The sequence below is a fragment of the Oreochromis aureus genome, linkage group 12 (assembly GCF_013358895.1).
Source record: "Oreochromis aureus strain Israel breed Guangdong linkage group 12, ZZ_aureus, whole genome shotgun sequence".
Taxonomy (NCBI): domain Eukaryota; kingdom Metazoa; phylum Chordata; class Actinopteri; order Cichliformes; family Cichlidae; genus Oreochromis; species Oreochromis aureus.
The window spans coordinates 7,535,609-7,679,787 of record NC_052953.1 but is presented as its reverse complement, the minus strand read 5'-3'; the positions used below and the strand labels follow the sequence as shown (position 1 = coordinate 7,679,787).

Sequence of the window (144,179 nt, the reverse complement as noted above, 5' to 3'; positions counted from 1 at the left end):
CAGTGTTAAGTTTCTTTAGAATCTGGTATAAGGAAGTCGGATCCTTCTGTAATAATGTTCACTGCTACAAATATGATCTGTAGTTGATCATCTAGTTGGGATTTATACTAGAGAATGTTTCTGACGTTATATTGTTGTCTTTGTTGCAGACACCAAGTGCTGAGGTCCTGTCTCAGCCTCATACAGACCAATCGGTGAGTGACTTACCCACTTCATTCTTCCAACAGGTTACACATCATATTTTTGTATTTGGTATCAAGTATATGTGTCAGATGGGCCTAGTGCATAAATGAAATGCACTTTAATTGTATTAAAACAATCAGTTTCAGTCAAAGTTAACCAAAATCAACATTAGCATTAGGAGAAAGTAATTGTTCATACCATTTGTTAGTCCAAACTTTCCTTTAAGCATCAGCTTGATCTTTATTCTGACTACATTTGATATTTTTTGTCCTTTTACACGCTTTTTTGTCCATTTAACCTCCCGCTGATCAGTTTACATGATTTAATTTCTGGGGAAATAGATGGCTTTACATCAGTGTTGGGTTTAGAGCTTTTATTGACAACAGCAGGAGAAGTTAGAAGTCAGGAACATGAACTCTACATGTGTTCAGTCGTCATGTCCTCATATTGTTTTAAGCTGTGAAGGACATGAGTGTGTTTAAGTAGAAGTCCATCATATGGTAGGACCAGTGATTGTAGTGTGTGTTACACTGTCCTCATATTGTTGGTAGCAGAACTGTACAGTGTTAAGTTTCTTTAGAATCTGGTATAAGGAAGTCAGATCCTTCTGTAATAATGTTCACTGCTACAAATATGATCTGTAGTTAATTATCTAGTCGGGATTTATCCTAGAGAATGTTTCTGACGTTATATTGTTGTCTTTTGTTGCAGACACCAAGTGCTGAGGTCCTGTCTCAGCCTCATACAGACCAATTGGTGAGTGACATACCCACTTCATTCTTCCAACAGGTTACACATCATGTTTTTGTATTTGGTATCAAGTATATGTGTCAGTTGGGCCTAGTGCATAAATGAAATGCACTTTGATTGTATTAAAACAATCAGTTTCAGTCAAAGTTAACCAAAATCAACATTAGCATTAGGAGAAAGTAATTGTCTATACCATTTGTTAGTCCAAACTTTCCTTAAAGCATCAGCGTGATCTTTATTCTGACTACATTTGATATTTTTGTCCTTTTACACATGTTTTTGTCCATTTAACCTCCCGCTGATCAGTTTACATGATTTAATTTCTGGGGAAATAGATGGCTTTACATCAGTGTTGGGTTTAGAGCTTTTATTGACAACAGCAGGAGAAGTTAGAAGTCAGGAACATGAACTCTACATGTGTTCAGTCGTCATGTCCTCATATTGTTTTAAGCTGTGAAGGACATGAGTGTGTTTAAGTAGAAGTCCTCATATGGTAGGACCAGTGATTGTAGTGTGTGTTACACTGTCCTCATATTGTTTTAAGCTGTGAAGGACATGAGTGTGTTTCAGTTGCCTTCTTCATGTGGTTGGACCAACAACTCTAGTGTGTGTTACACTGTCCTCATATTGTTGGTAGCAGAACTGTACAGTGTTAAGTTTCTTTAGAATCTGGTATAAGGAAGTCGGATCCTTCTGTAATAATGTTCACTGCTACAAATATGATCTGTAGTTGATCATCTAGTTGGGATTTATACTAGAGAATGTTTCTGACGTTATATTGTTGTCTTTTGTTGCAGACACCAAGTGCTGAGGTCCTGTCTCAGCCTCATACAGACCAATCGGTGAGTGACATACCCACTTCATTCTTCCAACAGGTTACACATCATGTTTTTGTATTTGGTATCAAGTATATGTGCCAGTTGGGCCTAGTGCATAAATGAAATGCACTTTGATTGTTTTAATACAATCAGTTTGAGTCAAAGTTAACCAAAATCAACATTAGTATTAGGAGAAAGTAATTGTCTATACCATTTGTTAGTCCAAACTTTCCCTTAAAGCATCAGCTTGATCTTTATTCTGACTACATTTGATATTTTTGTCCTTTTACACGTGTTTTTGTCCATTTAACCTCCCGCTGATCAGTTTACATGATTTAATTTCTGGGGAAATAGATGGCTTTACATCAGTGTTGGGTTTAGAGCTTTTATTGACAACAGCAGGAGAAGTTAGAAGTCAGGAACATGAACTCTACATGTGTTCAGTCGTCATGTCCTCATATTGTTTTAAGCTGTGAAGGACATGAGTGTGTTTAAGAAGAAGTCCTCATATGGTAGGACCAGTGATTGTAGTGTGTGTTACAATGTCCTCATATTGTTTTAAGCTGTGAAGGACATGAGTGTGTTTAAGTAGAAGTCCTCATATGGTAGGACCAGTGATTGTAGTGTGTGTTACACTGTCCTCATATTGTTTTAAGCTGTGAAGGACATGAGTGTGTTTCAGTTGCCTTCTTCATGTGGTTGGACCAACAACTCTAGTGTGTGTTACACTGTCCTCATATTGTTGGTAGCAGAACTGTACAGTGTTAAGTTTCTTTAGAATCTGGTATAAGGAAGTCGGATCCTTCTGTAATAATGTTCACTGCTACAAATATGATCTGTAGTTGATCATCTAGTCGGGATTTATACTAGAGAATGTTTCTGACGTTATATTGTTGTCTTTTGTTGCAGACACCAAGTGCTGAGGTCCTGTCTCAGCCTCATACAGACCAATCGGTGAGTGACTTACCCACTTCATTCTTCCAACAGGTTACACATCATATTTTTGTATTTGGTATCAAGTATATGTGTCAGATGGGCCTAGTGCATAAATGAAATGTACTTTAATTGTATTAAAACAATCAGTTTCAGTCAAAGTTAACCAAAATCAACATTAGCATTAGGAGAAAGTAATTGTCTATATTAGGTGTCCAATCCCAGTCCTCGAGAGCTACTGTCCTGCAGCTTTTAGATGCATCCCTACTCCAACACAGCTGAATCAAATAGTTGGATTACCACCGCATGCCATCAAGTCTGGCAAAGGCCTGATAACGAGCCATTCATTTGATTCAGGTGTGCTCAACAAGGACGCATCTAAAAGCTGCAGGGCAGTAGCTCTCGAGGACTGGGATTGGGCACCCCTGGTCTATACCATTTGTTAGTCCAAACTTTCCTTAAAGCATCAGCGTGATCTTTATTCTGACTACATTTGATATTTTTGTCCTTTACACACACATGTTTTTGTCCATTTAACCTCCCGCTGATCAGTTTACATGATTTAATTTCTGGGGAAATAGATGCCTTTAAATCAGTGTTGGGTTTGGAGCTTTTATTGACAACAGCAGAAGAAGTTAGAAGTCAGGAACATGAACTCTACATGTGTTCACGTCATGTCCTCATATTGTTTTAAGCTGTGAAGGACATGAGTGTGTTTAAGAAGAAGTCCTCATATGGTAGGACCAGTGATTGTAGTGTGTGTTACACTGTCCTCATATTGTTTTAAGCTGTGAAGGACATGAGTGTGTTTCAGTTGCCTTCCTCATGTGGTTGGACCAACAACTCTAGTGTGTGTTACACTGTCCTCATATTGTTGGTAGCAGAACTGTACAGTGTTAAGTTTCTTTAGAATCTGGTATAAGGAAGTCGGATCCTTCTGTAATAATGTTCACTGCTACAAATATGATCTGTAGTTGATCATCTAGTCGGGATTTATACTAGAGAATGTTTCTGACGTTATATTGTTGTCTTTTGTTGCAGACACCAAGTGCTGAGGTCCTGTCTCAGCCTCATACAGACCAATCGGTGAGTGACTTACCCACTTCATTCTTCCAACAGGTTACACATCATGTTTTTGTATTTGGTATCAAGTATATGTGTCAGATGGGCCTAGTGCATAAATTAAATGCACTTTAATTGTATTAAAACAATCAGTTTCAGTCAAAGTTAACCAAAATCAACATTAGCATTAGGAGAAAGTAATTGTCTATACCATTTGTTAGTCCAAACTTTCCCTTTAAGCATCAGCGTGATCTTTATTCTGACTACATTTGATATTTTTGTCCTTTTACACATGTTTTTGTCCATTTAACCTCCCGCTGATCAGTTTACATGATTTAATTTCTGGGGAAATAGATGGCTTTACATCAGTGTTGGGTTTAGAGCTTTTATTGACAACAGCAGGAGAAGTTAGAAGTCAGGAACATGAACTCTACATGTGTTCAGTCGTCATGTCCTCATATTGTTTTAAGCTGTGAAGGACATGAGTGTGTTTCAGTTGCCTTCTTCATGTGGTTGGACCAACAACTCTAGTGTGTGTTACACTGTCCTCATATTGTGTGTAGCAGAACATGTTGCCTTCTTCATGTACAGTGTTAAGTTTCTATAGAATCTGGTATAAGGAAGTCAGATCCTTCTGTGAATAATGTTCACTGCTACAAATATGATCTGTAGTTGATCATCTAGTCGGGATTTATACTAGAGAATGTTTCTGACGTTATATTGTCTTTTGTTGCAGACACCAAGTGCTGAGGTCCTGTCTCAGCCTCATACAGACCAATCGGTGAGTGACTTACCCACTTCATTCTTCCAACAGGTTACACATCATGTTTTTGTATTTGGTATCAAGTATATGTGTCAGATGGGCCTAGTGCATAAATGAAATGCACTTTAATTGTATTAAAACAATCAGTTTCAGTCAAAGTTAACCAAAATCAACATTAGCATTAGGAGAAAGTAATTGTCTATACCATTTGTTAGTCCAAACTTTCCCTTAAAGCATCAGCGTGATCTTTATTCTGACTACATTTGATATTTTTGTCCTTTTACACATGTTTTTGTCCATTTAACCTCCTGCTGATCAGTTTACATGATTTAATTTCTGGGGAAATAGATGGCTTTACATCAGTGTTGGGTTTAGAGCTTTTATTGACAACAGCAGGAGAAGTTAGAAGTCAGGAACATGAACTCTACATGTGTCAGTCGTCATGTCCTCATATTGTTTTAAGCTGTGAAGGACATGAGTGTGTTTCAGTTGCCTTCTCCTCATATGGTTGGACCAACAACTCTAGTGTGTGTTACACTGTCCTCATATTGTTGGTAGCAGAACTGTACAGTGTTAAGTTTCTTTAGAATCTGGTATAAGGAAGTCGGATCCTTCTGTAATAATGTTCACTGCTACAAATATGATCTGTAGTTAATTATCTAGTCGGGATTTATCCTAGAGAATGTTTCTGACGTTATATTGTTGTCTTTTGTTGCAGACACCAAGTGCTGAGGTCCTGTCTCAGCCTCATACAGACCAATTGGTGAGTGACATACCCACTTCATTCTTCCAACAGGTTACACATCATGTTTTTTGTATTTGGTATCAAGTATATGTGCCAGTTGGGCCTAGTGCATAAATGAAATGCACTTTGATTGTATTAAAACAATCAGTTTCAGTCAAAGTTAACCAAAATCAACATTAGCATTAGGAGAAAGTAATTGTCTATACCATTTGTTAGTCCAAACTTTCCTTTAAAGCATCAGCGTGATCTTTATTCTGACTACATTTGATATTTTTGTCCTTTTACACATGTTTTTGTCCATTTAACCTCCCGCTGATCAGTTTACATGATTTAATTTCTGGGGAAATAGATGGCTTTACATCAGTGTTGGGTTTAGAGCTTTTATTGACAACAGCAGGAGAAGTTAGAAGTCAGGAACATGAACTCTACATGTGTTCAGTCGTCATGTCCTCATATTGTTTTAAGCTGTGAAGGACATGAGTGTGTTTAAGTAGAAGTCCTCATATGGTAGGACCAGTGATTGTAGTGTGTGTTACACTGTCCTCATATTGTTTTAAGCTGTGAGGACATGAGTGTGTTTCAGTTGCCTTCTTCATGTGGTTGGACCAACAACTCTAGTGTGTGTTACACTGTCCTCATATTGTTGGTAGCAGAACTGTACAGTGTTAAGTTTCTTTAGAATCTGGTATAAGGAAGTCGGATCCTTCTGTAATAATGTTCACTGCTACAAATATGATCTGTAGTTGATCATCTAGTTGGGATTTATACTAGAGAATGTTTCTGACGTTATATTGTTGTCTTTTGTTGCAGACACCAAGTGCTGAGGTCCTGTCTCAGCCTCATACAGACCAATCGGTGAGTGACTTACCCACTTCATTCTTCCAACAGGTTACACATCATGTTTTTGTATTTGGTATCAAGTATATGTGTCAGATGGGCCTAGTGCATAAATGAAATGCACTTTAATTGTATTAAAACAATCAGTTTGAGTCAAAGTTAACCAAAATCAACATTAGTATTAGGAGAAAGCAATTGTCTATACCATTTGTTAGTCCAAACTTTCCTTAAAGCATCAGCTTGATCTTTATTCTGACTACATTTGATATTTTTGTCCTTTTACACGTTTTTGTCCATTTAACCTCCCGCTGATCAGTTTACATGATTTAATTTCTGGGGAAATAGATGGCTTTACATCAGTGTTGGGTTTAGAGCTTTTATTGACAACAGCAGGAGAAGTTAGAAGTCAGGAACATGAACTCTACATGTGTTCAGTCGTCATGTCCTCATATTGTTTTAAGCTGTGAAGGACATGAGTGTGTTTAAGAAGAAGTCCTCATATGGTAGGACCAGTGATTGTAGTGTGTGTTACAATGTCCTCATATTGTTTTAAGCTGTGAAGGACATGAGTGTGTTTAAGTAGAAGTCCTCATATGGTAGGACCAGTGATTGTAGTGTGTGTTACACTGTCCTCATATTGTTTTAAGCTGTGAAGGACATGAGTGTGTTTCAGTTGCCTTCTTCATGTGGTTGGACCAACAACTCTAGTGTGTGTTACACTGTCCTCATATTGTTGGTAGCAGAACTGTACAGTGTTAAGTTTCTTTAGAATCTGGTATAAGGAAGTCGGATCCTTCTGTAATAATGTTCACTGCTACAAATATGATCTGTAGTTGATCATCTAGTCGGGATTTATACTAGAGAATGTTTCTGACGTTATATTGTTGTCTTTTGTTGCAGACACCAAGTGCTGAGGTCCTGTCTCAGCCTCATACAGACCAATCGGTGAGTGACTTACCCACTTCATTCTTCCAACAGGTTACACATCATATTTTTGTATTTGGTATCAAGTATATGTGTCAGATGGGCCTAGTGCATAAATGAAATGTACTTTAATTGTATTAAAACAATCAGTTTCAGTCAAAGTTAACCAAAATCAACATTAGCATTAGGAGAAAGTAATTGTCTATACCAGGGTGCCCAATCCCAGTCCTCGAGAGCTACTGTCCTGCAGCTTTTAGATGCATCCCTACTCCAACACAGCTGAATCAAATAGTTGGATTACCAATTCGGCATGCCATCAAGTCTGGCAAAGGCCTGATAACGAGCCATTCATTTGATTCAGGTGTGCTCGAACAAGGACGCATCTAAAAGCTGCAGGGCAGTAGCTCTCGAGGACTGGGATTGGGCACCCTGGTCTATACCATTTGTTAGTCCAAACTTACCCTTAAAGCATCAGCTTGATCTTTATTCTGACTACATTTGATATTTTTGTCCTTTTACACATGTTTTTTTGTCCATTTAACCTCCCGCTGATCAGTTTACATGATTTAATTTCTGGGGAAATAGATGGCTTTACATCAGTGTTGGGTTTAGAGCTTTTATTGACAACAGCAGGAGAAGTTAGAAGTCAGGAACATGAACTCTACATGTGTTCAGTCGTCATGTCCTCATATTGTTTTAAGCTGTGAAGGACATGAGTGTGTTTAAGTAGAAGTCCTCATGTGGTAGGACCAGTGATTGTAGTGTGTGTGTTACACTGTCCTCATATTGTTTTAAGCTGTGAAGGACATGAGTGTGTTTAAGAAGAAGTCCTCATATGGTAGGACCAGTGATTGTAGTGTGTGTTACAATGTCCTCATATTGTTTTAAGCTGTGAAGGACATGAGTGTGTTTCAGTTGCCTTCCTCATGTGGTTGGACCAACAACTCTAGTGTGTGTTACACTGTCCTCATATTGTTGGTAGCAGAACTGTACAGTGTTAAGTTTCTATAGAATCTTGTATAAGGAAGTCGGATCCTTCTGTGAATAATGTTCACTGCTACAAATATGATCTGTAGTTGATCATCTAGTCGGGATTTATACTAGAGAATGTTTCTGACGTTATATTGTTGTCTTTTGTTGCAGACACCAAGTGCTGAGGTCCTGTCTCAGCCTCATACAGACCAATTGGTGAGTGACATACCCACTTCATTCTTCCAACAGGTTACACATCATGTTTTTGTATTTAGTAATCAAGTTTATGTGTCAGTTGGGCCTAGTGCATAAATTAAATGCACTTTGATTGTATTAAAACAATCAGTTTGAGTCAAAGTTTCCCAAAATCAACATTAGCTTTACTTCTTTGTGAAGATCTTAGGAGAAAGAAATTGGCGTACCATTTGTTAGTTCTAACTTTCCTTTAAAGCATCAGCTTGATATTTATTCCTACTAAATTTGATATTTTTGTGTTTTTGTGTTACATTGTCCTCATATTGTTTTAAGCTGTGAAGGACATGAATGTGTTTTTGTAGCCTTTCTCAATTGGTAGAACCAACAACTCTAGTTTGTGTTACATTGCTCCTTTAAAGTGCTCCAGTAGAAAGCAAGGTTTAAGAACATTTTGTATTCACATTATAAACTATAAACTAGAATATTTTCTATCTTTTCTTGCATTCACATTAAGATATTTTCTTTTGTTTCCATTTATGACAGCTGGGAAGGTGAGAAGCAAGTGGACAAATGATGAAGTAAAGGTTGCTGCAAAGTACCAGGTAAAAGGAATGTGACTGCTGCTTCCAAGCAGAGCCGGCAGCTCGTAAAGGCAGAGACTGGGTTGCCATAAAGTACTACATCCACAACAGGATCATTGCATTAAAAGAAAGATGCAAGGAAAAAAGAAACAACCAAGAGAGATACTTTGTTGCTTCCACAGTTATGTCAATATTGTAGTTTTCTGTATTGCATTGTTCTTACTCATAAATCTGTGGTTTATGCTGGGTGCTTTTTCCAATTAAATGATAAGAAAGGCAGATAATGTTCCACGTTTTTATTGACATGAACATTCACTACAAAATGAATTAATGCATTACAATATTAAGACTTAAAAAGTAGACTGACCACATTTGACCTATGTCTTTTTTTTCTCTCTACACAGCTCATATTTACTGTTTTATTAACACATAAATGTCTGATATTTCTGTCAGAAGTTACCCGACTGGTGAGCATTACTATTGTGCATCCATGCCTATTATATTGTAATCTCAAAAGGAGCCAAGCTTAAAAATACAGAACCTACCCTTACCTGGTCCTTATAAGTCATATATACTTGAAAATTATGTGTTTCCATGGGCTTCACAATTCACCTAAACATGAAATATCAGTGTGTGACCTTATGGTACTCATAAGTCACATAAACCTGACAGTGTCCTCACAAGTAGCATTAAATTCAGGTTTGACCAAAATTTCACCCTAGCCAAAATCTCAACAGATGGGCGTGTTCCTGGAAGCATGGGTCAAACTTTGTGTGATTCCCATGCCTCTAGGACCTTCAGAAAGGCACGTTCCCATTTGTCACATTTTTGTCATAGGTCCTGATATTTCACGAAAACACGTATGTGTGTGTGTGTGTGTGTGTGTGTGTGTGTGTGTGTGTGTGTGTGTGTGTGTGTGTGTGTGGGTGAGCATGTATAGTTGTGAGGAATTATTCTAATGGCATACAAGGACTTTTGACCATAACTCATTTGGTTTGATGGTATTTTTACGTCTCTGAAAAAGACAGGAGATTAATGTGTATTCTTGATGTTTGTGGTTTGTCCACATATATCATTATTAAAGTACCCTGACTGTGCCCCGCTGTATTTATGACTCTTGGCTGAGTTCCTCTACTTTGCAGGCATTGGCATCTGTAATTAAGTAGGAAGAGATTCCACATCCTGCAGAAAGAGAATAGGCAGAGACATCAGGAAGAGGTGAAGCAGCCAACAAAAAGAACACAGAGATGTGACCTCTATGCTTCTCAGTAGAGAGACGATAATTCAGTAAGGTGAGGTAACAACTTGGATTTACTTTACCTTTGTTTTGTCTTGTAGTGTCCTTTCTTGGTTAAGCATAAGAGTGTAAATTGTTATTTTACTCTAAAGGAAAACTAGCTTTTACACCTTCCCACACCTACACCGATGTAAAGCTACTCTAATTCATGTTGTCCATTAACACTGATGCAAATGCCTGTGTGCCTCTGTGTAATGATATAGACCACCCACATTAAGTTACAACCACCAGATCGTTCATATTTTATAAGCCCACAGTTTAACTGATTTTAGCACATTCTTGCAGATCTCATTTATAGACTGTGTATAAAAGATGCACATAGCCATTGTGACCTCACATATTTACTACATCGTTGCCTTGTTTCTTGCAGCAGTGACCACATTTGGCCAAAGAGGTGGTGCTAAGTTTCTGGCGAACCTTAACCGGCTTTAATAGCAAAGTGAGAGAGAGGACATTGCTGCAAACAACTTTCTTTTAGCATCACTGAGTATCGTTTTCAGTGAAAAGCTAAACTTAGAGAGATTACACTATCTGCTCAACATCTACTATAAGACAGAAAATGTTAGTGACTTGTTAGCTAACAAATAGCGTCTAGCAGGTTGTCCCTCTGGAATGATTGGATACCTAATGATGCACTCATATTCCGAGTCTAATTGATGTATATTTTAGTACAAATATACATTTCAGTGAAGACTGGTACAGTCAAAAATATGTCTGTTTATTGGTTTGTTTTTGGAAAACAGAAATAATATGTTATAAAAAGCTTAATAACAGTAATATAAAAAAATAGCAATAAAAATAAAAGTGTCATCATCCTTAAATGTTATTAAAAGCTAAGATGGAGTTTATCTCTGCCAGCAGTTGTTCAGGAATAACAGTCAGTCAGTTGGCATATCACCTCTGTCCATCACTCTCTTATCTCCCGAGCACCGAGGTGGTTACAATTCAGTTTATAGTCTATGCATTTCATTTAAGATTATTAAAATGGTTACCTTTGAAGAAGCCTGTGTGGTCAAGGTACTCAGGGTTGCTATTCAACAGTGTATGGTACATTTACATACCACAACATAACATAGTAATCTCCAAGCCGAATGATCTTTGGCGTTGGACTGAAGCAATAAAAATTCTGCTCTATAGTCTCAACACTAGCAGCTGGAAAGCAGCAGCTCAGATTGCTTTGCCCTTCAGCTTGTCACTTTCAGTATATGAGGTGTGGCTATTAAATAATGGGACTTTCATAAGGCCAGCCCAGTTATTAAATAGCCATTGTGAAAGGTGTTGTTCCATCTTCTTGAGAATAGTAATTAGTTACTAATTACTGATTACTTCTATAAGAAAGTAATCCAGTTACTTTACTGATTACTTATTTTCAAAAGTAATTAATTAGTTTATTACTTAGTTACTTTTTAAAAGCATGATACACAACCTGAATATGTAATAAAGCAATAGACCTTTCAGCCCAATTCTATTTTCTCTGCATAACCCATCATATAAAAATGAATCAAATGAAAAAGTCTCTTTTTTAAACTTGTTTTATTAGTTTTAATCTTTTAACTTTATGCATCAAGCAAAAATTAAATTATATGCAACATTCTTTGACTTGAAGAAATTTGTTTAACATTTAAACCTACTTCTGCATTTTCCAGCATATAAAATAAAATATTTTTTTGTGTTTACACTCACTCTTTCAAATCGATGCAAATAAAACAGCAAAAAATAAATAACATGAAAGATTCAGCAGCACTAAGTCCTGGTGCTCACCTGTTTAGCAGGAGTGGGGCTGCTGGAGGTTTGCCCGGTGCTGCAGCGGTCATGTCAGTGGGGGGATCCGGGGGTGTCTCTATGAATTTCACATTCCCGTGGCGGCGTGATAGGTGCTTGCTCAGATTTGAAGTTTAATTTTTTGCTGTAGAAAGACATTTTCTTCCCACGCAGAGTGTACAGCGGGCACTAATGGTTTTTGTCACTTTTTACAGAATCAAACTCAAAGTAATGTCAGTACTTCCACACTTTAAATGCTGCACGGTCGTGCTCTCTCCCGCACTCCGTATTAGCCATTGTTGATCTACACACGTCTGGTGCTGCCACTGACATCGTACGGTTGTACGTCACTGTCATGAGACACTCTCGCGAACAAAATCACAGTTTAGTAACGTAGCATGCTTACGGGAAAGTAATCTAATTACTTGCTTTCTATAGTAATCCCTTACTTTACTCATTACTTGAAAAAAGTAATCGGATTACAATAGCACATTACTGCCCATCTCTGATTGTCAGTGATGTGTTTGAATAATTAAAACTTTGTCATAATCTGGAGTTGTCCAGTTTTTAGGGTTTAATATTTTGATGGTTATTTTGCATGTTGTTCCTTTATGCTCATACCTGAGGTGCCAGCAAATTAGCCGCTAATCAAAGATACTGAAGGCAGGGTCGCATGATTATGTTCTCTGTAGTGAAGGTTTAAAATACAGGCGTGATAGTTGAAACCATATGAGAAGGTTCCCTGTCACTGACATTCATTGTCTAGGGTGAACTTTAAAAGCCAAATATGTCAGTATTTAAGATGTAGTATGCTGCTACCTGCTGTTGTTTATTTACAGTTTGTGCCACTGTGTTGTTTGCCTTCATCTTACTACATGCTCAGGTAAGAAACAAAGGCTGTCCCTTTAACTCCACTGAATGGAGGTTGAAATAAAAAAAAATTGTTGTGAAGAAAACAGCAATGGGAACGTTTTACTAAATTCTGACTTTTACAAATGAATAATTTGTAACAATTGTCTAAAAATACATATTTCGCTGAAGCTAAGAAGATCAGTTTAAGACTCTTAATGGCTTTCTGTATTTAGGTGTAACTTCAGTATTGTCTGCTGCCTGTTTGTTTTATAAGAATCACCACATACTGTCTGTCAGTAAAGGAAAGGTTGAGGCTGTTTGAAAAGCATTACGCTTAAAGGAATCACTGCATTTATTCTACCCTCTGTCAGTCAGTGTTCATTCATTCACTTCCTGTCAAACAGATGTGTTACTACACTTCAGCAAACATCAAACGGAGAAAAACAAACAGGCAGATTGTTGAATATTTAATGCAACACATCTGACAATGACAGGTAGTCCTGATGCTTTCATTTTGTATTTCTTTCATAAGGCGGACTCATTTGATGCCGCATAAACCAAAGCTAACCTTTGTGAAAAACGTGTCAGAAAAAGTTTTCTCTGACAAATCTGCCTTGTTAAAAATTCGGGTGCCGGTTGACAGGAGACACATACAACAGTCGGGTGCACAAAAGTAACACTTAGCGGCTTCTGCTCTGCGAGCGTTATGCACTGCTTTTGATCTTAGAGAGGATTTCATGGCACTGCCACCTGCAATTCACAAGTTCTACATTTTGAACAAAAAAGTACAGTATGCATCGCATTTATGTCAAGACAAATGCAATGCGGCTGACAATCACTAAATGGCAAAACACAAAAAAGTGCTCTCAAGTTTTTGGCCCAATAATGGGACAACAGGCTGGAAGTTTCCATACTTGTGGATCAATTTTCATCATACTGTATTGAGTCACTGAAAGATTTATGGGATGTGCACTTTTAATATACCATCATACTGACATATAAACAGTTCATGAATGTTGGATGGCACAGAATATTGGAAATATAAATATAAAATGGTTTCAAACTGTTTTATAGACAGTTTTCAAGGTGACCTTTTGTGCCATAATTTACAGTTCAAAATAATGCTTTTGAACTTGTACTCGGCTTTCTTGCAGCTCGTGAGTTCATTTTCTGTTTGAAACGAGCCCTTTCAAGCTTCCTTTACTGGTAGCTGCTTGCATTTCAAAGATCGGATCAGCAGTTGGCTGGACTCCTGTGTTCTCAACCAGAGCTGTGTGCCTAGGATGACATCATTAAGGATACCGCTTCTCATTGACATAATAGAGATGCAAGAGTAAAACTATAAATATTGGCCATTTATAATGAGCATCCACTGTTGAAATAAGTAATATAAGGAAAAGCAGAGTTTCATGGAGCATCCTCTGGCATAAAGCTCCACAGACGTCTGTTTAAATTACACAAATTGAGAGATATTTCTTTAAAAGCTTTTTAAAGGTATTTATAATGACTGATCGGGCTTCTCACATAAATCTAAGCTTCCTGATTCTACTTAACCCCACCAGCAAATCCATGTATAAAAACATTACTAGGTTCATGGAAATGAGTCTAAATTTCTGCTTACTGAGGACATTTTGTCCAGCAAGTGCCCTGGCAACTTTTCAAGAGCTGCTGAGTAGCGCTCAGATATTTCTGAGGGCAAAGACACTGAAGGTGAGGTTGGAATTAGGATGAATTGAGTGGATGGTCTTGCAGAACTCACATTATACCTCCCTGTTAATGACTTGTACATGTGTAGGAGTACTTAATAAATGCCAAGGTTTAAGGTTCACTCACAATGTGGACACAGTAGTGGAGACCTACAGACCTATAGAACTACAGACCTTGGAGGACTGAGCGTAGTTTACAAGTGAATTAGAAGAACGAGTTCTTGTAATTCTTGCAGGAGGACAATATGGAAAAAGAATAACACTTAAGATCATTTCCAAAGCACAATACAGCCGAGCTGTTTGTGGCATATCAAAGTCAGAAGTCTACATATAAGACGATTGATTAATAGACAACTGACTGTTCACAAAGAGGTTGGAAAGCCATATTAACATTCTCTTTCGAAGGCATTTCTTTTTATATTTATTATTTTAAAATTTCATGTAGTTTTCTGCTTGACAAAAACTCTAAGTCACAAGTATTTACACCAGTAATCGATCCCACTTCACATTAAGGCCTTAGGTGAGTCAAAATTCAAGTCTGCATGTAGCTTATAAAGACAAGTAAAAAAGGACTGCATTTAATGAATCTGCTGAATTCCTTTTCAGAAACTGCAGTAAATAAGCCAATATTCATAATTTATTTCCTGATTATAAATTTTAAGTCATTTCTTTTCTAGCCCTTTTTTTGTGTTTGTGTGTGTTCACTCACCCACCGAGAAAGATCCTTACTCTACAGCTTCAACAAGCATTTCTTCTGACACTGCGTTATTGCTACTGCCAAAACACAGCTCTGCTTTCTGGTGAGAGACCTGTGGAAAAAAAAAAAAAACAGTAATCCTGTTCGAAGGCTGTTACCTGACATCTGACAGATCCGAATCTAGCAGACTATCTGCCTGGCAGACAAATGGCCTTGTCGATAATGAAATGAGCTTGGAGTGACCGGGGGCAGCAACATTTGGCGCATGGAGGGAGCGAGGCAGAAAAGGAGACAGAATTCATATTGTGTTTGATGTGTTAGGAGAGATCATGGGAATGGATGTGGTCATAAAGGCTCGGAGCGTGAAAATGCCAGGGTGACGGACGGCGCCACTTGAATGCAGACGACAATGTAACCAAGCGTTTGAGAGATGGCATGTTTTGAATTTGTTCCCACTACAGCTGCTCTTGTGCTAAAGAGCTGTGCCTCTTGTGCTGATGTTTTCAGCCACTTATTTTGCCCTCAGTAGAAGACTTGACTGGAGCATGCTGCAAGGGTGCCATTGGTTTTGCACTGGCTATTATTGACATACATGATTGATCAATGATGTATTTACCTTAAATGTTCAAAAACTGCATGTAGAATGACAGACATTTCATAAAAGACAATAAAAACACAATGATACAAAAGGCTTTCTATTTTTTATTATTTTTTGATGAGCTGCTATTATTGCACAATCACTGTCAAACAAACTACATACAGTATGGATGTGTACCACATGTATTTATATACATGTGGTACACCACAGTGTGCCATATTTATAAAAATATAATAATCTCCTCAATCACCTACACAACAAAGAAAGAATACTGCAAAAAAATCCAAACTAGAGTACAGTGGTCCCTCGCTATAACGCGGTTCGCCTTTCGCGGCCTCGCTGTTTGTGGATTTTTTTATTTATTTTTTTTTTAATTGGATTCTTTTTGTGTGCAATTTTTATATATATACACACACACACACACACACACACACACACACACACACACACACACACACACACACACACACACACACACACACACACAGTGCATTGTGTCCTGCGTCCTGCGATTGCCTGTAGACCATTGTCAATCAATCTCGTGCCGTGTCTCCTGTACAGTACAGAATGCATTCAGCTTCTCAAATTTACATAAATCTTCGATCGCTAGCAGTGTGACTCTGAAGTTTTCTCCCCAACAAACACAACAATGTTGACGAAATGTTTTGCACCGTCAAAGGCGACCGCGGGTGCCTTTGGTTTCATTCTATAATACTGGACTTATTTTTCTACAAAGGTTTGAACTTTGAGAGTGTTTAAACAAGAGAGAAGTGTGAAAATGTTCATGCCTGTCTGAGTAAAGTGTATAAAGTGTGTAGTGAGGGGTTTTATAGCCTTAAACATCTATAATAATTGTAAAAAATAAAGTTGGCTACTTCACCGATTTCACCTATCGCGGGTTATTTTTAGAACGTAACTCACGCGATAAACAAGGGACCACTGTACTAGAAAATATAACTTAACTTAATAAGTATTAAGGCTAAGTTCTATTAAGGTAAAGTCTCAGTAAATCCAAATGTTAAATAGTGTAGACAAAATAAAGTGTAAAGGTGCAGCCAAAACATCAGCTGGCTGTTTTAAGGTGTTTAATTTAGCCGCCCCTCCCTGAAACTGGTTCTGATGGAGGTTTCTTCCTGTTAAAAGGGAGTTTTTCCTCCCCGCTGTCGCCAAAGCGCTTGCTCATAGGGGGTCATATGATTGTTGGGTTTTTTTCTCTGTATGTATTATTGTAGGATCTACCTTACAATATAAAGCACTTTGAGGCAACTGTTGTTGTTTTTTGGTGCTGTATAGATAAAATTGAATTGAATTGAAAAATGTAATTTGTCAGTCTGAGTCAGTCATTCTGATAACTTTTACATTTACAAATCATTTCCGTAGCACGAAGTAGCGTGTGCTTTTATGAACTTTAGTCTCTTTAAATGGGAAATTAAGGGAAAATTTCAATTAAAAAAAAAAACTTTCTTATTTTAAAGAGGACCTCATTTTCCAACTCTATATTTTTATTCTTGGACTCTACTACAGTTGCATTGCATGACTCAAAGCACAAAATAATCCAGATTAGTAAACCGTGGTACATCAACACTGTGTAACCACAGTCTGAAACGACAGTGGCTCCTCTGCCTTTAAGAAAAGATTGTCTGAAACTGAGCTTTTGGCTGAGAGGGATTACTTTGGGGGTGACTTTTTATATCAGAAAAAAGGAAAAGTATAATTGGTCTCCTGTAATATTAGTCATGTTGTTCATGTAAATAATTTATATTCCATTTCAGCTAATCTGAAATTCTGCTTGTTTTCCTGCTTGACTTAATGCATCACAATGTTTGTCTTTATTTCCTGCTTTGTACTGATTCTGAAAAAATAAGTTTGAATATTAATTACTGTAGTTATTATATACAATATGTAATAATATCTATATTATGTTAAGAATGTACTTTATGATGGGCCATTTTTGTTTTTGCAAATATGAGTATTTGAAAGTTAAACTGGGACTTCCACACTGATCCTCATTCTTATCAGAAATATGATACTGGTGTGCTCGGCTGAACAAACGCACCTCAGATATATACTGATCATGTCTGTGTGTGCTGCCCCCAGCTGTGCTTTCTGAATTGGCTACTGGGAGCACTGACTCTGAATTACTGTGGCAGACTCAGTTCCCTCGCATAAGTAAGTTATGCAGGGGTCAAAGGTTATTACCACCCACAGATAAACAGAGAGACTACATGGATAGAAAGCTGGATTTTAAAGTTTCACTGATACCAGATGTCTATCTAAAAACATACTGACTCTCTCACCCCCCTGTCTGAAAACCACAAATTGCCCAAATAAAATGAAACTTTCTCCATTGTGTTTTCTTGTCTTTGTCTCCATTGTTGCCACCTCCTGTTTTATGTTAGTAATTGCTTTTTCCTGTGCATTTCCAGTCCTTTAACTCTGTGTCTTTGTTCTCATATGCTCTGCCCCGATGATGTTCACCTGGCCCTCATTACCCTGCTCCCCCTGCTGTCACATCTCTTTGTCACATCATCCATGTCGGTTGCATCATCTCTTCCCCAGCTCCTTGCATCATCATCTGCTGCTCTGGTTATGATTTACTTTTACTTTTTGATATATTTTGCTTTGCTTTATTTCTTTTTTTTAATTGCCAAATGAATTATTTGTTACCTGACTTAGTTTTTCCATACATGTTCTCTTTTCCTATGTCTAACAGCTAATAGTTGTCAAGCTTTGTCATGCTGAAGCTAAAAAGCCAAAACAGCACACCCAAATATCTTGATTCTTTAATATGTTTCATATGCAATGGATATTTAAATCACAACTTATGGAACTACCATATTCATGAATTAATCATTCATAATTTATTTTAGATGGTGTTCACATTTGACAGCGTAATGGCTCATTCACAGTAAACAATGGGCTACAAAAGCACAGAGAACATTAGAATTATGACAGCCGCTGTCTTCACTCTTAAAAAAAAATGTGCATTAAACATGAACTCTCATTTTGTTACTGAAGAGTGATTCTGACATTTGGAGCTTCAGTCCAAATCCTAAATCATAGAACTTAGTGACATGGCCATTAGCTTCTGGCTTGGTACAGTGCCGACCTCCCCTTGCTGACCAATGAGTAACACCTGTCAAATCAATGCTGGTCTTAAGCGACCCACCTGAAGAGACATTGCTTCTGTACTACAGTGAGCCTGCAATGAAGGGTGGTGGTGATCAGGAGCTACAGGCACAAGCTGACAGTACTGGATGAAATATAAAGTCCAAAGCTCCAGAGGGGGTCGAGGCTTAGCGAGGAGATTGCATTCTTCCATCTTTGTCTTCCCCTCAGGTTCCAGCATCTGTGATATTGACCCACCACAGGCAGTGGAAGTAAGGAAATGGAGGGGAAGCACAAAAGCAGCAGCTTTGTTCTTCTTAAAGCGAAGATTCACGATTGCTATTGGTTTGCATCTGTATTCCAGTGTAATTCCTCAAAGGCACTTCCACTCAAGGACTCCTCTTAAAATCGCTCCATAATTTTTTTCTCTGCCTTGATGTTGATCTATGATGAGCTTTATGATCTCTCTCTTACACATATTCTGCTGTGTTCCTTTTTCTATTGCCTCTGATAGCAATAGGAGAGACAGGCAATCTAATGACTTTAATGCTGCAGATTCTGTAAATGCCAGAGGAGACCTGAGCAGGGAGAATAGATGAATTCATAAAGTTTAAAGGCGACTGCACCTCACTCTGCGACAATGGCTCCCTGTAGAACGTAGTATAGGAATAATATTGCACATCACGGTGAGCCTTGAATAATTGATAGTAACGTGGGGGAAAAACAGAGGGGAAAAAATGCAACAAAGGGGAGCAAAAATGCTACAAAAGGATTTTTTGGCACCCAAACATCATCATGTTACATCCCTGAGGGCCTTCATTCAGCTTCAAATCCAATTTCCCAGAAAGTCTTAAGCTTTATGGGCCAAATGAGCCAGCTGAGGTATTACTGTACAGCAAGACAAGGAGAGGATGAAATGAAACATTATCACAAGGTTACAACACTGCTGGGCCCTCTAACAGGCGAGCAGCCGTGATGTTGGGCATCAATCTAAAATACTGTGCAGTTTTTACGATAAAGTGAATTATGATTTTGATAATGGCCGGAGCGACTCTCGAGCTGTCTTTGCCTTGAAGGCCGGTTTCGACTAGTGTTGAACCACAGAAGGTCGGCAGAGTTATGAATGTATCACAACAGCGCTATTATTTTCTATTCACGGAGACCCTGGCTGAGGCAAGACTACGATAAAGACGCAGAAAAAAAGGCAGCGACACTGAAGACAAACAAGACAAGTTTTTCAATGAAGGTATCCCTAACTCTTACCACTGCATTTATTTTATCAATACATCCTTTTTCTATGTATTTTTCTATACTTTGTGTTTGGTGATTACAGAATTATAGCAAAAGTCTATTTTTTTTAGCAACTTCTGTGTCAATACCAAACACACAATGAAAAATCTGATGTACCTTATTTAACTGCAGTCTGTTGAACTTGGTAACATGTTTCTATGTTACCACAAACACAGGTGCTGTAGTCTATTTTTAGTCAGACCATCCTTTGGCTCTAAATACTCACTTACCACATGAGCATTAACCCACAACTAAAAATATTCCAGAACAAATACACCTTTGACTCTTGTTTAAATAGCATTTCATTGTCAGACAAAAACTAACAAATCCTCAATGTTTAAAAGAAACCCTATTTCATTGTTATTCTCCCTCTCTCCCTCTCAGTTCTTTCTCTAAAATAAGCCATTTTAGCTCCCTTCCTCCTTCCTTTAAGCCAGCTTTTTTCTAATTGGTTGTCCAGTGTAAACCGAAGGATGGAGAGACAGGTGGGCGGAGCTTTTGTTAGCCCAGCCAGACCCGTGTGCCTGGGATGACCATATAGGGATAACTGTTGTGATTGACATTATGCATAATTTAACAGAAAAAACTGTGAGAAACTTTCAGGCTGACCTTTTAAAGTGTGATTGTGTGATAATGTGATTGTTTGCTGATCCATGGATGGATGGATGGATACTAATGCTGAATAAAACAAATCCCTGCACCCCTAAATCTTCCTCTTTGGAGTGTAAGTTGTCACAAGTACATATTCATACCGACTTAAGACATCCTGCAATCACATATGGGTGTAATCTTCAGGTGTCCACATACTCTCGTCCACAGAGGTTTTAATTTTCTCTGTCTGCCACCCCAAAGTCTTCTGAGATCTGGAGAAACTCTGATCTCAGCAGGAGGTCAGAGTTGGCCCACAACTTATCTGTGAAAGTCCTCTACCTGCCAAGCTCTGCAAAAAGAGAGAAATCCTCTGCTGTGACAAGTGTGTGCACACAAACACACACAAGCACACACATGCATGTGCACACACACACACAGAAAAAGAACACTTTCATGCATTAACTCATGCTTTCACTTTAACCCTCAGTAAATAGTAAATACATAAACACTGAATCATGATGCACTTATAAAGCTAAAATGAATTCTTCCATTTACTGAATAAAAGCAAAACAACACCTCTCTATCTCTCTCACACACACACACACACACACACATTCCCATTTACTCCTTAGGGGATGGCAGTGTATGGCAGTAAAGGACATTTGAAGAGCTGTTGCTGCTGTTGCTGAAGTGTTGTTCCTCCTTCCACTCTGATAATTAGGCTGATGGGAGTGTCACACACACTTAAGGCCCGGGTCTTCTTTGACAGGCAGGCAGGAGGGAGGGAAGGGCATGGGGTTGGAGGGGAGGGAGAAATATGTCTGGCTCCTTTCTGTTGCTCATATGTCATCTTTAATTGTGAGATTGGTCGAGCTGAAGCTTTTCTTGGTATTCATATTGCGTGTCTGCATATTTCTACACACATGAGAATTAGATCTCTCCAGGAGCTAGGTACACATTTAAGATTTAAGTTTCAGACTTTAAGGTAAACAGATTATTGTTTGAAGAGACAGCTTTTATTTTATGTCTCACCATCTCTAGACTTTTTTGTTTGTTTTGTCTGCTTTACTTTTTCTTATAACTGTCCAAACACAGATGGCTGGATATCACACTGGGATCTTTCTAGCATGACAATAGTGAAGTCTGATTCAAAAACAGAGCTCTGAAGCAGTTAGTCATCGCTGCTTAATGCCAGGTTTTGGTCAGTCCCTCAGAACGAAAACCAAGAGCCTCCATTGTGTGCTGACATTCAACAATAACAAGGCAAGAAAACAGACAGTTATGGCCTAATTTCTATTCTGAGAGTTGCTTCAATTTATAGAAATGTAATGCAGGCACTGAGATGGGTTGTTTTGAGTAATGGCTGTAGTTGCCATTGAGCCTAGCTACACTTTTTTGACACAGTTAACTGCCATTGATTGAAACCTTTTTCATGACCACTCTCATATGGAGAAATAGGATAAAAGACTAATCTAAAATTTAAAAAAAAGGATTCTGAATTTTGAGGCATAGTCAGGCACTTCACAATTTCATCATCACAAATTGATCATAAAAGCACGGAGAAAATGCTGAGGTGTGTCAATTTATAGAAGAACTGGACTGAAACTCATTAGCAACAGGTCTTATGCAGTGTTAAAGTCACATTTGAAATTGGCATCTTTGGCATCTTGTCAAAACTGATGAAATTAGGAATGCAGAAAATTACTGTGTGATCCACCATCTGGAATGCAGCTGGTTCGCACCAGCCTTATTTGCATGACAGTAATACCAAAATATACTTCCAATGCAGCAAAAGCATGTCTGGAACGAAAAACACACAACACAACACCACCAGTCATGGATTGGCCTCCCCAGAGCCCAAGACATCAACATAGACTAGAATGGAGAAGAATAAATTAGAATAGAATTGAATAAAATACTCCTTTATTATCATCATGTTTGCTTGTTTCACTAAATCAAGAGTTTTGTACATTAAAACTACATGTGCTACATGTGAGAAGGGGACCTTGCTCAAATGCTGAAAGGCTAAGGCAGAGGTTGTGGTTCAAATCCATGTCTTTCCCCTGGTCTTTCTCCCAACTTTCAATAATAACCCCAGAGTGTAGCAGGTCAAGTAAGCAACTAAAAGTAGACAGACTTGTAAACCCCACCTCTACAGGCCATCTGTAACTTTCCTCAGGCTAAACTAGCTTTAATTTGGAACCTAACCTTTATGTAATTTCTTTCTGTTGAACTGCACCAACACAGTTTCATGTATCTACCTTTGATGAGGTCATAGCATTTCCTACATGAAGCAAGGTTTGTGGCTTTTTGTCAGCAACCAGGTAGCAATTTCTGGAAAGAGGTGAATGCTCACTTTTTCATCTTTTTGGTGCCTTGAGAAATACAAAGCATGGAAATCTGGTTCCATACAAGAAAAGTGTTTGTTATAGTTAATATCTCCTGAATTTGGACACCTCACACCAAAAACTCTAGATAGGGAAATACACCAAATCCCTCATCATTAGTGTTTTTTGCTTAATTTTATGGTTTAATTTTGTTTTAGTTCACTATAACTACCTATTGTAGCAGAGGACCAGACGTGTGCTATCACTGTAAGGCGATGAATGCAAAAATGCATCATTAATTTTTTTTAAGACTCGGGTAAAAATGTTGCAATTGTGCAACAATCACGATAACTTAGATGAGCAAAATCGGAAAATAAAGACCTGCCCTGGGTGTAGCCTGCCTCTCGCCCTACGTCAGCTCAGCTGGGATAGGGTCCAGCCCTTATCCTTAGCTCAACCGGATAAGAGAAACAAAATTCATGGAAGGATAAAGACAGTAAATTAAATAAAAGGTAAAAAAAAAAAAAATTATATTTATATTCCCCATCCAACACATGTGCACGCACACGCACACACGCACACTTGTGCACCTCCTGCTGAGTCAGAAATGGAAGTTTAAATAAGAGTTGGGTTTGTTTGCTAAACTCTTTAGCTGGGTGATCACAGGCTTTCTGTCAGGATTCAGCTCTGCTTTGCCCTGCACTGCTTTCCAAAGTGCACTTTTTCAGGCTCCAGAGAAGAATATAATTAGTCATCTGATCTCCTCATCACCACCACCCCCGCCCACTGCAGATTACAGGTTTCATATCATTAGCCCCTGATGAAAGACTGTTCAGCTAGCCTTCGCTCCCTGAGTCATCCTCAGGTTGTTGTTTCTTCTGTTTTCCTCTACATTACTCTCACACATTTTTTCCTCTTTCCTCCCTTTCCCTCTCTCTCTGCTCTCACTCTAATCATAAAAGGAGTCCAAAAATCAAAAGGATTAATTCAACGTCATTGGTTTAAAGCAATTAACTGCTGTTCCAGCTAATCCCCAGAGTTATGTCTCAAATCCAGAAATTGGCCACTGGAGATGTGCAGCTCTGCCCACACTACATTGTTTTGCCTGGTGAATGGAGTTGAAAGAGAAGTTGTTTCATTTTTTTTTCTTTTTTTTTTTTTTTACATATACTTTGTGAAAAAATAAGTAGTTTTTCAAGCTCTTTGATGAAAAGAAGGATTTGTAAAACTTTGAATAATTAGGAGGTTTATCTTTGCATTTCAATGCCTCCCCAGTAACTTTTTTTTTTTTCATTTATTTATTTAATTTTTTTGGCTGTGCAGACTTAATCCATCACATTCATTTGGGGTAATTAAAATAAGAACTCTATTTGTTCAATCTAAAGCCAACCAGTTTGCAAAAATTACTGGCTATTACAATTTTAGCTGCAGGTTTTTATAGCTATTCCTCGTGAGGAATTGTGCTGTACATTTTAATAAAAGCCAAATATCCCACATTTTCCACGCTGTGATTAATTTTGTCACAGCTCATACAGAAGTTGAATCATCCAGGCCGGTATTTAACATTTTAATGAGTGCTTTATACTCTGGGAGATTTACTGTAGCATCACTGCATATGGCATCTATGAATAAACTAGTGCTGGATGCTGATTCAAAGGGATTACATATTAGAGAAAGTTTTATTTTGACAGTGTAGTAACCAAATATGAACACCAGGGGGCGCTATGAGATTGTGAATGAAAGTCACCTACAGCCACAGTAACGCCATGACATGAATTGCAAAGTCTGATTTAGCATAATCAGACATAAGTATATTTATGTTATTTAAATGTCTGCAACCAATTATATTTCAGATTTAGTTTTTAAGATTAGGCGTATAAATCAGGTCTGAAATGACTTGATGCAACCCTGCTTGTTTTTGTGCAAACCCTTCTAAACACAAACAAGTACAACGTTAGAGCCAGGGAGGGTTACAGATCTAAAACAAAACACACTGATGTAATAGCTGACAAGAGATTGACACAAATAGGCACCTGGTGAAAGAATTGTTTTATTTATATCTTCGTACACTGTCCCATGAAAATGAGAAATAAAAACGGAAAAATTTCACTTGCACAGAGTTATCTGTCTCTGGTTTTCTATTCCACTGTGTTTTAGTAGCAAGTTGAGTAGCAACACTGTCAAAACTGATAAATGTGGCATAAAAATAATGACCCTCTATTATCAGCCTATTGCCATAAATCCTTAAAGTACACCCTTGACTGCTGTTGATTCTTGTTACTAACAGTAGCAAAGGCTTTATTTCGTACATCAACACCAGCAAGTTGTAAAGAGGACGAAAGTCCAAGGCACAGTGGCCTGGGCAAGACTCCCGTGACTTTGTAATGAATGTGTGAAGTAAAGAAGTACTGAGAAAACAAAGCTACAGTGGCAGCTCAGTATGTACTCTTCTCATGTGCTCCTAGGAGATATCCCTTCAGCTTGTGAGTTTCTTTGTAACTCCGTTTATCTCCACTCCTTCTTCATGCCTTTTTACAGTTTTAAAGGCAGTAATCTGAAAGGCTATGCTCTGACTCCCCAGAGGAGTGAATGCTCTTTATATAAAAGACTGTTTAATATGATGATAAATGGTTCCCAGGGATGTGGAGGGGACCTGAAAATAAGGCTATCAAAGATGGACTCCAATATAGACACAGAGCACTGCCTATAACAAGCCTATAATTTCAAAAAGAAAAAAAAACAGCATATTGTTGTATATCATGGCAGTGTTGGGTTGAGACTGTGTTCCCTGCACCACCGTCTACTATCTACTCTGATTACTTTCTTACCTTTAAGAGAGAGAGGCATAAAATCCAGATATGTGATATGGGATCAATTGATCATTCCGATCAGTTACCTATATGGCTGACAATTTGCATTAACAGAGTTCCAGAATTTACTTCATGGAAACTGAACTTGAATATCCCGAATAATCCCTGGTGAAAAGGTGAATGGAAACTAAAATAGGAACCCATTTCAAAGAACAAAATTGGAGAAGTACCACCTCCCGTGGTATGAAATTATTGTCCAATCAGTTGAATTAACAATAGGGAAGAAAAGCTCAGAGCTTTGGAAAACCAGCTGGAAGATTTATGGAATGATGACAAAAAAAGGACTGATTAACACAAAACAACAGCAGTTTAAAAACTATAAAATGAGATCAGCAAGATATACACAGAAGAAATAATTTCTGAAACAAGAAAAATGCAAGGTGATAAATAAAGCTGTGAAATTACTAGCATATAAATTGAGTTGACAACAAGCATACAATGTTACAATGTGATTGTCTTGAACCAGGATACGCCAATATTTAAACTAGATGAGATCCAATAAAGTTCTGACATGCACTACAAAGATCTTTACTCACAGCTGCGATTAGATAAAGCCAAATTGGTGGTACCTAAGCTATCTGAACCTACCTAGTATCAATAAACCCAAAATAAAACTTTGAGTGCCCAATTGCATAACCCTCTTCCCCCATAGAGAGAGGCCTTAATCTCTATTATACCAAAAGAACATAAAGATAAACTGAAGTGTAAACAATATCAATCAGTAACCTACAGGATTTACCAAAGACAGACCTAAGTATGCACAGGAAGAGCACTACACATTATCTGGCACATACAGTAAAATAAGACAAAACCTATGCTAACAGGACAGAAGAGAGGGTCTTTGACTCAGTTAAGTGATCCTTCTGTTACAGAGTACCACATAAAATGGATTTCATAAGATGTTCATTAAAGTTACCCAAGTGAAACCAGCAGCAAGAATTAAAATGGATGGTAGCCTCTCAAAATCTTTTTAGTGCAAGCAAGGCTGCCCTTGTTTCCCATTTCTGTTTATTCTGTTTACAGGTCTCTTTAGCCAATTCATAATAGAGAATGGGGAGATTAAGGGTATAAGAATATTGACAGGGGAACATAAATTACCATTATTTGCAGATGATGCATTAATCTTTATGACTCATCGATTAACAGCTGAAGAGTAAATGAAATCCTAAAGACGAGGCTGGGCAAAGGGGGGAAATTATGTATTTGTAGAATGCACTGCACACACACAATGGTTGTGCTCACAGATGTCAAGTTTATTTTGGTGTTTATACAACGACCCACAGTCTGGTCAGCGCTGGTCTCAGCTTTTCCTCCTCTCTCCTCTCTCCTCTCTCGCCTCACTAAAAGGGGAAAAAGACCATCATCAGTCCAAACGCCACCAGCTGTGTTCTCACCTGCCTCCCCAGCACCGCCCCCTTGAGCTCACTGTACTACTCCTCCCCTGCAGCTGAGCCAGGGACCACACCGCCGCCACAGTATTGAATGTCTTCCTATCAACATACAAACAAGAAAGCAGATATAAAATAATATCCAGACTTTAAAGGGCTTCCAAGAGTCCTAAGAAATGAACACCCAACATATTAAAGACAAATGGGAAAGTGAAGCCAAAGTAATACTATAATCATCAACCTATAATACTATCCTCAGGAGAATGGAAAAACCTTTGATTATCATAAAGGAAACGTACCCTTTCACAGGCCAGGAGGAAAACCTTTTTTGTTTTTTGTATTACTCCTGAAATGAAAAACCATTGAGGTGTAAGAACGAACTCTTGGGGGGGTTATGTGGATCATCAGTAGCTAATCGTGTCAATTGTTTTAGGAATATCCAACATGAAAATAATTTTGGAGTAAAGAGTTTAAAATCGTAACTTAAGTTAACTAAATGTTAACATAAACGTAAACCTATGTGAGTTTTATTATATAAATGAGATTTTCAGTCTATATAAATTTTAAAAAGCATGGAAAACGTGTATAAATGGGCATGGAATAACACAGCAAATATAGCTTCAAATTCACATAAAATATAAATCAAGAAAACATAATAATCGCAACACTTACTTATGATGATGGTTTTGTCTCTTCATATTTATATTTTAAAATACAAATGCTATAAAAAAATAATGTTATTAGGACCAATCTTTCAATGGAACTAAGCCCTACTTGGGCAAATTACCAAATTTTAGTATTTTCTACGAAATGAATGTGATATCATGTAGTTATTAGTTTCAGTTTTACACACCATTAAACCTTTACCCCATTTGACCAATCCCTATCTTAGCAGGTCTTACTTGTTGTAACCGTCACTTTTTCCAGTTTTTCAACACCTTAGTCCAAACTTCATTCTTCACTTTAGAACGTGGGAGGTCAAACCGGCTTCATGATCTGAAAAGATGGAACTGCCACCTCGCCCATAATGAAAACAATAGCAACAATAATTAGCAGTAGCAAAAATTATGCAATCTATTGTTACCTTTGTCAAGGAAATTATCTAATTAGGTTTGTCTGCATGTTAGCAGAATTAGTCAGAATGCTTTCATGGATTTGCATGAAAATTTAATGCTATGTTACAAATATATATGTCATTAAATTCAGAACTCAATCTGGATCAGGCAATATTTGGAATCATTCTTTACCGCTGAGAGATATTGGATATGTATCAGCCATAGTGGAGATATGCAGTTTCAGACTGCTGTTGTTGTTTTTTATGTTTCTGTTAATGTATTATACTGTGTTTATCGGTGATAGAACATGTACAATAAACAAGGCAAATTAATAGCATATATGTATGCAGTTTATACATATGCCATCAAATATGCAGAGATAATAACTGGTCTGATGAGCAGACTATGGCATTAATATTAAACAGAACTACTTTAGTACCTGTTCTTTTCTTTGTTGAGGATAGAAATTAAAGAAATGTCAGATATAAGGTCAGGACTTAAGGAGCGAGTAATACGTTAATAGTAATAACTATTAAGTTTTAAATATTATTTATATTAAATACTCTGAACATACAAATAAAGCAATAAAAAAGAGACCAAGTGTGCAACATTACCTGTATTCAAAACATCATACAGTACGTTTGCTTAAGAGCAGGCTAAAAGTACAATTCCACAAAATTACAAAAACGTAAAGATAGCCATGGTGCAGGTCCATTCTTGCAGGGATTGTAGAAAATAAGTGCTTATATACTGTAGACTGCAGTTGACTGCAGAGGGGTTTAAACTAAATATAGTTCACTGTTTGGTGTAGATGTCAATGCCTTAATCTTATTGTCAGTGCAGAACAAAACCCAATGTATGTATATATATTTATATATATATAATTTGCCTTTTTGTGGGAGTGACTTATTATGTGCTTGGAAGTTAAAACCACACTGTGTAGTGAAGTAGCAAACATTTATTGCCAAGTCACCATCATCATTGGCCTGTAATCAACACAGAGGCCTCCATGCTGCACAAGATAAAAGTCTCCTTATCTGTGTGAGCTGAGGAGATTCCTCCGAACTATGGAGACTTTCTAAAGCTTAAAGTCGTTTTTGGTAATCATGTAATTCCAATATTTTTGCTGACATACCTAAAATAGCATCATTTGTTATAAATAATTTTCTCGAATGGCATAACTAGCTGAAAGAGATTTGTATAGTGCTTATGTTTGCTTTTGTCAGTTCATGATTGCTTCAGGGAACCAGCATTTTTGTGCTCACACAAGTAGTTATTCTCACCATCATCGCTTCTTGAGCCTTATCATGGCTCATGGTGCCTAAATTTCTCTAGTTCCTAATCTCCTATTTTATCATGTATAAACTTTGACCCACTCACTCTTTGGTTAACTTTAACTATTAAAGAAAACCAGAGAGTGGAACTTATGTAAAAGTTGTTTTCCAAGTTAGCTGTGTGGGTGTGCTTATTTCACATTAGGAAATAACTTGCAGGACGTGTGCCATTACGGTAAAAGCTGTGTGCTGAATGTTAATGAATGTTAGCGCTTATCAGTTCTCACAGGACCTTTTTTTCTTCTCCCCCGCAGAGTGAGGTTAAACATGGTTATTGAACCATTTGCCACATGACGGACTACTACCCCCTTCTTCATCATGTGACCAGTCAGCTCCAAAGGCTTTGACTAGGAGCAATAAACCCACAGCAACAATGTACAATACAATACAACTTTATTTGTATAGCACGTTTAAAAGACCAGCGGTACACCAAAGTGCTTTACAATAAAAACAGGAAAATTAAGACAATAAATAAAAGACTATTAACAAAGTACCACATATGTCATCAGGTTAAGGGCACTAATTTTCAATAGAAGGGAATGTAAGAACAAAGTTACTAAGAACAGATATAGCGAAAAGATAAAATACATAAATAAGAAATTGAACCAAATATAAAACAGGGACGCTAACTAGATGGAAAAGCTATGTTGAATAAATGAGTTTTTAAACGGGATTTAAAAGATAAAACGGAGTCTGACGCACGGATAGCGATAGGAAGGTTGTTCCACAGATTCGGTGCAACCAGGGTATGCAGCCTGTCGCATGCATTATCTAGTGTGGAATGTGGTTCATTAGCCCACAAGTCTGTACATGTGGTATACATATGTGTGCATAATAAACACCATGTAGCTCTGATGACAAGTTTAATATATGTATCATTCTCTGCTGTACAGCCCACCTGGGAAAGTTTCCAGGATGCTAGGAGTTCTGAAGATGCTGATGAGTTTTACAGATTAATGGAATCGAAACAGTTCAACCACAGCTTTGTGTGAAGGTGCTAGAACCCTGCCTGATGTGCACGAGACATCATATTTTGCATTTGTAATGTAAACTTTTTTTTAAAAGTTTATTCAAAAGATAATAAAGACTTTGTTTGACTTATTGGTCTGCACCTCACACTAGTCAAATGAAAGTTTAATCATCCCAAAGAAGATGGAAGAACATTGAATTTATTTTTTCCAATTATCATTTGGCTAATAGGAATAATAGTAAGGGCACAGTTAAGAAATTTAAGCTCTGAATGCACAGAAATTGACCAAATGCATGATGCACTAATTTTAAATACTAATAAACACTATCATCTGTAGTTGTTGGGGTAGAAAAAAGCTGAAAAAGTGTCTACTACAAATATGACACTCATTGACTGAACATATTTTGTTTTTTAATTTAATTTAATTTAATGAGAATATCATATAGAAGCTAGCTCACTAATTTCCCTTCTTAACGGTCCATACGGATCTGCAAAAGAATGACTTGTGTTTTCAGAACAGGTGAATACATTGGCACAGCAAATGGCATGGCCACCAATGCTCAACACATCAAAATATGTACAGTACTAAAACAGTGCAAACAAGAAGTTATTTCTTGTCATTATGAATTCTGAAAAGGTCTCATCATTTCAAAAGTGCTCCCTGACCTTGCTCCAATCTTTAGCTGACTAATAAAATTCTAACTCCTGTCAATTCAACTCACTGCAAGACTAACAGAACAGACTAACACAAATGCATTCATCATTCTAACTGGACCAACACTAACAGTGTCCTGAACATGTCTCTGCTAGCCAGGAATGAGGGGCAATACATTCTTCGCTGACTTGTAGTAGTTGATGGTTTAATGACAGGAAGCTACCTGATAAATGACACTCCAGAACAGTTGTGCGGAGATTTAGGGGGTTGGCACTGGCATTTTCACCACAGTCTGTGACACTGGTCCACTCCAAAGCTCAGAACTGAATCATTCTGCAATCAAACAGATCATCAAAGTCTAGTTTCAGGTCTCATTTCTGGCTTAGAAGGAGGACAACATGGGGGACTGGGAAATGTGGAACTTCTTATGTGTGAATGTGTTTTGGAGAAAGTTGTATTAGTCTATTTTTGATCGTTACAAAGCCAACATATATACTCACTGGTCACTATCTTACATATCTGGTTTGACCTCCTTGGTCTAACCAGATATGGTCTAAATTAGGGTCTAAATTAGGGCAGATCCGAAACCTCCTTGGTTTCGGATCTGCCCTAATTTTTCTTGGCATAGATTTCACGAGGTGCAGGAAACATTCCTCGGAGATTCTGGTCCATATTAACATGACAGCATCACACAGTTGGTGCACATTTTGTCAGTTGTGCATTGATGATGCAAGTCTGCCATTCCACCAAATCCCAAAGGTCCTGTATTGGACTGAGGGCTAGTGACTGTGGACACTTTTTGACTACACCAAACTCCTTTTCATATTCAAGTAGTCAAATGATTGGAGTTTTGTGACATGGTGTGTTACCCTACTGAAAGCAGCCATCAGAAGATTGGTGCACTGTGTTATTAAAGAAATGGACACGGTCAGCAACAATCTTTAGACTGGTCTCTTTTCTCTCTTTTTTTGGACCTTTCTCTCTAAACAGTGTGTAAAGATGGTGGTGTGGGAAAATCCCAGTAGAAGTAGCAGTTTTCTGAAATAAACCAGTCTGTCTGGTATAAACAACCATGCCACATTCAAAGTCACGTAAATCACCTTTCTTCTCTATTCTGATGCTTGGCTTGAACTTCAGCAGGTCATCTTGACCACGTCTACATGCCTGGATGCATTGGGTTACTGCCACACGATCGACTGATTATTAGCTATTTGTGTTAAAGAGTACTTGAACTGGTGTACCTAGTAAAGTGCCTGATGAGTGTTTATTTAAGTTTAGACTTTAGTTGTATATTAGTGTTCTATCTTGCTTTGGAATATAGATGACATACTTACTTTATGTATCTATTTCTGTTTGTAGTCTGATTCCCTTTGATCTATCAAATTACACTTAAGCATCAGGTCCAAATGCCCAGGGAAGGGCATCATGCCCGGCTGTGTTTAAGGGTCACTCTGCCCCATTATACTATCATGCTCCCTCAAACAACCGGTGACCCAAACTCAGGCTTGGATACTGTAACTAAGACAACACCATACTTATCTTTCTGTACGTCATTGGCAATGCCTCCCAGAATTACACCTTCAAACATTGTAAAAATGTTCAGATCTTTAGTGCTGTGTGCTGAAGTTTTGTGTGGGTACATCTGGCCAAACTTCCCAGAACCTTTCTTTCTGTTTTCTTTTTTCTTTTTTTTTGTACTTTGTGGTTAGTTTTGCTATTCTTGCTAACTTACTCCTTCTTCTTTTATTTATTCTAAGGAAACCGCTGTAGCTGTTGCCAAATGTGAAACTCATTGTAAAACCACTTCCTATTTGCAAGAACAAGTTGTCCTCTACAGGCCTACTTGTGCCTGTGCTTTGACTATCAAAACCTGTCAGAACAGGCAAGGATGAATCGATATCACAAAAAGTGCTAAATATATATTTAATAAATGAAAGTGTTACAAGTTATTATTTAAAAAGGCACATTAATGTAAACACAGAGTTAATGGATAACTAACTGAGTATACTAAAAGTTACACCACAGAACCCAGTTAAACTCATACTGACCTTTGACCCCACGCCGCCTTTCAGTGTGTTTGTGACTTTCTTTCTGTTAAATAACAATAATAAACTCTGGTCCATCTTTTTATAGTCTCGGGTAGGATTTTGGAGGAACTGAAAGAAACTCATTAGTTATCTTTGACATTCCTTTTTAAGTAAGGAAAATCATGTTTGTCTAATTAATAAAAATGTGTTATTGTGTTATTTAAGTTCAAATCAAATCAAATCACTTTTATTGTCACGTCACATGTGCAGGTACACTGGTACAGTACATGCGAGTGAAATTCTTGTGTGCGAGCTTCTCAAGCAACAGAGTTGTGCAGTGCAAAAAAATTCTGTTTTCAATTAAAAAAAAAAAACTTCTGGCACCTTCTAATCCTTCTTATCATTTATGATAAGATAGTCTGTGTATGTATGTTGTTAAAAGTTGAGTGGAAGGGGCGGGGTGGGACTGGGAATAGAGACAGCAGCAAGCCTGCACACATTTCAAGAATGCTACAGTCTCAGAGCTGAGCTGAACCCACCCCCACAGCCTTCAGTGGGCCCTGGAGAGGGGGAAGGTGGTGTGCAGAGTGGCAAACCAAAACATGAGGGCGGACGGACAAGAATTCTTCCATTTGAAGGTCTCACTTGGCTTTTAGAATTCACGTCTCGGGGCGTTTAGTCTAGACTAAATGGAGAGGAAGGCACAAAATAATTGTGCACATGAGTTAAATATATGAACTGATTTTAATTGATTGCAAATAGATTATTGGTTACAATAATGTCCCCAGTTTAGCCAGCTGAAATGTTTGTATTTCTACAATTTACATTTCATACTTATTCCAATATAGCAGATTTTTTCAAAGATCAATCAGTCATCAGCCTGTCCTCTGTGGCTCCAGAAGAAGCATTCTTGGCTGAGAACCCTGAAGATATCGTAGTGTCTTCAAGGATTTCTCAGTTTTGACTTGAAATTTCAAAATATAACAAAGTTACCATTGTGCAGTCATAATGCAGGTTCAGTAAAAGATGCCAAAAGATGCCTGGATCTTGCATTTTGGCAAATGAGACTGAAAGTACTAAAGATCAGGATACATGTTTTCTTCATCCTGAGTATATGTAGATTTTGTGATTCAAACTATTTTTAACAGCTGCAACAGCTGCGAGACTGACTTGCTGGTGGCTTAAAGTGTGGACATAAGTGACAATTAGTGTAGACAGTCTGATGTTTGTTTTCTGTGGAGTCTGAAAAGTGAAAGTCATGGTCTTGGATTTAGTGTTATAAACATGAACAGTGTTCTTAAAGTAGAGAGCAAAGAGCCAAGGACGAAAGCTGTCCTCAATAAAGTTCATCTAATCATAAAATTGCTCAAGTACAAGCAGCAAAAAACACATTTAAAAATGAGTGAAAGTTTAATGTAGTGAGAGAGGAGAAAAACAGGAGAAAACACAACAGAATTACACATTTACATTTGCATTTTATGAGGATTTTAAGCCTTTTGATGAAAGCATTTCTTAGGAATACAAGTCTAATCATCATCACTACAAGCGGTCAGAAATGACAACAGTAACAATAATCATGTCTTTGAAAATGTACCAGAAATTTTGAACTAAATATGATAGAACATGCAAAATGTGAATGATGAAGTCATGTAGGCATCCTGTGTTCTTTCCGCTACATCATATCAAAGGCAAAGTGACCAAAGCCACCTACAGGAAAATTCAATATTTGCTCTTCTCCAGTGACGGGCCCTCCGTGCTCCTGTAGTTGTGAAAGTGAATTTGGCTGCATGCAATGTTTGATTAGTGGTGAAAAATTGTGCAAGCTGAAGTTGGGTCTTGAAATAGCTGCTTAAAGACTGAGTTGTAGTGAAATCAACTTTAAATAACGACATTTTGCATTGTGAAATAAAGCAGCTTAAGCTTGTTTTGCAATTTCAGATTCAATCTATTCATTTTTGTATTATATCCTCTTTGTAATTCTTGTTACTTGAAAACAGAGTAATCTTGTGTTTAAGTTATATTCATTGTGGCTTATGGTACAACGCCCAAAAAGAATATTTATAAAATCTATTAATGGGCACATAACACACTTTCATCATTTCCCCTTTTCTATCTTCCTGCTACTGCATGTATCCTTGGTTAGCGCTTTATCCTATACTGATAAACTTCCCTGTAGTCAGCTCTTTGCACATGTAGTCACTCTTATCTCAGCTCAGATAGTTAAGGGTAACTGCACAGTTCTCGAACCCACAAACACACTGGAATTTTCTACACCATAGTTTTTCCAGAGATCTATCAGGGCAAGAGCTAGTGATTAACTGGACTTCTATGTCATTGTGACAAATGTTACTTTTCCCAAGATCAAAGTCATGTCTGGTATAGCTGGTTAAAGGCTGTCTTTACTAAAGTAGCTGTGTCACGTTAGACTAAAGTACAGAGGGAAACCACCTGTTAAAGTGGTAAGAATTCACCCCTGCTGTCATGGCTGATTATTTTAACTATAATGTGCTCTATGTCTAGATTCTGACTTTGATCCTTTATTTGTTCCCAGACAATACATTTGTTTGGTGACCCTTTATTCTTTTGTGGACTATGATTTGCAGTTAAATATTTGCAGGACCTTACCATTCACTTCACAGTGTGAGGGCCACTGCGTGGGGGCCAACGTGGGGGCCCTTTATGTTTGTCACATGGTGCCAGTGGTGGACCTGCCAATTCTGGTATTCTACACCAAATGCCAATCTACACTATCAGTGATGCAGTGCTCACTACAGGATGTCAGGCCACCCTCACAAAGTCTGTTTCTTATTGTTTGGTCACAGAAACAGGCACAGAGGAGCAGATACCAGTCCTGCTGATGGGTTAAGGACCTTCTGTGGCCCTGTCCAGCTATCATAGACTAGCTGCTTATCTCCTGGAATTTTCTCCATGCTCTTGAGACTGTGCTGGGAGACACAGCAAACCTTATAGCAAGGGCACATATTGAAGTGCCATCTTCATGCTACTGATAGTGGCACTCGCCCTAGCCAAATGCAAAAAGAGTGAAAACATGAAAAGATGAAGACGGAAAAATGTCCGTGGCGTCCACGTGTAAAACCATTCCTGTTTTGGGGCTTATCTCATTCTTTCTCCTCTAGGGCACCTGTTGGTAATTTCGTTAACACCAAAGCAGCTGAAACTGATTAACAACCCCCTCTGCTACTTAAGTGACTAGATCAATATCCCGGAAGTTTAACCAACTTGATGCTATACTCTGATTAAAAAGAATTCCTCCAATTTTGGGGGGAAGTTTATTAAGGATTGCTTTTAATTTAATTCACTGTCCACCAAGCTGTCTGTGCTGCAGATAGCATACTAGTATACTAAGGTTAATATGGAGCAGTATGATGGTGCAGTGGCTGCTGCCTCACAGCAACAAGCTCCTGAGTCAGAATCCATCTGCCAGCTGGGGCCTTTCTATGTTTGCATTTTACATGTATTCCCTGTGTTTGCATGGATAGTCTGGCTTCCTCCCACAGTCCAAAGACATGCATGGGGTTAGGTTAACTGGTGACTCTATATTAACCACAAATGTGAATGGTTAGCTGTCACTCTTTGTTAGCCCAGGAAAGCACTTATAAACTGTACCCTGTCTTACGTCCTGTGGCAGGTGGGATAGGCTCCAGCCTTAGAGTAAGGTTTTTAGTCTAGTGCTAGCCTTAATCCATGTCTGGGTCCATAGTCTTGTATAATAAGGTGAGTCATTAAATAAAGCTGTAGTTGTTTCCTTGTTAAGCTGACATACAGTACAAAGTTTACACCTGACATCAATTCTATTGATCTCTTAGACCTCCTCGCTGTGGGAGTGTTTAATATTACTACAGACACAGTACAGCCTGTGACAGCTGAGCTCTGTTTATTGTCTCAGTTGGTCCTGGTGAAAACACATGAAAGCTGAAATTCCAAACAGGAATTACCATCCTTAGCTTGCATACGAGTATGCATGCCAGTCTGTCTGAGCTCTGTGATCATGTTTAAGTAGACTGTTATTGCCAAATAAGAGCTGACAGATGAGCCTTTAGGCCCAGAGCCCTGGTTTAAAAAGCCTGTGAAAGGCCATCTAAAAGATCTGGTTAACTTAAAGTTGTAAACAGTCTCAGACAGTTCAGGGTGCAGAATTTAAATTACATTTGAAGATCAAATAAAAGGCAAAACTGTGTCAAGGTAATGAAAGCTGGAGTCATTTAGATGAATTCGTGATTTGCAGTTTAAATTCCCTTGATCTGCTCTGAATCTCCATTACGTGGGTTTGCTGCCTCTGAGAGAGCTTCAAAGGGAGAACCTGACATGCAGTGTAGGAGGAATCCAGCAGATTGATGTTGTCTTTTTGTTAACAGGCTGCCTCTTGCACACTTGCCACATGTACAGGAAGTGAAACCATGGCAATGACGGCTTGTGTAATGTGTGACGCCAGTTCTCCCATAGCATGTATTAACTTGTGCCTATTAAGTATCACTCCAGGAAGCTTTCTGCTTACGTGATGTCATTTATGGCACAGATTGACTCATCATCTTTTTTTCATTACATTTTGTTCCAAACAGCATGTTTTTCTCTGTTTAAATGTTTATGTGATGTTTTTCTTACTATTGTTATGTATTTTATTAATGTTTATTTGATCTTGAGTGTGCAGAATGATGTACAAATTTGGGTTTAATGGGTACATATGGTTAGGTACGGAAATTGTGAATAGTGATGTAATCTCAGTTATTATTCGAGAAATCCCTGCCTGTCCATCTGTTGTTTGCCTGTCTATACAGTTAAACATCTGATTATCTTCAGACTAGCTGGATATTTTTACCAGAATAAGTGCAGTACTGAAGTTTTTTGATTTAGCAGTTTTAATTTTTTGGATAGAACTCATTCTCTTTGTAGTCACTCTTATCTCAGTGTTTCCACTCGAGTGACTGCTGCCTCGCTGTGAGGGAAGGGCTATAAACACAGGCACGCTCGTTTGGCTATATTTGTAAGGACATTCACTAACGTGAATAAATTTCCATTTGTGATGCTTTGCCAGTCTTTTGCTGTAATTCTGTCTATTGTTGGTGGGTTTTCTGCCATTAATTTTGTCCTCAGCAGTTGAGATGGAAGCTCATTCAGGTAAAAATTAGATGTCTGACTTGGTCATTGCATAATATTCAGCATTTTAAAACACTTTAAACCTTTTTACCTGCTTAATAAATGAAGAAATAACAGCGAACAGCTGTCTATTGGAACTTTTTTGATTGACATTTAACTACATTTTGGCCCCAAAAAATAAATAACCGTGTATTAAAAATGGTCCAATATTTCTGGATTTAACTGTACAAGCAGGATTTTGTTCCACACAACAAGTCTGGAGTTCTTGGTCTCAAAATGAGAAGAAAATATACTACTGTTTAAGGTGTTTAAGGTGAGAAAGATGAAGCAGATATTAACTAAGTTGCTGTAAAACTCTACTGTATAACATTAACTGTAGAACTGCATATTCTTGACTTTCTGGAGCACTGCCATAAGTAGCATTACTGCTCCCTCAGTGGGTTCTGGCTCAGTGCTGTGGATCAGACGTTCATTAACACACTCGACTGACCATCTTTTGTTGCCAGTGGTAACTGAGGATAAAGATCTCTGTCACAGCTTGAGAGTCGACTGAGCACAAGGCTTGAGTGTGTCTGTGTGTGCGAGCTTATGTTGGTATGTGTATGTCATTGTCTGTTGTTTGCAGATACCTTGAAGCTGTAAAGCAACTAAAAAAGGTTGACATGAGGTTTGGGATGGTCGTGTTATCATTTCCTTTGGTGTTTTTTTCTTCCAAGCAAACAGAACAGCTTGAGCAGTGTGATTCAGAAGAAAAGATTGATTGATTGCTTTTAAACTGTGTAATCATTTACTGAATGCTTAATTATCGTATGGTATGTTTGACCTCACTAAGATCCAGTAAAACAAGCCAGACTTAAATACTGCGGTTTGTTTCTATTATGGGAATAGAGCCACACCTTTAGAAACTGGAAGACTGTTACTGTACTGTGACAGTACTGTCATTTTTAAACATGGGGGTACACTGTGTTTCTCCCTGTTCACAAACAGAGATGGACACATGACGTTTGTTGGCAGTTACCTACACAATGACTCACTTATCTCCAGCTCATTCATTAAGTCATTCGTAAAATTCCCTCAATACCAATCCTGCGTCCCCATGTCACCACTTCAGGTTGTAATCTGCTTAATAGTCTTTTAATAATGAGACCAGAGTGAGTGTTTGAGCCATTTCCATTCCTCATTTGGGTCAGGTGGCTTGGGTCACCCCAAGCCAGCAACTCTGCTTATCCTCACATGAGAAAACTGTCACATGAAGCATGTTATGTGCTTCCAGCTGCCTTGACGTCTTGTTTGCTTTGCACACGATTCACTTTGTCTCTAAATTCTGTTTGATCAGCTGGTAAATTTTCTTAAAGATAACGATGAGGGAAAAAAAGAGAAAAGTACTGGAACAAGTTTCTGTCCTTGTGTCAAATTGTAGGCTATAAAGATATAATCAAAGAGAGATATTTTTAATGTTCATTATAAAGAGCTTTAAAGTTCTATCTGTGGATCTGCACTGACATTGAGGAGGGCAGCTGCCAGTGTAGGTTTAGCAATCCTCTTTATAATCCTGCTGAGTGAAGTAACTCGAGACATGCTCTAAGGTTTATCCAAATCCATGCACAGGTGACAACAGTGTCATATTAGCATGACAAATCTGGCTTTAATTTAAGTATGAACTTTGACACTATGAACCAAGTCGGGTTCCTGATGGGGAAGAAGTGCACATTTAGGACCCTTTCGGAAAATGAAAACAAGCCTAAATGAAGAAGGTAATGAGAATTTCCAGTCACCAAAGTATTGTATTTTGAGGGAAAACATTATGCATATATGTTCAGTATCAACATTAACATGATGCACCTGCTGATACGGCAAGGTGACTGCAGTGGATTTTTCCGACAGGCCATGCAGGCTTCACAGAGTTCATAAAAGCATGTAAACAAACAGGTTAGACTTACTTTTTCTGTAGAATACCATAGAAAAATATTTAAAGGGGTTTAAAAGTAAGGGCAGATCGAGAATCCAACCTATGTAATAACTTAATGTCATATAATGAACATCAATCAAACTGCATCCTAATGATTTTTTCACTTATGGCGAACTATAACATGTTGATATTACCATAAATTTGGGTTTTAAAATACTGTAAGAACCTTAAGAAAGAAAAAAGTTGTGATAAATGTGCAGAGGAGAGCAGAATCGCAAGTGGCTTACAAAGATAACGTCCCAGTCGTAAATATCAATAGTGACACCTTTAAAGCTACTGACTGACTTGTATTCTTCTAAAGCAAATGTTTATATTTACAAACAGAAATCTGCTGATTAAGCCTAATTTGACTTATATTATTCACACAAGAACAACATGATTCTGTTAACCTCTGTAGAGAAAGACTTCTGTAACTACCAGGATTGACGTGACAAAAAAGGGAAGGGGGTACAGCTATTTGATCATATTTCAGGAAGCAATCGTTCCGGTTTCTTCATATTGCTCTCCGAGTTGTGGTGCCTTTTTTTTTCACTTTACATGATTTTTACAGAAAGATGTTATTAATATTGTATAAAGACCTAGATTTCATTGTACACCTGAAAAATCTACATCACTTTATATTGTTATTATATTATTTATATTGTTATTTATATGAATTTGTAAGATAGACAAATCTAAATAAGTAATCTGGAGTTTATTGACCTGCTTCTAGAATCCTTTATGTACTGTTGCTGTTTGTTAAATGGATTTCACTGCCTAAAGATGTTTTTCTCCTAAATATGCACCAGTATATCTGCCCAACATCAGTATTGACCAGCATCAGCCCTGTATGTGTATTAAAAATATAATAGAATTTATTTTTACAGTGCTCGGTGAGGTTTTTGCATGTTTTTTAATTGTTTTATTGTTTATTTGAACATCATTTTTTAAGTGTTACTTTTGAAGCAAATTTTGTACTTTGGGGCGAGTTGTTGATGCCAGAGGTTAAAGGAGAAGCTCAAGATAACCTGCCGAAGTTTACAATGAGTATCAGAATGGAAAGGAAAGATGATTTGAGTGATTTTGAACATGGCATGGTTGTTGTTTCCAGACGAAGTGGTCTGAGTAGTTCAGGAACTTGTGATTTACTGTAATTTCCTGCACAAAATCTTTGGTTTACAGCGAATGAGTGGATCTGGAGCTATTTTTTTCTCCAAAAAAAGAGAAAATATTCAGTGAACACCTTTTTCTGGGTGATAATTTCCTTGTTGATGCTTAAGATCAGATGAGAATGTTTGGCCTTCTTCAAGATGACAGAAATGCAACAGTAAATCAAATAACCACTCACCACCAAGGTATGCGGAAGAGCATCTCTGAAAAGACAGCAAGTCAAACCCTGAAGCAGATGGGCTACAGAAGCAGAAGACCACACTGGGTGCTATTAACTGAAACTGGACAACAGAAGACTGGAAGTATGTTGCCTAGTGTGATGGGTCTTGCTTTCTGCTGTGACAGTCCAGTGATAGGGTCAGAATTTAGAATAAACACAAAAGCATGGATCCATTCTGCCTTTTATCAACAGTGTGGTGGTGTAATGGTTTGGGAACATTTTGTTAGCACACCTTGGCCCTCTTTGTACTTACTGAGCATTGTTTAAACTTTGATTTCCACAGCTTACTTGAGTATTGTTGCTGACTTCCTGTGCCCACAGTGTACCCATCTTCACCTTTAGCATGTGCTGGAATGGGAGATTCACATCATGGATGTGCAGCTGACAACACTGCAGCAAATCTCTGAGGAATGTGTCCAGCTCCTTGTTGAATCTATTGGCTATTGGCGTATTGGCTTCCCTTCATTGGCTCCCTGTTAAATCCAGAATTGAATTCAAAATCCTGCTCCTCACATACAAGGTCTTAAATAATCAGGCCCCATCTTATCTTAATGACCTTATACCACCATATCACCCTATTAGAGCACTTCGCTCTCGCACTGCAGGCTTACTTGCTGTCCCTAGAGTATTTAAAAGTAGAATGGGAGGGAGAGCCTTCAGTTTTCAGCCCCCTCTTCTATGGAACCAGCTTCCAGTTTGGATTCAGGAGACAGACACTATCTCTACTTTCAAGATTAGGCTTAAAACTTTCCTTTTTGCTAAAGCATATAGTTAGGGCTGGACCAGGTGACCCTGAATCCTCCCTTAGTTATGCTGCAATAGACGTAGGCTGCTGGGGGATTCCCATGATGCATTGAGTTTTTCCTTTTCAGTCACCTTTTTCACCCACTATGTGTTAATAGACCTCTCTGCATTGAATCGTACTTGTTATTAATCTCTGTCTCTCTTCCACAGCATGTCTTATCCTGTCTTCCTTCTCTCACCCCAACCGGTCGCAGCAGATGGCCCCGCCCCTCCCTGAGCCTGGTTCTTCCTGTTAATGGGAGTTTTTCCTTCCCACTGTCGCCAAAGTGCTTGCTCATAGGGGGTCATATGATTGTTGGGTTTTTCTCTGTATATGTTATTGTAGGGTCTACCTTACAATACAAAGTGCCTTGAGGCGACTGTTGTTGTGATTTGGCGCTGTATAAATGAAATTGAATTGAATTGAATTGAATCTATGCTACAAAGGTATCAAGTACCAGGTTGTTTTTCTAAACATGAAGTATATTTTCAAAAAAAGAATCAGGAGAATCGAGATTTTTTAAAGTGTTGTTTCCCACATCTTAAACGTCAGTAGAGTGCCCACTTTAACATTTTCTCATAATGGAAAGTCTTTAGTTTGGTTTACATGAGGATGCTGCCTGTGTAGAGTAAACAGGAGGCAGGAAGCATGATGTACACTGACTCATTGTTAATTATTGCACAGTTGCCTACTCTGTTTTTACAAGGGTGCAAATGGACATCATACTGATTTTGCAATGAGGATCTGGCAGGGTAAAGACTCCACACACGGATACACACCATGTCGAAACAGAAATTAGCCTGTTTTCTCTAAATAAATCAGAATCTACAACCTGAAATCGAAAGACCTGCTGGAGCAGCAGATAGGTTTTAGTTTCAGCTCAACAGCTGTAAGGCTGATTTAGTCTTTGCTGTGGCTTTCAAGACAGGAAATTCAATTTTTCACCTCACTATTTCAAAGTAGCTGACACATAGCTACGTCAAAGGATGTTGTGGTTTTTTTAATCCTGCCGCAAGAACATAAAATGTCAGTAGAGATCAAATTAAATAGCTGATTTTATGATTTTATTGTCTGTCTTTGCTGTTGAAGATAATTTGCTATTGCTGACACCTACTCCACAGAGCATAGATGTTATAAAACAAAGAAGGACATGCAAATATTTTCACAGCACTTTGTAATCAGCGAAAGGAGCTAAAGCTGATGGAGATGGGCAGCTTGATCCTGTAGTTTTAAGATCAGTTACATCAGTTCTGCATCTGAAAACCTGATCTAGTCAGCTCACAAGGACAGAGACTCCTAAGGCTGTTACTTAATGGGTGGGTCATACCAATCATAGCTTCAGGGACCAAAAAAGAGGGAAACTGTCTCCTCTAGCATACAAGGAGGCCTCATTGTGATTTGAATAAATGACTGAGGGCCAGGGTGTTTTCCCCCTCTTCTGCTTATCCTCTTCACACTAAGCCAAAACACCAATTATACCTGCTGACCTCTTTTTCGTGGAAAGGTTTGACAAAAATTCTCTCAGGTTAGAGGCCCAGGAAACTCCCAGTAACATTAGAAGTGTTATGTAATGCGGGCCTTCCTCCTGGGTCAGCAACGTTGTGCTGCACAGGAGAAAGAGGGACTATAAACACTGTGTTTGCACATGTAAGGGTATTTAACAAACAAGGACAGGAAAGTTGACCGGATATCTTTAAAAAGTACCCTAACCTTTGCTCATACGTACTACACTAAGATAACGGTAAGCATTCTACAACTGAATAAACCATCATTCGACTAAAGAAAAACCAGAAGAGAAAAACAGGCTGATGACTTGAAGTAAAATGATAAAGTGATTCAAAAGATGACACCGTCTTCTAAAAATGACCTGGGTCTTAGTAATTGTCTATAGAATTCTGAACTTTGTGTCTATAACAGTTATTTTCAGTGCTGATTACAGGTCTTATAGTCTGATCCATTTCAGCTTTTCTTTTTCATCTTCAGGTAGAGTAACATCATCAGAAAGTAATTTCCAAAGCGAGAAAATACACCGGTCACAAAAACTACCCTGTGAAAAGTAAACATTTTTCATTGATTTTGTTCAGATTTGTAGTCTGAGTTTAAGTTTTAAACAATCCAAGATATTACAGACATGATATAAAGCCAAGAAGGTGCCATAAATTGCCTCAACTATTTGTTAAATTTCAGCTGGTGACCATATGCTGCATGGCTGAGAGCGGCCGGCCCGGGTTCGAGTCCAACCTGCAGCCCTCTGCTGCATGTCTCCCTCTCTCTTTCCCACCAGTCTTCACTGCATCTAATGAAGCTGAAAAAAGGCCAAAAAAAACAAAAAAAACCCACCACAAGTTTATGCTTGATTATTTTCGTCTCTTTTTTTTTTTTATGTATTTACCAGCAATCTTACATCTTGCCTTTTTTTCTTCTTGATTATGTGTAAACCTAATCGAGGAAGACCTGTGTAAAATTTCATGTAGAAACCATAAAAGCTAGTTATGGATGAGTTAGATTTCTCATGTTGACTGCGATCAGCTCTTCAAATATGACTCATGCCTTATTTGCAAAATGTCTATTAAAAAATAGTATATAGATAATTTGATGAAAGGCTGAGAGTTTAATTTGGTCCCCTGTACAGGGGGTGGAAAATAAGACAAAATGTGAGTATTAGCATCCTGCAAAAAATATAAATTTCATAAAATAGCACAATACAGAGACAAGATGCGATGCAAAAAGTTTTTTAATGCGGCAATTACACTACAAGGAGAGCAGTCAAAAATAAGAAGAAGACGTTTTTTTAAACAAGCATACATACGACTCCAAAGCAGAACAGATAAATAATTTATATTTAAATGATCGGTTCCATTTCCCCCTTAAAAATTTTACTTTTTTTTTTACAGAAATAATGGATTCACCTACCGGTGAACGATTTTATGAACTATTAAATCATCTGCAAAATTAGGTCATGCTAATATAAACTACTTAGAACTCCATCTATCACAAATCAATTCTGCATAAACGGTGGTACAGACCGGCTGTAATAAAAGGAGACTGAATATTAGCCTGTTCAGATGTTCTGTTAATGAGAAATAGGGCGCTTCTGTAATTTATTAGGCTACACATTAACTCTTACATGTGTATATACATTATGGAAATACATCTGTATTATTGGGTAGAGGGGTTGATTCAGACACTGATAAGCTGGGGGAATAGTTCATTAGCAAACATGTCATCCCAGGCGCTCTCTGCACACAGGGGGGACGACATGTCGCTGAAAGGGGAAGGGGAACCTTCATATCCGGAGTCGCTGTAGGTGTCCGCCAGGCAGGCTTCTTTCTCCAGGCTGTTGAGGGCAGGAGAGGAAGGTCCAGAGAAAAGCTCAACTGCCTGACTCTGACTATTACATGCAGGGATGACCACTTCCTGTGGTTCATCTTTGACGCAGATGGTCTCCTCCTCCACCACAACCTCCGTAACAGGAAAGGCCACCTCGTCATTCTTCTCACTTGTGTCGCTCTCCAAGTCGGTGTGCTGCCCACTGCTCACCTCCTCCACGGGCTTTGTATAGATGTGGTCAAAATGAATCAGTTCATTAAGGGTCTCCAGCTTAACTGATGTGGGCCCCATAGTTGGAGATGGGGTGGCAGGTACTGGCTCACTCCCTCCGAGCAACAGGACCTGCGGCTCCTGGCAGTCTGGTTCACAAGACTTGAGAAATAACTCTGGGTCAAGGATGTCCAGAATGCCCAGTAGCAAATCAGACTAGGGAGAGAAAGAAAGGGGTATAAGTATTCGTTCTGGGATTGTTGTGGAGCTTTGGTGGAAATCTTAAGACCCACACTTTAGCAGGAACTCACCTCATTGTCTGAAGAGTCAGGACTATCTGTATCCATTGGGAAGTCTTCAGATTTAGGGACTGCTGGGCCTGCACCTGCTGCGGAGGCACACGTAGCCTGAGTGCTGCGGACTCAGAAGACCCGATTCCCAAATCTGCATCGTTCCCGGTGGACAACATAACCTGAACCTTCGAGAAAAAACAGATTTCAAAAGAATTACTACAATTTTCAAATCCCTGCAATCCAGCCCACACCACTTCCCCTCTCAGCTCTCCATTTTTTTTTACCTTCTCTTTTGAGTCAAGAGTGTCCAATCCAAGTCTTTGTCTCAGTTCCTCATTTTCTGTGAGCAGGCCATTTGTTTTTTCCCGAAGTAGCCTGTTTTCAATGTGAAGTTTCTGATTCTGCAGGAGGAAACAGATGTCTGTCAATGAAACTTACAACAGTTTCAGGAACTAAAGCGTGAAGTATCACATGAAATGGCACAAACGGGGGGAAAAAAATTGCTTTGCATTTCTTCATACTAAGACATACATTTGATGCAATTACAAATTAATGCTATGGCTATAATGTATAACAGTGTATACCTCCAGCTCCAACTCTAGGACTTGTTGCTCCAGCTCCCCCATTTTTGCTTTTTTTCTGTCTCTGGCTGTCTGAGCTGCCACTCTGTTCTTGAGTTTCCTGGAAAAAAAAAAAAAAGGAAGGAGTGGGGAAAAAATGAGTTTCCACGATGCTGACTAAGCCCTCTGACATGACTTTGAGTTCACAGTACTGCGCAATCACCGGCCATGTTCCTGCCACGCAGGCAAAGCAGGATATCAATGTCCTGCTCTGTAACAGCAGAGCCGGGCGGATCCACCAACATTTAAATCCCTCACATAGTTTTGACGAGCTAGCTTAAAGTACAGCGCACATACGATAACGTTTATGATATTTAACAGCTTCACATGACAGTTTTTATAGTGCTTAGATAACCTATTTACACCGCTAGTCCACACAGCATTTGAGCTTGTATTTATATTTTCTTGGCATTTTAACTAAACCGTAAACATAGCACCTATTGTCTTGCTAGGGGATCGTTATCTTTGGGTGTGTCTTAATTCTTGGAATAATGGCCCCATTTACGCTTTAGAAATAAGTAATTACACACAGATATGATTATAGATAAGGGTTTATTTTTGAACAAACCTGCGAAGCGCTTTCTCTTCAGGACTCAAATGTGTGAGTCTCTGTCTTTTTCGCACCGGCGGCCCTGCAGAAGAGTTGGAGTCTGAATCCGACGACACTTGGCTGGCCGTTGACGGTAAAACGACAGAGATGGGCCGGCTGAGGGCCGTCTGTGAGCCGGATTGCTTCCCTGATATGAGAAGGACTTTGTGGGCTCCTCCAGCCCCAGCTGCTACAACCACCATGTTGATGTATCCTGTTGTGTTGTTGTCTGAAATCAGAAATTACCGGGTGTCCCTATTAAAGTCAGTAGAAACCTTTAGGTTTCCCTATTGACCCGATCCCCGACAATTCTCAAATGCCTAAAGAAAATGGGCTGTGTCTGCGATCTTTTCTACCATCGTGGTGAAACCTGATAGGCTTTCAGCTGCTCTGACGCAATCAGCCTGAAGCTTGTGATTGGTCGCAATGCTGATGTAATTTTGCACATAAAGTGTTTCACTCTGTTTGCAAAGTAAAATCGAGTTCTCTGTAATTTCCAGTCAAGCCTTGGTGTCACACAGTGTCTGAGTTTTCAGTCCCTTATTTTTGCCTGCTTGCATGGGACTTTTTATCAAGTCCACATTAATATATTTTAAACATATAATAGTCTCACTCGTGGATCTCCAAGGCTTATTTTGGCATAGATGGACCCAGCCTTATTTCCATAGTGTGTGCAGCATTTACAAGCTTTCTATTCAGCAAAGTAAAAGTTCCAAGCTACTATATTAGTCTGAAAGGCAAAGGGTCTTTATGCTAACTTCACCTTTTTACCTTAATTTGTTTCCTTTTTTTTCTTTTTCTTTTTTATTAAACATTTATTTCCAGCTATTTGGGTAAGTTGTGCTGGATAGAACAGTTTCCTCATTCTTTTCTTTTCTAAAGGATTCTAATGAAGCAACAAGCTTTACAAGGCCTTCCCTGAAATGTACATTTCCTTTTTCCTGGACAGGTGCACTGATTAGCTTATTATTTTGTCTGTGAAATAGTTCCTGTCAACAGACATTTGTATGTCTTTTAGAAATTCATTTAAATAGTATTTTTTAGCCATATTTTATTACCTGCATGTGATGACTGTCAGAATTTAAAACTGAATTAGTCAGGCAACATAAATCTTGTTCCAGTGCCAAAAGGCCAGTGCTTTATGAAAACTCTTTTTAACTTTAGCAAAGCAATATATGATCCAAAATACAAATTCTGATTTCTTACATGAGCCTTGAATACCAGATTGTGATCATTAAAAAAGTAAAATTGACATTCCTTTCATTTTTATACATTTAGAATTTAGGGATTTTTTTCTTTTTAGCTCAGATAATGTTAATAGCATGCTCGCTTTATCCATTATTTGGACTAATAATAACACAAAGAGGTAATTTTAACACCTAACAAGCAATAACTCATCTCAACACTGTTGTTCATACAGAACAAAACAAGAGGTGTTAAAGGGTGAGGCAGCAGTGAAAGATAATAATTTATAGGACCAGGCGTAGCTTATAACCTGTTAGACTTTGTGTAGCACTGCGTTCAACCACAGTAAAATTTCTGAGATGGCTTACTGCCAACAAATACTCATGCACTGTTTCAAATGAAGCTGCCACCCAAAAGTAAACAGGCCACAGTCAGAAAGAGAAAAGACATCGATCGACTTCACAAGTACGCACTCTTCCTCAAACTTCAATTTGTCCTCAAACAGGAATTCACATTTTTGCAGTAACTGGCCACCATTATTGTTTACAGCTTGTAGCCCTTTGCCCCTACAGTTTGTCACCTCAGCAGGAGTAACTGCAACAGCTAGAGCAAACAGTGGCCTGTTTGCGAAGCTTTACAGGCGCTACAGAATCAGCATGTGAGAAAGTGAGAGCCTCGGTTTATGATTAATTGAAGAAAGGAAACAGGATTTAAAAACAGGATGTGCTGTATTTCCAGATATAAACACAATAGGTCAAAGCAAACACGAAAAAATGTGTGAGCGTTCCTCTAAGTTCCCAAATTGTAAGTTTCTTTATGTCAAGAAAGTAGGCAGTAATACAGCAGTTAATATTACACACTAGCCTTTAGCTCTAGAATGAAACTGTTATTTCTGACTTGGGGATGTCCCATCACAGTTATAAACAAGTGTCGCATTTGCCATCAGTGAAACGACCTTCTATATTTGCAGCATGTAGCTGTCAAGTTAATGCTGGAGGGGAAGAGAGGTTTAATAACTCTGCTAAGGGAGTTTCCTTACTGTGTCGTACTTTACTCTCACTACATTCTGTTCTCGGTGGATATCTGTCATCAGTAAGTGTAAGAAAATGTCCAGCGTGTCAGTTAACATTCAAATGCCACTTGAAATTGTTCTGCTGAGCATTTTAAATGCAAATGATGCCTTCAGTCTGCAGTATTTCCCTGCACTTCACAGCAGAATGTCCCAGTGAATCCCACCACAGATTTAGACTATACAACAGAGTGTGGTAAGTACCTAATGAAAATCCTCTTAATGCATGATTTGCTTACATGGGTGTAACAACACAATGCAAGCACAAACAATAACACTCAAAAAACACAATTTGAGACGAGGAGATTAAAAAGTCTTAAATTGTGAAGGTCACTGCTGACCAAGTGGATAAAAAGAATGTAAAGTGTACTTCAGGAATGCAGGAAAAGGGGTCTTGAAGAGCATCCTGAATTCTTATGTAACCTCTCAGGCATTAAAAAACAACTGCTTCAAATCAGTGATAAACCACTTACCAAAAAACAGTAAAATCACCCTGTTTTGTTTCATTTTCTTTTGTTATTAGGCCACTGGAATAGCTCTGTACATTGTTTAAAATGGGAAAACTAGGCAGGGTTTGTCTATTGATTTAATATATAGTTCAGAATTTTGAAGTCTGGACATATTTGTAAAGTATTATAATTTCCTAAATCTAAATTTTTCCAAGATGTTAGTATTTCAGGGTTCAAGTTACATCACAGAGCTTGTGGAAGTATTTCTGAGATCTGTAAAGTTTCAAGTAGGAGTTATGAGCCAAACAAAAGCCGTCTCTGATATGAATAAAAGTGTGATTGTTTGCACCTGGCTTTAATGCGTCGCCACCTGAGATTTCACTGTTAGAGTAACAATAGCAGGCTCATCAGCACACCATCACATGGAGTCTGCATTTACATTGTATTAGCATAAGAAGGCAGCACCGCTATCAGCAAGGCTATAACATTTGACCAAACACATTCGTCCTCTTACAAATAAGAAGTAAATATCCTAAGCAATAAAAGACACCCTCCCTCAGTGCAGTTCATCCACGAGTTTTGCTTCCGTAACTGTCTTATGTCTGTTGTATCACTCACTAAACAAGCTTTGCATAAATAATGCTTTATTGGACACAAATGACCCCACTATATGTGTGCTGCAGTTGCTTTGGTTGTGATTTACTATTAACCCTTCAAGTGCTGATGCCAAACTTGTCAATGCTTAGAACTGGTAGCATTTTCAGATTTTTTTATTCTTGTGATTGTTCACAGATGGTGGAAATAAGTCATGTGATTTTTGAAAACGGTCTTAACAACATATTTAATGTTAGTTTCTGTACTGTGAAAAAAAAAAACTTTTATTGTAGGACTGAGTATTAAAGTTGTATTTTAGCCCTGACCTACTTCATTTCTCTGAAAGAAATTAATCTTCATTGGAAAGAAGAATTGTTTGAATCTGCTGACAGACGTTTGGGCTTAAAGTGTTGAGAAACTATATTCTAAGTGTTAGCACAACTCTAACTGACTGACATTATTGGCTGCTTTAAATCATTGGTTACACAACCAGGCTTCAGATAATCTTCCTTGGAGGCCCGGAGAGGGACCGTGTGCAGAGTTAAACCTATGTATAGTCCGCCTTGTCGCTAGACTCGGCTCAGCCAGTACTTAAACACACACACACACAAATGCAAACAGTGATAGACTCACAAACTCAGAAGTGGGGATCCTCCCTGGAGTTCAGTGTTTGAGTCTGTGATTAAGGTGGGTGGATCCACAAAACCACAGTTTAAAATGAAAGAATCCCAAAAGCATCAAAAAGCCTCTCGGGGTGTATGAATCACATCTATTTCTTCCAGATGGAGACATACTGTAACTGTGATGCAAGATATAATCAGGCCTTTTAGATTAAAGCTGCAGCCTGCTGTAGCCACACTGTTGTGCCAAAGGAGGACATACTTACTATTCTGTTTGAGTACACTGTGGTATGTCAACCACCCGCAACTTGCCTCTATGCTCTTCACTTGGCCAAATCTCTTCCGAGAAAGAAGAAAGAAAATGAAAACGAATAAGCTTGATTTGAAAAACTACTGAAATAATACGTTTAAAGTGAAGCAAATATGTTCTTCCTTTTATAACCTACCCATGGATTTGATACTGGTTATGTAACTCTTATGCTTGTAAAGAGGTAATTAAAGTAATTAAATTTTCTGCCACCTTTATTTCATCTACGTGTGCAGTTAAGTATTTTGTGTGCTTCCATGAATGTGAATTTAGCACCAAGGTGGGCCACCATGCTCCCCAAAATAACTGGGATTGATCACTATTGAAATAACTTTATAATTTAGATTTGATGGCTAGTCCAGCGATCTGTATTGTTGGCTCTGAAGACAGGCAAAATGAAGAAATGTGAATGCCAGCTTTAAATAACTACTGCTCGTGGCTTTGTTTGCTGTCAGCTGCAACAGTTCTATCCTACCCTGCACTCCACAGCGTTTTTTCTTCATTACAATCTTAATTAAAAACAATATTACTAGATTAAAGCATGTGTCAGCACTCATGATTCAATTAAGAACAAAATACTAGTATGTGTTTAAGTAGAGGCTGTTATCAGCTTAGCATCAGTTGTTTTTCTTTTCCAGGAAAGGCCTGGTCTGTACAGTGACGGCTAAGCATGCAGAGTAAACAGCAACACCCGTGTGTGCTCATCAGGGCGGCCACTCTTGTAAATGATGGTGATATGGGGCAAAGCCGATGTGAACAATAGGGGTGAGTGGGGTTACACCCTGGGACCACAGCCAGCTGCAGAGGGAGGTGGGTCGATGTGTCTGCAAATACCTCCTTCCCACTGCACATCTCGCTCCCTGTCCACACCCACCAGGGTGTTTGTCTGGCCTGGAGGTTTCCCACACCCTCCACCTCTTGCTCTCATCTTCTCTTTCTCTGTGTTTTTTCTTCTGTCCGTTTCTCTTCTTAAATAAATAGGATGCTAAATATTTATTCAGCATGCATTTTTTGTCCATATCTTTTTACATCGAGGTGTTATTTTAACTTCATCTTTTCACAACACTCAGGTCTGTGTTGGCGAGAAAGCTTTTGCAACTCTGCTAATGCAGAACTGTTGACTCACTGCAGGGTTATTCCGCTTCTGCACTAATGCTGCACTAACACATCATCCAGCAGCTCATTCAGCCCTTTGAAACAGTAAAGTTACTAGCAGGTGGTTGTGTATCTGAGTTCACGTACCTATTTGCTGGCCTGTCTACAGATAAGGCTTATAAGACTTTGCATATGTGACAGTTAAGACTAGAGGGACACTGCCAGTTTTGAGCAGTACACACATGGCCTCACCTTTGGTTCAAAGAAACCATGTTTCTCTTTGATGCATCACAAGTTGGGGGGTTTTTGCAGTGAAGAATTAGGAGATATCACAGGAAACAGTAAAACTGAATGCATCATTTTTCCTAAATCCAGCATGTAACCTTGTTGCTCTATAATTGTCTTAGAGTCTCTGGGAGCACTTTGTTCACCCAGATAAGCCATGCTTTGTTAGTACAGAGGCTGACATAGCGCTCTTTTTGTTTGATGGGCCACATTTACTCTGCTCTCATTGTACTGCCAGACAGACGACAACAACAACACTTTTTGCCAGTAACCACACAGTAATGTTCAGATACAGAAGAAAACAATCTTGCAGGAACCTCATGATAACCTGAAAACACCCCTTTTGGAGGCGTTAATATATGTAGTTATAGTGCTTTGTTGCTGTGCAGCCACCTCAGCTGTTATTATGTTTAAGAACAAGATTAAATGGTTTTGCACTTGTGGTTAAAATCAACTTCCTGACCATTTATGTGTCAAGTGAAGTATCTGAAGTCCCCTGAAGACTGTTGTACAATTAAACTGACAACAATGTGCTAACTTACTTCATCAAAGACACATAAAGAAGAGTGAACAAAATTAGAGTGCCATGTAAAGTAGATTATAATTAGAAGGAAAAACTATTACAAATTCCTTATATGTATACATTCAGCACTAACATGCATGAGTCGGTCTGTACTTGGACAGATTTGATGGATTGGCTCCACTATGATGCAACACAGAAGCAAGAAGGAAGACGTCTGCCCTCAACATGATGAAATCTGTCTTAATCTTGCATTAATCATAACCTACGCCATTGGTCATGACTGTCACTTCCTCTCTGCCTAGTCGGATATGTGTGTTGCACAGATCCTACAGTGGCACTGTTTTTAAGGCGTAATATTCATTTTTATATAACATGTCACACTAATGTCCCGGCTGCTCATGGAGAAGTCATGTGTGCTACTGCCCCCTGGTGTTTGCAACAGTACATTGCAACCCTGTATGAGTTAAGCTATTTTCAATGGAAGGCGGAAAAAAAACGTTTGAAAGTAGCTACATCTTTATTTATAATCCCATCTCTTTTTTGTCTCTGGTGTTTCATTCAGCTAGAGGGAAGAGACAAACCAGTTCAATTCAATTTCTCATAAGATATTTTTAAAAAAATACCTGTGTCTAATCTCCGTGTGAAACAGTTAAGCCGTTCTTAACCCAGTTCTGCGTGTATTACTACAATTTTCTGGTGCATTTGTTACTTCTAGGATGGGCCATGGTAATTCCTTATTTTTATTTTCTGAAAGCTCCCTCAAAAATCTTCAGTTGATCCAAAATGTTGCAGATAGAGTACTAACAAACTCGAGACTCTGCCTGAATACCTTGTCTTTATTATCCCCACCCCCATCATATTAGAGATCACATGGTATATTACACCAACTGAGCAATTTGCTGGAGTTTCCAAAAATACAATGGGAACTAGAATCTTCAGCCACAAGGCTCCTTTCCTGTGAAATCAGCTCCAAGCATGAATTCAGGGGCGAGACAGCCTCTTTACATTTAAGATTAGGGTTCAGACTTTTCTTTTTGAAAACGATTATTAATTGATTTGGATCAGGTGATCTTGAACCATCCCTGCTACAGGTCCAGGCTACTGGGGAAGCTCCCATGATGCAATGACCTCTTCTCTTTTTCACTCCCTGTGTGTTCATATGCCACTACTGTAAGTAATCTAAACAACTCTCTCTGTGTTGTTATTTGTCATCTGTCTATTCTCTTCACATCCAAAACCTGTCACTACAGATGGCTGCCCCTACCCAAACCTGGTTCTGTTGCAGCACTGTACCGTCACTTTGTAATAGGGAATTCTTGCATTTGTCTCTAACACAGTATTACTTTACTTACATAAGGAAAACTGACCTGAATGCCACTTAGTGTTTCTTTACTGACACAATCCACATAGGAGATTATTATACTCCCAAGGCAAGGCAATTAATCCCCTTTAATGAGATTGAGAGATGATTCAGTTGTTTATTTATCAGGAAAAGATTCAAATCCACCACATCTCAAGCTGTAAATTCACCGAAACATGTGGTGGCTTGAAACAAAGGGCACAGCTGACAAGGCTATGCCAAAATGCATGCTTAAACAATGCAAAACAATAGATATACATATATATTGCATACACATATAATACATATATAATGCAAAATGCAACATGTTTGTTTGTGTATGCAAATCAAACAATTCTGGAGTTAGGACATGAGGTGAAAGCTCAGAAATGCTGGGAAATGATCTTTGTATTAAAAAAAAATCCTCATTCTCCTTCTTGGTGGTTCCCCCTTTAGGGGTCGCCACAGCTGCTAAATCCTCACTGGTGCAGAGTAATGGAAATGGGCTGACATTTATAGCCACACTGATCACTCAAAACATTTTAGACTGAAAGCCACATTTAACTGTACATTCTTACAGGGTTTTATTCAGTACACCATATCTACCTCACATCCATGCCCAATTTATAATCACAAAACCCACACAGGCACAGGGAGAACATACAAATGCACCACAGAAAGGAAACCAGGAACATTCTTGGTTTGAGGTGACAGTGCTAACCACTGTACTACTGTGCAGGGCTGCCTTACATTTACCAGTAAGAAGAGCCTCTCAAATGCTTCTAAAGCAAAAGATTCCTGTGGTCATGTGGTAGATTTTAAATGATTTTGCTGGTTATAGTATTTTTAGGTCCTTTGTTTATAAAAACGAACTTCTGCTTGCACTTAATGACTCAGTATCATAATTATTCCTGGTAGCTAGATAATGTCAGCACTCTGCACTCCCTGCTAGTCAAACGGGATTGGAAGAGCATGTAATGCGATTGAAAGCTACACAGCTGTTGCATGTGTTGCCATTATTTTGTCAAGTGCTGATTCCGAGGTCAAAGGTCAACTTTTAAATATAACCTTTGCAGTTGAAACGCATTTAAAGATAAAATAGACTTCAGAGGTTTGACCTACATGTGAGCTGAAATCCATTTAAGTCGTAATGATTTCAACAGCGTGAGATAATAACTAAATTTCCTTCTGCTTCACACAAAGCTCTGATTTCCAAGCAAAATTGAATTTGTGTTTTACCAGCTACTAGTCTGAGCTGAAGTCCCTTTGATGTCTCCTTTAACTGGATCCTGTATGTGTGTGAGTCTATGAGCATATGTGCGTGAGTACCCATTACCACAAAATCAGCAGAAAACAAAATAAGTCTCACAGACATCAAAGAGACCCAGGAGGGAAGATGATCTGTTTTGAGTCATGGTAAACCACATTTCTCTCCCCGACCAGTTCTCCAGTCATCCCTCACTCCAACCACGATCCTTACATCTCTACTGCCACCCAACCACTGGGTGGCACATGCGGCAAAGTGTTGTACTATGTCAGCATGTCCTCTCACGCAAGATCCCTCCTTTCAAACCAGAATGAGTGATGTGCAGAACAGCTTTTCATTTGGGGATTTAGATGTTTGGGATTTGGCGATGCCTGTAGTCAGAAGCAACAAGAGAGCAATGAAATGGGAGTTTTGGGGGATTTGTTGAACCATCTGAGGGAGTGAAAGGGCCTTAATAAGGAAGAAGAGTGAGGAGATGGGGATAGGGGAGATGAATGAAGATGAGACAGAGTGACTCAAAGTTGGTCATTTGGTATCTGCAGTTTGGCAGCTTCAAACTGAATCTTTTCAGGTTTAGTGCTCAGTGGGATGTCAGTTAATGACACTGCCCTGCCAATAAATACATTTAAAATATCTAAGAACAAATAAAGCAGTTAATTATAGATAAGGATATTACAGAAAGATTTGTGTAGGTCCACAAATGTTTCTCAGTTTGGAAGCAATAGTTGATTTTTTTAAGATTTATTATCACTTTAACACTTTGGGAATGTTGTCATTGCAAACAGTTCATTTGATGCTCTGTGATCCAAGTCACTGTGGGAGGTTTCTGTATTAAACAAAAAAAATCCCTTCCTACCAGCGGGCTCCCAGCTACTTATACAAACACCGAAAGCCAGTCACTGCAGGCAGATGTGGTATTGGATAGTCTACTGAAACAAAACAAAAACAAAACTAAAACTGGTCTTTATCAAGGTTTTTACAAATTGCCTCATTGTATTAATTATTGGCATTAACTGTAAAATAAGATTACAATAATTTCAATTATCTTAGCTTAAAATAAAGTCAGTAAACTAAGGGCGATAGGGAGAATGACTTGTCTAAATCTGCCAAAACCCACATTTATAGGTTCATAACGCCATCATAAGAAAGGCATAACTATCATAACTAACACTTTACATTGGCTTTGTTTAATATCTATTCAAGAAAACCTGTTTTTATTGTGCTGGACTACATCTTTTCAGTGGGCATTTAAAGAACCAATATGAGATGGTTGCAAATGCAACACTTCAGTACCTCCTAAAGTTAAACTTCTGCCACATCAATGTTTTCTGATAGAGACAATAAAAACAGCCCTTTTTAAATTTATAATCATACTAAAAAGAAAAAACAAACAAACCCTGATGTTTACATCAAAGAAAACTCTTGCCCACTGTAGTATTCTAAAGTAGAAGAAGTTACCTAAGAATGATATTTGTGTCCACGCACATGCACGCCACTCTCCTGTGGGCTTCTCATCTGTCTCCTGTTTCTAAGTCTTGCTTCCTCTTCCACTTTCCTGCCACGTCGCCATCAGCCAAACCCCTCACTCTTTTACTTTGTGCTCATTGATGAGATCAGTCACTTTTTCATTTTGTCCCACCCCCCTCTGATGTATTGTGCTTCCATTTTTCTTCAGATAAAGGCATGCCTATACGTTGTTGTTTTTTCCAACATTGCTCACACTCCAATCAGTAGAATAGACATTTCCATGGCTGAATAAGCACTCTGCTTGCTGCTGTGTGTGGGCATTTGCATGTGTGTGTATACATATGAGAGAGATTCCTTCCATCCACCCAGCAGTCCTTTAAGAACATGTTCCCGCCTGTGTGAGTGTATTAACATCATATCCTCTCTATCCCCCCATGTCTCAGAACAGATTATGAGCATTGAAGCTGACTGAAATTACTTTGAATTCTCCAAAGCCCCTAACCCCTGGGAACATACCTGTTCTTGCAAGCCTCAAATGTACAGGTGCCTCATTTCAAAAGACTACAGCCCTCCTCTCTTTTTCTCCCTCTCCCCTTTTCCTCTCTCATTTTCTCCCCCCACCCTTACGGCTGCAACTTTACCCCTCCATTGAACTAGTGGCCTATTGAAATACCTCCTCTGGTCTAGTCTGCACTTCAAAGTCGACTTTCACCCTGCAGCCAAATCCAAGGAGGCGGCCCGGTCAGGAATGAGTCCGTTCCTCTGAATAATTAGGACTTCAAAGTCTGTAGTATTTAGTTATGACCTGTTTGAAAACTGGAGAACACCTTTAAAAAAATATGTGATTGATGCTGTCGTTTGTCCACAAGCTGACTGTTACTGTAATTGTAACTGTCTGACCAAAACTACTCACAACTTTAGTTAAAGTTATCTTTTGAATTGTAAACACTTAACCTCTTTAAGCACACACATGTAGTACAGTAATGGTAGTAATAGTAACTCAGTAGTTTACTTAATAATAAGCAGTTAATTGAAATTTAGGACAGTCTGAATGTTTGTTTCTGCATTTATTGTTACATTATGGCATAGTAGCCCTTACTTTTTCGCTTCATTATAAGGGCACTGTATAGTGGATAAAGTTTTTAGGATACACCTGCTCAACTTCAGCAGCAACTCTTTGTTTAGACACGGTCAAGACAACCTCAAACTGAGCATCAGAAGGTCAGAAAGTTTTGATCTGTGTTCCCTTGAGTGAGGTATGGGCTGAGATTTGGCCGATTTCCTGATTCTACAATACCGATGTGCATTAAAATTTCTGGGCAAACTGGTTAAATCTATGAATAATTGAGCCAGTTCTGGAAGCAAAGGTGGGTCCAACCTGGTACTAGCAAGGTGGACCTAATAAAATGACCAGTGAATGTGTAGTCTTGTAACTGGATAAATTGGTAGAGGATGAGTTTAATTTCAATTCAATTCAATTTCAATTTTATTTATATAGCACCAAATCACAACAACAGTTGCTTCAAGGCGACTCAAGTTTTTCTCACTATATTGTAAATAGGAAATAATTTCAGGCATAGTCTCTAATTTGTGTTCGGTGTGTTACTTAAAATATTAACATAGACAAACCTCAGGCAGGAGTACCCAGAGATTGCACTCAACACCCAACTAGTAACCATGTAAAACATCTTAATGCATGAGAAGAAATTGACCCCAGTGAGTACATAATAATTGTTGTAATCTAAGAGACTATTTTCAACAAAATACAGTCCTTTCTTGTCCTTTTTTGTTAGCTGTTCTGGCACCTACACTACCTCTGGAAAGAGAACACAAAAGCCTCTGCCTCGTGAAATAAATTGGTGCAAATCTCCAGTGAATCCTCAGTGTCTCCGTGGCATTTTGAGAATTAGGCTGCCCATATATCACCAAAGACAGAGATTAGCCTACAGAAGGTGAGCCACCTTTCCACATAGCTCTTATTACCTTTTATCCTCTGGTTTCACAATAAAAGTCAGACTGTAAGTCTACAAGAAAATGACCTTATGTGTTACTTGGTTGTATGAAATCAGTATTTTCTTTATGGTCTCAGTTGCTCAATTTAAAATATGTTTCAACACAGAATGATGTTTATTTTGTGAAATGTAGTCCTTATTGGAGTAACAAAAACAAGAAGATGAAGAAAAGCAGCATTTTCTTATGTTGGGGCTACTCAGACCTAACCCTCACTCAAAAGACCAAGATGGCAGCTGGCGATTGTCTGTCTTTTATGTACAGTCTATGTTTAAATCGTATTAGTGAGGGGCCTGAGCATATGTGTCATAATCCCCAATGAAGGACCTCTTGGCATTGTAGCATTATTTCCACATTGCCACTTTAACTTCATCATGAAACCTCATTTGTTTTGGCAAGCAGTCCATAAATAATGTTTTCAAAGGACTCAAAGGAGTCTCCATCATCCCACCCTCGGTGCTGGTATTTTTCCCCAACTGTCCCCTCAACTTATAATTCGTTGCAGATCGTTTCATGAGAGTTTCCCACTGTGGTTTGTTCAGTGACATCATTGCAAACATGCAGCATACTGCGAGCCTGCTGGAGTCAGTAGTCATCCTCGTACTGGGGAAATCATAATCTGGGGGGCTGTGGGGCCCCCTAATTGCTTTGTGTAATAATACACTGCAGCGATGCACTCTTCTGGGATCCATGAATGTAAATGCTCCCCCTCCTCATCATCTCCTTTCTTCATTAAAACATAACGTCAGCACTGTACCAACAAAGGGACGATTCACAGAGGCTGTAAGCGTGGTGCATGTGCACAAATGTTCCCTTTGGGTATTATTAGTAACCCGTGCTCTCGTGTATTTCATATTTATTTATTTATCCAGCCAAGTCAATTAAAGCCAAATTCTTATCAACAATGGCATGCTTGCAGGCGGGGGGGAAGTGGATGGGAAAAGTAAGCTGTACAAAATAAACAACAGTTGTTCTTCTGCATCAGTGTTGATATAAAAAATACAGTCTTCACGAATTACATTATGTGTATGACACTGACATTTATCCCAAAAAATGCACATCTGCGTTGTGTAAAATTGGGCAGCATCAAAAGAATGCAAAATAAATGGAGAAAATGAATCATTATTTATTTATATTTATGATCAACAGAGTAAATATTTAGTCTGACAATGCCGCAAGCATTTCCAAAACCCCAAAATGAGGTGGACTTACAGTTCAAAAATCACCAACCCCCAAAGCATCAAATCCTTAAAATGTTAATTACAGTCAAAACACTTTCTTCAGCTTCAGTTTTGTTTACACCACAGAGTCAGAAGAGGAGAAGATAAAGAGTGTTTGAAAAGACAAGAGAGGAAAGTGCTGTGCGGCTTTGTAATTTCACATGAAACATCTTAAATCAGCCGATGAATCCCACAGAAATCCCCCAACTGAACAGCTCACAGGGAGAGATGGGACAGTAATGCACAGAGCTGAGCCAGCCATCACCACTCAGAGCCGTTCTCATCCTCAGCACTCACTCAGCCTAAACAAGCAGACAGCTGATTCTTCTCAGGGTGGCCCGAGTTTAGACACTGGTGCAGAGAGACTGGAGCGCCAGGAGAGGATCCGCAGCTGCTGCCGAATCTCCGAAATGTGACAATTTTTCCGCATACTGCTGAAGCCATAATCAATTTAAAAATTCAGACTACCGACCCTATATCCTTTAAATATTCTGGAAGATAAAATCTAAATGACAAGAAACTAAAAATGGATTTTAAGCATTAAAAAGTTGCTGTGGATTGAAATCTTACAGCATCCAGCAGAGGGCAGACTTGTAATAAAAGAGGAATAAGCCCTTTAGTGAGTAATTGGATCACTGTAACTCTTCTCCTAATGCATTTTGTGGTCCTTTAGTAAGCTGATAAGGTAAATCTAATTTAATTTTGATCATTATGCCTGCAGGCAGTGCTTTCAAAGTCCCATCAGTTATGTATTTATTCGGTCAAATGTGCCCGAGTTTCATTTCTATCTAAGAGTGAGAGAAAAAGAAGAGTGTCACAAGGCAGATACAGCACATGTGGTGTGGATCAGGATTCATAAAACTGAGGGGTGTCCAATCTGATCTGTAAATTATTGTCATGCTGAAGGCGCTGAAGAACTTCTTAAGTCTTGGCTTTGAATTGCCACCCCCACACCCTCCCCTCCTCTCCTCTCCTTTTTTTTTGAGTCCAAACACATGTTGACCATCACGCTTTCTTTCTTCCACAGGCGACTGCATTCTTGACCTGAAAAGTCCTCACAGTTGGTTTTCATAATCACACTGCCACACAGCTGACAGCAAGATGAAACCTTGTTTTCTACGCTTTTTTGGATATTAATCACTGTGCAGAGCTCTTACATTTTCTGCAAGAGGCCAGTGTGGTGAAAATACTGCAGACTAGTCTCTCCAGAGCAGAATCAGTCTTTTTTCATTATTGTTCTTTAATATTTTGAGAGGGGGAAAAAAGGGCCAGCTTTCTGCTTAAAATATGAGAGCGCATTACTAGACTATATTTTTTCTCGCAGCCTACATTAAAGACAGAACAATGCACGCACAGTACCATCATCACTTGCATGGTACCATGAGCGCTTTTCATGAATTGTTCAATTGCACAAAGATTCAAATTATGTTTTTTTTCCCCTTCTAGGAATAAAAAGATTCTTATTCTGAGACACATAATGAAGCCTCACAGGCGGTGAAATAAAAGGCAGCAGGCTGAAGATGTTCCCCAGGAGCTGGTCTGCAGGGAAATTTCACAATAGACCCTTTATTCCAGAGAGTGACTGAGTAATAATTCTTCTGCAGTAAATAACAGCAACAGTTTGTATAAAAGAGAAGTGCAGTGGGCACATTTTAAAGATTAGGTTGTGAAACCGACCTTTCTTAATAAATGCACAATGTATCATAAAGGCTGAATCAGTACTGTAGCTTTTTTACAAATGTGAAATTACAGACACCACCTCCTTTTAAGACTGGTGCATAGTTAAATGTGTTCAAGTGAGCTGCAATGAGAGGAGCTGTTCATGAAAGGTTTGGATAGACAGCTATATCAAGCTAGCTTCCATACACGGTACTTTATAAAATACTATGTATATTTTTATTCAAATTTCCTTATATTTGATTGAACTAAAGCTAAAAAGTGATGGCATACTTACTTTGGGCGTCATACTGAGAAACTACTTCTTATTAACGAACAATGTTACCTGTAAGGTAAGCGCATTTGAACATAATTGGAAAATTAGCCCGGTTAAATCACGAAGCGTCCTGAAGAGGGTAGTGTTTGTTTTAAGGTGGCACGACGGCTGAAAACAGATTTAACCGAGGACTCCGAACTAAGAAAAACGCCGTCGGGCAGCCACGGATTGCTGAAGGGAATAAATATACGGACTGCAATTCATATTTGACTCGAGAGACTCAAATAACTTTCAAATTTAACGTGAAACTTCACGATATCTCAAACAACAAGTGCCTCTTTCAGTGTGCAGTGAAGTCAATGGTGCCTCCTTAACAAAGTGCTGGCACTTCGGAAAGGGGAGTGCAAAGGAGAGGGTCAGAAAGAGTGGTGGGTGGGGATAGAGCCCTTTTGGGAGAGAGAAAGAAAAAACTAAAAAAAAAAAAAAAATCACGTGTTTAGAGATCAAAGGAGATCCGCTTTGTAGAGGAGGAGGAGGAGGGTGAGAAAAAAGAGGGAGAGAGAGGGAGGGAGCGAGAGAGCAAGGGAAAGAGGCAGCGTTTGCAGGCAATGTAATTGACAGGGTTCGCAGTGGTGAAATAAACACGCTTCAGCCAAGGCTCAGTTTTTTTTTTATTGCACAATTCTGACTCTTGACGCATCGCCCGCACAGCGCACAGACCTGATTTCGATTATTTTCACCCGATTAATTCATCCGTGTGAAATTATGTCCCGATCGGCGCAGATCCAGCCGGCAAGATGATGATTTTACCAAGGAGAGGCTCAGATCGTGTGCCCGACTCGGTGGTCTTGGTGATCTTGGTGGTCGCCGCTTCTCTTGGTACCGTCTTCGCCAAGGATACAGCCTTTGTGGAAGTGGTTCTGTTCGAGTCCAGTCCCAATGGAGATTATACTACTTACACGACTGGCTTGCAGGGACGGTTCTCCAAAGCAGGAGCCACTATCAGCGCGGAGGGGGAGATCGTTCAAGTACGTGCAAAGTGTCCTTTTTCTTACGGGGGGATGACAAGCGGCGGTCCCGAGCAACGCTACCGGGACCCGGGCTGTAATTTAACCAAGCTGCCCTCCTAGAAACTTTTTCCGCTGGGACTGACAAGAGTTGTACATGGTGTGTGTGTGTGTGTGTGTGTGTGTGTGTGCGCGCGCGCGGGCAGTGTGTGTGAGGATGGTAACGACGCTTGCAAGCATATGCGGTCACAAGATGGCTCCTATCTTGTGGAATTCATTCACAGGGAAAACATGCTCTTGCAAGTTATTTTGTTGATGTCTGGAGCTCACTTGAACGCGCCTTACATTCAGTCGCCCTCAGTCTGAAACACACGCATTTTGGAGCCGTTTTGTTAAATAGCTACAACCCTACCACCGCCTCCAAAAAGTTTGCAAACTCGTAGCGAGCAGGCGTTACGCATTTCGCAAGGGCCACTATTAAAACACTACGAAGCTACTATTTGTGCGTATTTAGCACTTTGTCCGTGTCAGAGCTGAGCCGCGTTTTTATACCAGCTTTAAAACCACCCAAAGCAAGTTTTAGTAGTGGAATAGCACTGCTTTTATTGACCGGACCAACATGTAAAATAACCCCACGTCCCGCCGCCTGCACCCTGTTGGTGTGCAGCCGTCACCACTACATTTGTAGTGGCACGTTTTTGGATAAGACTCACTTGTAACTATTTCAAGGCGGCGGAAACACAAATAAATAAGAATAGAGTGCGTAGTAGTCGTGGAAGAAGCATCCCGGTTCCATCTTTTATTTCCTGGCCTCAGACATGACAAGTGCACTTGGCTGGAGCTGGCTATGCTTGGACCAACTCTGTGTGGGAGTCACTAAAATATGAAGCTTCTCTTAAGTGCCAGAAGGGTGTATTTGATGTTTTATTATTCTTGCCTAATGTGCTTGGACACTGTTTTTAAGAGTTTGGGTTCTAGTTATGTGCAAAAGCTTTGATGTTTAATGTTATATTTCCTGACCTCTAACATGTCCTGGATCAGGGGGTGCACAGCTCTTTGTGGGCGATTCAAAGCCACTTGAATGTAAAGCAGTTTTTGAATGGCCAGTGTCCTCTCTTTGAAGCTTGATGCAGTAACTTGGAGCTGTTTGTAAAAGCCAGAGTGCAGCGAAATCATCCATATGAAGGCTATGTGCATGAAGTTTGTCAACAGTTGCAGTGTGATCGGAGGCATCATTTCAGTATAGGTGTCAGTGAGCTCATCAGTACCCCGGAAGCCACAGCCATAATCATTCCTGACCATTTGTTTTTGCAGGGTGGTGGTGGATCTGAGGCTTAATCAGGTTCAGCCTCAGTTGTGTTGTTCCATTGCCGTTACGCTCTCCAGTCAGCCAGCATATGCACTTAGTCGAGACAGCTAGTAGCACCCTTCAGCCATCCCTCACTTCTCTGCAACAGTGTAGTCAGCTGCTCTGCAGCATCTTTTGAGTGCACATTTTTGCTTCCCCCCTAAAAAAAAAAAAAAAACATAGGCTCTTATTTTGAAATAAACATGATATGTGGAGATCAAAGGCAGGGATACTCAGCACAAAAATGGGCCCTGTTTATACACAGTGATGGCCATTTGGCGCCACTCGGTAACCACACAGAATTGTCGGACCTCAGCTTTACATTGAAAACCACATCTATTTAGGTTTGCTTTCTTTGCTAACATGGCCTCTGACCACTTAGAGACAGCTTATATTTTGTCAGGCTATAAGGAGGGGCAGTTTGTCCGGGCCCGAGCACTGTCTTGAATTTCCTATTTTACCAAAGATTTATGTAAGTTGAAACTGACAATGAATGACAATCATACAACGTGAGGAGTATAATTTAAAACTGGTATCCAATTTCATACTTTTGAATTCTATACTTGTAAAATAACATTGCAGGAACGCGTTGGGAAATTTCTGTGGTGTTGTTTTACACTGGAATTGGGTTAAACTCAAATATTTAGGTTCTTGTCTCCGGTGATCTCTGCAGCGGTTGCACTTGTCCACTTTCAAGGCTTTCGAGCTCAGCGAATAAGCAGCTCGCTTAAGTCTTCCTGAGGTTTGTGGAGCCCTCTGGTCCTCTGTTTGATCAGAGCCCTGAGGGGTTTGCGCTACCTTATGTGTGTGTATAATAGCGGTCAGACCTCAGCAGGTATGGGTTCAGATTCCGGGGAAAAGTCTGGGGCCTTGGCAACACTCTTCAGCAAAGACCCAACCGCGATCACCACTCGTATGCTCCGGACTCTCCTTTTGCTAATTCCCCAAAGCTAACACCCCCACTGATCTGACTGAAGAGTGCAGAAAAAAGTGGCACACGCTGCCGGGGCCAAAAATAATAAATTAAGTTAATTTGCTTCTTGAGCTCGTCTAAAAGGGGGGAAGCATGATGACGCATATCTGGCCACAGTGCCAAACCCCAGGCTTCCCAAGGCAGTTCCCTGATTGCTACAGTTCAGCTCCATAATAGCAAAGTAATCAATGTCTCCTTAAATCACTCTGTCAAGACGTGAGACAGTGTGTATGTGTGTGTGTATCAACAGGCGTGACAACTTTAAGAGTGTATTTACAGCATCAACTCAACTTGGGTTCTAGGCAACCAGAGTACAGGTAGTTAATGGTTTTCACCTATTGTCTCAGATAAAAAAAATACTTGCCTTATAGGCTACTATGATGAAGGAAAATGAGCAATTAATTAAATGGGGGAAAGCCTAATTTGGATCACCTGCGACTGAACTACTGAACATTCGATTTCTTGTTTTGCAGTCTTGCTGTACTTTTCCACGGGTTAGCGGTAGCTCAGACTTCGGTTAACCCTTGAATGCAGGGCATTGATGGCACAACCAAATCATTCCCTGGTTGACTCAAGCAGGTGCGTTTCTCACACTGGCAGCAGATCCTGCTTCTGCATTTACCGATAATTTGATGTCAGCAAAACACTCGGTTAGGCTTCCCATCGCTGTGCTGTTTTCATTCTGATCGCCGTTGACAGCACTCGCATGGCGTTTCTGATTAGAATGGATTTAATACGAAGGGAAACGCCATCTGCTGCTCATCACTCTTTATTGTCTCTCAAACGCCAAATCATCTTTCCTGTAGCGAAATGAGCTTCGATGCACTGCATGAGTTCACATCTGCCTCTGATTTCCAGCGGGCCCGTGCTGTCAGCATGTGAGTGAAGAGCTGAGGCAGGGACGTGGCAGGGGCACGCAGGGGACCAGATGGAACTCATAGTGTCGCCGGCCAGAACCAGAGGGAATAACGTGCCCTTGCGTACTTCCTCTCAGAGGGGACACAGAGCATCCCCTGAATCCCACGTCCAGAAGCACCCAGAACCCCATTCGCCTTTAAGCTTCGTCTCCATGCATATGAACTGTCAGCAGCTATATAGCTTTGCGACTCCTTTCAAGGTGGCAGTTTTGTTTTTTTTCTTGTGCAGGGGTAAAGTGGTGGTTTCAGCGAAGACAACGATGAGCCTAAATACTGGAGCTCCTACCTTGGAGCTGGCAGGAGTTGTGTCGCGCTGCATTTAGACTATAATGAGAGCTTTAGTGGTTTAAGGAATCCAGCGCGCTTTCTCGCCACAGCCTGGAAACCCCAAGAGGCCATAATGGGCCGGTCCCAGACGGTAGGTGCCAGGGACCGGGCCACTCCCAGCGCCAAAGCAACAGTAGCAGTACACAAATGCTGGTTTAAAAGGTTAAAAGTGCTGCTCCCTACTTTTTTCCATTTATTGGCTTGGCGGTCGCAGCTGTATTTTAAGTGCTATCGTCTCTTAACCGCCACCCTGTTTCACTTTCATGTCCCAGCCAAAGTAATTTGAGGCTGTGTTTCTCCCCTTTTTGGAATAGAACAGACTAAACTGTTTTTCTCTTTCTCTTGCTTAACACCCACCTCTTATATGCACAAACTCATCCCACACCTTTGCCCTGGTCTTTTTCATGCATCCGCTGACTTCGAGTTGAAGCTCAGGTGAACTGGGCTGATATTGAATTGCGCTGCCCCTGGATCTTAGTTTCAGACCGTTCCCCACCTCTGTGTCCCACTTATCCTTGCTCCAGTGACAGCCTGATAATTAGGATACAGAAAGTCAGTTCATTCTTGAAACAAATCTCAGGGTTGCATTTACTTTCCTAAAGTCAAAACGTAACTAAAAATTCCTTTATCGTCTGATGTCTTTAAATTTGGCTGGAAAACAGCTCAAATTATAGATTTCCACATTTTTTCCAGTGATATTAAACAAGTTGCGCTTCTGAGGACACCAACCTGCTAAAATCTGACATTTTTACTTCCCAAATTGCTTGATATGACAAAACATTTCTGTCAGTTCCAATGATAGTAATTTCAAAGAAGTGTGTGCCAAATGGTAATGATTACCTTTAGTCAATATTGAGATGTCTGTCAATCTTGAAATGCCTGACTTCCTGTTTTGATCGCTTAGTACTTGTCCAAACTTCTTTCAACTCAGAAATGCTGCTTCTCCAACCCTGAAATGTTGTTTTGCTCACCTGCCGCTGGCTCTGTTGCTCCGTCTTATCTTCCTGCGCTTGCCTCTCTGAGCCTCACATTCCCACTGAATGCACAGCTCCACCTGGAACAAGTGCATGTTGGTACTGGTGGCCCCAGTAGCTATGTTAGTTTCCACTGGGCTGAATGGCTGAGCTTATCTTTGATGTTCAACTCCAAGAGAGATTAGCAGTCAGCGTGATGCTCGCGGCTGCCTCCTCTCCAGCATCCAGGCCTCTTCCAGAGTAACTCTGTTCACCCGCGTCAGTCCTCTCCTGACATGAGCTCAGACATGCAATCTATCGATTGCATGTCTGAGCTCACTTGTATGAAATTCTTGCATATGTCCTCTGTATTGCACTTGAGTAATGAGGAAATGTTTATTCATATTTCCCCCAAGGTTATGATTTTTCTTTGATGCTGCCTGTCTTAAGTGGGTTTTTTTTTTTCCACATTTGTGACAAGTTAAAGATGAAGAGAAGTCCTGAGTGGGGTTTTCACTTTCTGAATAACCCCTGGTGTGTTTGCCTGCATTTGATGAAATGGTGCTGAAAGGCCCAGTTCATCCTCTCTGCCCACATTTTTATCTACTGACACAGAGGGTCTCCAAAACAAAGGCTAAAGGGTCGAGGGTTATGAAATGACAATGCTCACAGTAGCTCATCCAGGCAGAGGCATGCTTTGTTGTCGGCAAGGAATGTGCTGACTAACTGTGGAAGGCCACAATGCCAGTCGCCCCTTTTGTTGTACTTTTTTTTTTTTTTTTTTTTTTTTTTTTTTTTTTTTGCCAGTGAAGGTAGCTGTGCAAAGAGTCTGTTTCCCTCTTAGCCCTGCACTCTGTCTTCTTTTCATCCTTCCTAAGTATATTTACTGTTGTTGTGCCCTCACTCGTCTTGTTTGTCTTTCATGAAAGGAGAAGTCTTATCTCAGATCTTTCCGACTCATCCAAGTTCAAGAACACCGGGTTCAAAGTTCTTTCTTTTGTGTACATCATTATATTATGACGAGCCTCATGTGTAAGAACAAAAACACTTGCACACAATGGTGCTATTAATATGTGAAGAGCCTGCCCTTTTGTCATCCATAGTTCTGTCAGGACCTCTACAGTCAAAAGGAGATTGTTATTTCAATTTGCAGACATTTATATTTAGCAACATGGCTCCATTATGGGAGGACCGAGCATACAGGGAAAGCATAAGGTGGCAGAGCAGATGTCAAAGGCGTCAGATATGAACCTGGTTAAGGCATTAAAAGAAGGTGCTGGGGTGCATGTGGGTTGCAATGTAGCTTGCAGATGCAAAACAAAACAAACAGAGAGAATGAAGCAAATGGGTGCACCTTATGTGACATTTACCAACCGGATGTATAGAAGGATATCAGCTGACTCTTCAGCTTGTACAAGCTGACACTGAGATTAGCTGCTCTGTGAGAGTTGCAGTTAAGCTCGACTTTGTGGTCTAGCTGAACTAACTCTGCTCAATTTTATTTTCTTTACGGTTCAGTGAAGCAGATACAGGTTTTGCATGTCAGATCAACCTCGGTCTTATGCACCATATTAATGTTGTGAATGTTCCCCTTGACAGCCTGTATATGAGGAAACCCCCCCCCCCCTTTAATGGATTCCTACACAGCAGTGGCAAAGGTCATGTACAGGGGTGCCAGATGGGGATAAATCCGTTTCAGGTGGAAGCTCTGACCCCATTATGTTCATCTATACCCTCCCATCGTAGACCACTGTGAGGCTCCTTTTGTGTCTGCAGGTAGTTGTTCCAGTAATGAGGACGATGCAGGCTGTAGCACAATGAGGTCAGAGGTATGATGGATTGGTCTCGCTTGGTCAGATGTGAACAAGCTGGGTTATCTGTGTAATTTTTTTTTCTGGCACAGCGCTGCATGTCTCTTGGCTCTGCAATGAAGATATATCACTACATCTTCCCACCTCCTCCTTTTCCTGTTGCTAAACATGCGCCTTGGATTCTGAAGTGAAAAATTGACTCTATTTTTATATTGTCCCTGTTTCATGGGGATTCTGAAGGTATTGGGGACACAGGGTTTTCTACTTTCTGTTGCCTGTAATGTTTGCTGAAGGACTATCCCCAGGAAAACTCATTTTCATTTAAGATGAATCACTTTTTCTGTAGTTGTAAGAGTAAATTCTTTGCCAAAGCAAAACAGATTTATCTCCCGAAATCCCAAAGGGTCAGGTGAAATTTTTCCATTTTATGAATCTGCAAATGTAGAATCTTCACTGACAAACTATGCCAATAAAAGCTCCCTAGTACAGCCTAGGGCCTCCATAAAGCCTCTACAATTCCTCCTGTTCTTCTGCTTCTTCTCTTCGATCCCTGCCGGCAGCTCAGGCCATGCAGCAGCTCTGTCCAGCCCCTGGACCCTGAACAGGGCTGATCAGGGAGGGGCCTGCGGGGCTGGGGTGAATAGCTGCCGGGAGTCATGCTGCGGGTGTAAACCACATGAATGTGCCGCCTGAGCAGATAGGATCAGGCGAGGCAGGGAGGCCTGGGAGGCCACGATGCTCAGCGCAGCACCGCGTGCTCACATCAAAGGCAGTGCGGAGGTGGGGGTGGAGGGGAGGCGGAGAGAGGAAGAGAGCGAGCGAGGGCTGGGCCAAACTCTTCAAAGGCCTCTCTGACTAATGCCGGGCCTGATATGCGTCGCCACAAAACCGAGTGATGATGCAATTGCAGGCCCCCGAGCTAAATCCGCTCCCATACAAATAAAGATGGAGGTGTTCCCTTGCACAAGCACGGTGAGAAAAATACTTTGAGTGTTTGGCTGAAGCCTGAGCACCTTGCAGGTGAAGGTGTTGGGTCACCCCCTGACACTGCTGCTGGACGAATCCCAGTGGGGGGAAAAAGGAACAGGAAATGGATTTGGTCTGATTTCAGTGGATGGGTACATGCACGGGGCGTTTCTAAAGTATACAATAGGTGAAACAGAGTTGACTTTGTTCTTTGTAAAGTTTATACAGGTCTTGTGTTTACATGTGTGAGATAGCGTGTACTTCCCTTCTAATGTGCACGACTACAGATCCCTTCAAAATGCCCCCATGATAATCAGGCTGATAACTCATTGACAGCTCTCATGACAGTTGCCGAGCACACGCTGCTGGAGAGTATCTCCGTTGTTGACAGCGCACAACAGTAATTTGCTGTTGTTGATTCAGTATGCCAGAGGTTATTTGCATGCCTCCGATTGAAGTTATCTTTTCCTCGTCCTTGTTTTGCGAGTGCATGTTCCCTTTGAAGTTAAATTAGTACTAAACAGCTGCACTTTATTTCATTTGAAGTCCAGCCTTTTAATTCCTCCATCCTGGGGTCGGTTTCACAAGTCAGGACGGCAGCACAAAGCCTTTGTTGCTGGTTAGAAAAAAAGAGGCTTCAGCATTTTCAGCAATGAAGGCTGTAATGCTGCAGCTCAAGGCTATTGCAGCAAATTGCTAATATACTTACATGGAGGGCGGAAAAAACTGATTTTGTATCAAAGCTTTCCTTTATTGCTACAAATGGCAGTTCATTTCTGATTTTTTTTTTTTCCTCCCAGAAACTGATTATTAAAATATTCTCTATCCCAAAGACATATGGTGTTCTGCTTTTCATTCTAACCTGTTGTTTTACTGGTGTTCCAGCAGTTAAAATGCTCAGTTACACTGGAAATGTTCCTTATGTGGTCAGCACATCATCAGTGAAAGCCTCATTAGCAAAATAGCCAGCAGTTTCACATAATTGTATCCACACTGAGACTTTTGTGCTGCTGGGAGGGCGGAGGGCAGAAAGCGTGGCGAACCACTGTGAGTTATAGATTGTGTTGGCCCCGTTTCAGTGTCAGTTTGCAGGTGCCATTGCCTCTAAAGTGCTGCTGTTAGGTGGATACTGCAATTGAACCTCACGCTGGGGAAGAAGTGCTGTCTAAGTCTTTCAGCCAGTATTGGAAGGCTTACATGGTATATCCAATACTACATGTTAGATATTCTGTCCATGCCAATATTATACAAAATGTCATGGGACTCCGTAGAGGAAAGCTGTATTATTATAGTGCAGTACTATCAGGCATGATTTTTTTTTCCACTAATATCAGTGTAGATATTATTTTAAAATGAGTTTTTATTTCAACAACATTGCACGAGAGGTATATTTTGATGAACGAGACGCCTGATCGGTAATTAAATACATTAAAACATCGTCATGATCAGTTTGGCTAATAGATGCGACTTTTTATGCCATGCACATTTTTTCTGCATTACTCCAGACCCCACCCTTCCCCACCACCTGTACCCTCCTGGCTCAGCATGAACCCGAGTGTTTATGAAAAGGTTAGGATAATTACTCCTGGCCAGCTGTGTCCATATCTTTCTCCTTGCAATCCATCTGTTCACCTTTCATTGTTCTTGCATATTACTGTCAGGAAAAATGTCAAGACTTTCTCCCTCTTTTTTTTTTAGCATATGCCACAGCTTACAGCTCGCTAAATAAGCAAAATAAAATGGAGGACATCATTATTTTTGTCAGTATGCTTTCTCTGTTTCACAACTTCTCTTGTATTTATCTAGATTCATCCTTGTGTCATGCATCATTGTAAAAGCTGCTCTTCCCATTTTTAGCAATTTCATAAAAGGCCAAGGAGATATGCTTTTTTTTCCCCTTCTCCCCTGACACTGTATGGGCACTTTGTTCAAACACACTTGGCTCACTAATGACAGCGTGTCCTTGGACATGTCAAGGAAATCTAGATTCTCAGAATTCTGTTTTAAGAGAAAGGAGAGATGGAGTGGGAGAGGATGGGAATGACAGAAAAAGACAGGCCAATACAGCCCTTTGCTATTCTGTCTGCATCCCACAGGCATGTGACATAGTCAAATTGTCACCCCCAGGGTGACATGCATCCCGCAGGCATTTCGAAGTAAACACATCTCAGGGAATGTGGCTCAAAGATTTGGATAGTGGCCTCACCATATTGGAAGCATCTTTTTCGCTCTCATATAATGAATGCAGGAGGATCTGAAGGTCGTATTATTTATGCATAAGAAAAAGCTCTGATACTTTTATGATCTAAAAGTAATGATACTTGGGATCTGAGCATCATGGCAGGAGTAGTTTCACACTTTGGGAATGGATGAGAGGATCAACAAAACCTCAGACTGTCATTTTTATACTTATAGGTTTTATACAAAAAAACAAACAAACCACAAGACAAATGAGACCAAATTTGTTTTTAATGCACTTTTTTTAGGTGCTGGGAATTTGATGCAATAGTTTAATTTTTTTCACAGCAGTTGTAAACTGAATAAAACTTTCAGACTTACTGTTTTTCACTTTGTTTTTATTATGAAACATGCCCTGTAGCCTAATAAAAGATGCATAAATGTGAACATTATTATGGAAATGTCGCAGTCTGTGATGGCTGGAGTAAGATTAGGTGAGACCCATTTGGCATTGTTTTTGTTTTAAACCTAACTAAGCTGGCAAGCTGAGGGCTCTTAGTAAAGCAATCATCTAAAGGCTATTCTATAACATGCTAATGAATGGTCATAGTGCACAGTCAGTAATGTGTTGGCAGGAAAAAACAGCAACATGAGGCCAGACTGGGTTTATTAGCTCAGAGACTTCCACACCAGAGCTCACAGCGTAAAATATTGACAAGGCCGGGTGTCCAAGATACTACATTGGGTGGATGTTGTATGACCAGCAATCTGAACAAAAAATATATATATATATAGGAGCTGCAAGCTTATGGTGCTTTTGAGGGGTAGCGAGTGGGTACATGTGTGCTTCAGTAATAACCCTTTTTGTGACATTAGATGTGCAGTTATGTGGTCTCGACTCGCTGTCGAGCACTCAGGGCTTTTGTGCTTGCAAGTGCCACACTTGTTTGTCCTAATCTTAATTAGCTTCAAACCAAAGCATCCGGTCTCAAAGGCGGTGAGGGTTGTTAAATTCAGAAAATATGAATCCATTAACATTAATCAGAACCCATCTGCAAAACTTAAAATGCCGTGCTTCCTGACAGCTGAGTCAGTCACTTTGTCAGTTGGGCTTCCAGTAAAGATCTGGATGGGAATTTCTCAGAAAGGCTTTTATGTGAATTCTCCATAATGGCTTTACACTCCACTGAGGTTTTTCAGTAGTGTTGCCACCAAATGATAATAGGTGATAACAAATTAAGGCGCCTGTTACGATATTTCCTAAATTTTATGTTTTGATTTAACACGAGTTTATCCTTGTGCCCGATTTTGAGCCGTTTCCTGTTGGCAACCGCACATTATGCATTTCGGTCAGCTTTCCTGCAGCACTGCCTCAAGCTAAGCTCATGGACCGAGGATTTGGGAAGGTAGTGATGCATACATTTGTCATAATTACTGTTTTGCAAAAGCTGGAGTTTGAATCGCCCAGGCAACGGGAAAGCTTCAGAATTCAAATTAGAGTGTGGGATTGAGCTTTTAAGTTGTGGAGAAGGGCTTTTTTCAGCTTTTTGGTTACTGCATCCAGGAAGTCTCCATCATTTTTGCAGTCTGCCCCCCCCCCCTGCTGATTGGTCTTGGTTGCTTATGTATTAAAAGCTTGAGTTGGCATGGCGCTTCTATCCTTGTGAGTTGAGCCAGCATGGAAGAAAGGTGAGGATAACGCAACAGTCCTCTTCACATGAAAGCATCGTAAGCCAGTTACACATACAATTGTGTCATAAAAAATTAACAGCTGTGAATGCAAGTGCGTTTCTTTTGCTCGTTCCTTCTCTTGGTTCTTTCTCAGTGTCTTTTTGCTCCGTCTTGTGTCTCTGTTCCGCACGGGAGGGGAAGGGGGAGGGTGTATAAAAGTGGGACCACACATGCTGTGTCAATGTTTGCTGGAATAATTAGAGACAATGTGGGCCAATAACGGGAGGAGTGCAGTAACCTGAACTCACTTTGTTCTGCCCCGACAGCAACACAAAAGCCTTTCACAGATGCGCAGATCCGCAGGCTCAGAGCAGAAGCAACTGCACTTTTAGCCGGCGTGTTGCAGAGCTCGGAGGATCAGCAGGAAAATGGATTGGTTTCTATGGAACTGCTCTCATTTCACTATTTGTGCCAGCTCAAAGTGATGCTGATGTCACTCCAAAGGCCTTTTAAGCACTGCCTGTACGTCCCTGCCACCAGGCCCAGAAAAACAACCCTACCCCTTGTCACCCTCCCCAGTCTTCCAACACATGTCCCTGGCTTAGAGGACCCTCTTTAACTAGAGGATATCCGGCCGCTCGGTATGCAAAGAGCCTGTGGATTCCTGACGCGAGTGCTAGAGCTGGACTCAGAGGTGACTTTCAGCGTAGCCAGACAACTGTTGGATTAGCGGGACACTTTGCGTTGAATCTGAGCCAATAGGAGGCAGCCTGGCCAGGGGTAGGAGGTACTGGGTTAAATGCAGGCTAATAGACTGCTTTGCAGCATATATGATGGATTAGATTTTAAGCATACCAGAGCTGCTTGTGTCCTGCATAATTTAACACAAAGTAAAATAGAAAGTTGTTTTTTTTTTCTTCTCAGCATATAATTAAAATGAGACAAATGAACATTTGTGTTGTATTTAAGGACACAAAGTGTTTTTAGTGCGGACGGAAATCAGATTTTGTGCCGAAAGATCCGCGCTAATGATTGTGAAACGTTGCCTGTGCTGTGGATGTTTCTGACTGTAACAGAGTGACCCGCTGCTGTGCTCACACCCCGGAGATGGACCAACTGGTTTGTCCCCTCTGGTGTCCATCTTGAAAGGGGACACCGCTATGGGATGCATACATCCCCTGGAGGTTACTGGTGTCATTGTGGCACCTGTCTACTCCACTCTTTGCCTGTGTCAACAGCTCAGATTTATTTACATTCACAGTTTTCCCTTTTCCAGATCTGGAATCTGCAGAAGATCTGGAGGTTTGTCAGTTGATGGAGTTTATGAATGTATTCATTTTATAGTTAAACAACTCACTCCGAACACTGCACCCTTTCTCTCGTGTTTGCGAAATACAACAACAGTGTTGTACACAGCGATCTTCTTGTGTGGATGCAGTACTATGTATTTATGCTACTTCTAGTGTTTCGATATTTATAGGTACTTGTCTGTGAGCTTGATTGCAGTTCAATTTTTGTTTGTTTTTTTCCACAAACCACATGCATCCTGAATCTCAGAAGCAGCGGGTTTGGTTCAAAAATACACTGTAAAGACTTAATGCAGTTTCCCTGCAGGACTAACGTGTGTTTTTAAGTCTTGCAACTATTCATATTTACTATTTTTCAGTTTTGTGTGACAGAGCGTAATCTTATCTCCGCTTTTAGCCTGGGGATACACAACAGCTTTCATTTTGTTCTCTTCCACCCGGTGTTCTCCTCTAATCAGTCTCAGATTCTCACTTTGCCTCCTTGCCATTCTCTTCTCTTACTCCTTCAAGGCTTGTTTTCCTCCTTTTTTCCACCCCCTCCTTCTTCTATCTCTCTCCTTGTCTTTCCATTCCACTGGGCTGATGTTCTTTTCTGTACTCCTGGCTCGCAATGTGTTCCTCATCACAGCTTGTGTTTCCTCTTATCTGCCGTTCTTTTATCAGTGGCCGCCACACATGCCCGAGAAAAAGGGGAGGGGGAGGTTTGGGGGGCTGATGTTATCAGCAGGTGGAGATTTCACCACAAGAGTTCGGGGGCCCAGTGTGGCCAGAGGAGGGCCATGCCGGAAAGGCTCTGACATGGGAGCCAGCAATGTAAATTCTTTACAGTGCAGCCTCACTGTCATCTAAACACCTGCCTTTTTAGTTACACAAGTAAGCTTTCTGCATGACACTTGGAGAGAGTGTAAGCATTTGGCAAATGGGCAGTAATGCATACGTCGACAAGGTTGAAGCTCTTTTGCCTTTTGTTCTTTCACCTGCTCAGCCAACAAAGAGTACAAGTGTAAATAGTCTTTTGTGAAAACAAAACTGCTGCAGCGATTGTAAAAAGTGTCATTTCACATGTGGCCAATGAGAGAATGTAACTTAAAACAGATGTAAAGTATATTTAAAACCTTACATGAAGTTCTAATTGGCATCCGGTTTCAATGCAAAGTAGCAGCGTATGTCAGGTCTGTGCATCACAAAGAAGATAAATCCTTGACATGGAGGGAAAGGAGAGCTGGGATGGTAGGGATAGACCGGCGGGAAACCAAAGCACAGGCTCACAAAAGCCTAAAATGATATCGCTGGTGGATATCTGGATGCTTGGGATGCCTTGGATGGCTGCTGTACACTTTTGGCTTTGTCTTTGCGGGCATGAATAGAGGCCTCTGTGGTAGTGATGACAGGCTTCTCCAGGCTGGGCCCTGGTTGGCTGGCAGACTAGGTGCTGAAGGTCTGGAGGCTTCAGCTCTCTTGTAGGGGCAGAAGCCTGACAAAGGATGCTGATCGTCCAGGTTCGCCCCACAAAAGACGCTCTGTTCTCAGCCTACGACCTGCCCTTGTTATTGTGACATGCCTGTTACATTCATACACATGAGTTTAGCTGAGACGACACACCCACAGCACCAACTATAATAGCCACCTGTGTGGGGATATACTTAGTTATGTTGGTGTTGTTGATTTTGCAAGGGGCTGCAGAGACTGACTCTTCTGGGTGCAAAAATAAGTCAGTTTGTATAGAAGTCTATGAGAAAATGATCATGTGTATTGCCTGACTCGGTAGACACTTAACTAAGTAACCAAGTTTATGGTCTAAATAACTAGTTTCAGGTCATGTAATACAAAATGCTGTTTTTGTTAATGTAGCTTCTTTTTGTATTAAAAAAGATAAAAAGCGGGGTATGTTTTTGTTTTTTTAAGACTTTGGCTTCGTGGTTTGCACATTCTCAAAACAAGCACAAGGTCCCTGGTCTAATCCCAGGGGGGATACATGAATCCCTTTGGGGTTACATCAGGAAGGGCATCCGGCATTAAAACTCTGTCAAATCAAACATGCAGCGCTACCCACTGCGGCAGCCCTTTGTGAACAAGGGAACAGCTGAAAGTAGCAGCTTCTTCTTTGTGATTGACAAGGCTCTACTATACAAGTGGACAGCATAATTTCTCCATCAGGTCCTACCACCTTACTGGTGACATCTGGTTTCAAAAAACAAGATGGAGCAAAATGCCTAAGTCAGGAGGCTTAAAAAGGGGACATCATGTTGATGAAATTTATCTCATGCAGTTCATGGAACAGATGTAAGATATTAATAAAAACTGAAAGCTGTGATTCCTTTGACTGTAGGCCATTCAGCTGGTTTAAAGCTGATATGAAGTTGGCAGATAAGCACAGAAGAGTATTTTCACAAAGAAGGCGCTGCAATGGCCTTACAAGAGGTTTCATCATTGTCATCATCCACCTTTGCGTAGATGGCCAGTGAGGTAAACACACTGCTCACTGTACTGTACATCTCATATGTTTACATGCTAGTTGGGGGCACTAATAGCTGAGGCTCGTTGCAGTCTTTTCATGTTTTTTTATTTCAAATTATTAACAAAGAAAGGAGAAGCTGTTTGGAGCTTCCAGGCTTGATGCATAAAGAGTGAAAGTTCTCCCAGACCCTTCACATGCCCCTTCGGGTCTATGCCAAATGCCCCTCTTAGAGATTCGCAGAGCCTCTTTGATCCTTATTCTTTCCTCCCAGCTGGGAGGCCAGAGGATGCAAACAGCCCTTTTCCAAGTCACACATTCTTTCCTAAGGACCAAGAGGTCCTGACCCATAGCTGCAGTGGAATTTCATATACAGAAATAGGCCAAACTTGCCAGGCCATTTGAATGTCCAGCCGTGTGCTTTTACCATTCATCACACTTAGATCTTCTGAATTGGATAGTCAGCTTTATCACGTCATGGTGAAGTGCTGGAATACCCTCAAAGAGGCTTAGTTTGCCCCTTTCCTCTACAGTGTTTTATTGCATCAATTGTCTGTTTAAAATCTAGCTTAGCCAATACCTCAATGTTCAGAACAAACACGAGTTCTGAACTAATTGCTTCTGCAAGATTTAATTTGAAATTTGTCCAAGCCACCTAAGAGGTTTTCAAAAACTTTAAGAGTTTTGCCTCCTGAGAAGACTCAAGATTGTTTGTTTTGACATCCTCTCTAAATGACTCTAACTTCAGACAGTTTTTCAAGCCTTTTTTTGTCTCCAGGGACACTATTTGCCATAGCTCCTCTTTTTCCAGAAAAGGACTTGCAACCTGCAGTCCTCTTAGATGTGGAGCCAAATGCCCCGTAGGTCACAGTCAGCTAAGTGGTTCCTTGCATCTAATAAAAAACAAATCAAATAACATGGCTCCCTAGGGGTTTATAGCGCTACAGTCTCTGGACTCCAGGGCAGATAAACCTCTTCAAACGTCCCCATGCAAATATTTGAATGTGGGAGGAACTTTTTGGCTGCGATTGTATAATTTACTGTCAGGTTCATGAGTCTTTAGATTTATAGCTATTTCATAATATTACCTCTGTGCACTACACACAGTGGATTCTGACTATTAAAGCCACAACATGCCAAAGAGCTGACCACTGGGCAGCTGAACAGTTCTCTGAACTGTGAAATGACCTTATCTTTAGATGCTGGCCATTAGCTTTTCAAAGAGCCCGCTAACGCTGCTGACAGGAAATACATTTGTGTAAAGTAGGTTTGATGTTTAACTCTTAAACGATGGTTATCCTCTGGGTCTTGCTTATTCCAGAGCGCTTATTCCTCTTCTCCCACTGCCTCCGTCAGCTTGTACCTCTGGCAGCGCAGCTAGGGAGAAGGAGAGGAACAATACGGCATTTGTGCACTGCTCTGCACTTGGCCTGCTGCTAAACAAATGTTCGGAGGAATTCTAGTGGCTGGCCTTGCCCCTGGGCCCAAGCTGATCCCACAGTGACTTCATAAACACTCTCTGAAGTGATCAAAAGAACAAATCACCCTTTATAGGGAGCTATATGGTAATGGAATTATTTCCACATCAATTAAAATGTACTTTGGCTCTCTCTTGGCCTTGTGTACACTATTTATTTTGACCCTGCTGCAAAAAGGGAAACGTTCTATTGCCCAGGGCACATACATAAATTTCCGGGGAGGTTTGCAGTTTTTGCAATCGTGTTTAAGGCATCTTCTCAAGCTGCGGCTGCTTGTGGCGAAGCTGATCACTTGAAATACAGAACTCCAATCATAAATAATTACTTTTTAATGACAGTTCTTAAACTTGGGTTATCTTTTACTTGCATACGCTCAAGTCCTGAAAGTTTAAATGAAAAAAACACATATCCCCACCCATTGTGGAACATTGAAAATACATAGACACCGTTCTCAAGTGGTGGTGTGGCTTAACATTAAATGGTCAGGTGACCTGGCCATGAGGTGATGAGGAAATGATACACATACGTAAGAGCATGTTATGTTCCCGTTTTTGTGTTTTTTGTTTTTTATGGAAGAGAAACTCCCTATTAGAGGCTTTATTCAACCAAATCAACAAACCCAACCTATTTCTCCCCTTGGGAGTTTGTTCTTTAATATAAAGCAGCTCTGATGATTTAAAGTTTTGCTCTTTTTAACCCTTCGGCTTTAGGGTCATGAAAGATAGTGAATATATTGGTAAATATGGGCCATGAGTCAGTCGGGCTAATAGTGAAGTTGAATGCAGTAAATATTACAAATATTGTGTTTAGTTTAATGACTAGCAGAATGTTTGATCAGACTTTGATTTATACAAATCCAGGTACTTTATTAACTAATTATTAACAAATAATATTATCTGAACTTAAACTTACTCAGAAGACAAACAAATGTTTTCTCTAAATCCACCTCACCTGCTATCACCTGCCACTGCATTTTTCACCTCCTTGCCCAGGCCTCAACTTGGCACCTTTCTGCTTTTTATCTCCACCCACTGATGGAGCCAGCCATTGAAGCAACCTCGACACCACCCCCACTCCTCCACAACCTTTCTCTGTGTCTCTTTACTGCGCGCCTGCACAATAGCCTCGCTCGGCAGAAGTCCAAGAACGTTGTTTGTCCGATCACCGCTGCGGCCCCACCCCCCTTTTATTGGTGCATGCGGAGGGACAGTGAGTGAGTGTGTAGGTCTGTGTGCGCAAACTGTTTTTCAAGCAGTCGGAGGGAGGTGTGGCTGGATCGTTATGGTAACTTATATTGACCGAGCGGAGGGGGGCAAAAAGTGGAGCTCGGCGCATGCTTTAGACTTGCAAAGCGGGAGGCGTTTGCTGGAGCATCCCAGATTGACGAAGCATAGATGGTGTCAGGTGACAGGCTTTTGGCGCACTTCCGAGGCTTTGATGGGAAATTAACTCTTGAATGTCTTTTTAAAACTGTCAGCAACACAAAAGATGAGCAACAACAAGTCAACTACAACTCCCAGGGTGCACTATGAATAAGTAAACGTGCTTTGAAGAGTTTTAATAAAACATTCAGCAGTTTAAATCAGGTCACATATGAACTGTATCTTGTCCCCAGCTTCTGCACTGAGGCTCTAATTCATGCCTGTGACACGCTTCCTCTTCCTAGCAACATTGCCTGAGGGTTATAGGTAGAGCATCTTTGAGAGCTGGATATCATACTGAATGAACAGAGATTGCAATACATACAACATTATCCTATTGCCTCCTTACATTGTCCAGCAAAACTATGTATTTCTGTGCATTTTTCATTTATAAAACGCTGGAAAATAAAGAAAAAAACTGTTTAGGGTTGAGTTATTGAGCTAATATATCGATGTGCTAACTCCACTGTTGTTGTGTTTATGGTTTTGTTTATAATCCTTCAACTCATTAACTGATTCACTTGTAAAATACAACTCTGGAATAGTCTTTCTGTTTTGTGTGGCAGAGCTGGGCACCAACACTGGTGAACATTCTCCACATGTGTTACTAATGAATGTGGAGACCTGGCTTTGCGCGACCGATGATTAACACTGTAAAGCAAAGCACTGGTGTCCAAGTCTCCATTCTTTCATCTAACAAATATCGGAGCTATCCTGGAGGCATGCTGCACAAGCTAATAGCATGTGTTCTCCGCACCTGGTTGCTCATTTAGAGGCTTTTCAGTGTTGAAAAATGTTTAAATATTGCCCAACCATGAAACTAGTAGCAATCTTTAAAGCTGATTCACTGACCACAGGTTTTGGATGTGTTTAAAAGATTCACACACCTCGCCCCGGTTCAATCCTAGGCTTCGATACCCTGAACCCAGCTGCTCTGCCAGGGGCAGGGCTGTTCCAGTCCTTTTTGTCCATGCCACTGACCTCCAAGCGCACCTCTGCGGGGTCTGGCCCAAAGCCGGACGGTTGATGGTGGACATTGTTGGTGCAGTGGGTTCCCCTCACCCGGGCAACCGGGCCCCTTTGAGCCCTTACCCCTTACTGTTTGCCCAGCCACTCTTTCCTCCTCAGCCCACTCTTCTTCTTTTCCCCCTCGCCATGGAAGTGAAAGGAAGCTTGAGAGACAGCATGTTGTTTTGTGCTCACTGCTTGGATATGCTGCTGGTGGCCGGCTTCCTATGGCGCACCAAAGCTCCCATTCACTTTCTCTCCTTCTCTTTCTTTGACCTCCTCTCGGGAACGAACCACTGTTTGATCACATTAGGGGAGAAAGAGAGAGATCAGTGGTGCTTTTGACATTCCCACTAGCTTTTGACAGTCTATGTGCAGCTGATCAGTTTGCCCGGCACCAGCAAGTGGCCTCTTTTGAATTTTTCCTCTCTCTTTTATGTTTTTTAGGCCAGCCATTGTTAAGCCTTTTGATTAGAATGTGTGGGTAGAGCTTAGCAGGACTGGTGTTTCATTTCTTATTTCACACTTTTCTCTTGAGTCTGCTCTCCCTTTTGTTGGGGAGAGCTTGTGTTGACTGCATTTCTCAAAATGTCAACTTCTGCGATCATATCTGTAGGAAAAACATGCACTTGTAAGTGAAAGAGAACCACGGCATGCGGATGTGCCACTTTGATCACCACAAAGTGGCCATCAAAGCTGGGGAACGCTTAATATGTTGGCCACTGAGGAAGCAGAAATGCAAAAACTGCACAGTTGGTGAAAAACCATAGAAGTTTCTTCAAAAGGTGAACCAGAATGTGGGCGTTGAGCAATTGCTCGCTGATATTGCACTGTTCTTTTCTTTATCACTTCTCAGAATCACTCTGATAGCACACACTCCTCTCTTTTGATCTGCAAGGTTTGAGCATATTTGAGAAAGCTGGGTATGACCACTTCACAATTATTGGGGGCTGTGCTTACTAAAAAGCAGAATCCGTAAAAGGCTTAAAGAAGAAGGCCTCTGGAATCTTGTTTTATTTATGCCAAAAATGCCTGGCCACAATTAACCAACCACGACCATTCTGAATGTCAATTTAGGTCATTTTCTACCCTCACAAAAGCCCAGGACTTGGAGCCCATGAAGCAGAAAAAAGCTGATGTAATGGGTTTAAGAAAATCTCCAAGGGGAGTCAAACCTCACCCACACAACCCCAACCAACCCCCCTTCCCTGCCACCACCTCAGTCTAAAATCCACTCTTCTGAAGTGGTCACCACCTTCGGTCAACATCAAAATATGATACGCAGGAACAGCGGCTCTGAAACTTTCAATGGTAGAGTTAGTTTGTAGACAGGGGGAAAGCATTTATGAGGATTTTATTTTGCAAAAACTCCCCAAAAAACAGAGGAAATGTTTATGATTGACTGATTTGGTGTTTGGGATGGGGGAAGGGGAGCAGGAGATGAAGGCAGAGGGAAGAGGGTGAAAAAGAAAGGAGGAGGGAAACGAGGGGGGGTAAAGAAAAGAAATCCCAGCCTTGGCACACACACTCCTGCGCGCGCATACACACCACACACACACACACACACACAAACTGCAGTGTAGAGCACAAAAGAAACCTGTAACGCCTCCAGATTCCTTCTAGTCGAGTATCAAAGACATGCTTTGGTTAAGAACGAGACTAGTGCGCAAGATAGCACCGAGTGAGCCAGTGAACCCAGCACTGGCTCGGTTGGGTGCTGTGAGTTAATCTCTCAGATGGGATTTTTCTCCCTTCTTCTTCTCCACCCTCCTCCCTCTCTTTGGGGATATCGGTATTGCTGTGTAGCTCTGAATAGAGGGACTTGTCTAACCTGATCACTGGTCAGAAAAAGCACAGGGAGAGGTTCAAAAACCACACGCAGAGACGACTGCTGCTTTTAAGTTTAGAGGTGGGATAAACCACTGGTCCATTCTGCCTAGCATAGCTCGTGTCCCAGACCTCCTAACACTTGAAAGAATCTTTTGAAAGGGCACTTTAAACTGAAACTTTAGATGAGAAGTATGGTGGGATTTAAAAAAACAAAGCAGTCTTCTTTAAGTTAGCTTTGTGATGACTTTATCCTGTTATTTCTTCAGATGGATTCATAGAAAATAAGTGTGATGTCTCTAAGGTGTCTGCCAAACTAACAGCCCACACCTCATAATTCTCTTTACAATGAGAACGTTAATGAATAATAGAAGACAGGAAAACACATTTTCAAAGCTGGACAGAAAATCTAGCTTCCACCATATTTGTGTCTCCGAATCACTGTTGGCTTCATTTGAGGCAGTGTGGCTTAACAGTTAGGCCTCTGGCTTACTGATCAAAAGCTTGAGTTTCTGAGCAAGCCCCTAAACCCTGTCTGCTCTGAAGGCTGGGGGGGATCGTATCATGGCTGACCCTGGGCACTGACCACAGCTTGCTAACAAACTAATAAACTATGCAGAAAAAGAATTTGACTGTGCCTGTAATTTATATATCACTAATGGCTATATTAGTATTCGGAGATGTCATTGATGTGATCCATGTCTGTGGTTACTAAAAGGCTATGATGCAGCAATGGCTACCCCTCATCAAAACATGGATGGTCCCACAGAAAAAGCTGCAGCTAGGCTTACAAATACGATGGCTTTGATGAGATCTTGAGGCAAAAACATCCAGGAGCAACTTGTCAAGACTGCAGCGTCAGCTTTTTAGTTATGTAAAAATGATGACTTCCTTATGGAAGCCTGTTTCCGCAAAAAAAAAAAAAGTATCCATTACTCGAAATTGCGACTAATCTTTCTTGAAATTTTGACTTATTTTTCTCAAAATTTTGAGTTAATAACTCGAAATTTCGAGTTAGCGCTGCCAATCAGTAATCTAAGTGAATTATGTCGTTTCCTTGTTACCCGGAAGCTGAAGCCCTCAGCTACAAATGCTACAGCTAAGCTACCAGTATTACAGCCAGTGATGAATGCACAAATGATTATTTTAAGCGTGGCTTCACAAATGATGAAATCCTTGTGTTATTAGCTGAATCACATGGCGTTACTATCAGCAAACGTACTCTCGAAAGCGCCAATTTGTTGTGATCCGGTTTTGAGCGCGCATTCCACGTAGATTACTGATTGGCAGAGCTAACTCGAAATTTCAAGTTACTTTTCTCAAAATTTCAAGTTAATAAGTCGAAATTTCGAGTTATAGATACTTTTCTTTTTTAGTGGCGGAAACTGGCTTCCATACTTTCTAGTTCATGGAAAGGGTTGCAAGGACACTCGGTGATGACATAAACCCATGTGTCACAGGAGTCCTCATATTTTATATACAAATATAAAATAGCTTTCAGCTGGTGCACAGTCGAGGTCAGTGTGAATATTTAACATCTGCATTTTGCATAAAAGGGGGAAAAATGGGGATAAATTAAATGTAGTTGTTGAAAAAAGTGCGACTAAAATATTTACCGAGCTGGAGGCTCAAGCGCTTTTTACTTATCAGCAAATATTCCATGCAAAGCTCTGGAGGCACATATTGTATACGCATTGTGTCCATGTGACCCCGGCTTTTCCTAGAAGCTACAACAACGAGAACATAATTGGCAGCTTGGAAAGCATCCAAATAGCTTCCTTTGCCCTTGTTCTTTCCATCAGGATCTTCCCTTAAGGAATGTATGTAGAACACCGCATGCTGATAACGGCCCTCCCTCCACCTAAGAACCCTTAAATCTATGTTTCCCATTATTCATTAAAATGGCTCTGTCTTTGTTTATTTATTGTCATTTCCTGTGGAATATCATTAGCTAGTTGGAGGGCATGAGCTTCTGGGTTGTGCTTTCCTCCTCTCCCTCTGGTTTGTCATGAAAGGTGATCGTGCAGCCATTCACAGAAACTAGAGAACAATCAAAAGACAGAGAGGTTCAGGAAAAAGCCAAGGGAGCCAAGAAAAAAGCAGACTTGGGGAAATCGTCAGAGGCTGATTCTGTGTTCATCAGTTTTCACAAGGAGAACTAATCTCTTCCGATGCATATTCCTCCCTGTTTTGTTTAAGTGTCTCTACATTTCAAACAGAATCACGAGGCTAATTGCAGGTGACACATAACACATTCCACATGCGGTTTAATGGTGCCCCCGCTCTTCATCTTCTTCGCTCTAAGTGCTGCGTGACCTTAGCCATCTGACCCGGAAGTGATGTAGCTGAGCATTTCCTCTGGTGTATTTGGAACCCCAGTAAGTGTTTCCTAAAGAAAACAAGTTGGAGGCAGCTGAAATCTGAAACCACGCTAATGCTGGCTGCCTCTCCACCTTGGTTCGCTCTCTCCAGAAACCCTGTGGCCACAGGGGGAAGCAGAGGTAAGGTGGAAGGGAAGGGGGGTGAGTAGCTCTTACTGTATGAAACCCACTTTGTACACATTCATTTAAGTGTGTGAACATGCGCATGTACTGTAAGTCCAGTTCACATTCCTCTCAGCTCTGACTGGCAGGGAGCTGCAATCCTCTGCAAACACACTGTGTGGTGTGAGCCAATATTCAGGTTGGCCTCGTCTAGCCAAGCCCTGACAGACACCGGCATGCAAGGCCAAAACGGCTTGTTTGTGCAGTTGTCGTGCAGAAGGTCATTCGCTACATTAAGTGTGTGTGAGGACAAAATGAACCTGACCTTTGGAGAAAGCCTTGTATCCCTCCTTTGAGAGCAGCTGGATTATAATACTCATCTCACACTGTAACTGTCACACATACGCACACACACCCCAACGCGGTGTGGAGGCCATCGTCTCTCGCTGGTTTAACGTTTGGCTCTCTGCTTTGATATGCCAAGGTTGCTATACAAATTTCACAAGTGACTTTGGTCATCTGAAGTGGTTCCATCACCTAAATTGAATATCTGAAAGCATCTTTCTGATGCTACATTGCTACAGACAAGCATGAGCTCCATATGCTGTCTCTGCTTCTCCTTTCACATACTGCATGTCCAAAATTTGGCAGTTTTCTGCAGTTTTATCTATTGATCAAAGTCTGATGTGACGATCATAAAGTTGAATTCAGTGTCCTGAACAAAGCTTTGTTTACCCGTTCGCCTGTATTCTCATTCTTTACATCATAAATGATATACAGATTATGAAAATGCTCGTACTTAAGTCATTAGAAGAATGTTTGTGAGGTTTACTGTGTTTTCTGACTAATTCAATACAAAAGGGTTAATGAATGCTTAAACTTTGGGGTCTGGATGAAGTTGCTGCCATGCTGGACATTTGAGGGCAGGGTGAGGAGAGGGGTAAAGGAGGGGAAGGGTAGCATGGGCCTATACGCTAATCCCATTCCAGCAGGCCAAGCGGCAGCAGCTTGCATCGCATTCCACAGCTCTGCAAGCTTTTTAGGGTGGGGGGAGTAACATTCCTCCATGGCCGGGCCCATCAAAGATGCCGCACAACATCAAAGGCCACTCATAGCCAAGGTGTTGATGACTGCAATCCTCCCCTCAGTCCACTTTTAGCAGCCTCAACCCCTCAGCCCTCCAACACACGCACACATAAAGCAGGCAGGCTGCGCCAGGCATGCTCACCCTCCTTCCTTCCCAGGCTCAGCGGCCATTCTGCAGCATTATTAATCACTGCTCATTAAGTAGTGACATTGACTTTTGTTTTATGGAGCGAGTTAACGGAGGACGAGCCGGGCTGGCTGCAGCGGGGGATACCACTAATATTTGGGGTGGTGCTGGTGGTAAACATAATAAAAATCCATGAGCACTTAATGCTGGTAATGTGGAACACAATCAAAAAAACTTAAGTAATTATTATTCTTTTTTTATGTATTAAAAGCTTTTTTTTTTAATGCAACCTTCCTCAGTATTCTCAGTTGCCTTTTAATAGTGTGTGAACTATTAAAAGGCAACTGATTTTTGTGGTTACATTTGCCACAAAAATCTGAAGGATGTGACTTTTGTCCTTACTCCGGAGTTCCATTTGTCTTTTATCCCCTGCAGTGTTCAAAGTGAGCAGTACTAGCTATTGTTAGTGTAGAAATCGAGCCCGCTAGTAATAAACAGCAAAAAATGACCAGCAATAATACAAAAACAACATAGGGGGGGGGGGGCTCTGAATTCAAATAATAAAAACCAGCTTAGCCTGTTCAGCTAGATGCTACTTTGGGTTGCAAGCAAAAGCAATTGTTGGATTTAGTAGGTAAGCTGACGTTAGCCAGATGAATGGGATCATTTGGAGTGAAGCCCATCTGGTCAAGTGGGAACTTGATGGAGCGAAATTATGTTCTGCATCATTAATTCAGAAACCATTGTTTAGTTTGAGGATCAAAATGGAGCCAGCTTTCTCCTGGATAGTTTTCCTAACTCAGCTGAATTGCAAGCTTTCTCTTATAGTAAAACACTGTCCTGATTAGATCCATCATTGCAATTCCAATTTATTTATATAAAAACAATTCATAGTAGTTGTCACCTTAAGGTGCTTTATATTATGTTGGGTAAGACCCAGCATGAAAGAAACCTCAACAATAAGATGACCTCCTGTGAGCAAGCTCTTGGCGACAGTGGGAAGGAAAAACTCCTTTTTGACAGGAAGAAAACTCCAGCAGAACCAGGATGAGGGAGGTGCAGTCATCCGTTCTGTCTTGATTGCAGTCAGTTATAAATAATGTAAAAGTAAAGCCAAGGAATCTAATGGTTGCTGACTAATAAACTAATAATAGCTTTCTTTACTAGCCATGAGTGATGCAGGATGGAGGCGGTTAGCCACGTAGCTATAACTTAAATACTTGGCATGTATTTAGTGCTGTGTTGTTGTGGCCATGATTGCTTTATTGTGGCACTGAGGCATCTACACAGGAAAACATTTTCTTGTAGCGCATCACTTTGTTGCTGACAGCTGATTGCTAGTGGACATTTCCAGTCTCTGGTTGCCTAGGTAACTCTCCAGTGTATTCAGCTTAATTTCTGAAATGCTGATCACAGTTCACTTTATTGTTGCGAGTGCCATCAATAGCTGATGTTTTGAGGGCAATGCATATAGTACATATATCCTGTAAGTTATTTAACAAGAAAAATGAAAATTTATTTCAGCTTCTCAAATATGGCAAAATCAGATGCTTTTCTTTGTTTCACATAATAACTGAGAATTGTGTCACTTTGGAATTTTTCACGTTGATTTGATCGAATAATTATTTTGGCGACATCATCTACAACTTTGTGACCTTTGTCAGGACAAATGTGGAAAAAAGATTATGTTGGAGTTTTGTACTACAGCTGTGCAGTTGCGTGCTGTATAGAATTGCTTATTAATGAGCCCCATTTCCCTTTGCTTGTTACACTGTTAGTCATGCTAATTAATTCGCAGTGGCACCTTGATGCCGACAAATAATTTATGCATGTGTTCACCTACTTTCATAATTGTCCTCATAAGGACAGCAGCATCTTGCACATGGAGACAATATGTTTGCTCGCTGTTGTTCCTTTCTTTGATCACCATGATCTCAATTGTTTCCTCCCCCAAAAAAATGGTGCCATCCAACCCAGTGTTGACCCCTGAACTTTGTCAGCCTGTCCTTTGTTCATGTCACTCTAGGTTTTAAAGACTGAAGAGCTGAAAGTGACACCAGAGAGACTTTTGAGTGTGCGTACACACAAACACACACACACACACACACACACGCCATTGATGGTTTCGGGATGCACTCGCCGAGAGTTAATAGAGTCACAAGCTCGGTGTCCTGCTCAGTGTTAAAGCTGTCAACCCCAGTGCCTTGTGCTACATATCAGGACATTTACATGATATTGGGTGTCCTCTGCCAGTGTCCCCTGCTCACACTGAAACCATGACACTTGTTTGCTTTGCCCGTTGCTATGAAGATGGCGTAGAGGTGATTTTTCAGGGGAGGTTAAGAGGCGGACTTGGAGCAAAGGGGGGCAAACGGACAGTTGATGACGGCTCTGAGGCTCGCATCACAAAGCTGGCTCGCTTTGCGCATGGCCTTGACATAACAGCTTTCTTAAGTCTAAGTGATCAAAGTCCAACATGTAATTATTATTGTTGGATCCTTTTTCTGTCAACATTATTTTGTTTATTGCCCTGCCTTTGTTGGCTGGTTTATACCACCAACATAAATGATGGCTAGCTTGGCTAATTGTTCTTTTGGTCCCAGTGGAGAAGACAAAAGGGAGGAAGTCTTCATTATTTCAGAGGAGAAGCAGAAGGATCCCTTTACAGCGATAATGTTACAGGAGGAGGAGTGTCAGCCCCACCTGTATGGCCCTCCCAGATGCTCCACTGTAACTGGATCCCGCTCCCTCTCTCCTCAAGGCTACCAGCCCTCTTTGAAGTTATTTCTAGTGCTGGGAAAGAGGGGCAGAGAGGGATTGAGAGGGGCAAAGAGTGACTGTAAAAGGGGAGGTGTGTGTAGCGTTTTACTGGATGCATTTGAGTTTGTAAGTCTATTTGTGCATGCTATACATAGAAGGCTGCAATTCAAAACTCTTTCTCCTTTCTTGTGCTCACCCCCCCAGTGTGATCTGACATTGAACTTGTGTAGCGGGATCAGAAGACTCTCTGATGTATAGTTTTGTTTAGCCACAGTTTGATGTACTGTGGAGCAAATTAAGTTCAAAATAAACCATAGCTACCACACACAAACTTTGATGGATGCATTGAGTGGGTAGGGGTCATTATTTTGCCCCAGAACACTTTGACACTTGGACTGTATGAGCAAGGGATCGAACCACTGACCTACCGATTAGCAGACAACCCACTCTACTTCTTCAGCTCCAGTCGCCCCAATTAATCAGCTAATTGGATTCTCAAGATCAGGGTTAACTTGCTCTAATTTTTCGTGCGTAGCCAGATTTGTCCCCATCTAAGACTCATGGTTAACGTAACCTGTCTGCAGCTGAGGACGCTTAGTGTAAATCCTCCTGGTAAGGTCTCTGAGTGTCTGTTAAACACGCACGTTTCAACCTGCACTAGAAGCTTAACTTCATAAAGCCTGAACTGAAGCGACTTGCGTAAAGAGGGATACTCCTTGTGTGCTTGCTTCACTCGGGGGGGTTTTGGGTCATCTTTTGGATTGAGGCTCAGTGTCAGACTGATTGGCTTCCTCTGTGTGTCTAACGTGATGTCTGAGCTCCTCAGGGTTCATTCAATTTCTCTGAGTCAGTGGGGAATGCGTGATAATTAAATAGAGGTGATGTGAAGCAAAAAAGAAAAAAAGAGGCAGAAGAGCCATCTCACGTAAACAGATGACAGCTTGACCTTTTGACATTTGAATCTCAGTCAGATGTTACTTCTATGGTTTTCTTGCAGGTGCCTACTATAGGTCATATGAATGAAAACTGTGCCTTTCAAATGTCGTTAGTGTTCTCAGCTTGTTAGTTTTTTGTGTTTCTGTAAATGCTAACTTTTTAAGCGTGAGTTGGCTTCCATGAGTATTTGCGTTTCCCATTTATTTGAGCCACTTTGGCTCACAGGAACTGCAGCTCATATACTTCCACTTTTAATACGTTTACTGGAAGTCTGACCTGCATTTACTGGGACAGAGAGTTCATTTGTGGCCTTATGATTAAGAGCTGGTGTGCTTGTGTGTACACACACTTGCAGAAGACATCTGGGGGGGTTAAAGCACCAGCGTGTTTCTAATTGGTTGAAGCCTCCTTCCATGTCTGGCTTGCAGGGGCGTTTGGGGGTGAAGTTGACTGCATCCTGACCACACCACAGTTTGAAGTGGCTGGTGGTGGAGCTGGTGCTATGTTGACATTGTGGTGGTTTGTGTGATTTGGCCCGGCTTGTTAGCTGGATGTTACACAATTGAGCATCCATGTTATGTGCTGGTTTGCATGAAGACTTTTGAAGTTGTTACTGAAAAATTTCAACTTGCTAATTTGGTTTACTTGGTAAAATCTTCGGTGGTTATGACTGTTGTTTTCCTGGAAAGACCTGGAAGATTTGAATGGGTAGTTTTTAGTAGTCTGTAAGCTATAAATTAAAATTATTTTAATTTAGTTGCAGAATCAGCCACCTTCTTGCAGTAAGAGTGAGCTATAAATTCTATTATGAATACATGAGATTCTTACTTTATTGCTATATTCATGTTATTCCCTCATATTATGCAGTGTTGTCTTTAAAGGTAACGGTTTCTATTTTAAATACTCAATAAAAGGCTGTTAACTGTTATTGAGTAAAACCTTATGATATGATTCATGTGGTGTTTTTCACTGCTAGATACTGTGAATGTGTGCAGATGTACTGAGGCTCAAGGTTGTTTAACTGTGTGTGGAGCTTTGTGTGCGCTGTGCCTGTCTGGCTCTGGACATCCTGTTGCATTCCAGTCTGACTTAGCCATTTTCATGACTGTGTTTTGAGACTCTCAAAGACACCACAGTTCCCAGGGGAGAGTCTGTGAGCCGTGATTAGACATACCCACCTTGCCATCCCGTCCCCGCAACCCTCAACACAAGAGACCGGTGTGTTATTCCAGGAAGTTGACAGTATTTTGGTAGCGATGGCGGTGAGGAGGATGAAGGGCCTGGCTGAGTCAAAGGCTCGGGGGCTGTGAGTGAGATGCTTTTCCACTGGAGTGAATAAGTCACCCCTCGGTCACCCCGATATGTTTCACGCTACAAACAAACCCCTACGCCTGTTCTCAAACAGTGAGATACGTAAACACATGCACGGCACCGGGGAAGCAGGTGGGTGCGAGGACTGGCTTCCTGCCCAGGTTTTTCTTCCTCTGGATTTTGTGTGCTTGTGAAATTGGTGCCAGCTCCTCTTCCAAAAATTTATAGGAGGAATCGGTGAACGAGAGATTTGCGTGGTTAATCATTTAGCCAGCTTCACGAACTTCAAATACAAACTGTCATGCACTTCCACTTTGTTGTAACCGAGGCTTATTGTCTGCGGCCTGTAGCTCATTAAAGTGTTGGAATCCAGTTTGAGTAAAATATTGGTGTCAAGAACAGACAGTACATGCAAGTCTATAAACATGTATAGATCGGTTTAGCTCAGGGATCATCCTCTCCTACTTGCTTTTGATGTTTTTAGCTTCTGCTGTGTTGTAGTATGGATGGCTTGTTGTAATGCACAGCATGCTATGCACCATTTTCAAGCAAGTGCATCACTTTAAATAGACATGCAATTCAGCAGCTTCTTTTGGAATTTTAGATTCTGGTACCCTGTGAGCATCAGCTCCCCTCCAGTTCACAAGGCTTTCCTTGCTGGTGGTGCTAAAAGCACGATTGGAGAATAGTCTTTTTGAAGTATGTGCTTTGTCACAAAAAATAAGAAGCCTTTTATTTTTTTGTGTCAAAAATAGATTGCAAGGAGTTATAAACAGGACTTTTTTTTTTAAAAGTTGAGTAAAGTGCTGATTATTACTTTTATGTTGAGCATTCCTATTTTTCATCTTGTTAGGATACCAGAGGGAATGGAATTTGTAAAAAGCACATTAATACACAGCAGAGGGGGAAAAAATGTAACTACCACTTTCACAGATATAGTGTGGCGAGGGCAGGGTAGGGCGACTGTCTTGGACGTGTAAGAGGGAAAAGGGGTAATGGGGGGCTGTAACCAGGGCTACCAATAATTTAGAAGGAGAGAGGAAAAAGGGGTGTGGCAAAGGGGAGGGGAGGGAAACGGGATGGGGGAAGCAGCAGAAGTGGTTGTTGTACGATCAAAGGCTGAGCGAATTGTGTCACAGACAGAGTGGGAAGAATAGCATTGAGTGGTGTGACTTGCATTTTGATTTCCTTTGAGAGCTTGGGGGGGTGCGAGTGGTGATGGTGGGAGTTTTCAGGAGCACGGCTCTGTTTTGATCCCATTACCAACAGTTATCAGGTCACTTGTTTGACCATTAAGGATCTCTGAGTGAAAGATGATTTTGCGATGTTCTTATGAGTCATAATGTGTGAAAGTGTTTGAAAATATTTAGATGAAAATATGAAATGTATTCAACCAGTGCTGCTATAACAACCAGAGTGAACTGGTGCACTGCTACAACAAAGTTTGCATCAATTTTTATTTTATACCAAAGCGCTGAATATTAACCTTGTCTACAGGTGGTTCTCCAGACAGAGGTGTAAGATTGGTCAGTGGGGGGGTGTGAGTAGCTTGAGTGACAAGCCAAGTTCAAATACCCGCCAGGACTTTATTGCGAGTGTGGCTTGTGTAACAAAATATTCATGTGAAAGGCTGCCTCCCCAAGGGGCAGGACAGATGGGGTAGAACAAGAGACGCCCCCTTGTGGTACTTGGGGAGTGCCTTATGCCTTTCCTCCAAACCTGGGGTACGAAGCAACGGAGCAAAGTGGAGCACTTCGGTGCTTCCAGCAGGCTGAGCTGGTTTGATTTTTGGGGCCTTGCAGGGAAAGCTAGCAGTTGGAACACAAGAGCGAACAGTCTGTCTTATTGTGTGTTTGTGGAAGTGCGCGTGTGTGTGCGTGAACGCACGTTTGCATATGTGCTCGTTAATCTTTTGTCTGCTCCGCCAGTAGCTGTGACCCACTTCACAAGATCACCTCTCATCTCTCATCCAAGTCCGAGCTCCTTTTCCTTTTGCTCCCCATCCCCACATCCATCAACGCATATACGTCAACATCTGAAAAAAAAAAAAAATGTCCCTGTGGTGGAGATAATGGTGCAATGGCCAGCCTCTAAAATAACAACATGGTGCACAACAACAACACTGTCCCATTTGGAGTGCAAGTGCCCCCGCACAATGGCCTAGTGTTTAGGGACCAGGGGCGCAGGCGGGGCTCCCCACCGCCATCCAAGCTGTTAGACAAGCCAGAGAGAGAGGTCATAATCACAGTGCAAGCAGGGCTTCGCTTCCCGGTCCTCATGTAGATCTATCTATCTCTGCGTCTTTCCCATCTGCACGCTTGCACCTTATCTAACATAACATCCAAAATGTTACCTTAGTTGACTGCAGTGCGCGGTATGCACAGAGCAGATGAGATGGTATGATTTGTACAGTGATGACATGTGGAGGGGGGCAGGTCGGGAGATGCAGGTTTAATGGAAAACTTACCAAGTTAAGCACTTTAATCTTTGTCTTTCCCTTCAATTTTGCCGTCCTGCAAAAGCTGAGAGGGAAAATGTGCTTTAAAATTATCATACCAAATGTGTATGTAATGTATACCTGCTCTGCCTGCCTGCTCCTGTCAGCCTAAGGCAAATGGTCAACCCGAGCAAGCTTTGCTCTACAATGAGAGAAAGGGCAGCTTTGAAAATCAGTTTTATGTGAAATCAGAAAGACAAGGTGACTGCATCCTGTGGATGTGTGAAAAGGTGTTTTGAGTCAGGAAAGCCTCGCTCGGTGATGTCTTTTTATGTGTTTGCGCGCTGTTGCAAGAACGATCCACTTGTTTCAAAGGGTTGTGATTGAATGTTGGAGCTTAAGCTTTCATGTTTGAGCACACGTACTTTTGTCTGTGTGTGGGAGGTCTGAGGAGGAGGAGGAGGATTCAAGGATGAGGATTTTTTTTTCCTGTAAAGGTGTAATTCAGGCTATAAGAGAGAAAACATGTGGAAGAGTAAGTGTATGTAGTATGAAAGGAGACTTACACTTTTTGTTACTTTCTGTCAAATATGTTAACAATGGTGGACGCTTATGTTAAACATGGCCAAAGTTTCAAATGAGTACACCGGATGTACAAGTAATGATTAGAAGCCTAAATCAGGCTTCAGATTGCTCTAAAGTCCCAGGGGAAGTTTTTCTACTCTTGGCTTTGAATTATATCACAGAGAGGGGGTTATCCTCAATACCCAGTTAGAAAAACTTTGGCTAAAAGGTAGTAGGAATGGAGCTAAAATGCCTCATTTTAGACAAAGACTGAACTGAATAGCTGCACCAAAGTCCAATAATGTTTTTCTTGCCCGGGAAAAAATTCGATCATGATATGCTAATTTCATGGTGTACACATGTCACCCCATTAGGCAGTGGATTATGCTCACATGGGTCATGCAGAATGAGGTTAATAAAGTTGTGAAGTTGAAGTTTTGTAGTTTTGTATTTTGTCATATCGCGAAATTTATCGTTATCGTGAGAATACTCTGAAATATGATGATATTCTGTTTGGGCCATATCAACCATCCCTAAAGTTAATCATCAAAAGTTACTTTAGTACAATCTAGGAATACAAATATGGAGCATAAATTTAGCATATTAGGTTTTTCTAAATGTAATTCTAACCTTTATACCTCAAGAAGCAAATGATTTCTGCTGTCTGCTTGCGTGCTATTAAAGCCGATGCCTCTTATTCAGATTTCCTCCCTAAAGGCAGAAAGAGAAGATGCTACCTTGTGGAGCTGTAGCATGACGCACGTTGTCCACATTCCTTTCCTGTGACTCGAACTTAGTCCACTTGATTTGCATTTGACCCCATTACTATTAGCTAAGTCCTCCCCCAAAACCCCTTCAGGTCAGGGGCTTGACCTCTCAGGGTTGTGGAACTGAAGTGACTGGGCACTTTCTGAATTTCTCTTCAATTGGCCTGCTGCACAACCAACCTGCTCCCTCTGTGATGAAGTGGGGTTCAAAGGTCAGGGTTCACCAGTGGAAGAAGGGTATCTTGGGTCATCAGCAGTAGCCCCAGGCCCAGAGTAGCCTAGGGCTCGGCGCCACAGTGCTCACCGATTGGGGTGCCGTGGTCACCGGGTTAATATGAAAGCGGCCTGCAGGTCATTTGGCCCAGTTGTAATGCTAATACATGAGCTTGTCTTTGCTGTGTTGCCAAGGTGGGGAATTGATCCGGGATTTTGGTGACTCCACTTAGTTACAGTTTTTAATCCGATTTTTTTTCTTTCTTTTTTTTCTTTTTCCTGATAATTACAGCCTGACAGTCGTGGCGGTCCTCTAGCCATTCCTTTTTGGTTTCTTTTTGGTTTGTGCTGGAGAGCTTTTATATTTTTGTGGGTATGTGAGGCAAAAAAATGACACTTAATAACACATAAAATGTAATAGAAATATAATAACCTGTAATTACACGCTTAGAGTGAATTTGTTTTTTGTTTATTGTTATCTTTTAATTTTCCTCATGACACACATCTTTTGGGAGTGCAGTCTAGCACATCCACAAGATTGGTGGTCTCCTGATGTCAAACTGTAGTTCAAAATTAGTTGTTTTGTTTTGTTCTTATTCTTTGAAAATCTTCCGCTTTGCATTTTTTCAACCTTCTTCATCAATCAGCGATTTATGCCCTCCTTTATATGTAAACAATGTGTATGTGCTTGCTCTGCAAAGCAGAGAACTGGTGCATATTACTGACCTTGTGTATGTGGTGACACCTGAAGTTACCTGATAGACAATGTTTGGTGCTGCTCGAAGAAAATGTCAACATTCACTTTCCAATTTAAGAAGAGAAGATAAAATGTAACCAGTCACTGTGCATGTATGCACAAGCACAATAGAAACGGCAGCAGCATTAATCATTTCCAGCAGTAACAATGGTAGTAGACTTAATGCACCTTTCCCTAAGTAGAAATTCAGTAAAAATGTGCCTGATCAGCAGATCTGTGAAAGCACATAAATCCTGATTTTGCTTATGTTGCTGCTGTTCTTTAAAAGGTCCTCTGTATGTTTAGATTCTGGATAAGGTAAGCACACAGAGAATGGCTCAGATGACTAATGCTTTTAAATTTCATTATAGGTTAAAAGAACATTCTATTCCCTATAAATATGAGGAATGCATCCAAGAGATATTTGCGCAGCTTTAAGCTTGTAATTTTTCTCTTTGTGAGTCAAATTCAGAGCGTCGGGATGCCAAGACCCTGAAACTTGATACATCATGTATGTCGGATCCACATTTTATTTTTTATTCTTGAAGGTCCACTCTCACTTTTCTAATATGATACTAGCTCCGTAGCATAGAGACAAATATTTATTTCTCCATCTTATTGTCTTTCCAGATGCATCCTTTGGGACTATGTAATAATAATGATGAAGAGGACCTATACGAGTATGGCTGGGTTGGCGTGGTGAAGCTGGAGCAGCCGGAGCTGGACCCCAGTTGTCTCACGGTGCTTGGAAAGGTAAAGAACTGCTTTTTTATGTTTTCAAGTTTCCGTTGCGCCACCGTATTAGTTCCTGAATTTGCCTTTTGTTTCCCGTTAATGTACATCCAATGATTATCGTTTCAGAAAGTTAATATATTACAGCACCTTGCTCTTTACTGTGCTACTGCAGGTTTGTTGAACCATGCCATAAAATGAAAATCAGCATTTAACAATGCAGTTGAGTCACTTTGACACCGTAATTCACTGTAAATTGGAAGCTAGCAATACTCTGTGATATTCAGAGCCCAAAAACTACCCTGACTTTTGCCATCTTGGGGCACAAATATCTAATAATTTGATTACTATTTGCCTAAAATTACAATAGATAGTCACCTGTCAACCCGCAAATAAAGGAAAGTTATTTTCCTTGCATTTGATGAAAATCCCTTTAATGTTATAGCTTTGATATAGTGCAGTCACTGAGACAATTCATGGAAGGATGGTTTAGTTTTATTTTGCTTCTTACTTCCCATTGTGGTCAGAACAAGGGTGTAGTGATCCCTCCCCAGTCCCCATCCTCCCGCCCTCCCTTCCTCCAGTGCCCAGACCCCTCCAGAGTCTCCGAGTGGTATTTTATCATGCTTTAATTAAGTGTTCCTCTTAATGGAATGTACCAACATTCCCCAGAGGATGAAGTAAGGGGGGGTTGTCCATAGTCTCATTTAGCCTGTACATTCCTGGTGACAGAAAGAGAGCAGCCATTCATAATTTCAGAAGCCTGCGTGCCATATAAACATCCTAATGGTGCACTTTGTTTGATGATGGTTTCTAGCTGACATACACTGAGACCTGAAAACTAATGTTATGCTCAGAACTCATTAACTGGATTCATTAGCTAAACAGTCTTTATCGTGGCGACATGCCCACACTCGAGTTTCAGCAGCACAAGTGGAAGAAATGGCACGTGAATAATACATTTATACAGATGGTAAAACAGACATGTCTTCAGTCTATCAGATTTTTAATGGTAGGTAGTAGGCTGTAGTACTAGAAGTACAAGCAAAAACCTGACAAGGTCACCAGCATCAGTCATTTCCCCTCCTGGTTTTTGATTCAGTTTTCTACAAATGCAAACTGAATGTGTGTTAGTCTTTTCTGTAAGCTTACGAATCATGTCCGTATCATTAGATCAGCAATTTAATACGAGCAGGTGCATTTTAAGAAGGAAGAGAGTGATTCGGAACAAGGTTGATCGTTTTTGTTCAGTCGTTCCCGTCAGCTTATTCCTTTATACCATGTTTAAAACAAAAAATAAAAACACAGGAGAGACGGAATGAATGGAGGATACAGTATGCACCAGTGTCAGATTCAGATGCACAATGTTGTGGTTACGCGGGATGTGTCTTAGCCAACTGAGCCACGGGGACACCCCAAGTTAGAGAAAGCCACACCTTCCGCTCAGTAGACCAGGTCAGAGCTGAGCGCTAATGAGCTGGCCATTTTTATACATTCTAGATCTGATCTTTTGCTAAGGGACACTGTAGCGGTGATGGCAAGAACTTTGGCCTGTGACCTTTTGGCCTCTAGCCAGCCTCCCCAACTTCTAGGTCACTCTTGTTTCCTCTGTGTGTACTCAGCCAGGACTATAATTAGAGGAGGGAAAGCCCATTGTTGCATCTTGACAAACCCTCGCCTGGGGCCTGAACACAGCTGGGTGCTTTGCGTTGGCACAAACGCTTTTGCCAGGCCAGACAGTCCAGTGTTTACCCCCCTACCAGTCTGCTCCCTTTGCCCGACCAGCCAGCCAGACCGCCGGGCCGCTATGCGCCCAGCCCCATTCCGGATACGATGCCCACTCCTGCACGCTCACCCCGCCTGGCCTGGCCTCGTGCTCGGCAGCCCCCACCCTCCTCCTGCCCTACCAGACTGGCCCCTGACTGAACCCAAGTGTGCTTTACTGCCACTTTGCCACCAACAGTGTCAGGGTCTTGTCTGGTCAATTTAGATTCCATTCAATTACAGAAACCTAGCGAAAAACACAAAACAGAGTTGCAAGACGGAAAAAAAATAGTGTTTACTCTAATCCACATCTAAATGTAAAGTGTCTGGGAACACTGGGCCCCCAGCTGTGCTTCGGAGCTGATCAACACTTACTGATGGGCATTCCCTCCTCTGTTTAGGGTTGGCTGAATTTGAGGAAGGGGCTTGCCTCGTTGGGTCCTTATGATTATTCTGACAGTTTTAAAAGCAACATTTGATCAAGAAAACATTTCTGTTGAGACCTGATGAATCCAACAGAATTTATTTTAACTAATAATCATTTCAGAGTTGATAAGCAGACTGATGTTCTAGTGCTATGCTAAATGTTTAGCACTGTATAGTCTCTTTCTTGGTTTTGATTGTCTTCAGTTGGAGCTACACAGGACATTGCTCCTCTGTGCTTTTGTGATTTTGTACTCGGTTGTTCAGCTAAGTGGCACAGGGATGTCGGGTTGAGCTCATTATTGTAGAGAACTACTCGAACAAATAAAATAATCGCACTAGAGGAAGACACAGGAAAAGGGGTCGGTCATTCCAGCCTCTGAAGTCCATGTGCAAACTTCACTAAAGTGCTGGCGTGTCATATATATGTACACAGTTTTTTCCTGCACTTCCTGTCTGGTTCCTGTGAGAGCTCCAGGACTATAAAACCTCTGACCTCAGTGTGCCACAGCACTAGAGCCCCTCCCCATAACAGCAGGAGAACCGAGAGCAAATCAGCTCTCACTGTAGTGTTTGATGTGTTCTTATCAGATTTGGCTAAAAAGTCCATTTGTCTCGTTTATAGTGTCCTCTGTCCGAAGGCCTGCCCTGTTGCTTTCACAGCGCCGTCTCTGTAAATCCAGCTTATCAACCCTTAGCTTTCTCTGGGGTGTTTGTAAATGTTGTAAATCATGCTTACAGCTCTGCACACATGTATCCTCTTTCATGTTGAACTATTTATTGCAGTCAGTTACATATTCTTGGTTGTCATTTCCTCCTCGCTGCTCGACTTTCTCAGAATTGACCTCACTCCCGTCTTCGCTACGCTGTCTGTTCACACGCATTCACTGCGATTTTTGGCAGCTCCTCTGGAACATGAAATCATGCCACTGGCCTTTATTGGGGGCGCAGACCCGTCGGTGTCTTTGTTGCAGTGCCAGTAAGAGATCTCTTCTTCCAGTGCTGCAGTGCGAGTCCAGTGGGCACTGGACTCGCACTCGGGGTGTTAGCATGCCGGCTTTCCTCGTTTCATCCCGCCCGAGTGTTCATGACATAAGTCCCCATCCCTGGAAGCAAGGAGAGGGAGGGCAGAAGAGTGTATGGGCAGAAAATGAAGGTAAAGAGTTCGGAGACTTGGTGTCTCAAAGAGATGACCTGGGTGAATGTGTCTGTTTGGTAAGTGGGTGGTTGGGGTTTGCATTTAGTATGGTATATATATATTTTTTCATATATGCACATAAGTAGCAAAATGGAACCTGTCCTCCCACACGGCCCTGCTGCTTGTGAAAAGCAAGACTTTTGGCTGGCATAGCATGTAAATCTCCCTGGTATGTGCCTGCTGTTGTGTGTGGCCTGGTGCTGGCCTTAACCAGCTTGTCTCTGAACCATGATCAGTTCCACCTTAAACGCCAGCCAAAAACAACAGTTCATCGCAGCGGAGCGCGACTGGCCCTGAGATCGGCCGCTACAAAGCACTTAAAAATAACTAGAGCAACAAGAAAAGTTTCGAGACCTTTACTGACATATCCTCCCCGAAATAAAGCCAGCTACTTTAAAGTTTCTGCCAGAGGCATACCACCATAAAAAGTGTATCCTGTGTGGGCAGCTCTGTCTTTGACACACACACAAGCTTCATCTTAAAACAGCAGTTTCTCTGGAACAATGTGAGCGGGCAGAGGAGTGTGTCCTTTTCTACTGTGGTCCTGAAGTTGGCACTGTGGGACAGCAGGCCAGAGCAAACAGCTGCTGAGTCTTAGTGCTAAGTGGCTCTTGGACTCTAACTGTGTCTGGCATCTCAGCCAGAGCTGCAGAGAGGGTGTAGTGTGTGTGTGTGAGAGAGACGGCAAGGAATGATCGGGATATGGAAAGTGCACGAGGGCTTCAAGAATGATGTGCATCTGAAGAAAAGGGGAGAGATGGGCATTAAAAAGAAAGACATGGCTACAGACAGATGAGTGCGATATTGCCGGCGACTGGCTCATAGCCTGTGGCCACGTTGGCCATCCTAGACGCTATAGTTTTACACACTTTACTGTTAGAGGTCATCCCGAGGCCACGGCAATGCCAGTAGGGTGTCATGCCACAGGCCGTGTTGTAAAGAAGCTTACATGCTGGATTGAACTGGCTCTATGTGGTTTTGTTTTCAGACTTTTTCATACGAATACTGTCTGATCAGTGGGTGTATTTGTGAATGTGTGCATGCTGTGGCTCATCCGCTGTTTATCAGTATGGACATGGAGACCTAATGGGCTGGCAGATCAGCTTGTGTTTTGATGAAGATGGCTGAATGACTCACTTTCTCTAATGATTCTCTTCTCACGCCATTTTTTTTGCCTTCTTCATTTCACTCCTTCTGTCATAGAAAAGAACTTCGTGAACAGAAGGAAGGAAAATTGCTGCAGTTCTACGCTCCGCGTTCTCCCGAGTGTTTTGTTAAATTGCAATTGATCTGCAACTTGCACAGAGACTGTTCGATAATGACGAAGCTTGTCTTTTTGTTCAAAGTTTTTAAAAGAACTCTTTTCTCAGAAGATCTATAAAGATGCATGATGTCGATGAGACAATTTTCCCCTGAGATTGTGCTAAAAATTACGGGGCTTATTTCCGTTCAGTTGAATACCGCAAACCGAAAGCCAATCTTTTTGTTTAAATCAAAGCCGTTAACTCTGACGACCCAGGTATGGAAAAGAATTGAGGGCTAATATTCACAAACTTCTTAAACTTGTTGAGTTTTCACCTAACTTTAGGAATTTGCTTTTTTTTGTCACTGAAACATGTTTTTGTCGAATTCGGCGGCTTGTAATTTGAAACAGTTCCCACACATTTGAATGCAAATACAATTCTATCTGAGTCTTCAAATGATTAGAATAATAGCCAGGTGATCACTCAGGATTTGGTGTTCTGTGCAGCCTTTTTAGCTCTTAGAAACAAATCAAGAAGTCATCGAAAGAAAGGTTCTAGATCTGAAACGAAATACTTGATGAACTTCTTGTTACCCTGATGGGGTGAAATGCACACACTAACTCTTTAGCTTTCTCTCCACCTGGTCCTCGCCCTAAGCACTCTGCACAAACACTTTCAAACGCGGCAGCGCGGAGGGAGGGATGGAAAGAGAAACTGAAAAAGAGAGGAGGAGCAGCAGGGAGAGAAGAAAGGGGGAGGAAAAAAGAAATCTTGTGAAGCATGGAGCACTCAGGGGCCTGCCTCTTGGGTGCTTCTTTCATGTTTGTGTGCGCCTCAACTTGCTGATATTATCTTGGCCGCTCTTCCGGGTGGGGTGTCAGGAGAGGTTTCCACTGTGACCAGGCAGGAGCCTCTCTCTCTCTTTCTCCCTGTTATCTGTTTTTAGCCTCTTTTCAGACTCTTTTCTATCAACCTGACATCCTCTGAACATGGTGGATTTATATCTGAATGAGCGCCTGAGTCACTTTTCTGGAAAAGTCATGACCGCAGTCTTACACGGCCTGAGCAAACTTTTTTAGCATATGCATATGAACATTCAGAATCTGTCATCATGGGATTTTTGGTACTGAAAGCCGTTTGATTTCCAGTTGTAGTTTACCTGTAGTCATATATTTGGTTGTGTCATCAAGCCATCTTCCTTAAAAATAACCTAGCTTTTAATTAGCTTTTAAAAGTGATCTGCATTAGTAAACATTGACCTTTAGATGAAACAGGAAGTCCTTAGTCTCATATCTGTCCCAAAACACGAACCGTTGCCAATTCAGGGTAATTGGCTTCATACCTGGAAGTGCAAGAAGAACAATTCCCTTCGCAGCCTTTGTACGAGTTGCAGAGGCAGCACAGACTGGAAGAACCTGCTCTTAGTAATAACGGTGCAAAGAATGAAGTTTTGAAAGCGTTCAAAACTGCGGTGACCCTACAGAAGAGTGAAATGTGTCCATTGCACACGTGCCAAAAACATGCACGTAAAATTTTGCTCCCTCGTGTTGGAAAGTTGATTAAAGCTGTAAAATAAAAATGACATGTTAGAAATGTGATCGACAGCAAGCAGGCACTTTAGTGGACCGATGAAGCAAGCTGAGCTTTAAGTCTCTTCTCTAAAAAGGGCCTATGTCATGTGACATTCTGTAGACTGTATACTTTCCAAGCCTTTTTCTTTCTGTTTGCATTCAAGCTACTAATAATGGTGCAATTTCCAGTGGACAGTAAATAGTAATGCAGCATCACCTTTTTATTGCAGTCTTTTATTTTCTTGCAGTCTTGTTCCAACCTCCTTATTTCCTACCTACAGTTCCTCACTGTGTGTGAATGCCTTGGAGCAAGGTGAAGTGAACTCGGAGAGTTTTTTTTCTAATGTATTTCACTCCAGTGATTGAATTTTACATATAGACTCAGTGGAGCCTTGACTTCACTATCAATTCTGTTCTGTATGTTTTGCTCCTTTTTCTGAGGCTAACATTAAGAGCTGCTGTTTACAAGGCTAATCTTTTACCAGTGTTGCACCACTCAAAGTTTCTCCTATATTGAGGAAGTACTTCCAATTTAGCTTATAACTTATAATAAAAGACCCTATAAATAAAGCTCCTAAAATCACCCTGGCTCCCATTTCATGCAGGCCACAGGAAAAAACAGGGGGTACTGTCTTCAACCTTCACTGGAGCTATAAAAAAAGCTTCTGCAAGCTTCTTCTCTCTTGGGGTGTGCTGGAATACTCACCCATCTTCCTACTTCAGTTTACCCCCATCACCCCTTCCCAAGCAAGTCTCTCCCCTAAATCACTGCTTCGCCGTGTTTCACGGCACTTGGAGGGACCCGGGGTCCCACTGCGCTCGTTTCCATGGTCACTGGGAAGCTCCTTGTGTCATGTGGCTCAAAGTGAGCCGTCCCTGGACCGAATTACCCAGCTTTCAATGGGAGGCCAAATGACCATTATTAGACTTCACAGCTAAGGCCTCTATTTAAAGAGAGAAGAAAGGAGCCCTGGGGACTTAAGATGAGAGAGAGATGGAGGGAGAGAAAAAGAAAAGATGAGGCAGGGGGGCAGAGAAATAAGGGGGGAGGAAGAGAGGAGGGGAGAAGAAAGTGCATTTAGCTCTGCTATGGATGTTTCTTTTTATTTTCTCCACCTTTACACTGATTTTTGATCTTTATCACAATTGTTACTTAAAAGTCTAACAACAGCCTGAGCGTAAGCTCTCTTGTCTGTCAAACAGCAAGCAAAAAGACAGTGCAGCGCAGGATCAAAAGATGAGCCATGGAAAAACTAAATCTTAGAAAAGATAGGACCAGACATCCACCCACGTCAAGCAAAGCCCTGTCTTTTCTCCCTTCATCTCTGTCTAAGCCTGTTGCTGTGCTTGTGTGCGTGAGAATCCTCGTGTCCCGCGCCTCGCTGTGTATGTCAGGGCCGCGTTGTCTGTACGGCTCGAGCCCACGGCCTGGCACAAAAGCTGGAAACTGAAGCCCCGAGGTCCCACACAGCTAATCTGATGCCTCTCCCTGCTATACATGACTCCTCAACTGAAGGGTTAGCGGGGGTGAAAATGGCATCCTGTTCTTGTGGTTCAAACTTTCTTTCATGCTCTGCCAGGGAGGCATGGTTAGGTCCAGCACAAGGAGATGGAGAAGAAGTGATGTGTGCCTAAGCGAGAGTGTGTCTGTGTGTGTGTGTGGGTTGATGTATGAGAGTGTCATCGGAGCTGGTCGTGCCCTCAGACAGTGAGGTAATGGAAGAAGAGAAAGAGAAACATGTAGATAGGGAGGGGATATTGAATGGGAATGCACCTAGCAGATTCTGGGTAGCACATTAGTATTGTTTACTGGAGGCCAGTATAACAATAAAGATGTAACATCTGGATAAGTGATTACATGCTGCAGGAAGAACTTGAAGTAGAAAGTCGGTGAAAAATTTATCGGATAAATATCAGGAATACAAATTTATCTGTAAAAAAGAAAATTTACAAAATAGAGGTACCTCAAAAACAAGGTGTGTTTGATCCAGAAATGGATTTGTTGACCAAATGTTTTGATAACAAAAGATATTGTAACCAAGAGATGACTTGCTGAGAAATGACAGTGTGAGGTGTTTTATTGCAGTAATAGCTGAATAAACGCACCTTTTATATGGAGGCATTAAGGTCATGCAATATAAAGGTTGGTCAAATCCTATTTGCAGCAAAAAAAAGGAAAAGGTGGGTCCTGTGTTCTAGTTTCAAGTCCAGTGTCTTCATATAAATATTTTTTAGAAGCCCACAAAAAGTAAAATCTAGTCATGAGAGGCAGAAAAGACTGGAAGAAGAAATAAAAATGCTTTTTTTTTTTGTATTCTTTCCTGTGCCATCAAACATCTCACGAGTCCTTAGATTTTTGTCTTGAGGTTTGTAAGCTGTGTCCCAGATTACTTAAAAGGAAACTTTTACATATCAAAATGTGTCTTGGAGTGAAACTGCATATGTAAAAATTGTTGTATCAAGACTTGTCCTTATCATAATTATCTCTTCTCTACTCCAATTGGAGGATGCATGCAGTTGATGCCTTTGCAGTGCTGCAGCTAATCGGACAAGTCTGTGTGCTCACAACACATTGGTCACATTGTATCCAAATAGACAATTTTAAGAAGAATTGTATTCTTCTTTATTCTACATGGAATAAGCAACCACAATCATCCTCCTCTGCTGACCCACTGTTAGGCTTTATAGTGGGAGAAGAAAGGTACAGTAAAAATAAGGGGAATAGGGCCAAGTCCTGACCCGCTCTGCTGTTTGCCCAGGGAAAGAAGAGAGCAGGCAATGGCAACACCCCAAACCAGCAGGAGGATAGCATATTACAAGAAAGAGAAGCAACAGCGGCGGTGTCTCTTTCAAGCATGCAGGGGCATGGTCTCCTAAAGCAGTGTCGAGTCAGAGATTAGAGAAAAACCGTATAACTGGAGACGAATTACAGGAAGGGGAGAAGTAGCAGTTTAGTGAAACGCCTCAACTTGACTGAAATAGTTGCATTTTAAACGTTGTGCAGGTTCACAATATAGCAGTGCGGACACTGGGGACGGCAAATATCGTGCTGTTGCTGTTTTGTTTTGTAGAAGGAAAAAAACAACAACAAAATTTCGGCACAACAAATTGATTCAATCACAGTAAACTAGGCATTGCCTGCAGTCCAGACAAATAAAACTAATTCAGAGGTGCCGTAAATGTCCATTCTTTCTAATGCCAGCAGGGGGCGACTCCTCTGCTTTGCTGACTTTAAAGCTGTCTATTGAAAAACAGCCATACTTCTTTACTTCATGTACAACCCTGTTAAACACTTGACCGGTAAGTTTATGATTTCAGTCACTATTTTTAAATCTTTTTCAGTCCATCATGATATTTATTTTGTAAATTAGGGTTGCATTTTGCATAAAATAGACAATAAAGGCTGACATGCTTCAAGGCATTTATGGTGGCTGCCTTGCGACTGACGAGATGCCACCATGTGAGCCTCAGTCTCGTTGTCATCTGTGGTTTGTAAAAAACACTGGTGTAACTGTAGCTACATCCATGTTTTATAGACACCTGCGTCAGCTGCGTATGGCAGGTACACCTGTATGTGTTGTGGTTAGAAGCTAGCCCGGGAGGTAGAACTAGATGTTTTTCTCTTTGTTTTCAGCTGAAAAAGGCTGTTGACTGAGCGAGAGCTTTGGGCGTCTTTTTCAGCTGCGTCTCACGTGCGGTTGATGTTACAGCTGTTGCAATCAATAAAGCTGTCTACACACACTGTCTGACAGTTTATTCATTCATATTGTACTCTGATTAGCCACAACATTAAAACCACTGACAGGTGAAGTGAATAACCTTGAATTTACATTGATGTTAGTTGACATGTACCACCCATTGGAACAATGCTGCAGACCAAGCACACCCCGCCCAGAGCAACGGCACACCTCAATGGCGGCGGCATCCCCCAGCAAGACAATAGAAAAAATGATTTATAAACAGAATCAGTTAATGACATTTTTTTTTTTAAAAAGGCTAAAAAGTCTTTTTCAAAGCGATCATCTAAACCCGCCTGACCTTGTGTTTTAATATTTAACTTTGTTAGTTTGAGGTCAGTATCCTTGGCAGTCAGAGAGAAACACTAGTATTGATCTGTTATGTGCCAAGAGCCTTGCAGGAAGGAAAGCACAAATGTAGTGTGTCATCCCAGGCCTGCTGTCTTCTTTAGGCTCTCGTCAGTTCTTCTGCCTTTGAGTGTTCATTAAAAGTCTAATATGAGAATTTAAAAAAATTCTTTAAACCCTTTCAAGAAGCTATAATCTAACTTGTATCATAAAATCACTTTTGCATTCAGTAAAGTTCTGTGAGGCTGATTAAAATGATGATATTCAGGGGGGTGAAAAGGCTTTTTGAATGACGGAAGGCCAAATTAACAATCAGTAATACTAGTAAAATCCCACCGATGAATAACAAGTGGGATTATCGTCCGTCTTTTCTGGTCATGACTTCTCCCACTTTGGTGCCAGAGGCTTCTTTTTAGACACTAGGTGGAGAAGAAGCTTTTGAGAAGTAGTGTTCTTGTTCCTAGCCGGATGCTTGTTTATTTTCCTGTGAATCACAAAGGGCAAGAAACCAAAACCGGTAAGAAAACAACATGGGAGGGACGGAGAGGAAAAGTGGAGGAAATTTAATTAGCGGTTGTCCATTCCTCCGGTCTCAATGTTTGGTCTCAGCAGGGCAGAGCAGTGGGCAGCGGGAGGAGAGAAGACTAAAAAGCATCTTGATTAGCGGCAGTCTCAGTCAGTGCATTTGCATCTGTGTTCGTGTTTGTGCAAGTGTGTGTGTGTGTGTGTGTGTGTGTGCGTGCCTGACACCACAGGACATCAAACCACGGGGAGAGATGGGAAACGGTGCCTGCGGTGCAAAACAGGCAAAGACGAGCTTGTGTATTTTTATATACAGAGAGAGATAAAAATGCGACGTATTCCTCGAAAAGTTCGACTTCAGTGATTGCGCTTCATCCATCATTTGTTGTTTATTGTGCCTTCGGAACGCACATAAGAAAATCGAACCGTTGCTCAAATTTCCCGCCAAAATAAATGTAATTAAAAAGAAAAGCAAGGATAAAACAAGGGCCATATTCAACTCAATGCTTCATGAAAGTCTCTCATTTTGTAAAAACCACAGTGTATCCTAAGAAATCTTTCTTTTTGCCCACATGATGACAAGATAATGATATTTCATTGTCTTTTTTACATCATTCTGATCGAGGCTTTCTGTGAAAACAGGTTTTTTTTGTTTTGTTTTGGTGAATTCAATCTGCTATCCGTGTTCAAAACAATTGCGCTAAAAACGGCAGTGTTATAAAATTCAAGCACACATTCTCATCTGGTGTTTACGGGGTTTCCTGGAAATTATAGCCACGAGAGAGGGGTTAAAGAGAATATGGCGCCACTGATAGGTGAACATAATGAAGTTGACTGTTGCATTGAATAAAACTGTTTTATTCATTTAAAAATAGTAACATTTGAAGCCAACGTTTAAACGTTACGGCCTTCACGGCCGAGATTCCAAGAAATCTGTGGGGATCCAAAAATGTGTTGTTAACAGACACATGCCACAGTTGGCTTGTCGGTGGTGTCACTCGATGACTCATGACAGCGTCTCCTTCACAAAAATCAAAACCGCCATTTTTGAAACCAGGCGACGAGGGAAATGGCTACACTAAAAACAACAATGTGGTCCGAGTCTGACAAGCAGGAGGTATACTATCGCCGCGATGTCCTCCATTGTTGTGGCGTTCATGCCACACGTACTTTATAGCATTGCTATACAGACCCCGTTAGGTGGTACTCGATTTTAATGGAAAACAAGCAAAACTGAGGCGAGCCGTGCAGGTACTAGTGGAAAAGGGCTAATAGTGACTCAAATTAATTGGAGAAAACGACATCAAAACCAAAAAACATGGGTTAGTTGTAATTTTCTTTGTTATTTTTTTTCTTCTAGGAAGTGAAGTTTATAATTCCTTCCTATCAAGTGACATGGAGCTTAAAGATTTGCATAGCAAACATGATACTTAGTATATGGGTTTTGATTACATGCTGCTTTTTACAGAGTGCAGAGCTGCTGGGAATAGTAGGTAAAGGTGCATTCCATTTGAAGTGGGAAGTTTGAAATTTCAACTTCCAGGTTGGAATTTTCAGCTGGAATGCCCCCTCATGTTGGATTTCCCACTTGGAAAGTCCACCAACTCTGACTTTGCAATCCAAGATGGCAGCAGCGCTCGTATTGATATTACTGAAGGACAAAAATGCAAACTTCTTACATGCTTCTCTCTTTTAAATGTTTCTGAATAAAATCGTGTCTGCTGGTGGGGAAAATGTGAGTTCAGCCAGGCAGAATCGAATCAACAAATAAAGAACAGAAAATTGATCAGATGTTTAATGGCTGGTACTTTGTGTTTTTAAGGTCACATTTTGAACAGAGACTAAAGCAAACACCCACAACTGTTTGCCAGCATTGATAACTGATAGCTTTTTTATGGCATTACTTTTCATTTTGGATTCTGTCAGAGCTTTATGAGTTTAGTTTAGATAAGTCAGGACTTGGTATTGTAGATAAGTGTGCATGAGCGAGACTATGCATGAGTCTTATTATGAGGGACAGGGAGCACTCCCAACTACACCTCCGTCTGTTTCTCCCTTTCCCTCCCTCCCTCTTTCTCTCTGTCTCAACTCTTTAATGGGGTCGGCTCCCTGCCAAGTTCCACTGGCAGGCCTCCTCAGAGGTGCCCCCTCACACACCCATGCACACACACACACATATTTTGATAGCACAGTTCACTTGTATAATGCTGGTTATGCAATGATGGGTGAATGGCCACCCCATATTGTGCGCTGAGGCAGATACAGAAATGGAGAGGGGACACTGGTGTCCCACACATCAGCCATAGAGGGACAAATCCCAAAGGGCCACTACAAAGGCGGGCCAATGGACCGCTGAAAAAAACCCTGTTTTTTTTCTTTACTCCAACAATATCAAGGAAGATAATGAATACGGCTCATTTTGTCAGAAATGACAGCTGATGTGTAGTCTTTGTCCACCATAAACCTCAGAGTTGGGACTCTAGGTGAAACCTTTTTGCCTCCTAAGGAAACCTGGAAATTTCTGCTTTTTCTGCCTTACTTTTTACAATTTTTGAACTCTGGGGCTTTACTTCAGTGGAAAGAAAGTCCTTTGGTTGGACTTTGGGGAACTGATTGCAGTGTCACAGTGACAAAGATAGTCATTTCATGCTGTGTGTGCGTGTGTGCGTGTGTGCGTGCATCCTGGTCAATTATATGTGCAGCACAGAGATGGGGTCAAGGGTCAGTGTACCTGAAGTTTGCCTCCTCTTTGTCTGATAGTGAGCTCATTATATCTGCTCCAGATTTCTACATCTCTCTCAATCTGTCATCCTGGACAAATCTCACAACTATTCATAAATACTAAGTCATAAAAACAAAACTTGTTAAATTGAGTCTAATTCAAGCAACCTTACTGTGAAATAATTCAAATCAGGATCAATATAATGAAATCAAACACACAAATTACATACTTGCACACATCCTGCTTCACAGCAGGTTTATTCAAATGTTTCTTTCTCAGCAGGTTGTAAGTCTGTCGTCAGAGCTGACTTGCTTATTGTTTGAGGGACAAAACTGTTTCTTTCATGTTTGTTACAAAACGATAGAAAAACTCTGATAGCCAAGCCTGTGAGCTATCTTAAACCAACAAATGGCTAATAGTCATGTCATTAATCTGGCAAAGTCAAGCAAATATATACCACCCTGACAGCCAGATATTTTTCTAGAAATTGGCAAAGCTGGGAGAAAAAAGCAGTAAAGACCAAGCTTGTAAACATCAGATAAAAGTGTGGTTCCTATGAACAGTGAACCCTTACCCCAGCAGCTCAAATTAAACCATGATTTATGGCAGACCTGCGCTCCATTGATCGGACGTCATCTGAGCATGTTTTCATTTGTGAATGAGCTTCCCGGGGAGTCTCACCAGGTCAGACCTAATAACATTTACTTATCACTTTCAACGCCGCAGTCGCATTAACAGGTAGGCAGGTACAAGATGTCTCCAGTGCTTCTTTGTGGGTTGCTTATCCCATTAAAAGACATGATTATTGTGAAGGATCACCCAATTTAGAAGTGGGCGTGGGAAACGTGCTGTAACGCTGTAGCACCATGTGGCACACTCGCACAGACCCTGATGAAGTAAAAGTGACATCATGCCAGCAGATCATTAACGATGCCTGTCGTCTTAAACAAATTCTAGGGCTTAAACCATTCTTTTATTCAGCGTCCTTACTCCTCAGCACATGGTGACCAGGTCAGCATCCACTTCCTTTCTTCACCTCTTATCTGCGTGTTGGATATTAATGGCAGTCACTGAGCTCACTGAGTGCTTTAAGTGATTCTTTCCCCTGTGTGTTTACTTTGGGTAAACTGTCAGTTTATATGAAAGCGGTTCAATGGAGAGGAGCTCGAAGAGGCCTGCCGGCCCTCGGCCCCCATCCCCCATCGGTGTGACACAAAAGTGGATTTTTATGTGCTCCGTAAATATTTGAAATGGTGCCTTAGACTGCCCTTAGGACTGTTGTAACACGCTGCAGCTGCGAGAAAGCATTAATATTTTAAAAAAAAATGGAGGGAATGGGCGAGTTCAAAAGTTTGTGAGGATGGAATCAGAAACTGAACAGTGACTCTACACTAGTCAGGTGTTTTTAGCACATCAAGGTTTTCTGAGTGACATTGTGTCCTTGTAAATGGTTTCACAATAGTGCAGTCCTAATATTACAGTCGTCGTGACACAACAGTAAGCAGATCCGGCAGGATTGCTAAACCTGCTGATTAAATGACACACAGGCCAAAACAGTTATGTCGAGTATCTGTAAACAGAAAAACATGTTACGACAGAGCAACAGTTTGTCGGTGAAGTGTTCACATCAAACGGTGGGAGATGAAGAAGGATGAGTAAGGTGAGTAAGTGCTCCAAATCCTGCTGTTTTGAAAATGTCACGATAATACAGCCAGGTTTTGTCTGCTGAAGTTCAGCATCCAAGGGAGAACAAAGGAGAGACGTTTCAGAAATGCTTTTCTTTCTCTCAGCTGCAAAGGCGTCCAATCAGATGAAGCATAGCCATGTTGAAAACTCTGATTTTATTTTAGCTGAATGTAAATAATGTCTTGGCACACATGCCTTCCCTGAAAGGGAGTGAGAAAGGACATGAAAAAAAGAGGGGGTGACCACATATGAGAAAATCCACGGGAGAAAAGTATGCCTTTATCTTTTAATAAACGGTAAAGCCAGGAGGCAACATGAAATTACAGCATAATAGCAGTGGAGAGTCTTCTGAAGACTTAATTGCCTTAATTATAGCAGTGCGGAGAGAGTGAGAGAGAGAGAGAGGGAGCGGGAAAGGAAAGCATGAGGAGAAGGAGGAAGAAGGAAAAAAAAAAGGGAAGCAGAGGAGAAGAAAGAGGTAGCAGTGAGATAGAAGAGCTAGAGCGTGAGACAGATGTTGCAGGTGTATCCAGGTGTAGTTCGATTTGCACGTGAGCCCGTGGTTTTCTGTTAAACACGCGCGTTTATAAATACACACGGACGGCTCTGTGTGTGACAGAGAGTTAATATGACAACCCTCGGTCCGTGTGAATGACGGAGTGAGTTCTACACTGAGAGGAGACTCTTTCCAGACGAGTGAAAATTTCGCTCCCTCAGATCTTACAAGCTGGCAGGTTTACTTAGGGATGCTAAACATAGCTTTCATTTTCCTCTGCGTCTAGACGGAGTCCTCAGTGCTTTCTGCTGCGGTTTTTGTTCACTCGGGGATGATTGTACCCTAATTCTAATGTCTCCGAGCCAGCGGGAAGTTTGTTTAGCCAGCATTATTGTGAAGTACCTGTAAACCCCCCCGCTGCCACCCACCCACCATTTTGGCAGGCAGTTCGGGTTGAGAGTTCAGCTGACTTTTGAGCATGGATGACTGATCAAGGGAGAGAGAGAGGGATCACGTCTCAGCTTTGAGAAAAATATTAACTTTTTGCAGGATTTCACGGTGAGACAGTTTTCGGTTTGCCTTGTTTTTGACCACCTCTGTTTGCCTCTCAGGGTGTTTTTCTTCATATGTTTACTTTTTGATTCATGGATAAAGATCAAATCTTACAAACTACCGTTTGTTGAGTAAAAAAGTACAAAAGATGGGGAATCATGGTAATTGAATATTATCTGAACACTTTATAGTGTTTCAAGTTCTTGATCATTGAATCTCCACTGGTGAAAGAAGCTCTGTTTAAATATACTTCACTGAAAGTAAAAGGTGTCAAAAGTAAAAGTACTTCTGCAGTAAAATGATCTTAGTAGTTTTTATTGTATTTTTTATTATAGATGACATTGTTATTCACTCATTATCACAAACCGGGGTCCTTGGGAGTAACTTAAATAACAGTTTGTTGTATTTTATGTAATTACACTACACTACAGAAATAGTTACATAATTATATCACTACATTTTACATATTACATTATTAAATGTAATATGTAGACAATGTTACCAGTACATGGTGGTAAATATACCACCAAAATTCCTACCTCCTTGTTTCTTGAAGAATTCACCTTTAATGTGTCTTAGTGTTTATAAAACCCAAATATTGTAAACTGTTACTTGTCAGGCAACTTTCTGTCTTATTGCAACATTCATTGCTGAAATAGCAGACAGCTTCGGTCGGTCTTGATCTCGTCTTTAAGTACGAACGAGAAGATCAAAACGCCATCTTGACTTCCTTCCCGATAAGCTTAATGACCAGACCTCTTTGAAATCCCTGTTGAATCTCATTGAAAGCCTACTTTTCTAGTGTGCAATTCATCTTTTTTTGAAAGGTTTACCACAGACGACTTGGTACTGTCTCAGATTTCTTGCACAATGTCTCGTTAAACCCAGTTTAACTCATTGAAATAAACCGTAGTTTACTTTTGAGCAAACTTTTAACCGTATTAATCCGTCTTTAGGTGTCCGAAGGTTGTAGTTTTTTTATGGAAAGGAGATGTGTCGTGTTTTTTAAGCGAGCCAGTTTGCCTGTGGGTGCATTTTTGTTGTCGTCAGGCAAGTCCCTGCACTGCAGCGCGGGCCTGCCCGAGTGGAGATTCTTCAGGAGGGAGATCTCTTTCTTCTCAAAGCGTCTTACCAAGAGCTATTAATTATTAACTGGGAGAGCTAACATCAAAGGAGCAGACTTGTGCTGAATTAAATGGGGGCTGGAGCCTGGCAGCGTGGAGCTGAGAGAAAACTGGGTGAGAGGGAAAAGCCGAGCTGAGATTCCACACCGCTCGCTTTTGAACTTTCCAAGTACAAAAGTTAAAAAAAAAAAGAGAAAGAAAAGAGCAATGCTAGTTTATGTAAAGGAAGCAGAACGAAAGAGAAAGTTGGAAGAGCTTGTATTTATAGCGTGTTGCTGTTGTTTTTCATGGGGGCTTTCCTTCACTGCTGGGAATGATTGATTCAGTTTGTTCAGTTAATTAGTCTTTAATGAGCTATGAAAGCCAGATTCATAAACATCTTGTCTATGGATTAAGCCAAGGGGAAATCTAATTAAGACAGCTTGAAATTCAGAGACATGATATGTTTACATTTTCCTGAAGCTGATGTTCACTCAGAGTCAAATTAATAGTGTCATAAGTATGTGGCCCCCCCTGTATCAGAGGACTTTTGTTCCTTTTTTTCTTCCCCTGTGCAGTAAAAGAAGCCCATGTACTGAAAATCTAACTATACAGTTTCATTATTTGCTGCGAATGTAAATAGTAGCGGTGGACTGTGTAAAGGAATTAAAGGCTGCCAGTTAAGTTGGAAAAAGTTGATTTCAAACTTGCTTTAACTACACCTGCTTGTTCTTGGACAGCTATGTTAATCATTACCACCTTCCTACAGACTCGGGAAACACACAGGAAACTTAGGAGTGTCATGCAAGCATCCTGTAGGAAAGCTAATCTAGAGTAAAGTCACAAAAATGACATTAAATAATGGATTATTTTGAATTTAAAAACCATTTTTACTTTTCTTTACTCCTCATTTTTAACACCAGGACCTTTAGTGGCCCATTTTTACAATTCTCTACCACACTATAGACTCACTCATGACAAGTAATTGATAAATTAGTCACCAATTATTGTCAGTTGAAGCCTTTGTCAAATGATGTGCCATATGGCTACCAATTAGACAAATAAAACTTGAATAGCGCACCGAGGGCTTTACAAGCCTTTGATTTGAGGACCGCTGAGGGCCTTTTTGAGACCCACGGTGGTCTTTCTACTGAACTACATGGCTGCCCTTTTGACAAATGATGTTGAAAGTTGCTCAACATCCCATTGTTGAATGTTGTTACCTCAGAAATCAACATGATGTGTTGGGAAAAGAGCAATTGTGCCTCCCCCGCACATACCACCGCTCCCTGTCCCCACTCCGTGTCCGTCCTCCGTGCCTGCAGAGTGGAGCAGTGACACTCTGCAGCCAGTCAGCAGCGGAGTCACAGCACTGTACATTGTCACTTTGATCTTCACCCCCCTCCCTGTTCCCTCCAGTTATGAAGAGCGCTGGCAAGAGCCCAAGGGCACTTGATAATACCAGGATATGATCCAGCCGCGCTCTTTTAGATCATGTAGTGTAGACATCAAAACGCTGTCTAAATAGGGCACCGTGAATCAGGCGGGGTGAGAACGGGTTGTAGGGGAAGGCAGGAGTTAAGATAAAGCAACTATTTTTTTTTTTTTCCCTGACGAGGGGAAGCCAATTTGGATTCTGCAAGGAGATACTCAGGGTTCTGCAGATCCAAGCATTTCCTTTATCTTTTGCCTTTAGCAGAACTCTTCAAAAGGCCTCTGTGTTATGACTTTCCCCACTCTCAGATGAAAGGAGCTCACATTTTTAGCAGCTGGAAATCCGTGATAACTTTATTCAACTTTTCTAAACCTGCGCAGCAGAGTTGCATCACATGGAGTTGTGCATGCGTTAGTTCCTTATGGAAGTGTTTAAGTCTCTGTCGTATTATTATTAACTTGATATGTCGCGGATATACGTGGAATGACATCATGGCGGCCTGTGGAGAAAGCCGCATCTGCATCCAAGCAAATGTTGTCCCCGGCTTGTTTACGTCTCATCTGTTCGGTTTAATTTTTCCTTTTCATTTTCTCACTTCAGATGATGTGTGTGAAAGTTACACTTGGGCAGAGAACTCCCTCTAGTGGCCTTGAGTAAAATGTGAAATCCAACCTTGGGAGGCGTTGAGTGTCTTTATCGGTATGATTATGCATTCCCCGGCTTTTTTTCGATATATCTAATGATTACTTTGTTCTATGTTGGCAGGCAAAGAGAGCGGTGCAGCGGGGAGCCACAGCCGTCATCTTTGATGTATCTGAGAATCCGGATGCCATCGACCAGGTTTGTACACACAGAGAATTACCCCGGCATTCATGCTCTCAACAGCACTGAAACAGTCTAATCTGTCTCGGTCTCTCCGTGAAAGACGCTCCGCTTTTCATTTCTGAATGAAGCTTAGCAGCTTGCCCTGCCCTTTTGGCTGGCAGTGTGTGTGTGTGTGTGTGTGTGTGTGTGTGTGTGTGTGTGTACAAACAATGATCTTTCTATCTTTAGTTCTGTTCAAAAGCATGCGGATCAGCCTCGCTCATTCAGCCATTCCGGGCCTTTCAACTCTCCCAACTTGCGTTTGGAGGAGTGCACTGCACTCTGTGAGGACTGAAAATGGATATCCAGGTTCAGCTTTCACTAGACCATGACCAAACTCTGTTGAGCTCATAATTGCACAGGTAGCATACATTACCTCACCTCCCGAGAGTGTTCTTTGAGTGCAAGTTTAGGGGAGCGCGCACAGGCTAAAAGTAAGAAAGCATATCTCTTGTCACACAAATCGAGACAGTCTTCCTGACTCCCGTGTCTCTGCTGTTAAGAGGTATAATACTCGAGTTGCTCCTCTGAACGCCTTTGTCGCAAGAATTCTCCTGTGGTATTCATCCCTGCCGCACCAGGCCTGGACTTGCAAGGGTTTTTTTCCCTCTCTCCTCGCCTCTTCTTCTCTGCTGCCGGATCATAAAGCGCGTAGCTGAGAGATAAAAGGGATTGCGCGCAAACCACATGAAAGGGAGCGCTAGGCGGCTGTGTTAAATTCCCCCGAGAGGCTTTTCCAGTCAGAGCAGCCTGATCAGCAGAGACAGGAGTCACAAGGCCGAGGGGCAGGGAGGAGGAGCTTAAAGAGAATTAAGGTCCTGGGGCCAAAATTAGGAGAAGCTTTATAAACTTAATGTACTTGACCTCCTTTTTCCTCTGTTTATACTGTAATGTAGGACCAAGTGCCACTTGGAGTTTTGTTTTGGGAAAAGTTAAGTTTGTGGTTAACTTTGTGCTTGTGTACTGTATTTGTATTTTTAGCTATAGTTTTTATTGGGGCATTACTTGTTAAAGGGGAAACTTGAGTTGCAGTGGAATCGTTTCTCAGAGTAAGAGCAGCTCACCAGAATCAAGCGGGAGATCAAAAGTTTCAGCATCTATACTTTTAAACCAGAACATACAGTAATTCACTGGGGAACATGACGACAGCAGAAGAAATAGCAATGTGAATATATCTTCGGTATTTCCCCTGGGCTTTTCAAATTACAGATTCCAACCAGCAGACGAGCGGGAAGAACAGAGACGGCGAGGAGGAGTAAAGGAGTATGCCAACTGACTCAAAAGCCAGAACATACTATTCACTGACTATTTCCTCCTGCTCCCTCTGGCAAATGTGGCCGCAGTTTCCATGTCTCGGGCCTATAGGTCATTTTTCCCAGCTGGGAAAAGTTTAAAACTTTTCACATTCACAAAGGTCACCGGTTTCTCTTTGCCTCATATCCTCTTTGTCTCACACTGCATATGTTAATTGGTCTAGAACAATCCACCGGAGAGTGGTTTAAAATTGTTGCATTTGAATACAAAGAAGAACAATCAGTCCTGGGCATAATTAAAAAGGCCTCATTTTTGCATATTTGACACAAATGCATTTGAGCTCAAGGTTTAATATCCACAGAGTTTTCGCCACCAAACTTCAGCTCAAGCAACCATCAAGCAACCCTTTCCATTAACTGTTTGCACATATATAAAAACAGCTTGAAATTAAAACTATAATGGAGCTAAAAAACAAAGGTTCAACCTGTCCGTACCTCCATATTGCACTGGTCTGCTTTGATTCCAGACAAACACACACATCTCCCCTGGGGTTTGCGACAGGAAGGGGATCTGGCTTAAAACTTTGCCTGAATCAAAACATGCGGAGCGACCCGCTGTGGCGTCCCCTGGTGACGAGGGATCCGCTATTTCCACTAATTAAGGAGGAAGGGTAGTTCTGACTGTGAAAGCGCAAACTTATTGGTTAACTTGTGATTGACAAATACCACAGATAATCCTCCATTATGAAACAGAATAACCAAGATTTACAAAACAGACTGAAAACTAGTGACTGAGCGCATAAGCTCAACAGTAAAGTGTTTACAGGGTCAGTACAGAAAGATGTTCACTCACACTTCTTTAGGACCAGAGCTCTTATTGGACCCATAGCTGTCGCCACGAACAAGACTGGAAAGCTACGTCCATGATTTATGGATAAAAAGAAAGATGATTTTTTTTGATCATCTAAAAATAACCTAGATATAAGAAAGCCTTAAACAGTAACGTTCAGCTAATGTGAGTTTTTCTCATTGTCTTCTGGTGCACACGGGGTCGGACATTGAAGTTGTCATTGTGTGTGACATAGTGCTTTGGTGCCACCCTCTCAGTTCATATATTAATGGAAAAAAGCTATATTAGTTACTTTACCCCTCCCTTTAACCAGCTTTCTTCTGATTGGCTGCACGTTGCAAGAAGAAGGTGGCTGGGGCATCTGTGCTTATACAGGGTCACAAAAAAACCTGTAAATGTGGAGGTATACATAGACGGACCACATTATTTAAAACCTTGGCCGTGCATAACAGGTCCCTTTTGAACATGACAGCTTTTGTGCCAAAATTTCAAAACCAGTCTAAATTAGTTAGAAAACAAGAGGCCTGTGTCTCACGTGTCTTCTTTCTCTGTTTCCTCTTCAGCTCAACCAGGTTGCTGAGGATCCCTTGAAGCGGCCGGTGGTTTACGTGAAGGGCAACGACGCCGTCAAACTGATGAACATCGTCAACAAGCAGAAAGTGGCCCGTGCTCGGATACAACACAGACCACCGAGGGTAAGTGCTTACTCACAAAAAACCCTCAAACTCCCTCAGTGTAGATGGAGTGCATGTGTGTGGGACAAATCTTAGGCACATGTGAGGAACTTGGGGATGAGGTGAACATGTTTGTGAGGCCCACGCGGCAAAACAGCGCAGAGAAGCTTTGGATGTGAAGACAAACGAAAATTCCAGCTGTGAAATCTGACCCCTTTCCTTTCTTCTCTGCTCTTTGCTGCCCCGAGGCCAAAGACTTTTTCGCAGCACTTTGAGAGATTAATATCAGCCGTTCAAAGAGCTGTTTGTTTGCTTGGAATATTTGATAAGAGACCTGCACACTTTGAGGTCAAATAACTTGACATAATGAAACCTCAAGAGAAAGGATTGGTGATGAGAGAGACTTTTCAGGGACCAAAGAATAAAACAACCTGTGCTTACTCAGTGAGTTTCTGTAGTTTAAGGTAGAGATGCTGATGTTATTATTATTACATTTCCAAATATTTTTTATTACACTAGAATTGTAGTAGCAGTGTAGTAAAAAAAACAACTTATTATTATTGCTACTGACTTGTTGCTCAAGCTCTAGTCTGCAGAATGGTCTCAACTGTGTAGTTGTAGCTCTAACCTGTGCAAATTACTGACACAGTGAGAAGACAGTGATGCACATGTCAAAGTGAACTGGCCAGCATGTATAATCATCCGTGTATCTGTTCTTTAACGCGCCACTGAATTATGCATGAAGGTCACATTTTATATTATTTGCATAACGAGTGGTGAATGAGTCACAGCTTTGCATGTTCTGGTCTGCTGAGCAAGTAACAAAAACTATAGTCAAACATGTCAAAATGCCAGTAAATGGAATTTTCTTTCTTTTAAATGCAAGTCTTTATACGATGAAATAACCCTTTTAATGAGCCACATGTGTTTCTGTTGCTTTCCTTTTTCCACAGCAGCCCACAGAGTATTTTGACATGGGCATCTTTCTGGCCTTCTTCGTGGTGGTGTCGTTGGTTTGCCTCATTTTGCTCATCAAGATCAAATTGAAGCAGAGAAGAAGCCAGGTTAGTGAGGAGCTCAAATAACTTGAGAATCTGTTTCATAATATGCCAGTCTGACTGTGTCACAACCAAACGTGTGCCCGCCTCGTGCTGAAAACACACCCAGATACACAACGCCGTGCCTTGTTTTTCCAGTCAGCACGACTTTAGTGGGAGTTGGAGGCGTTGCGTCAGGCGACAGTAGCTCTGCCGCTGATTGATTCCTCTTCTGTGCCGACAAAAAGCTCTCGGTGGAGGCTTACGTCGGGTGCATGAATCAGGATTAGCATTCAATTAATGCTGATGCGAGGCTGGCTGCAGGAGCCAAGCGTACAGAGATGTCATGACAGCGCATAAAACCTGTAGCGGCATTCGTTGAGACAGGTGTAACCCTGTCTCTGCGTTCGTTTGTGTCTGCGTTCGCAGGCTGTGCACACTTTTTTTTTTTTATGTGCGTGTGTATGTGTGGCTGTGTAAGGGGGTGTGTGTCGCAGCAGCAGATGACGTGGTCGTGACTTCTTTGGTGGTTAATTAAGTGAACTCGCCTCGCACCGGGGGCGGATTTATCACACATAACAACCATTTCCTTCTCAAAATGTGAAGAATTAATGAACTGCTTGTGGTGTAAATATTGCTTAAACAGTAACTGTAAATCCATTACGTTACTTTCTTGGTTTTAATGAAGGATTCCTCAAGGGATTGTCCTCATGCGACTCGTTAATTAACAGACGGAAAATCCTGAACTTTTAAAGTCCTCGTGTTTTCTGTTTGTTAACCCTGTGATGGGAATTCCTTTCATCCCAAATTCAATGCTCTCTTGCTAATCAGGGTGTGGGTTGTGACCTGGGATAATACCCTGTGGAGACGTGATTTAGTTAAGCCTGAGCATAAATAACTGTGTCTTGTAAACAAGTGATGCACCATCAGTTTAGGTACTAAGTACTATAAATCACAATGTCTGCTACACACGAATCATTTAGTTTAATCCTAGTAGGCAGTTCTGTACGTGCCGACTTATCAGTCAACATTTCCTAATAAGTAACAATTTTAAGGCGACGCAAAGCAAATTAAAAGATGAAACGAGGACGGAATTAAAACCAGAAAGAGCTGCTCGTGCATCAGTGAAACATTGCAAAATGATGCACTGTGTCAGAGGGAGAAGTCTTAAATCATGATGTCAGCCCCCCAAAACGCACACTTGCCAACAGTAATGTGTAGACACTTTACTGGAATTTCTTTTGAAATCGCTCATCTCAGCTTTTATGTCAACTTTGCTTCGAAAGGTCGCGCAAAAGTCAGATGTTGGTCTCAAATGTGCTGCTATCCCCCTCTGACACTGTGCCACACCCTCCTCCCCTCCACAGAGCTCGATGAACAGAATGGCCATCCAGGCTCTAGAAAAGATGGAGACAAGAAAGTTCAAGGCCAAAGGCAAGGGACAGCGCGAGAGCAGCTGCGGAGCCTCTGATTCGCTGAGCAGCAGCTCCACCTCTGACTGCGCCATTTGTCTGGAGAAGTACATCGATGGTGAGGTAAGAAGAGTTTTTTACCCGGGGTACCCTGAAATCTGGAAGGAATGAAGGAGATATTTCACTTCTCTGAAGCTTCACATAGGTTTTTTTTTTTTTTGGCTGCCTTCGTGACAGACCATATTATCAATCAATCAAACTTTGTTTGCGTATAGCACCGTTCAGGCAGTTTAATGTCTTTTAAAATGGAGAAATTGGTAATAAAACCGAGCAAAATGTTATAAATCTGCACAAATAAAAAGATGACCATGGATGAAAGGGAAGAAAGTAAGGCAAAGCTGCATTAGGAATGACTATGTGCTGAATGTTGTCTGCTCGTAACACAGCAAAGCACTTTTATTTAATAACTGCCGACACGTTTTGTTTCTTTTAATCAGATTTTTTTTAATGAGAATATTTTAAACTATTAAAGCAAAATGCATAATAATGCAGTCCAGACTAACAGTTTGAGTGACACTTTGCGTAACACTGAAAAGTTCAACACAAACACAGGACTAACGTAAAACATCTGCATTTAGATGGATGCTTTTAAACGTTTCAAGGTTCACGCAGGCATAAGTGAACCATATGGGAGTCAGAATGCTTAACTCTGGTCGTGCTAAAGTGGTCATCCACCCGCCTCGTTTGTTTTCTTTTCATTGCATATTCTGTTGACATGAAACATAATGCAGTTTTTATGGACAATGGAATGGAAGTCCCCCTGATGTGCTCGGGGACCGCAGTCCTGCGATCTTTAGTGACACACTTTCCGCTACCTTTTTAGATGTTTAGCTCAGTCTTTCAGAGCACCTGGAGAGATAAGGGTACCCAGAGTGCACTGGATTGTGATTAGGCTTCCTGTTTTCGCATTGTGGCCTTCTTTAATCCTTGAAGGAGTCATTGTCAAATTATGTATCCTAATCTTTGTAGATTTACGGTAAGAGCATTGCTCATCCTCGTTCAAGGACGATGGGGGGACAAACCCCAGTGCCCAGAGGGGACGTAGTGGTGTGTGTGTGTGTGTGTGTGTGTGTGCGCGAGTTTGTGGTTATGTGTGTCTTCGGTAAGGAGGAGAAGAAAACAGAACAAAGCGTGGCGCCAGGATTGCACAGAGGAAGTGGCGATATAAAAGACTGAATGGCATCAAAGCTGTTTTTGAGCAGTGAACCAAGCAACAAAAGCTTTGGTGGAAAAGAGCCTAAAGATGAGTCATATTAAGCCACACAGTAAAGTATTTGTGGCAGTGAAAGAGTTGTCGCTGGAAAACCAGTGCTCCTGGTTTAACGCTTTGGAATTCTTTGAATGGAAAATTATCATTTTTAAGGGTGTATGAGTAAAAGCCTGCTTTGTTTGAAAACTTGGCTTCATTGAGCATTAAAGTTGCATTTTACTATGGTGTGAGTCTAGTTAAGTATTGTGTTTGTCCCATGATGTCAAGTTGGTGTTAAAAAGTCAATTAGACTCACAATCAACCAATAACAGTTCAGTGTAGCTTTGCTGCCACCTTCTGGACACTTCTCTTAAGTTCACATTAATTCACCCTTTCTTAAACTTTTCTGCATACATAATACAACTACAACTATGAAATTGTACATATAAAAGAAGTTTTTAAAGGAGACCTGTTGGATACATGGGAATTTTTAAATAACGTTATCAGAGTATGTGCAAGTTGTCTCTAGGCTCTGTATAATGTCAGAGAGGATGGGTTTATCGCTAATATGGTCATCTTAGGGACAGAGCTATGAATACAACAGCCCCACCCGCCTGCCATTCAAATCTTTTGTTTGCAAGGGGCAGCCAATTAGATGATAGCTGTATTAAAGGAATCAGAGGAAAGCTGGCTTAAAGGGTGGGTAAATGGAACTAAATGGCTTGTTTCCTGCATCAAAGCCGAGTATAAGATAAAATGAGGATTCCTTTGAACTGCAGTCACTCTTTTAGTAACCAAGCATGGACATATGGAGCTTGAAAGCCCTGAAAGTTGATTCTGCTCATCAGGATGTTTTCTGTGTGTTTTCTGTCAGAGAAACGTTTTGTCACTGATCCATGTGACTTTCTTTCTTTGTGGAGACTGAAAACATTTCTCTGTGTAAAGTACTACGAACATGAGCATGCATCAAGATATTGGGACTCCTTTAATGCAATATGCATATGAATGACTTATTGGTAAGAAATTAAGTGGCTTGAAAATGTTGAAAATGTCTTAGCTGGGTTTTAAAAAAAGAAACAAAAAACTAAATGACTTGTTTGGGTGTTTGAGTTTTTTAATTTAATTTATTTATTTTTTACATTAATCATTTGATTTTTTTTTAACCACTGACATAAAGGAGATATATTGAATGTTTTGTTTTTTAATTTCCAGAATGAATTATTTATCGGACAGTATTATGAGATTTAAAAAAAAATGTATGTCAGTGTAATTAAAAATAAGAGCATGTGTTTGATATGTTTCATTGCTGTATTTGCTGCTGTTTGTGCTTTGACAGTGCATGAAGATTAACTGTTGAATCTTTTTTTTTTCTCCTGCAGGAGCTGCGGGTTATCCCTTGTGCCCACAGATTTCATAAGAAATGTGTCGACCCCTGGCTGCTCCAACATCACACCTGTCCCCACTGCAGACACAACATAATCGGTGAGTTGATGTTCAACCTCTGGCTATTTTGCTGAGGATCCCTTTTAGAAATGTTTCTAAATGTTTTGAGTTATTTTTCAGGTTCTTAATGTTGTTTTATTTGTCATCACAGAGCAAAAGAAGGGAAATCCAGGACCGGCATGCATGGACCCCGGCAACCCAGTCCATGGCAGGCAACGAGTGGTCCTGCCAGTTCATTACCCGGGAAGGGTGCACCGTGCTGGTCAGGTGACAGCTTACCCAACTAGAACCAGCATGGACCCGCATGGCAACCCCATCACTGTGCTCACTGTGGACCAGCACCCAGATCCCCAAGGTCTGTACCCACCCCAATCGACGTCGGCCTTTCTCCGGAGCTACCACCCCACTCTCCTAGAGCATTCAATCAACCCTCACCACTGCGGATTAGAGCACCGTGGACCCCCTGCTTACCCTTCACAGCCTCATCATGTTACTTTTAAAAGACCTAAAATCCATAATCGCAACTTCTCCCGGGCAGCCTGTTTTTCGCAGTATGAAACCATGTACCAGCACTACTACTTTCAGGGGCTGACTTTCCCTCAACCTCCTGATGGTGGCCAAGGATCTGCTGTGCCAGGGCAGCTTGGTGGAGGAGGGGTCCACAAGAGCCACCACAGCAGGGCTTTTCAGCAAGGGCTGTTGTACCCCACGGTGGTACACATGGCACCTGCCTCTTCTTCAAGGATAGCTGATAACAGCAGCACTTCTGGCCTTAGCTGCTATCACGGGCACCGCTCAGTGTGCAGCGGCTACCTCGCTGACTGTCCTGGCAGTGATAGCAGCAGCAGCAGCTCTGGCCAGTGCCATTGTTCCTCCAGTGACTCCATGTTGGACTGTACTGAAGTCAGCAACCAGGGGGTCTACGGTAGCTGCTCTACTTTCCGCAGCTCACTGAGCAGCGACTACGATCCTTACGTTTACCGGAGCAAGAGCCCGTGTCGGGGCTCCGGGGGGGAAGCGGGAGCTACGGCTTGCAACACAGTTTCAGCTGAGGACTCATCTTCCCCTGCACCCTTGGGACATGACTGCCTCCAGCTCCCAGCTGGAGCTTCGGGATATAACACAGGGGACCATCTCTCCAACTGCAGTTTGGAGCCCAACTATAGCAGTCGCTCATCACTGGAACCCAGGGAGAACAGCAACAATAGTACTACCTCAGCCGGGGCTTCAGAGGCTGCCGGAGGTGACAGGGGACAAGGGGCACAAGAGGAATCGGGGGAGCTCGGGGCCGCAGCCTGTAGCTGCTGTTTTGAGGTGCTTCCGCCCAATGTTGAGTGCAAAGGGCAGGACTTGGACCAAGCAGGGCATCTTGCCTCCGAACGCTGTCACAGGGAAATGGACTTCCAGGGGTCAACCTCCAAGAACTACTTTGCCTCTGAGCAATTGTGCCCTTCCTCTGAGCAGGTGAGCTATGAAGGGCTGCCTTGCTGCTTCTACAAAGAGATGAAGGTCCACAGGGCCACAGCAGGGCGTTATACTGAGGACTACGCTGTTAATGTGCAGTATGCACATGCAGACTCAGAGGCCTGCTCAGGACAGGGCTGCTGCGAACTCAACCAGAGAATACCCATTATTCCTGAGGACACAGATTGTGAATCGGGCACAGGGGCAGAGACCCAGAGCAGTTTATTACCAGTCAGTGTCACAGTGGAGATGGAGTTGCGGACAGGGGAGCAGCGTGAGCCCACGGACAGGTACTTCACCTCAGGACAGTTTAGAGGTCACCCATACCCTCAAGAGGAGGAGACCAGGGCTTTGTTTCACCCTCAGCTCTCTGCAAGCCCCACTGCACTGGGAAGCAGTACTTCAACATATGAGGGAGGTTTGGGCATATGAACTTGAGTCCAGAAATAATGGGACAATGTATGTGGTACCGTGTCAGTCAATCATTGAAACCCTCAGTTGCCTTGTTCTAACCTTGCTCTCTGAGCACTGAATGTTATCATCGTAGATTGTGTGGATTTCTACTGAAATGGCCTGTCATTTCTAAATATCTATATATATATATATATATATATACACACAATGTATTAAGTTCATTCCTGTGGCCACAAATGATACTACACACATGGATGGAGGTTGTTAACTGAAAATTCAATTGGGTTGGTATTGGCATCTATTTGAAGACTTCCTGCTGCCATGAAGGGTTTGCAATCTGGGCCCAGTTTTTTTTTAAATCTCAACTCAGTTTTGTTTTGGGTTTTTTTTTTTTTTTTTGGTGCCAGCTCTAGAAATCTGATATTTTTTTCTACATAAGTTCACTATCTGCATCTACATATACATTTTGCATATTTGTGCACATGACCACTGCCTTTAAAGCTTCATCCACCAAGTCAAGTAGATTTTATGGACTTAGCTACCAATACCAAAACAGAAAGACATGATTGTTGTTTTATTTTAAACTGTTTTCAAGCAGGGAAATGGGTCTTTCTAGGTATCTGTGACCCACTCATTTCTCCATGGAGAAAAAAAGCTATATATAACTACAGAAAATTGCATAGAAATGTGAATGCAAGGCTGACACTGGTCAATATACAGAATTTGTTTTATGCATTGCATTTCTGTCCAGTTGTGGCCTACCTGTATGAGAGATGCCAGAGCAACCTGGCAAGCCTTACGCTGGGCTGGGAAGCTATTTGTAGCAATATCTAGACACTGCACAGGTTTTCGTTAAACTTCAGGCCAGAGCGAGTGTCTCGGGGTCAATAGATTCAAACGTAGAGTGTAGCACTCTACTTAATGTTTGGAAGCCCTTAAAAGTGTATTTTTTGTCACTTACCCAATTTCCACAATGAAACATGCTCTATTAAATATCTTTAAAGGTTCTAGCATGTATCAAAAGGCCAAAGGAAAGTAGCTGGAAAGACTCATCTTTTAAAAGGGTTCCTTATTTGTACTGTGACTTTTCTTTTTGAATGATGCAGTTATAAGTACCGCAGTGTATCCGTTTGAATCGTGCTGTGCATAATACATACTTGCGATATCATTGCTTGTCATTCATGCCTTTCTGTTTGTCCTGCAGACTGTTTTTATACTGTTTCTATGAAATATACACATTCTCTACACAGAGGAAAACCTGAAATAACCCTATTTATAAGTTAACCCAGTGCTGTAATCAAGTGAGAATCTAATCTTGCCTTTTGCATAGAGATACGTACCTACTGCAAATATAACATTTTGGGGTACTTGAGTCACTATTTAAGTTTTTTTTTGTTTTGTTTTTTATTGTTTCTAGCACTTAAGATTAAAAAATGTGTACAAAAATTAATATTTTTTAAGAATATAATTATTTTCTGTCATTACCATTACAAATGTTTAAAAAAAGGCTAGAAATCAATCTGTGTATATTTCTGTACCTGTATAGCAAACACATTTCATAAATGGAAATATGTTCTCTGAATATTTATTTACTAATATATTTATCTTTAAGCCATGTCTTATGTTCAGAGTGTATGGACGTTTGAGTTATTTGGTTGCTTTTTATTTTGAGGAAAATCACTAACATGAGACTTGTATATACATGGTAATTGCACAAAAGACGATTAAATCTTCTCTGACCAAAAAACTGATTTTAAAACTTTAGTACCATACAGTTTTGTAATTAAAGTGTATAAAGATATGTAAAATATACAGTTTTATTCAAGTAACTAATGTTGTGGTGTCCTGCTTTTCATCATTTGCACTCTATATTAATGTGTTTGTATTTTGTGCAAAAAGTCAGTGGTTTGAATTCTAAGGGCTTCATTATTAGGAGTAATTAATGCCTTTTGCAGCTTTGGTAATAATCCATTCAGATACTACGATTAGCTTTTGTAGGTTTTATTCATCACAAAAACACATTACCAAAAAAAAAAGTCATCTTGCCATTTGTACAAGTACACATACAATGAGATCTATTAACAGCAGTTTTCGTATTAATTCCTCTGGATTTAATAAATGTCCTCTGACCTTTGGTCATTCTGCAATGAGCAGAGGGGAGGCACTCTGAAGCCTCAAGCTAGAAACTCCAAGTCTGAAAACTCTGTGCCAGACTTTTTACTTATTCGATATTTTACAGAAGGCATTTGGAGTGCATCTCACAGCTTGAAACCAGAGTGAAGAGCCACCACTCCACCTGTGAAATTGTAGTATTGCACACAATAGAAACCTGCATCTTCAATCATGGATTTGAACTCCTCCTGCAGAGGAAGAAGAACAAGGGGGTCAATGACTAACACTGAATCCACAAAGTGACAGACCTGCACACAGCAGTACAGTGTGAATACATAACAAGCTTCAAGAGTTGTTTTTTCAGAGTGGATGTTTAATACTGTGACTGTGCATATAGATTCGATCAGTTGATGTGCACTAAAGACACTGTAACCTCATTAAAATGCTGTTAATTTTCTGTTAGAATAAAAGGTTTTAGAAACATTGTGGCAAAAATTGCTAGTACAACTGAGTAATCAGATAAACAAATTCGCGCCATTTATCATGAATCAAATCTCTCTCTTTCAGAAAAAAATATGTGAATGAAAGATCTAAGAAGGGAACTTGAAATTGAGAACTGTAATCAGTAAGAGCAGCAATGTTGTCATTGTAAGTAAGATACAGAACAAAACTGCCTTACCTGGCTGGGGAACTTGCGGATGCTCTCTACTAAGTACTGATAGGACTTCCAGTCTCCAGCAATAACCTCTCCCAACACTGGGATCATCTGGAAACTGTACGCATCATAAAGCCTGAAAAGGGAAACGGAAATCTCTCAGAACTAGAACCCAGTGTTAGTCTCAAATAACTCCCATAATTACACATTTCACTGAGCTCCTGGACAGTCTGAGGTGCAGCCTGGCCGAATTGGATGGACCAAATCACGTCAGGTAAGCATGGGGCCACTCAATAGTATCATTTCCTCCAGGAACTGCCTCGATACTCTCGCCACATGAGACTGAGCTTTTTCCTCACCAGGGGGAAGCCAGGAACCACTGCACCAGTGTGAGGTCTGACACTGGTCCAGTCATTCAATCCTGATACCTAATGGCAGTCAGGGTATCTATCATTGGAAGTAGTGCAAGGACTTGGTTTGAGTAGAGTCCATGCATAAGTGGCCTGGGTAATGAAAGCTACTCAGGTGTATGAGCAGGGGTGATTAACAAACCCGTCTGCTACTTGCTGTTACTTGACCAGATTCATTTCACAGATGTTTAATGAACTTTGTCCTTTACTCTTGATTTATATGATTTTCCAGAGTTCATTTGTGAATAACATGTTATTCACTTTTCAATAAACTAAAACCTCTAAATCACATATGCAATCACAGTTCTAGTGCCTCATTCAACTTTGTGCTGAAATCTGTTGCACTTTAAGTCAACAGTCTGCAAGTCAAACTGATCAATGATCAGCTGATGATTCTTGACTTCTTTTTAAATATCCAAACACTCCATTTCTACTTAAGTGCATGTATACTATATTAAAGAGAACCAGAAGGGGGCAGCAGGAGCTCATTTAGTCTGTTACATCTGCAGTTTCAGAAAAAGTCAACTGACTTGTCAGAAAGCAATATTGATCACATTATATAAACTTATAAAACCACAAAGCTTCTCTTATAGAGAAAATGAACATTTCAAGAAGACTATTTTTTTACAGTATGGATTTATATTACATACGCACTCTAAGCCACCATCTCCTCCTCACCTCGCCAACAGGGGATTTGTCACTTTGCTGAACTCTAAGCACATAAACCTGCCGCCAGGTTTCAGGACCCGCAGAGCCTCCTGCAGTGCCTGAAACAGTCAGTTATTAATTTAATGTCAAAGGACACAAAAAATGTTATTCTAAAAACATAGCTGCTGGATCCATCTCTTATTTAAACTGAGAATAAATTAGTAAAGAATAAAGTTTGACTGGAAACAGAAAATAAAGAGACCTTTAAAAGTAACTTACCTGATCTATATGAGTAACGTTTCGAATGCCGAAGGCGATGGTGTATATATCAAACTGGTCATCATCAAAGGGCAGTTCCTCTGCGTCTCCAACCACCCATGATAGACCTGACACAAAGTGACAAAGGAAAACGCACACAAGCATGAATTCTGTGGGTTATTGGCAGTTTGCAATTCCTCGTGACAGTTTATGCCAATAGCTCTGCCATAATTACAGTGTATCTGTTCAGGTCATGCATGGCTGAACAGAAATCTCCCACACTTATAATTAAACTGTTTGCATCTCCTGTATCCTGTGTGCCGTTCCCACCGCCATGACTTGCAGAATGTTTCAAGCTGAACAGTGCCACAAATTTAATTTACATTTTGTTTTATTTGATCTAAAAGTGTTTACAGTCAAGTTGCAGTGTTTCCACCGCTAAGCTGGATGACTACATCTGATATCAGTGAACGCAGGTTTTTTCTTTAAACACATTTACGTGCATGATAGTCTCCTCTGCTCTGGTGTCAGGTTGACATTGTTGTCAAGATTTCACAATCAAAGAACTTTTTCCCCCTGACGTAAGCCAGGTATACACTGCAATTGTGGCTGTCCCACAAGAAAGACGACCAACGTGAAAGAAACGCTCCAAAAAGCGAGTTGACTTTTGTAACAACGTTCTGGCAGCGATATTTTTCTGACCGTGTAGAAATTAACAATGAGCATGCTATATCCCACGTCTCCAAACCAACCAATATAATGCAGTATGATGCAGAAGTTTGGTCTGTACAAGGGTTTTTACCTGTTACGGCTCCAGAGAGGACGCAGGTGGGATAAATATCTCAGGAATCACTGCCTTGCATCAGAACTTGCAATTAAGCACGTATAATGATTGGATAGCGTTCTCAAACAACTCCTTTTTCCCACAATGCAGTGTCACTGCTGGTGCTCTACCAGTTCTGCAGGGTTTCTTTTGAGAACCAGACGATATTTTGACAGGTTTGAGAACCGATTATTATGTGGAGTTACAAGGAGAAGGTAGGGGAATTTCTGTGGGAAGGAAATCATGATGAAGAGAATCTTTGAATCATTGATTTTTTTTTGTGTTTTTTTTTATTGTGACTTAGCCCAAAAGCCACTAACAACTCCAGGTTCATGTTTGAGCCACAGCAGTGGTAAACATCTTTTTTTGGTAGAAATACATAGAATCTGTCCTATACTGGGCACCACAGACTCACAACAAAACTTTTGTTTAACTACCACACCGATCAACTCGATATTGGCACCACTGTGAAGAAGAACAAACCCAAACAGACGTTTCTGATTTCAAGAAAGGAGAAAATCTAATTGAGCTGTGGTAGCAAAAACTTGATCTGTATACGTGATCTACTACTTTAGCTATTATCAGGACCACATTTGAATGAATATTTGAGGAACTGCTGCTATGCATCAGACCCAATGAATCAGAAGGTATGACTATTGGAAACTGTGCAGAAAAAAAAATACTCATTTCCACAAGAGCCATTTCTGAAATCTCACAGTCTGTAGGCATTTCAAGTGTTATTTCCAGACTGGTGACAATATGTTATAGACGTATTAGTGACACTTTTGCACATCTTATATTAAAAAACAGTATTTTCCACATAAACCTTTTGATTCTGAATGTGTCTGACAGAAGGAGAACTAACCAAAGCCAGCTTTCATCAATGAAAAGCTTTTGATTTCTCAGTTATAATGGATCTGGGGCTTCTGGATAATGTGTTTGTGCTACGTGACACAGCATAAGGCTCCTATTACTGATGAGATCTGTACATGCACAGAATCACAGGGACCGAGTGTCCAGCTTAAAGACACTTGAAGCAGTTTTGCATTTAGAAGATTACCAGCAGTGATGCCCAAGCTCTCAGCCTTCTCCTTTCCCACTTTGAGCATCTCTTTGTTGATGTCACAGACCACAGCCGTTGACTCCCGGGGCCCGTCCGTCTCTATCGTGGAGTAGCTGTTGGAAATGTCCTGCCATGACAATGTCTGGCCGAAGCGTACCGCCCGCCTCTGTTGCCGCTCCCGCTGAGAACGAACGTACTCCAGGAAACGGAAAGAAATGTCACCTGAAGATCGTCACAGGGAATATAGATGTGTATTGCCACTAGATGTTTCAGTTTGATGTTTTGCAGAGGCACGCACAAACGGTTTTACCTGTTCCACCCGCCACGTCCAGGAGCCGAGCACCAGGCTGCGGATGCATCGCGTGCAGCAGCATGTCCTTCCACAGTCGATGAATCCCCAAACTCATGGCATCATTCATTATGTCATACTTCTGTGCCACATTCTCAAACACTTTATATACTGAAAAAGAAAAAGAAAAAAACAATAAGAAAGAGGTATAGAATAGGGGTAGGATTTATGGAGTAACCTATAATATTATCATAGCTACCCCGGATATCAAATATGACATGATACAGTGGTTTAGTGCTACAATGCAATTAGTCATCTTCCATATATGAAATATCAGTAATCTGTGCAAATGAAAGAAAAAAAATATCCCCAAAAAGTTTATAAAGCAGAGCGTTAGTGTGTATGTGTATCACAGTTATTCGTTTTAATGCTGCAGCTCAATGTGAGTGAGTTCCTCCTTCTTCATTTCAAGTTCATTTTGTGTATTTTTTTATTTTTACCCTTATTAATATGTCAAGCTGAGTGTGGAGTGAGGAGTTACTGACTGCTAGAGGAGTTATTATAGTTAGTTTTGTATTTTCTAATTAGATTTTTTTTTTCTTCATTTGAACTTTTAGTTTTTAAATTTAGTTTAGTTAGTTTTAGTTATTTTTCAGAGTGGATTTTCTTGTTTCGGGTCTAGTTTTTATTTTATTTTTTAAATACACATTTAGTTTTAATTTAGTTGTTAGTGTTAGTTTTAGTCTTTTTAATTATTATTTTATTAAAGGCATGTATTGGAGGCAAGATTTAGGAAAATTAGTGCAGATATTACAATAAAAACTCAAGACTAACTCATAGTGTGTCATAATATTGTAGACATCTCAATAAACATGTCTTTCATTGACTGGCAGGCTAAGTTACCAAACTAACAGACACTTAAACTAAGGACATTACCTCTACATTTTTATTTTAGCTTAGTTTGTTTTCACATCTAGTTTTAGTTTAGTTCCAGTTGACTGTGATAAAATTGCTCTGCTAAGTCAGCCCAGGTCAAATGATATGGAGACTTTTTGGAATTTTGGAGAGTTATTGAGGTAGGGTTGAGATGGTTTCATATGATGTTAAATATGGAGCACCCAGGCAGGAGGACAAGAGGAAGGCCACAGGGAAGCTTCATGGATGTTATGAAGGAGGAAATTTATATGGGCTGGTGTGACAGGATGCTGTGGGACAGGATGCTGTGGGACAGGATGAGCCCTTTGAGCTACCTGATAATATTAAAGGTGTCACTATGAAAATAATCATAAATAAAGTTGACGGCATCGCACTTTAAACGCTTAGAAGTTTACTGAATCTCCAAAAGTTGAATCTGTTCATCTGGACGTAGCGTTTTGTGGGAGAAACGTTTCGTCACTCATCCAAGTGACTTCTTCAGTCTCAGCTGACTGCAGGTTTCCCCAAACCTTATAAACAGTACATTTGCATAATGACTGAAACCAGCCCACTGAAGGAACTGACCTCACAGCCCATTGTTCCTTCAGTGGGCTGGTTTCAGTCATTATGCAAGTGTACTGTTTATAAGATTTGGGGAAACCTGCAGTCAGCTGAGACTGAAGAAGTCACTTGGATGAGTGACGAAACGTTTCTCCCACAAAACGCTACGTCCAGATGAACAGATTCAACTTTTGGAGATTTACTTTCCTGGATGATTGAGAATGCATCAAGACAAGTTTACTGAATGTTGCCTCATACATAAATGGTTAGCCGAATTGTCTAGCAGTTCCTCACGACTCTAAAATGACCTCATATCTCGTGCTTCAAAAGTCTGTACGTGTCTAAAGAGGCAACGAACTTTTAAATGGAGAGATTTTTATATGAAGACTGGTTCCACAGTCACTCACCTCTTTTCGCCTTCTCTGCTTCCGGCACGGTCTCAAAACCAAAATGCGTACTTCTTTCTTCAGCTGATTCGCTGAAACATCGACAGGGCGGCCGAGCAGAAACACCGGTGGCTGTAACGGTGATGTTTCTATGAGAAAGTCGGATCGCTTGACGGACAAGCAACCTCACGGACGCCGCCATGTTGCCTGACAGTTATGTCACGGGATGTCGTCATTCGTAAGCGACAATGTAGTCTTTTTTTCTAAGCAGCATTATTACCCAAAAAAATCTAAATAAGTAAATAATAATGATAATAATAATAATAATAATAATAATAATAACAACAACAACAATAATAAAGTTTAATGCAGGTTTTGTGAAATTTTCAAGAAAGTGTAACACAGATAAATTGGAACTTTTATGGTAGCTGGCGAGGCTACATGCTCTGTTTAGCTGCATTTTATTGTCCTGTGGGGTTCTCCATGTAACTTGCTGTATTGTATAAATTGTAACAGCTAAACCTTTTTTATGGAAAGGATATTGTATCAGACTGTGTCCTTAGAGTACAGTTTATTAAATATTTGATATTAGATATTTTTTCTCTACAGTATGTTTTTGGTTACTTGCCTAAAAAGGGGAATTATTACTCAAATAAGAATCATAACGGTAGGTAAAAATCAAGGATACACTCACCGGCCATTTCATAGTCACACCTATTGCTTTTAGAAAGTCCTTAAATATTTGTGGCATAGATTCAACAAGGTGCTACAAACATTCCTCTGAGATTTTGGTCTTAACATGTTACTGCAGCATCACAAAGTTGATGCAGATTTGTTTGTTGCGCAACTGTGATGTGAATCTCCTTTTCCACCGCATCCCAAAAGTGCTCACTGAGCAGCACTGGGCTAATATCTGGTGACTGTGGAGGGCATTTGAGTACAAATTAACTAATTGTAACGTGTGAGTTGATCCGAGATTTATGATATGGCACATTATCCTGCTGGAAGCAGAAGTCCACTGTGGTCATAAAGGGATGGACATGGTCACCAACCATGCACAGGTAGGCTATGTTGTTTAAACAATGCTCAGAGGCACTAAAGGGCCCAAAGTGTGCCAAGAAAATATCCCCCACACCATTATTTGTTGTGGGGGTTATGTGGTATCTATTTATCTATCTAGCTTGCAACATTTTCATAACTATACAAAAGCTTAATAAAATGATTTATTTAAGTTGTATTTAGGTTGGAACTCCTTGCTATGAATTTGATTCACTTCTCCCGATGAAATATCTCAATGTTAATGTTGTCTTTCAAGGAGCAGCATAGGTCTAAATCTAAAATATATATAGACTGTTGATAAATATTATAAAGCTCAAGATTTTAATTTATTTGAAAGCTTGTTTTATTGTTTTTGTTTCATGAGATTGTTCTGGCTAGCAAGGCCTTTCTCAAAGGTCAGTTTGGCAGGGAACTAATCCTCCCAGTATCCATTCAACAGATGAGTCAGTGATTTTACTAAATCTGCTTGGTTATTATGTGTGCCTATGACAAGAGGCACACATATTACTATTCCTCGGATTTATTATTCTTATTATTATTATTATTATTCTCCATCTTCCGCCTAAATTTCGCACGTATCACGCCCGCAGTTTTGAGAAAAGCTTCATATATGTTACCTCATTTTGTGCGGCTGGATCTGGAATGGTGTGCTATGACTTTTGGTGTTTATGACTATTATAGTTTTTAAAATATTAATATTTTAGTGAAAATTTTCCGCGCTCCCTCTGCCAAACAGTTTTGACAATAGGGGTACATATGTTACATCATTTTGTGCGGCTGGAGCTGGGCTAGTATGGTGTGACTTTTGGTGTTCATAACTTTTATAGTTTTTGAAATATTTAGATTTTAGTGCAAATTTAGGCCAATTTCTAGGCTCCTGAGAAAGATTCTGCTTTTGGCACCATAGAAACAGACTTCATTTGTGGTGGGTTGGCTCTCTCTAGTGGTATACCGGGAGTAGTACGGCCTAAAGGGTGCCATGCTTGGTGAAAACTACATATCCCACAATTCATAGCATGCCTCTACCGAGTCAAACAATGGCGGACACCACTTTGCTTTTATATGTCTTTTATTCGTGTTTCTAGGTCACAAAATACACTTTTAAGATATTTTCAGGCGAGAATGTAGGTGTGTAAACTTCAAATATCTGCTCGTTTTATCAAGACATCCCATATTAGCGACAATTCTTTTAAGTGTTGCTGATAGCGGGTTAGTTAGCTAGCGCCGCTAGCTTAGCTAGCTAGCGCCTTCGTGAAAAACCACCCAGGCTTGGCTGATAGTGAGGTGGCTAAAATTTGTTTAATCGCCCGATCGCCGGCAAGGGTCTGTGTCTTAGCTGGACTTATTTTTCGCTTTATATGGGCCGATGATGCTGGTCGATGTGGAAAAAATAACTGAGTTGTTTGGTGGTGGAGCTACAACAGAGGGCAGCTATCCACCGTGTGTGACAGAAAGGACATGCCGCGAACGAGACATACAAGGCGGTGAGGCTACCGCCGATCGTCGGTGTTTGCTAACGCGGAGGTCAATCATGGATCAGGAAAGCGAAGGCAGGAGCGTGAGGTGAACTGAATTTCAGGTAAGAAGTTATGACCTGCAATCTATTTGGGTCAGATATAAACCAAGTTTAGGTGTAGTTTATTTAGCAACAGTTCTCTTACGTGTTGCTGATAGCCGGCTGGTTAGCTAGCTAGCGCCGCTAGCTTAGCTAGCTAGCGCCGACTAGCGACCCTTCGTGAAAAACCACCCAGGCTTGGCTGATAGTGAGGTGGCTAAAATTTGTTTAATTGCCCGATCGCTCAGCAAGGGTCTGTGTCTTAGCTGGACTTATTTTTCGCTTTATATGGGCCGATGATGCTGGTCGATGTGGAAAAAATAACTGAGTTGTTTGGTGGTGGAGCTACAACAGAGGGCAGCTATCCACCGTGTGTGACAGAAAGGACATGCCGCCAACGAGACATACGAGGCCGGGCAGGCGATTGCTAACGCGGGTGGTCAATCATGGATCAGGGAAAGCGAAGGCAGGAGCGTGAGGTGAACTGAATTTCAGGTAAGAAGTTATGAACTGCACTCTATTTCGGTCAGATATAAACCGAGTTTAGGTGTAGTTTATTTTCGTTGTGCTGACTTTTTCAATCACTTACAATAACTCGTACTGCGCTTCTAGCTAGCACGACAGAGTTTCTATACAGCTGTGTGCGCATGGTGAACTTTATGACAGCCTCCCTGTCATTCTCTCGCCTGTTGAAACTTCAGTCATGAAACTGATCAATGATCGGCGTTTCTCTCTTGTTTGTTTATCGCGCAAAACAACAGCAGCACCTTTAAGCTTGATCAGCTGTTGTTAGAATTCATTTGCTTTTAATTTCTGGTATCAGCTGATGTTTGCTGGAGCTACAGCTGTAAAAACGGCAGATGTCCTTACTGAATCATCAGAGCTGAACTGGTGATGGAGAAACAGGTTTACCCTTTAGGTGACATGAATAAGTTGAAGGAAGTTATGAACTATTTTTTTGAGAGACAAATACAGGGAGTGCAGAATTATTAGGCAAGTTGTATTTTTGAGGAATAATTTTATTATTGAACAACAACCATGTTCTCAATGAACCCAAAAAACTCATTAATACCAAAGCTGAATGTTTTTGGAAGTAGTTTTTAGTTTTAGCTATTTTAGGGGGATATCTGTGTGTGCAGGTGACTATTACTGTGCATAATTATTAGGCAACTTAACAAAAAACAAATATATACCCATTTCAATTATTTATTTTACCAGTGAAACCAATATAACATCTCCACATTCACAAATATACATTTCTGACATTCAAAAACAAAACCAAAACAAATCAGCGACCAATATAGCCACCTTTCTTTGCAAGGACACTCAAAAGCCTGCCATCCATGGATTCTGTCAGTGTTTTGATCTGTTCACCATCAACATTGCGTGCAGCAGCAACCACAGCCTCCCAGACACTGTTCAGAGAGGTGTATTGTTTTCCCTCCTTGTAAATCTCACATTTGATGATGGACCACAGGTTCTCAATGGGTTCAGATCAGGTGAACAAGGAGGCCATGTCATTAGTTTTTCTTCTTTTTTATACCCTTTCTTGCCAGCCACGCTGTGGAGTACTTGGACGCGTGTGATGGAGCATTGTCCTGCATGAAAATCATGTTTTTCTTGAAGGATGCAGACTTCTTCCTGTACCACTGCTTGAAGAAGGTGTCTTCCAGAAACTGGCAGTAGGACTGGGAGTTGAGCTTGACTCCATCCTCAACCCGAAAAGGCCCCACAAGCTCATCTTTGATGATACCAGCCCAAACCAGTACTCCACCTCCACCTTGCTGGCGCCTGAGTCGGACTGGAGCTCTCTGCCCTTTACCAATCCAGCCACGGGCCCATCCATCTGGCCCATCAAGACTCACTCTCATTTCATCAGTCCATAAAACCTTAGAAATCAGTCTTGAGATATTTCTTGGCCCAGTCTTGACGTTTCAGCTTGTGTGTCTTGTTCAGTGGTGGTCGTCTTTCAGCCTTTCTTACCTTGGCCATGTCTCTGAGTATTGCACACCTTGTGCTTTTGGGCACTCAGTGATGTTGCAGCTCTGAAATATGGCCAAACTGGTGGCAAGTGGCATCTTGGCAGCTGCACGCTTGACTTTTCTCAGTTCATGGGCAGTTATTTTGCGCCTTGGTTTTCCACACGCTTCTTGCGACCCTGTTGACTATTTTGAATGAAACGCTTGATTGTTCGATGATCACGCTTCAGAAGCTTTGCAATTTTAAGACTGCTGCATCCCTCTGCAAGATATCTCACTATTTTTGACTTTTCTGAGCCTGTCAAGTCCTTCTTTTGACCCATTTTGCCAAAGGAAAGGAAGTTGCCTAATAATTATGCACACCTGATATAGGGTGTTGATGTCATTAGACCACACCCTTCTCATTACAGAGATGCACATCACCTAATATGCTTAATTGGTAGTAGGCTTTCGAGCCTATACAGCTTGGAGTAAGACAACATGCATGAAGAGGATGATGTGGACAAAATACTCATTTGCCTAATAATTCTGCACTCCCTGTAAACACCAAGCTCCTTTTTTGTGTAGCTGACAGCTGGTAACTGTGCAGGGGCGGATCTAGCAAAGCTTTTGCCAGGGGCCAGGTAGGGCATTAACAGGAAAGGGGACACAAAGATATACTTTTCTTTCTTGCTCTCATATAAAATATTTAGCTTTTTATTAAATAGTTATCTGCATCTTACAACCACAGTTTGTATAATAATACACAAGATTGGCTGTAGACCATTGTTAATCATTCAGAACACTGTGTAAAAATAACAAAAACAAAAAGTGAATGCAAAAGTGCATACATATTTATTTTACGTGTTTGATATGTGTGGCGGGCGTGGTCTGCAGTGCCGCTGCAGGGAGGTGGACCCACCTGAGGGGCATCTGCAATCACACCTCTCGGGCGTAGTCTGTGCTCTCTCGGCTGTTTTTTGGGTGTGTGTCGGGCTGTGAGTTGAAAAGCTACAGCTGGCTGGGAGGGTACCGCAACCATGTGTGAAAAGTGGTCCATAACGTAATGCTTCAAAGCGTGTTCATGCAAACATTGTCGGATCTGCCGTGGTACAATGGGACTTCTGCTCATGAACCTGTGTGCACAGCGCCTGCAAATCGGCGCTGTACGAAGTAACTTCATCTTTACACAAAACTGTAAGCTGTTATCTGTGAAGCGTGAGCGGTGTTTGTTTTACCATAGTTCATGGTGGAGAATGGGTGCTCTTCTGAGTTTTGCTCTCTGTAGCTGTATGAATGGCAAACTACACTGAATAGCAGCGGCATAGGCACACATAAAATTTCTTCTGAAATTTTCGCTTTCTAGTTGTTTTTTATTACTTTTTGTAAAAATCATAAGGGGTGAAATGTAATATTTTACTTTTCTGTTGTTGCTTCTAAGTTAAGCTGTTCTTGCCTACAGTGTATTCTGTTATGGGATCGCTGTTGCTTCTCTTATATCCATTCCTTCTTCAGCACATTTTGAGCATTTTTAAGTTTGTCTCTTATCACTGTTATGCAGATGGCATTAAGGAATATATCTCTTTTTTAAGTCTCCAGATATTTCTAAGCTGCAGATTTTGCAGAGGTGTTTAGACTCTATTAAAAGTGGCTGAAAATTGTCTCTAACTTAATGAAGAGAAAACAGAAGTCCTTGTTTGTGCCCCCAATAGATTTATGCAGACAGTAATGGTGAATAGTTCATCAGGAACTTCAGAGTATGTTTTGAGTCGGCTTTCATTTTAGACACTCACTCAAATCTCTGTTTCACTCTTGCTTCTATCATTTAGGGAAAATTGTTAAGTTGAGCTCAATTGTGTCACGCTTTGAGCTGGAAATCAGAAATCATGCTTTTATTTCATGTCTGGATGATTGCAATTCATTGTTCATGTCTCCTATGAAATCTTAAAGCTTCTCTGGAACGTCTGCAGGTTGTTTGTACTTACATGTCACACCTTTCAGGTGGACTGGCTTCCCATTAACTTCAGAGTTCACTTTAAAATTCTGGTTTTGACTTTTAGAGGTCTCCATGGACAAACGCCAGCATACATCATGAAATGTTACATCCTTACATCCCCAGGTCATGTAATTGGGTCCTGCTGGCTGTGCAGCATTTAAGGCTGAGGACTAAAGGAGACAGAGCTTTTGCAACAGTGGCCTCCCAGACTCCCTGAGTTCTGTGGATCAGTGATCTCTTTCAAAGAGCAGCTACGAAACCATTTTTTAACTTGCTTTTGGGTAAATTTGTTTGTTTGGATGTTCAACCATTTTTGTTGTAATGCACTTTGTGAGATTTAATGCTTTAAAAATAAAAATATGTAAAGCATTAAACAGGCCAGCATACCTATTCATTGAAGTTCATGAGCTAGTACTGCAGAGTGAAGTGGGTCAAACAGGCAGGTTCCTCCATGACCAGTAAACTTCTTTCACAGGGATCGTTTTCAGATCTATCAAGTGAGACAAGCTCCTTTATCCGCTAATACTACATCCTTCCAAATTAACCTGACTTCAGTATCCTGAGTGCAGAAAGTGGCAGGTATTGTCTCCTATTCTTCTCACTTTCTCGTTCTTACAGTAACCAGACACTGTCACCTTTTGTCCCATTGTTGTCTTAATTACTGGTTGACTTGGGTTCAGAGGGATCTGCTTACTCAAGTCTCTTTTCCTTGTCTGTTGACCAGGCTGAGACTTTTCATTGGGACCCAGAGGAGCGATAATAAAGCTTAATCTGCACTACGGCTATTGGGAGAAAAAAAAACACTTTCAATGAATACATTCGTCCAACAATTTTAGCAACATTTCAGATTATCTGTGGTGTAGAAAGATTATTTTACACACCAGCAAACAAAAAGGATGCTGCTGATACCAAAGCTAGGATCATTTAGATATCTTATCACCAGTAGAGGGAGTAAGAGGATTGTCTACAGATTGCTTTTTTGTCTGATGTATTGGAATGTTCTTGCTGATCTCCAGAGGGCTTTCCATATTTAAGACCATTGATAGGCTTAAAATTGCTTATTTTTATGTGCACAAGTGTTTTGCTTTAAAATTTGCTTCATTCAGAAGCCTCAGAGGAGGTTTTTCTTACTCTCAAACATTAGTCAGAAAAACAGGACAGTTCCCCTTTAGCACTGAGAGAATGACTTTACCATGGAGTTGCACGAGACTAACCACCAAATATACAATCCAGATTTCAGCAAAGCCAAGCTTTAAGCAGTTTCAAAGTGAGCAATGATGAAAGGAACACAGAAACACCT

General features: G+C 40.8%; 3 protein-coding genes across 4 annotated transcripts; 1 reads left to right on the top strand and 2 right to left on the bottom strand.

Annotated features, from left to right (window-relative positions):
- Positions 1-45,242: 45,242 nt before the first annotated feature.
- xbp1 (X-box binding protein 1) lies at positions 45,243-47,898 on the bottom strand. Its single transcript, XM_031746876.2, is given in 6 exon segments — positions 45,243-46,282; positions 46,378-46,485; positions 46,488-46,544; positions 46,644-46,760; positions 46,944-47,040; positions 47,548-47,898. Coding segments are annotated over 6 exon segments (1,179 nt in total). The 5' UTR covers positions 47,772-47,898; the 3' UTR covers positions 45,243-45,706.
- A 15,550-nt stretch (positions 47,899-63,448) lies between these two features.
- On the top strand, positions 63,449-130,066 carry znrf3 (zinc and ring finger 3). 2 transcript variants are annotated; one of them, XM_039620886.1, is made up of 8 exons: positions 63,449-63,959; positions 98,629-98,751; positions 118,297-118,371; positions 121,062-121,193; positions 122,129-122,236; positions 123,577-123,744; positions 126,250-126,352; positions 126,465-130,066. In XM_039620886.1, the coding sequence occupies exons 1-8, from the start codon at positions 63,729-63,731 to the stop codon at positions 128,207-128,209; spliced, it is 2,685 nt and encodes an 894-aa protein (XP_039476820.1). In that variant the 5' UTR covers positions 63,449-63,728; the 3' UTR covers positions 128,210-130,066. The 2 variants fall into 2 exon arrangements, with proteins under 2 accessions (XP_039476820.1, XP_031602722.1); XM_031746862.2 differs by having other exon boundaries at positions 63,451-63,959; positions 122,126-122,236; positions 126,465-130,065.
- Positions 130,067-130,176: 110 nt separating this feature from the next.
- Positions 130,177-136,534, bottom strand: coq5 (coenzyme Q5, methyltransferase). Its single transcript, XM_031746498.2, has 7 exons — positions 136,333-136,534; positions 134,471-134,620; positions 134,158-134,382; positions 132,296-132,402; positions 132,047-132,135; positions 130,983-131,094; positions 130,177-130,551 (listed from the first exon to the last, which is right to left on the bottom strand). The coding sequence occupies exons 1-7, from the start codon at positions 136,511-136,513 to the stop codon at positions 130,450-130,452; spliced, it is 966 nt and encodes a 321-aa protein (XP_031602358.2). The 5' UTR covers positions 136,514-136,534; the 3' UTR covers positions 130,177-130,449.
- Positions 136,535-144,179: the final 7,645 nt, after the last annotated feature.

What these genes read in the sequence shown, in the direction of transcription:
- znrf3 (XM_031746862.2), top strand. Translation starts at nt 63,729, where the DNA reads ATGATGATTTTACCAAGGAGAGGCTCAGATCGTGTGCCCGACTCGGTG. An exon ending in TACAACACAGACCACCGAGG is followed by an intron (nt 121,194 to 122,125) that starts GTAAGTGCTTAC and finishes CTTTTTCCACAG; the next exon opens with CAGCCCACAGAGTATTTTGA. An exon ending in CTGCAGACACAACATAATCG is followed by an intron (nt 126,353 to 126,464) that starts GTGAGTTGATGT and finishes TTGTCATCACAG; the next exon opens with AGCAAAAGAAGGGAAATCCA.
- coq5 (XM_031746498.2), bottom strand. Translation starts at nt 136,513, where the DNA reads ATGGCGGCGTCCGTGAGGTTGCTTGTCCGTCAAGCGATCCGACTTTCT. An exon ending in GGACGTGGCGGGTGGAACAG is followed by an intron (nt 134,383 to 134,470) that starts GTAAAACCGTTT and finishes GACGATCTTCAG; the next exon opens with GTGACATTTCTTTCCGTTTC. An exon ending in TCCGCAAGTTCCCCAGCCAG is followed by an intron (nt 130,552 to 130,982) that starts GTAAGGCAGTTT and finishes CTTCCTCTGCAG; the next exon opens with GAGGAGTTCAAATCCATGAT.